At 40.0% G+C, this 141,232-nt stretch overlaps 1 protein-coding gene across 4 annotated transcripts; it reads left to right on the top strand.

Annotated features, from left to right (window-relative positions):
• The first annotated feature begins 22,896 nt into the window (after positions 1–22,896).
• On the top strand, positions 22,897–137,154 carry LOC133657331 (signal-induced proliferation-associated 1-like protein 2). Of its 4 annotated transcripts, XM_062058528.1 has the most exons (21): positions 22,897–24,736; positions 28,093–28,226; positions 30,176–30,364; positions 47,414–47,588; positions 51,817–51,920; positions 59,247–59,404; positions 60,147–60,723; positions 67,989–68,263; positions 87,730–87,984; positions 93,683–93,829; positions 96,119–96,222; positions 96,313–96,401; positions 99,259–99,632; positions 103,540–103,809; positions 107,186–107,239; positions 109,524–109,662; positions 122,171–122,390; positions 123,585–123,716; positions 130,866–130,983; positions 132,010–132,085; positions 135,798–137,154. In XM_062058528.1, the coding sequence occupies exons 1-21, from the start codon at positions 23,239–23,241 to the stop codon at positions 135,942–135,944; spliced, it is 5,235 nt and encodes a 1,744-aa protein (XP_061914512.1). In that variant the 5' UTR covers positions 22,897–23,238; the 3' UTR covers positions 135,945–137,154. The 4 variants fall into 4 exon arrangements, with proteins under 4 accessions (XP_061914512.1, XP_061914513.1, XP_061914514.1 ...); XM_062058529.1 differs by lacking the exon at positions 107,186–107,239; XM_062058530.1 differs by lacking the exon at positions 123,585–123,716.
• The last annotated feature ends 4,078 nt before the right edge of the window (positions 137,155–141,232 follow it).

Genomic DNA, 141,232 nt, shown 5'->3' with positions numbered 1-141,232 from the left:
CGGTACTCGTTCCCAGTAAATGTATTGGTACTCAACGGTACAAATTTTTGGTACTTTTGTCTGTGATCATGTTGTAATAAATGATAATTTGATTGATTATAAAGTCTTCAGTCTTTTATATTTAACAATTAACACATATCTGGTACAGTTAGCTGTTCTGTCCAGTTGTTATATCTTGATTTCTTACACTTCTGAGCAACGTTCCCTCTAAGGTGCGCGCCTGTGCAATTGTGCACTGCTCTAGCGTCCCCTGCGCACGGCAAATCTATGCCACGCACAAAATCAAATAAAAAAATAAGCGCATAACAATTTTCGACACACGGACACGACAGAGAAAACAATTTTCGCCATCATTGTTCAAATATTGTAACGTCTGTCGAGACGCTTTGAGGACATGAATTCCATCGATCACTTTACTGAGTAAAACTATTTATTGTCGGCCATAAACACATCATCAAAACATTAGTAAAAAAAAATTATATCTAGCAAAAGTGGTCATTTTCTGCAGTACAAACCAGACCAAAAGCAACTTTGTTATATCAACAGCAGCCGCTCGCTCTTTCTCACTTGCGCCAACACATGCACATATGGCACTTAGCCAGTGATGTGTTTACAGCCACACAAAAAGTCGGACAACTCCAACACCACACATAAAGTGTAATACCAGGTCGTTACACTATGATTTACCAATCAAATGTGTGCCTATTCTAGTGTCATTTATTAGGAATCTTAATTTATAAATATTAATCATGAAATGCTGTTAGTATATTCAATAAATACTAATAAAAATATATACTTTTTACAAACAGGAAGTTGCAGTAATGTACACATGATCCCCTGCTTACATCTCATTGTGCAACATGTGAATGTTTTAATGGGAACTAAATGCAATGTCTGAAAGGGGTACAAATTATTTCCAAAGCAGGACCTCCACCCAGACAAACAATATCAATCAATCAATCAATCAATGTTTATTTATATAGCCCTAAATCACAAAAGTCTCAAAGGGCTGCACAAGCCACAACGACATCCTCGGCACAGAGCCCACACAAGGGACGTCGATGTGAAAGACTATGAGAAACCTTGGGGAGGATCGCATATGTGGGTAACCCCCCCTCTAAGTACAGTCCCTAGTGGATCCAACATAACAGTGAGAGTCCAGTCCATAGTGGGTCCAGCAGAAGACCATCCCGAGCGGAGACAGGTCAGTAGCGCAGAGACGTCCCGAACCGATGCACAGGCGAGCGGTCCACCCCGGGTCTCAACTCTGGACAGCCAGCACCTCATCCATGGTCACCGGAACCGGAATAACCCAGTGAGGGGGCAGTGGAGAAAAGAAAACGGCATATCAACTGGTCTAACAAAGGGGGGTCTATTTAAAGGCTAGAGTATACAAATGAGTTTTAAGATGGGACTTAAATGCTTCTACTGAGGTAGCATCTCTAACTGTTACCGGGAGGGCATTCCATAGTACTGGAGCCCGAACAGAAAACGCTCTGTAGCCCGCAGACTTTTTTTGGCTCTGGGAATCACTAATAAGCCGGAGTTCTTTGAACCCAGATTTCTTGCCGGGACATATGGTATAATACAGTCAGCAAGATAGGATGGAGCTAGACCGTGTAGTATTTTATACGTAAGTAGTAAAACCTTAAAGTCACATCTTAAGTGCACAGGAAGCCAGTGCAGGTGAGCCAGTATAAGCGTAATATGATCAAACTTTCTTGTTCTTGTCAAAAGTCTAGCAGCCGCATTTTGTACCAACTGTACTCTTTTAATGCTAGACATAGGCAGACCCGGAAATAATACGTAACGAACGCATGAATAATGATCTCAGCGTCGTTAGTGGACAAAATGGAACGAATTTTAGCGATATTACGGAGATGAAAGAAGGCCGTTTTAGTAACACTCTTAATGTGTGACTCAAAAGAGAGAGTTGGGTCGAAGATAATACCCAGATTCTTTACCGAGTCGCTTTGTGTAATTGTTTGGTTGTCAAATGTTAAGGTGGTATTATTAAATAGATGTCGGTGTTGAGCAGGACCGATAATCAGCATTTCCGATTTCTTAGCGTTGAGTTGCAAAAAGTTAGCGGACATCCATTGTTTAATTTCATTAAGACACGCCTCCAGCTGACTACAATCCGGCGTGTTGGTCAGCTTTAGGGGCATGTAGAGTTGGGTGTCATCAGCATAACAGTGAAAGCTAACACCATATTTGCGTATGATGTCACCTAGCGGCAGCATGTAAATGCTAAAGAGTGCAGGGCCAAGAACTGAACCCTGGGGAACTCCGCACGTTACCTTAACATAGTCCGATGTCACATTGTTATGGGAGACGTACTGCATCCTGTCAGTAAGATAAGAGTTAAACCAAGACAAGGCTAAGTCTGACATACCAATACGTGTCTTGATACGCTCTAATAAAATATTATGATCAAAAATAAAAGTACACAGTTAATGAAAAACAATATTTTTTGTTATTGTCATTGTAAGTGGGCCTAAACACTTATATTAGAAAATAACCTCATGGAAATGACTGCTGTCATTTGATTATAATAATAAGAGAATGTTGTCTGTCTATCACAGTTGGCCCTGCGATGAGGTGGGGACTTGTCCAGGGTGTACACCGCCTTCCGCCCGAATGCAGCTGAGATAGGCTCCAGCACCGCCCGCAACCCCGAAAGGGACAAGCGGTAGAAAATGGATTGATGGATGGAGATTGAACTTGTTATTTAGTCAGGTTTGGGACAGGTGTACTGCTGGTGTAGCCACAGTGTGCATGTCTGATGTTGCTCACATTGGCTCCACTGAATGCTCAGGGAGTTTTTGCGTTTGCTCACACACATGAAAAATTAGACGGAATATTGCTTCTGAGTCCCATTGGCAACTATGCATTCAGTTCAGTTTATCCTATGTGTGGTGCCGTAGTCTTTGCTATTGAGTTGAATGTCAATGTTGTGTCGTGTTGTTGAGCCCTACAAAGTGATTGCCTGTAATAGGGATGTATAATGATATGAACATTTTATGTCCCAGCTATTGTGACCAAAATTACGTCGATATGTTTTTTTGTCAAAAAGTGGAAATTTTTTCCAAGTGTCAAAAACTGGACATTTTTTCCAAGTCTCAAAATGTTGAATATTTTTTTGTCAAAAAGTCAAAACATTTAATTGTCAAAAAGTCAAAACATTTAATTGTTAAAAAGTCAAAAATTTTTTTGTCAAAAAGTCACATTTTTTTTGGTCAAAAAGTCGCATTTTTTTGGTCAAAAATTCAAAAATTTTTCTAAGTGTCAAAAAGTTGAAATTTTTTCTAAGTGTCAAGAAGTCAAAAATGTTTTTGTCAAAAAGTCGAAATTATTTGTAAGTGTGAAAAAGTCGAATTTTTGTCTCTGAAAAAGTCAATTTTTTTTGGTCAAAAGTCTAAAAATTTTCTAAGTGTCAAAAAGTCTAATTTTTTTCCAAGTGTCAAAAAGTACCCCTGGTTATTATTATCACGGTATTGCTGAATTTGCTCAAAAAGTACGTAATTGAAATCTTGATGTGAAGATGTTAACGTCTCTTATATTTGTATTAGCATTTAAGATATTTAGCGATATAGCACCTGCCAATCCGTGAGTTCATCAAAGTTATCACTTACGTTTTTTTGACATACTAACTGTTTAGAGTTTTACTGTGATTTATTATTAATACCCTTTATCGTTACAGCCATAGCCTGTAAAGTATTTTACTTATCACACACCATCTGTTTGAATAACGTGCAACTTATAGTTTTGATTACTAAATTGTGGACTGGACTTTCACAATGTTATGTCAGACCCACTCGACATCCATTGCTTTCGGTCTCCCCTAGAGGGGGGGGGGGGGGGGGGGGGGGGGGGTTACCCACATATGCGGTCCTCTCCAAGGTTTCTCATAGTCATTCACCGACGTCCCACTGGGGTGAGTTTTTCCTTGCCCGTATGTGGGCTCTGTACCGAGGATGTCGTTGTGGCTTGTACAGCCCTTTGAGACACTTGTGATTTAGGGCCATATAAATAAACATTGATTGATTGATTGAAATTTCAAGGTGTTGAAATCGATATGTAAAATCACTGATCAGTAGCATTATACAACATATCAAATGTAAATTAGCATCAAGCTAGCAGATTTTGTAAAGTGAAGCCTTATATTTGAGCGCTTTCAATCAGGCATGCTTGCTTTGTTGGCATGGAAAACTGCAGCATTGCCTACAGGCAACCTGCTATGAATACGCATGCTTGACAAGGTCATGTGCGGGTGCCGCGTCTGCAACCGGACGACAACAAAGGTCTCAAAATATGGTACTTTTGGTACTGTTTGATATTACATGTATCGGTAGCACCTATGGAATTCAGTCAAACCTATAATAATAACGAATTTGGTACCCATCCTTAATCCCAACATAGTTGATTAATGTAATTATTGCGATCGCATGTCCTGCCAGTTATTTATTACAACCACCACATTGCACAATAGAAACAAAATGGTCTTGAAAGTGAAAGTAAGTAGCATGAGTGTAGGCCAGTGGCGGACAGAGAAAGAAGGGGGAATTGCCCTATAAAATTTATAAATTGGTCCAGTGTTAGATCAACCTCAAACCTGGTTTATAAGCGACATCATCTTGGTCCTCCCCCTGCTTACACTCCCGCTGACCCTGACATGCACTTCCCAAAAATCTTAGCCATGCGTCATTGGCGACGCGGACCGCAGAGTTGTGATTGGTCAGCTTTTAAAGAAGATGGTTCGTGAGCACAGGAGAGCAGACGCTATGCTTGAAATGCACAAATTATTGTATGACATGAAACAACAGTGATTAAACAATTGCATACAAACTAATAATGTTAATCTTGATATGTTGATATACTCAACAGGTTAAATTCAGACACATTCTTTCTCGTGCACACACATTTTTCTCTCACACACTGAACAGCTTTGTGTATTTTCAATTACATAGCTCTCTTTTGTCCCATGTCCCGAATGGCCGAATTACTTTGCAAATTCACCAGTCCTCTGCCTTGATGGGTTCGGGGGTTGCACAGTCCATATTCACTTCACGTCATGTCTTTTCCCTTGGTTTATGTCTAAAACATCCATTGATAGTAAACTAGGCTGACCATATTCTGAAATCCCAAAAAGAGGACACATATATGCGTGCCAAGGCGGGCAGCACGCCAAGGCCTTGACTAGGTGAAAATTTGCCAATGATACTCGAATTTGCTTCATAAGTAATATATTTATTTAAATAAAGCATTTTTCTCCTATGTTGACAGTAGTGTTGGCGCCAGGAATTTTCAAAATGGGGTCCCAGGGACCCCATCAAATCATACAAATGGGGTCCCACAGTAAATTTTTGGGGTACCACTTTTTTGTAAGCGTTTTGAAAACAAATGACAAATATATGCATTATCCTGTTATATCTCACATTCTATGTTGTGTTTTGGAAAAAGGTTGTCATAAACAAGCTCTCGCCCTGCACAGCTGTTTTGTGCTTTGTAGTGTCGATATGGGCTTGTAGATCTTTATTTGCCACAGATATACACGTTCCTGCTTTGCACACAGTGCATTCTGCTTCCCATGTGTCACGGCCAGGACCAAAACACAAATACTTTTTCCGCAAATCATCCGTGAAGATTCATTTACTTTTCGGCATTTCTTGTTTTCATGTCTGTCTCCACTCACTAGCTCTCTCGCTCTGTGTCTCTGCCCCTCCCTCACCAATGTTTCTGCGTGCGCACCTTCACAGCTTGTTTTGTTTAACCCTTTCTTAACTTAACCCTAGAGTCTAGGGTCGGCAACCTTTATCACTCAAAGAGCCATTTTGACAAGTTTCTCAAATGAAAGGAAACAATGGGAGCCTCAAAACTCTTTTGAAATTTAAAATGAAATAACACTGCATATAAAGCTTTTTATTGCTTTGTGCTATGTTTAAATCAGGGGTCTCAGACACGCGCCCTGGCCCGCACTCAATATGACAGTTTAAGTTAGTGCGGCCCGCAAGATTTACATGAATGGCGTTCAACAGCGTCATAGTTGCCAATCCTCCCACTTTTCCCGGGAGACACCCGAATTTGGGCGTGATGGCACTGCCTTTAGCACCCTCTACAGCCTGCTTAAACAGTGTACCTGCTCAGACACATGTTGAATGCATCTTCTGCTTGCACTCGAATATGACAGCAAAGCTTACTTGCTCAGCAGCCACACAGCTTACACTGACGGTGGCCGTAAATAACAACTTTAACACTGTTACGTTACAAATATGCGCCACACTGTGAACCCACACCAAAAAAGAATGACAAATACATTTCTGGAGAACCTCCGCACCATAACACAACATAAACACAACACAACAAATACCCAGATTCACATGCAGCCCTAACTCTCCCAGTCCACACGCCCCGCTAGCACCAAACCCCCCCACACATTACCCCCCTCCCTCCGTGCGTCGGTTGAGGTCAGAGAGTTAGGGCTGCATGGGATTCTGGGTATTTGTTGTGTTGTGTTTATGTTGTGTTACGGTGCGGAGGTTCTCCAGAAATGTATTTGTCATTCTTTTTTGGTGTGGGTTCACAGTGTGGCGCATATTTGTAACGTAACAGTGTTAAAGTTGTTATATATGACCACCGTCAGTGTAAGCTGTGTGGCTGTTGACCAAGTATGCCTTGCTGTCTCCCACGTGTGCAAGTAAAAGCTTCATACAACATGAGGCCGGCATAATTTTTGTGCAAGTAATAGAGGATAATATATGCAGTGCCATCACGGCATGCCCTGAATTGAGTTGTTAGGGGTTGCCGATCCTTGCCCAAGACGTACATTGAAAATACATGCAATCTTAACTCAAAATGCCGGACATTTGAGGCATTTAAAAAACCCCGCCCGGACACCCCGGACACACCCGCAAAAGAGGAAAAGAGGACGTATGGTCAGCCTAGAGTAAACTGATATTTCTGAATGATTAGTTCTAGTGCCAACAAAGATGTCCATGTTGTGGTTGTCATTGCTCACTCTTCACAAGAAGTAAATATCTAGTCAACGACAGCTGCAGTTGCTTCTTCAGAAAACACTGCCCCTCAGTGTTTTGGAAGGAAAATTGCAAATCACAAGTCAACCTCCTTGAAAGAGCTATAAAACCAACCAAGACGCAGTCAGAAGGTACACACACAAGCTACACGAGGCGAGAGTATATACCAGCCTTCAGTCTCTCGAGCAATGTGACTGTCTCATATGGTGTCATCCAACAACATTAGTGGCATTTTTATTTTTATTTTTACAAAATTTAGCTTGAACTCCACATTGTACGACTGATGCAGTGTTGGACTATGTTCTCATGCAGAAAGTGCTTTTGTTTTCTCAGCTTGTCATTGATAACCTGACTCTCGCCAGATCCTTGTAGTTCACTGAGCTCCACACAAGGATCTGGGACTTCTCAATAGGAGATGTATTTCAGAAGGCGGGGCCTTGTAAAAAAATAATTGTATGTGATTGGATAAACCACTTGTCCGTTATCTTCAATGACGTGCTACTTCAACCACTCACATGGAAATCAACCAGTGACGCTGATGAGAGCGACGCTGGGAAATCCAAAACACAACAGCCGACATATTGGATAACGACAGAGCGAAAAGTTAGATAACTTTTACTGAAACAACGCAGCAATAGATTCGACAAACAGTTGCAATAGCAGAATCAATGTCAGCACACGACTCCTCCCTGCTTGTCGCCATTGTTGTTTGAATCAAACAGTTGCTTCGGCGCTACGTCACATCTATGACATTCCGCCCGGCGATCCTGATTGGTTCATTATTTTTTAATGTCTTGAAGGAATTTGCTTTGCCATCGAGCCCAGATCCTTGTGTGGAGCTCAGCGAACTACAAGGATCTGGCAAAAGAGTCAGGTTAAGTCATTGAAGCAATGAGATGAAAATATATTTACTCAGATGAATATAGTCTTGCCCCTGGCTGTGAACTGTGTAATTCTGCTTCAGTTGTCCATAATGTAATATAGCACCACTAACAGGACTGGAGTGGAATCTTAATAACAGATGACTATGGTATCTCTCACTTTGAGTATTGCATTTTTTAAGGCCACTATCTAATATTTGTATTCTTTCTTGGGGGATGTATGCACATTCCTTTATTTTCTTGTTATTATTATTATGTGTCCTCCGTCTCCCTGATCTTCGCTTATGCCGCTATTTGTATTTGTCCGTCCTCCACTCCCCTGATTTGTCAGCCCTTGTGTCTTAAACAACCCTAATAACTATGCTTCACGTTAGTAATAAGGGGCTGTAAGGAAAGCTGCCGCCCACCCTCTATCTGCTACCTTTTACGAACATGCTGCCGCTACAGAGTAAAAGCAGAAAACAGCCTCCATTAGGTCTCACAATAGACAGATTCTGCTGACTATAGAGTCTGCCACACTGTCCATTTGTTGTGGGTGTGGTGTTTTTCGAGGTGGAAGGAGACATGGCACAACCGTGTTCATTAATCACTGTCACAGGGAAAGTAGTTAAAAGAATGACCACCATGTTCACTAGTATATCCTGACTTGTGTCCCACATGAAATAGAAACCCATTCACCTTTTCCTGACCCTCCGTTGCAACAAAAACCAGCAGGCCAATTATTGAGGCTATTTACCTGACTCTGTATTCTTCATATATACTAGAAAACATCATACTTTGGCATGCAACTTCATTATTAAACATTTCTCGTTCTTGCGTATTTGCATAGTATAGCACACATTTGGTATGGTGTGAATGTTGGTGTGAACCCAGCGATTGGCTGCCGGTTGGCTCCAGGGTAAATGTGACATGATAAACAGTACCAAATGGGTAGTTGGTTGGTGTCTTTGCCTTTATTATGAAGCATGTCTTATCTGTCTGTTGCCAGTGAACATTCGTTTAGAGTTTGTCAAGCGTTATCATTGATAAAGGTATTTACACAGGTGGCACATTTTGCTGTCCTTTGTTCTATTCATGAGTATAAAAAGGCGTTCAGTCACATTCTGTTAAGTAACCAGTCCACACCTTCCTTGTCACGCTTAAAAATATATATATAAGATTGATTTCTATTGACAAGAGAAACTCTGTGTCAAATAACCAAACTATAAACTAATCCTACATATTTATTGGGAATAGTATTTCCCACATTATTGTAAGATTGCATTTGTGCTATCTCTCACATTTTTCACATTTCACTGTTTATTTAGATAAAGAGGAAGACAAAGGTGGTTAAATTCGAAATTCATTACTAAACAAATACGCGACCCATGCTGAAAGTGACTACTATTTTGATAGTCGACTCATCATTGGCAAGCTTAAAGTACCAGTATAATGGAAAAACATGTTGACTCGGCATTAAAGCAATTATAATATATTCCTGATCCATAACACCAAAAGACTAACAACATTTGTGAGTAAATAGATATGATCAAAATGATAAAAATCTCACAGAGATTCACGAGGGATAATGAGCATGAGCAGTCACATGATCCGTGATGTGCATGCAACAAACCTACTACTGACGGCATACTTAGTGAGAGACAACAGAGACTACTTTGGAACAAATTATGATCCAAAACCTCGTATTTTGTATCCCAAATATAAGGAAGAAAAGCTACAAGTTTTAGAAGCTGTGTGCTAAACAGATGCAGGTTTAGTGAAACGCAAGCATCATGTAGTTAATGCTAAGTGCTGAAGAAGAACTACAAACTACAAACATAATAAAACAAACACTTGTCGTATTTCATGGACTATAAGTAACACTTGAAATCCTTACATGTTTTCAAATATCGACAGTGCGCCCTGTAACCTGGTGCGCCAAATGTATGAAGTATTTTGGTTGTGCTTACCGACCTCGAACAATTTTATTTGGTACAAAGTGTAATGATAAGTGTGACCATTAGCTTGCAGTCAAACATAAGAGACACCAGATTTGCGTATAGAGAGAGTTTGGCCAACCCAGTTTCAGACGAGCTCCTCAATGATTGGTCGAAAGGCACTCTTGTGACTACAGGGCGCCATGACTGCTACCAACTATGGCTGATGCTATGTGTCTGCGGCACTTCCTTGTTAAAGTCGTACCATCTATAAGAATGGAGACGTACACCAGTTTACTAACTACAGACCAGTTTCATTACTTCCACAATTCTCCAAAATCATGGAAAAATCATTCAATAGTCGAGTAGATTTATTTATTAACAAAAGTGGGACGCTCGTGGAGAACCAATATGGATTTCGAGCAAATATCTCAACATCAATAGCATTAATTAAAATAACAGAGGAAATTACCAATGCAATAGATGTTAAAGAATGTGCGGCAGCAGTATTCATGGACTTAACAAAAGCATTTGATACAATTAATCATGATATTTTAATACAAAAATTAGAACGATATGGCATCAGAGGTTTGGTATTGAACTGGGTAAGAAGCTATTTAACCAACAGGAAGCAATAAGTGAAGATGGGTGAAAATATGTCAACACGGCTAGATATATCCTGTGGTGTGCCGCAGGGATCAATACTGGGTCCAAAATTGTTTAATCTTTATATAAACGACATTTGTAAAGTTACAAAGGACTTAAAGTTAGTTTTATTTGCAGATGATACAACTGCTTTCTGTTCAGGAGAGAACACACAGAAGATAATACAAATAATAACAGAAGAAATGAACAAATTAAAAAGATGGTTTGACAAAAACAGACTATCTCTGAATCTCAGTAAAACTAAAATAATGCTATTTGGTAATAGTAGGAAAGAGCATCATACGCAAATACAAATAGACGGAGTAGACATCGAAAGGGTAAAAGAAACCAGATTTTTGGGAGTATTAATAGATGATAAAATGAACTGGAAATCTCATATACAAAACATACAACAGAAGGTGGCAAAAAACATTTCAATAATGAATAAAACAAAACACGTCTTGGGCCAAAAATCACTTCATATTCTCCACTGCTCACTAGTGTTACCATATCTGAGTTATTGTGCAGAAATATGGGGAAATAACTACAAATGTGCGCTACATTCGTTAACCATGTTACAAAAAAGATCAGTTAGAATAATACATAATGTTGGATATAGAGAACATACAAACCCTTTATTTATTAAGTCAAAAATATTAAAGTTTGGTGATTTGGTAAAATTGCAAACAGCTAAAATGATGTACAAAGCAATCTATAACCTGCTACCAAAGAATGTACAACATTTCTTCTCAACTAAAGAGGAGAAATATAACCTTAGAGGAAAAAATAATTTAAAACATGTATATGCACGTACAACACTTAAAACTTTTAGCATAACAGTATGTGGAATTAAATTATGGAATGGATTAAGTAAAGAAGTTAAAAATTGTACTGACATGATCCAGTTTAAGAGGTTGTTTAAATTAATAGTGCTTACAAAGTACAAAGAAGAAGAATTATGAGAAAAACTTCCAACCGTATTGAAAATATTCTTCATCTTAGTAGGGACGGCGTGGCGAAGTTGGTAGAGTGGCTGTGCCAGCAATCAGAGGGTTGCTGGTTACTGGGGTTCAATTCCCACCTTCTACCTTCCTAGTCACGTCCGTTGTGTCCTTGGGCAAGACACTTCACCCTTTGCCTCTGATGGCTGCTGGTTAGCGCCTTGCATGGCAGCTCCCGCCATCAGTGTGTGAATGTGTGTGTGAGTGGGTAAATGTGGAAATACTGTCAAAGCGCTTTGAGTACCTTGAAGGTAGAAAAGCGCTATACAAGTATAACCCATTTATCATTTATTATTAGTATGTTAATAATGACTGAATTAATTAATTACATATTACAAACTGTTGTACATACTAATTCATAGATGTTATTTTATTATATAAAAATGTCAGTAAATGATTTTATATAATTGTAAACGCTTTGAAGTGGGAAAGGGGTAGGATTAAATAAGCTTTGCTTCTTCCTACTCCTTTTCGGGCATGATGTAAATGAAATGATATGAAATTGTGTGATGTATTATGATGTAAATGTGTTCATGTTCGAAATAAACTAAAAGAAAGAAAAGAAAGAAATACGTTTTTCATCTTATAAAAATGCAGCATGTACAGCATGGGGCTGCTCATCCCTCTAGAAATGCGTAAAGCTTTGACATTTCTTTCCCCACAAACCGGACAGAAGACAAGTATGGTAAATGAAGGTTACCATACTGGAGAGCCACGAATTACAGTGTTTTGTGCACGATAACACGACACAACGTCTGTGTTTTGTTTTGTTCGATGTTGAAAGAGTAAACAATAATTTTGAGTGTAATAATAGATGACAGTGGCCCAATAAAGTGTGTCTAAGTCTAAAAACACAGACACAGCACAGGGATTACAAACAACATTGGAGGTATAGCCACCACAGTCGACATACTTCACACAAAAGTCATAATTTCTATGTGATCAGTGGTCCAAAGCGAATTAAAATATTGACAAACTGAGGGTAATTAGTTATTTCTTTGGTTGTTCTGTTTATTTTTTTACATTTCTTATGCCGTTGAGTGCGTGTTATAGAGCCTGCTGGTCACCTAACACTGCATGAATGTAGCAGCAGAGTTTATCAAATCCGGCCGCAAAATTATACTTTCACAAAATAAAAGCATGTTTTATTGTAAGTTTATTGACTGGAGTATGTTTAGAACTATATTTAGACTTATTATTTTAGTTGATTTTGTCAGAAAAACTAATGTTAGAAGGACTGCAATTGCATGCTTCCAGATATAGCCACACAATAGCAAAGATGGGCCCTCTCGTTTAGTTTAGCCATATTCTCTTTATACACGGTTCTGAGAGATACATGTGGATTGCAAGTTGACTCCTGTTCAATAAGTGATGCTAGCAAAGCAAGCCTAAAACGTTGATGTATCATCAATAAGCTCCTTATTTTTCTCGCTACTCTTGTTGTGAGGCATTCATCCTGCACTGTTGCCATTTCTAATACAAAGTAGCGTATAGTTTTATAAATAAATAATAAATGGGTTATACTTGTATAGCGCTTTTCTACCTTCAAGGTACTTAAAGCGCTTTGACAGTATTTCCACATTCACCCATTTACACACACATTCACACACTGATGGCGGGAGCTGCCATGCAAGGCGCTAACCAGCACCCATCAGGAGCAAGGGTGAAGTGTCTTGTCCAAGGACACAATGGACGTGACTAGGATGGTAGAAGGTGGGAATTGAACCCCAGTAACCAGCAACCCTCTGATTGCTGGCACGACCACTCTACCAACTTCGCCACGCCGTTTTAACTTGCATGTCAGCAGCCTCGCTATGGAAGTGCTAAAAACTACAGGTATAACAAAGATGACGGGAAGAAGACGCTGTCGAAGTGGAGCCATGTGAAAAAGACCCGCCTACAAAATAGTGCATCCTGAAGAGACAGAAAGAGACTAGAAGATGGTCTGTAAAATATAATCTATGCAACATTTTGTCCGAATAACCACCATTGCATGTTATGTATAGCACAAGGAAGTGTTTTAAATATGGAACAAAAATCATAATATGACCTCTATAAAGCACCTTATATTCTAGTGCACCTTTGTATGAATATAGACCTTATTAGACCCGCTCATCGACAGTGCGCCTTATATGCCGCAAATCATTTTCAACTTATATTCAATTGAATACACTGCAAAGACAAGATATTCAATGTTCGAACTGAGAAACGTTTTTTTTTTTTTGCAAATAATCATTAACGTAGAATTTAATGGCAGCAACACATTGCAAAAAAGTTGGCACAGGTCCATTTTTACCACTGTGTTACATGGCCTTTCTTTTTAACAACACTTAGTAAACATTTTGGAACAGAGGAGAGCAATTCTTGACGCTGTTCAGGTGGAATTCTTTCCCATTCTTGCTTGATGTACAGCTTAAGTTGTTAAACAGTCCGGGGTCTCAGTTGTCGTATTTTACGCTTCATAATGCACCACACATTTTCAATGAGAGACAGGTCTGGACTACAGGCAGGCCAGTCTAGTACCCGCACTCTTTTACTACATAGCCACACTGTTGTAACACATGCAGAATGTGGCTTGGCATTGTCTTGCTGTAATAAGCAGGGGCGTCCATGATAACGTTGCTTGGATGGCAACATATGTTGCTCCAAAACCTATATGTACATTACAGCATTAATGGTGCCTTTACAGATGTGTAAGTTACCCATGCCTTGGGCACTAATACACCCCCATGCCATCACAGATGCTGGCTTTTGATCGTTGCTTGTTGAGAAATGGTGTTCTTAAACTGTTCGACAATTTGCTCACGCATTTGTTCACAAAGTGGTGACCCTCGCCTCATCCTTGTTTGTGAATGACTGAGCATTTCATGCAAGCTGGTTTTATACCCAGTCATGGCACCCACCTGTTCCCAATTGGCGTGTTCACCTGTGGGATGTCCCAAATAAGTGTTTAATGAGGATTCCTCAACTTTCTCAGTCTTTTTTGCCACTTGTGCCAACTTTTTTGAAACATGTTGCAGGCCTTAAATTCCAAATGAGCTAATATTTGCAAAAAACAACAACGTTTTCCAGTTCAAACGTTAAGTATCTTGTCTTTGCAGTGTGTTCAATTGAATATAGGTTGAAACGGATTTGCAAATCATTGTATTCTGTTTTTATTTCCGATTTACACAACGTGTCACCTTCCCTGGTTTTGGGTTTTGTACGAGCCGGTATGCCCCACAACAAAAGGATATCGAAAAAGAAGGAGCTTATTGACGACAGCGTCCGACTGCAATAACAGACTTGCGCAAATATCTTCGGGTACATTTCTACCATGTATGGATATATCCACTCACGTCATAGGTCAGAGCAAATTCCAAATGGCTTGTATGAAGGAAGGCAAGGCAAGGCAAGGCAAGGCAAGGCAAGGCAAGGCAAGGCAAGGCAAGGCAAGGCAAGGCAACTTTATTTGTATAGCGCTTTTCATACACAAGGCAGACTCAAAGTGCTTCACAGACAACAAAGTGAAATGAAAGAAAATAAAAGCAAAATTAAAATGCAGACAATAAAAATAAAAACAGTGCGGACGTTAAAAGTTAAAAGATTAAAAGATTTAGCTGAAAGCTAAGGTGAACATAAAAGTCTTCAGTCTAGTTTTAAAAGTAGTCAGAGTTGGGGAAAGTCTGACATCTTCAGGAAGTTTATTCCAGCTATTTGTTGCATAGTGACTGAATGATGCGCTCCCTTGATTGGAGTTTACTCTGGGAACCGCTAACATATTGGTCTCAGACGATCTTAGTGATCTAGAGGGCTTATATAGTGGGAGCATATCGGTGATATACTTCGGCCCTAGACCATGTAGTGATTTATATGTGAGCAGGAGGATTTTGAAATCAATTCTCTGATATACAGGGAGCCAATGTAAGGATTTAAGAATTGGTGTAATGTGCTCACATTTTTTGGTCTTTGTTCGAACTCTAGCAGCAGCGTTCTGAACAAGCTGTAGCTGCCTGACAGTTTTGTTGGGAAGACCTGCAAGGAGACCGTTACAATAGTCTAGCCTACTGGTAATAAAGGCATGTACAAGTTTTTCAAAGTCTTGAGCTGACATGAGCCCTCTAAGTCTTTTTACATTTTTGAGGTGATAGTAGGCCGATTTTGTTACTGATTTGATGTGACTGTGGAAATGTAAATCAGAATCTAAAACAACCCCAAGATTTCTGGCTTTATTTGAGGTTTTCAGGGACAGTGATTGAAGGTGTTGGATGACTTTAAACCTTTCTTTTTTAGCACCAAAAACAATTATCTCAGTTTTATCTTCATTTAGTTGTAGGAAATTTTGGCACATCCAGTGTTTGACTTGCTCAATGCACTGGCACAGAATATCTTATGAATATTTTATAAATATATCCACAATTCTTCCAACATCCATTCTTTCACTCTCAAAATAATCTTACTTATCTCATCATATGAATTGTAACTTACTTCACCAATTATTATTTATTAATGTATTTGTATTGTGATTACTTATGGAGTATTTTGTGAATAAATTGAGAACAGGAAGTGAATAAAAGTTTGAGAAACTGTTATGTAAAAGAAAAGGGGTACGATTAAATAAGCTCGCTTCTTCATACTCCTTTTTGAACATGTTGAAAAGAGAAACTGTAAATTGTGATGTATCATGTTGTATGCTTGCATGTTCGAAATAAACTCAAACTCAAACTCAAACGGTTTGATTTTAAAATTTTGGGACCAAAATCCCCAAATACACAAACGCAGTTACCATCAGTTTTGCATAACAGGTCCCCTTTAAAGGCCTACTGAAACCCACTACTACCGACCACGCAGTCTGATAGTTTATATATCAATGATGAAATCTTAACATTGCAACACATGCCAATACGGCAGTGTTAACTTATAAAGTGCCATTTTAAATTTCCCGCTAAACTTCCGGTTTAAAACGTCTTTGGATGATGACGTATGCGCATGACGTAGCCAGTGAAACAGAAGTATCGGTACCCCATTGAAAACAATACAAAATAGCTCTGTTTTCATCTCATAATTCCACAGTATTCTGGACATGTGTTGCTGAATCTTTTGCAATTTGTTTAATGAACAATGAAGACTGCAAAGAAGAAAGTTGTAGGTGGGATCGGTGTATTAGCGGCTGGCGGTAGCAACATAACCAGGAGATCTTACTTAGATAGCAGACGCGCTAGCCGACGCTAGCCGCCAACCGCACGGATGATCGGGTGAAGACTTTCGTCGCGCCGTCGATCGCTGGAACGCAGGTGAGCACGGGTGTTGATGAGCAGATGAGGGCTGGCTGGCGTAGGTGGAGCGCTAATGTTTTTATCATAGCTCTGTGAGGTCCGGTTGCTAAGTTAGCTTCAATGGCGTCGTTAGCAACAGCATTGTTAACCTTCGCTAGCCTGGAAAGCATTAACCGTGTATAGTTACATGTCCATGGTTTAATAGTACTGTTGATTTTCTATCTATCCTTCCAGTCAGGGGTTTATTTCTTTTGTTTCTATATGCAGTTAAGCACGATGCTATCACGTTAGCTCGTAGCTAAAGTGTTTCGCTGAAGTATTGTCGTGGAGATAAAGTCACTGAATGTCCATTTCGCGTTCTCGACTCTCATTTTCAAGAGGATATAGTATCCGAGGTGGTTTAAAATACAAATCCGTGATCCACAATGGAAAAAGGAGAAAGCGTGGAATCCAATGAGCCAGCTTGTACCTAAGTTACGGTCAGAGCGAAAAAAGATATGTCTTGCACTGCATTCTAGTCCTTCACTCTAACGTTCCTCATCCACAAATCTTTCATCCTCTCTCAAATTAATGGGGTAATCGTCGCTTTCTCTGTCCGAATCTCTCTCGCTCCATTGTAAACAATGGGGAATTGTGAGAAGTCCTTCCTCCGGTGACGTCACGCTACTTCCGGTACAGGCAAGGCTTTTTTTTTTATCAGCGAGCAAAAGTTGCAACTTTGTCGTCGATGTTCTCTACTAAATCCTTTCAGCAAAAATATAGCAATATCGCGAAATGATCAAGTATGACACATAGAATGGATCTGCTATCCCCGTTTAACAAAAAAAAATGCATTTCAGTAGGCCTTTAATGACCAATGCATTCACATCTTATTTGAATAAAGTGCAACCAACACTTTAGTTTGAATTAGAAGGAGGAAACCTTTTCTGCCCAAATTTTGAACATTCAAGCAACTTTCAATAAAAGTAAGCAACATTTTAGCACTAGATTTACCAGCTAAATAAAGTTCCCCGACCCGGCCACGCAGTATCTGTTCTCTGCCTTGGCGTCGCTGATGAAGGACAGCTTCTCAGGTGTGCAAAAGCATGTATGCCCCCTCCTCCCTGTTGATGGTGTTGGCCCCTTGCTTCCTAATCTCAATAGCATCCTTGATCCATTTTTTTGTATTTATTGCTTTCTGATTAAATAACTTGTCTTTGGCTGCCAGTTGTTGTGCTCCGAAAGTTGGTATGTCGGCATAACCTGCTCTGTTGTCACTTCCGTCGTGTCGGTCGCGTATTTTGTGGCTTAAAGTTGTGTTGCGGCTTTATATTATTGGGTTGTGCTGTTTGTCTTTGTTGTGGCTTTTGCAATCGTTCTGTAGCTGAAAGTGTTTGTGTTGTAATTTATGATATTGTCATGTGGCGTTTGCGTTTGTTATAGCCTTTCTTGACCATCGTAGCTATTCGCCATTTTTGTTTTGATGACGCCAACGGGCAAATACACCTAACCTTTAACTTCCTTATTTTTAAAAGTGCTAAACTTCATAAGAAGTCTGCCGTTCTTAAATTCCTTGTTTTAATTTTTGTAGTTTCGATAAATTCGATCAGTTATTTTTTTAAACGATCTTTGATCAATACCTATCTTCCGGCACAGCTCGATTTACTGGAAATTTTGCAAAATAAATGATCTATCGATATATCGATCAATCATTACAGCCCTACATTTCAGCTATCTTAGATATGTTTTGTGGCCATGAACACAGAGCAGAGTGTGTGCGTATTTTGGGGCAAATAGATAGTACTTTATTGATTCCTTCAGGAAATGAAAGAGAGAGTGCAGCAGCTGTCAGTACGACATATATAGTTTGTTTATTTTGGTGTGATTATGACAGAAAATGACCAGTTTTGCTCAATGAAATTATTAGTGATGCAGACCCCCCTCGCTCTCCTTCTTAAAGCGTTTCAGCAGACGTCATTGTTTTATCTGTTGTAACAAATTGTCACCTGTCGCTCCAGAGTTGCATTAAAAATGGTACAGAATAAACTGTTATGTGTTTATTTTGTTTAGCGTTTAGGTTGGGTTTGGATTTTTATTTTCGACAATGTCAAGACCTGCTCAGTGGCCTTTGGGTTAGAGTGTCTGCCCTGAGATCGGTAGGTCGTGAGTTCAAACCATGGCCGAGTCATACCAAAGACTATAAAAATGGGACCCATTACCTCTCTGCTTGGCACTCAGCATCAAGGGTTGGAATTGGGGATTAAATCACCAAAATGATTCCCGAGCACGGCCACCGCTGCTGCTCACTGCTCCCCTCACCTCCCAGGAGGTGGAACAAGGGGATGTGTCAAACGCAGAGAGTGTGTGTGTGACATAAGTGGTACTTTACTCTTTAACTTTAAATTGTTGCACCCCTACTATAGACATGGTTTACTATATAGTACTCATAATTTACCAACATATTTCCCAGCTTAGTCTGTCTCCGTTTGAAATTGCATTCACATCACACAAACCAATCTTGTGCTGCTTGGGTTAAACAGCTACATCTACAGAACACTACATCTTATACGAAGCCATTTCTAGACAGACAAGGACAAAAAAAATATGTAGGCAGGTATAGATAGTTTTGCAAAAGATCTAAAGACAATCATCAATAGATATTTTTAAAGCAGAGCTCATATAGAACAGAACGCTTTATTGTCATTAAACATGAGAGCATGACAAAATTTGGACCAGGCATGCTTGAATGTTTAGGTTTTGGGGGCATGTTCCCACAGCAACGTTTGTGTTTTTGGTTAAAAAAAAAAGCGGCCCCACAGTGTCCTATCAATTGTGAATCACATCCAAATGTAACGTTTCCGGGGTGAGAATGATGTGCAAAACCCAAAACCAGTGAAGTTGGCACGTTGTGTAAATCGTAAATAAAAACAAAATACAATGATTTCCAAATCCTTTTCAAACTATATTCAATTGAATACACTGCAAAGACAAGATACTTAACATTTGAACTGGAGAACTTTGTTATTTTTGGCAAATATTAGCTCATTTGGAATTTGATGCCTGCAACATGTTTCAAAAAAGCTGGCAAAAGTGGCAAAAAAGACTGAGAAAGTTGAGGAATGCTCATCAAACAATTATTTGGAACAGCCCATAGGTGAACAGGCTAATTGGGAACAGGTGGGTGCCATGATTGGGTATAAAAGCAACTTCCATGAAATGCTCAGTCATTCACAAACAAGGATGGGGCGAGGGTCCCCACTTTGTGAACAAATGTGTGAGCAAATTGTCGAACAGTTTAAGAACAAAATTTCTCAACAAACTGTTGCAAGAAATGTAGGGATTTCACCAGTCTATTCAAATGAATATAAGTTGAAAAGGCTTTGCAAATCATTGTATTCTGTTTTTATTTACGAATTACACAACGTGCCATCTTCACTGGTTTTGGGGTTTGTAATACAGTGCGGCGCCATAGGTGGCGCTGTAAGCAAACAAGCCACCCGAACCACCACACTATAGAAGAAGAAGCAGCACACGCGCAATAAAGTTCTATTCTCCGGTCACACATCAAAACAAAACAAAAAATTATGTTCAAGCAGTAGTGTACAGTAATAAAGCAGACAAACAAGCACTCTTTCTTTTGACGGCCCAAGTTTGACATCATTGTTGTATTATTATTGTGTATGTGTCTGTACTGCATGTCTAGTTGATAGATGATGACGAGGTTTTGTTGCCATAGTGCTAATAGTAGTGACAACTGTACATCCCAATCACAGCTTTGTTGTTGATAGCTGTTGAGCGTGCCTTCTTCTCCCTGTCGGGGCGGCGACAGGGCGGGTAGAAAGCGGCGACGTCATCACTCTCGAATACTGTGGCGGCGTCCTTTGCCCAATGGAAAGGACAATGCCATTTCAGGCCTTCCCACTCTGGAGCCAGTTTTCAAAAACTTTCATTTCAGACCTTTAAAAAAGCAGTTTGCGTGGGGATACATGGCTAACACGGTACATATATTTTCCACTGAAAATGGTTGTGTGGAGACAGGCCCTGGATCTGACCCATATTTTCATTGCAAAATCGTTTGTCCTCATGTTAATAGTAAATGAGTGAGAAATATAAACAGTTGTCTGGAAGTAGACTGAATGTTTATGGCCTTTGGTTAGATCTGAAGCAAAGCCAAAGGGCCCAGGCGCAGCCTGTCATCATCTTCCACAATGGCATTCGAATACAGCAGCCATTCCATGACCAATTACATTTGCATGAAACGAGAGGCAGTTTCCCCATTTTCTCTGTGATGTATATGTCATGTCTGTGTTGATCATGTTTTTGTTTTGCTTGGTTTTTGGACACTTTTCAGTTCTTGTCTTCACTCCCTTGCTTTGTCACCATAGTAACCATTAGTTTCACCTGGTTCACATCCTCATGTCACGCACCTGTCTCACGTTTTCACTAATCATGTCACTAGTATTTAAGGCCATTGTTGCCAGGCAGTCGGCCTGGCGACATCACACATTCACACTCCTGCCACTCTGATGATCCATGCTGCTCTTTTTCATGTTTTTTCTCATACCAAGTAAGTTTTGTTTATTAAGACCACAGTTAGAGTTTTTGTTTCTTTGTTCATAGTTTTTGTGCCCACGTGCATGTCTTTTGTTTCTTAGTCAAGTTTGTATTTCCGCCTTTGTGCGCGCCATTTGTTTGCTTCCTTTTTTTTTGTAGTTTATTAGTGTTAAAAAATAAATCATATATTTAAATTCACGCCTTGCACGCGCCAATTTTCCTTTGCCTTCCGGAGAAGCAAACCCCAAGAATCAAGTCATGACAGTATAAGGTTTAAGTGATTGTAGTACTGAGAGAAATAAACCACTCTTGCCTAAAAGAACACAAAAACATAACTTAAGTCAATGCTGAAAGGCTCGTATTCTTTGTGGTGTAAGAATCCTGCAGATCTTTTCATTTTTGTAGTGAGATTAATATGCTCCAAAACATCCTATACTGAGGCCACAGAATTTACAAAAACATGTGTTTGCATTCATGTGGAACTCTTTTGTTGCCCATCTAAATTAAATGGAACAAAGGGGGCGGCGTGGCCCGGTTGGGAGAGTGGCCTTGCCAGCAACCTGAGGGTTCCTGGTACCAACTTCGTCACGTCCGTTGTGTGCTTGAGCAAGACACTTCACCCTTGGTTAGGGCCTTGCATGGCAGCTCCCGCCATCAGTGTGTGAATGTGTGTGTGAATGGGTGAATGTGGAAATAGTGTCAAAGCGCTTTGAGTACCTTAAGGTAGAAAAACGCTATTACAAATATAACCTATTTACCATATCCCTTTTAAATGAGATTGTACAACTAGTTTATGAAAGGAGCTTTTTCTTTCAAATGGATACATTTATACAGCACTTACCTACATACAGTTGTGCAAGCTGTTATGTGCTGCTGGGCCACACATATTCACAGAGCTGACTTTTACACAGCTGGTTTTGAATCGATTCCCACAGAAATCCTTATCCACAATCACCCTGAGATTGACTGCCATTTCGCTTTTTTTTTTAGCTGGGATAACCTCTAAACAAAATGTATGTTTTTGACATGCAGCAATAAGATGGTTAGATTATCAGTGCATCATTTTGAGTATTATTAACAGAGAGAGGCACATTGCACGGTTTACATAAGACTATTGAATACAAGTGTTCCTTTTGTTTATTATTCTTTTACTTCAGCTGAGAGGAAAGGGATAAGATAAACTTCCTTTGTGAATGTATGCTAACAGAGGGGCGGCAGGAATTTTGACTCATAATATCTTTCTGTTAATCATGTTTGTCTTCACCACTTGATCTCATCAGGGCCTTGTTCATTTTCTTTGTAGCAACAAACTAACATAAAGAGTAGAGTTAAATAAGCAAAAACATCCCTGCTGCATCATTTGCAGGTTTGATCCTACAGGCAGTTGTGTCAGATAGTTGTGTATGTAAATGCCTTCTGAACATCTGCCTTCTGTTACTGTAATTTGCTTCAACACCATCTGTTAGGCATTGGCCAATATGTTATACATCCTTTGAGTTATCAGACCATAATTGGACCAATTATTGTAAAATACTCCAATGAGCTACATTTGTTTTTGTTTTGTTTTACAGTAGATATAGGTCCAAAACAAATGCAACTCTCTATTCTGTCCTTTATCAGAGAATGCAAACACTGGTTTAACATAACAACAAAATCTGCTTTTTTCCACGTCTTACATAAAGATGTTCCAGTTAGCACTTGCTCTGTGTTAATATTATTCTCTGTGTTTCTGTCCCTGTGCCATAGGTCCAGCTCTTCCAGCTGTCGTTCGATGTTGGCGGCACGCTGTGAGGAAAGATTCAACTCTGCAGTATTGCAGCACTCCGCAGACACTTGTCCTTGACATCCAAATGCTGTGTGTCAATTGTTGCCAGTGGCCTTTTGTAAATTATGACAACGGCTGCTAAGTCAAGAAGCAGTGAAATAATGAAGGGCCATAAAATTATGCTCTTCAAGGAAACTGCTCTCAAGATATGAGTATTTTGAGCCCGGTTATTGATAATAAGTCAAAACTTGTGGGAGGCCCAGAAGAATACGCCGGATCCATGCAGTCAGAAGAGTTATTTAGCAGGAAACTCAAGGCCCTAAATGGTAACATGGGACCACCAGGCTCCAACATGCAGAGCAAACTTGAAGTTCCAGGCAAAACAAATGGTACCCCAGCAATGCCTAAAATGGGCGTCAGGGCCAGGGTGACAGAATGGCCACCAAGAAAAGACGGCTGGGATGGACGGCCATCACCAAACTATCAGAGTGTGATACCAATATTTCAGAACGGTCAACAGGACAATACTGTGGAAATACTTGAGGAAAGTGAACAAGTCTGTTTGGAGGTAGACTACTCAGATGCAAAGTATACACTGAATGACATCCTCAGCCACTCACCCTTGAAAGGTCTTCATCCTATTCGTCAGCGCAGCAATAGTGATGTCACCATCAGCGACATTGACTCTGAAGACGTAGTAGACCAGACTGCCGTTAATCCTAACACTGGAGCCTCTTTACATCGTGAATATGGAAGTACATCCTCTATTGACCGCCAGGGCCTGGGTGAAGATGGCTTTTTTACAATGCTCAAGGGCTATAGAGTGGATACCTTGGACCACCGCAGTGTACCACCCCTGGGTTTTCCTGAGTTGTTGCGGTGTGATGCCTCCCTCTCTCCAAGCTTACAAACAGCAGCCCAGATTTCCAGGGGGGAGATTGTCACCATTCCAGGCTATGACTATTTAGACAGCGCTCTTCTTTACAGCAGGGATCGTGACAAATCTTTCATGAGGCGTCTCAAGTCAGAGTCATCTGAAACTTCATTATTCAGGAAATTACGGACAATTAAGAGCGAAAGTGATGCTTTGAGACTTTCTTTGGAAGATGACCGCCGACCGCTCAGTTTTCAAAAATGCTTTGCTCATTATGATGTTCAAAGTGTTCTTTTCAACATCAGTGAAGCTGTAGCAAGCAGAGCTACCCTAAGCCAGAGAAAGAACACAACTACTGGGGCTTCAGCAGCTTCAGCTGGACTTGGGGGAGTGTCTGGTAGTGGAGCTGGTGCTTTTCCAGGATTAGGACTCGATTGTGGAGCAATCTCATACAGTAGTGGCAATTCTGCCTTCTTTGAGTCACCACTAGGCAGCAGGGAGGACTTGAACCCAAAAGAGAACTTGGATGCTGATGACGGAGACGGAAAGAGCAATAGCCTGGTGTTGGGATGCCCACACTTTCGCAACGAAGTTGGCGGTGAGGGCGAGAGAAAGATCTCGCTTTCCAGAGCCAACAATGCCAACTACAGTGGTGTGTCAGAGAGCTGCTCCTTTGAATCGTCTCTGAGTTCCCACTGCACAAATGCAGGAGTCTCTGTACTGGAGGTGCCTCGAGAAAACCAGCCCATCCACAGGGAGAAGGTCAAACGTTACATCATCGAGCATATTGACCTCGGTGCATACCACTACCACAAGTTCTTCTATGGGAAGGGTAAGAACAATTATAACATTGTTTTGTATACGAGTTTCTTTCACCCATCATGTCATTGAAGTGAAGTGAATTACATTTATATAGCGCTTTTTCTCAAGTGACTCAAAGCGCTTTACATTGTGAAACCCAATATGTAAGTTACATTTAAACCAGTGTGGGTGGCACTGGGAGCAGGTGGGTAAAGTGTCTTGCCCAAGGACACGACGGCAGTGACTAGGATGGCGGAAGCGGGGATCGAACCTGCAACCCTCAAGTTGCTGGCACGGCCGCTCTACCAACCGAGCTATACCGCCCCATTGTGTTCAGTTTACCAGTGTATTAACCTATGAAACATGGGTTGGGTAAGTCATACTGTCAACCACGATCTATACATTTTGATCAAGTATAGACCAACTCTACTGACCAGTGGAGCAACGTTGCTGTAGTTTTTGATAGGAGTCAAATACAGGAGTGCTGGCTGACAGTATTGTAAAATGGTGACAATATTCTAAATATATATTAGCGAAACATTTGTTTTGTTTCTTCTCCCACCCTTGTAACATTGTGAGATGTTTATGTTCAACAAATGCTTTTAAAAGTGATCATCATTGCCACGGTTATGTTTCAGTGAAAATAAACAACTCAGTGGAATCTTATTTTCATGAGAAAAAGCCAGAATGGTAGGGAAGCAAGTTTCAAAACAAAGCTGCTTTATATCATCACATTAGATGTCCTGACTGTCCAGTTATTTTTTCAGGCCCAGATGATGTAAGAACCAGAACAATAGCTGGCTTGTCTTGGGTTCTAGCGCGTATGTTTCTCTTCCTTGGGAGAGGAGCGGCCATATCCTCCCAGTGATATTGCTCTCAACCCTGCTGAGAAGCTGTGATTGGTGAAGGAAGAGGTGAATGAGAGGGTGTGTTTCAGCTGTTCACCATGAGGGCCAGTGGGGTGTAAGGACCCCTTTTACGAAACTATGGGGTCAGCAAAAACACGTCAAGGTCCCGGATCTTAACATTAAAACACCTGTGAGTGTTACTGCAAATAACATGCCAGCCCAACCCATCACATACTTATACATATCTGTTTTCCCACTGTCTTGGGATTGGCTGCTCTCAGCAGATTGAATTTCCCAACCTCAAGCCCCACAGAAAACAGCTGCTTCACCTTTAACACTTTGGGATGCCTGAATGTCCTCAAAAACATGCCGAGTGTGTCATTTTGTAACTCCAGCTCCTCCTGGCAAGGTTAATAAGACTATTACGGTATGTTTAGATGTACCATTGAACTTCCTGATAATCACTGACTGTTAATGCCGTCTAACGTAAATGACCGCCATAACCACAACACCAGGGGGAGCTCCACTAACAACGTTAAACCCAGATTCCGAACCAACAAAGGTCTTAACTCATTCTCTTTCTATGCCACATCAATGTGGAATGCGCTCCCAACAGGTATAAAAGAAAGGGCATCTCTATCCTCCTTTAAAACCGCAATAAAAGTTCACCTCCAGGCAGCTACAACCCTAAACTAACACCCTCCCCGGATTGCTAATAAACAAATGTAAACAATCAAATGCAGATACTTTTTCTTATGCCTTCTGATCTCTCTCTCTCTCTCTCTCTCTCTCTCTCTCTCTCTCTCTCTCTCTCTCTCTCTCTCTCTCTCTCTCTCTCTCTCTCTATGTCCACTACTTGCTGTCCATATCCTACCCCCCCACCCTCCCACACCCCTGATTGTAAATAATGTAAATAATTCAATGTGATTATCTTGTGTGATGACTGTATTATGATGATAGTATATATCTGATAGTGTATATCTGTATCATGAATCAATTTAAGTGGACCCCGACTTTAACAAGTTGAAAAACTTATTCGGGTGTTACCATTTAGTGGTCAATTGTACGGAATATGTACTTCACTGTGCAACCTACTAATAAAAGTCTCAATCAATCAAAACTCTCTCCATTTCCCCAAGATGTGTATTTAACATCTCCACATCACAGATAAAGCTGGGATAACTGAAGTACCATGTGCTGCAGTCCTTTTTTTTAACAATAAAATATATTTTTCACAGTTAGTGAATGTAGCCCTTGCCCTTTTCATGAGGTGTTTTATCAAAGAGACAAGTCTGTCATCACCTCACGCACATACACACCCATGCTCAAACAAAGATGCACACTCACACAAGCATAAACCACGCATCACCACTTTAGAAGAAGCTTTTATCAGCTTGGCCTGAACATTGATCTCACTGATAGCCTTAAGCCATTTGAACATCTTTGCAGGGGTGTTGCTCCCTAAGGCTGCCCAAGCGGACAGTGTTTCATCCACAGCCAAAGGCTAGAAACTCTTATATATATATATATATATATATATATATATATATATATATATATATGTCATGGTCATATATTATACACAGGAGGCACTGGACAAAAGAGGCTAATGCATTGTTAGTCATATACATATATGTGTCTGAACTGTATTTTATAGAAATAACATATTTGATGTTAGACTTTAGAGGCTTGAAGTTGCTCTGCATCGTTGCTTGGCAGGATGACAAACATGAGGTGTTATTTGAAATGACAACCCAAGTCATCTATTTGGCAACCTTTGGCATATTGTCAACACCAAGTGAGACGTTACAGAGAATGTGTTGACAAAAAACTTTCCGCTGCAGTCGACACCGTCAGTATTCAGTTGCCTCTTGGCGTCCTACCAGCGTTTGACCTCATGCCTCACAGAGCATTTCCCCTCAGTCCACTGTCCCCGACAAGCCATGCATTCCACACAAGGATAACACTGCATTACCTTGATACAGTTGATTTATTATTCATGCTGATATGTGCTTTGCCTCAATGACAAGGAGCTGTGCATTTAAGCTGCATGCTATACACGGCATGGACGCAACATTTAAACCTGCAGAAATCTTACTATGAGCCAAAGAATAGAACAAATCCCAGACGTTCCTCTGCCATGGTTTTTTAATTTAAAACCAGAAGGATTAGTTTCCATTTTTGTATCACTGAGCTACAATTTCTAAATAAAAAAATCAATCTATATCCAAAATAAAAATGCAGTTGCAATGACTCAATAAGAATTCACAAAGCTGTATCTATCATTTTTATTGACCAGGATCGCCTGTGTTCTAATCATAAGGAAATTGATTTCAAATCTCTGTTGGACCTTTTGTGTGTCATTTCAATCGTCAGTTTGCCTTTATTTTAAAACCCAAAACCTTTTCAGACCATTCATTACATATAAATATGTTTTGCCAAAGAAAAAGCTTATTCTGTCAGATAATCAGTATCTAGAAGGTCTGATATAAATGTCAACTAAGAACCTATTCATTCTCTTTTTATGATGCATTTCCAGAGCATCAAAACTATTTTGGTGTAGACGAAAATCTGGGACCTGTGGCGGTCAGCGTCCGCAGGGAAAGGCTGGATGACGGAAAGGAGAAAGAGGGAATGCAGTACAACTATCGAATCACCTTCAGGACCAGTCAGGTAAACTTAATGCCGAGTGTCATAAAATTGGACCTGAACTTCCACAGATCCATGGTGGAGACACCTGCTTGCTTAGTGCCGCTCTCTATTGATCTCTCATGAGAACATGCTTTTAAAGGCTATTTCTCACGTTGCATTCAGAATGACATGTTCATGTCACCAAGGTCATTTTTGGCAATACACGGGTGTTTGAAGATTAAAAAAGCTGCCACTGCCCAGAAGGTGGTTCATAGAGCCTAGAACCAAGTCTTATCAAAACACATCTACATTGATTCCCTTCAGAATGGAATAAATCATATTTATTTTATACTAAAATAACCCTTTTACGCTTTTGCTTGTAACATAAGATTAAGTGATTGTTAAATGTTGCTAACAGTTTTATGTGACCTGTCCTTTATATTAGAATTGTTTTGTTAGATTGTTGTGTTAAATACTTTGTACTGTACTGTATCGTAAACAACTAGAAAATTCTCTGTGGGATACATTTTAGGGATGTACGTAGTAGTTTATTCTCTCTCCACAACTTTAAAAGAAAAGAAAATGGGGATAATGTTTGAGTCATAAATATCCACCAATCAGATCCCTGCATATATTACTGATGTTATAAACATTTATGTAGCATGCATCTGCCCAAATTAAATGTTCCTCCTTGTTACTTCAACAAAAGAAGAATTATCTTCTTTTGAATTATCTTCTTTTGTTGAGGTCGAGAATTGTATTGTTGGTTCATGATAACAAACAGCAAGTCTCTTTGAACTGAGCCTCAATGCTGTCGTGCCAAACATCCCGCCTGCCTTGCCCAACTTGGTGAGTGATTACGGCTTCCTCTGTGAAAAGGCCGTAAGTGTGCAGAAACGCTTCAGTGCTCCGCTTCCCAAATCTGCATCAGCTACCCAAACGTGTCCAAAGGTTGGTTCTGTGCCAGTTGTAGCTCGGTTGGTCAGTCTTGCACGAGCAAACACTCCGTCTCATTGTTATTGGCTTCGCTCGCTCTCCCTCACCCACGTGTCCACAACATTATTAATCCACAAACTGGGATGCACGGCCCGATGGTCTCTGGTGGTACAGGAACCTCTCACTGATAGATGCTCGGTGGTCCCAGCCAATGAATAATTCAAGTGCAACAGATGTGTCAGGCAAAGAAATGTCACCGATATCCAGCACCAGTCTTGGGTTAAGGCGGCACTCCCACGATAAAACAATGTATCTGGGTCATGCTAACCCTGCACGCAGACGATGTTTTAACTCCCGAACCACTGGAGCGTCAATTTGCATGGTCTGCTATCATTAGGCCCCAGCTCTCTTGGACTGTGTCCTATTCTCACTTGCTGTTAAGTAATCTGCTTTTCAGCATGTCTTTCTCGCTCTCAGGCAACCATTGCCTGCTGACATCCAAGTCCACAGGCCGTGCAGATAGCAGTGGGATTCATAAGTGTAAATGTGTCAGTAATGTTCCAAAAAACAACACATCGTTATGGGTAGCGCGCTTTAAAGCTGCAACCATTACCGGCACGTTAATGGTCGTAACACTAAAACACCACTTAACATTGAGTATACAGTTGGATTATTTTAATTATTTACAATGGGAGATGTTAATGCTGCCCATTGGAGCTGTAATGAACCATTGCCCTAAATAGCACGGCATGATATAAAATTGTATCATAACTGGATCTCACAGCAGCTGGCATGAGCTTACATTTTTTCATTTTGATACAAAATCATCAAAACACTGTGTTCCAGACTTGCTGACCTAGATGGTAGAAGCATACTGAGACCTAACCCTAATATACTCCCAGGCCACAGCACTGGGTACTCCTGCACCATTTAGTGACATCCAGTACAAGAGCTGTATCAAAAATACTAATCTTATAAATTTAATAATACTCACTTTCAAGTTATGCTGTGTCAAAGAATTATGTTAGTAGATAATAATAGTTTTGTCTTTACAGCTGACTACCCTACGAGGAGCCATTTTGGAAGATGCGATTCCATCCACGGCACGACACGGGACGGCCCGTGGTTTGCCACTAAAGGAAGTACTTGAATATGTAATCCCGGAGCTCAATATCCAATGCTTGCGCCTGGCAATCCACTCCCCTAAAGTCCCGGAGCAGCTTCTCAAGCTGGATGAACAGGGGGTGAGTGCAGACTTGTTTGGTGGTTGGTGATTAACCAGTCACATCTTAAGTGTCTTGTTCAGGACCACATGCTTATTTTTTTCAGAATGGCAGTCTTTTAAATAATTTGACATTTTGGGGAACGTTTTGAGAGCACCTTGCCATGTATAAATAATGATACAATATGAAATCTCACAACAAAATGTTCAAACCTTTACCCATAAGCCAGCAGTTGAGATAATGACTATCTTGAACTAAAAAAGGACTACAAAGACTTTGAATTGTAAATTGTGGATGTTTGCCAGGAAACACTGCACTGACCCAAGATTATGCACTTAACCCAAATTACAAGTATTTTGAGATACGAACTGTCTCCCGGCTTTTTGTTATGCTTTAAATTGCGAGCATACACTTAAATTATGAACATCCCCGTCGCTGGTAGTAATTGTCCAAAGCCCACAGTCAGAGAGCAACACAATCCTGCCCTCTAATCACCAGAACTAAGAAGGTGAGTGCGTTGGACGACACCCACCAAATCATAAAAACAAACCATTAAAAACATGTCCGACCGTGGAGCAGACTCGGCGAGGCAGTCTGGCCGCGGTGCTGTCAAGTCTGCACGACTCCAAACCAGAATTCAGCTTCTGTGCCAAAACAACATCCAAACAGTGGACATTTATCAATGAAAATATGGAGAAGCTGCCGAATGGTCTGCATAACATGTTTCGCTTTGTTCTTTTCTCCTGACCCTACAAACTGGACAATCGCACATGAACCTTGTTCACTGGGTCTTATACAGACATAAGTGTTTGTTACTCTGACCTCTCCAGTCCATCACATAAAGATGTCCGTGTACAACACAAACAAGAACAGTTCCTATTGTTATACGACGGAGAAGCAGGTCGAAGGAGACGCAGCATTAGTCTGGTCTCCAAGGTAAATACTGTACATTATTTTTATTGTTTGCTTTTTTTAGTCATGTCCAGCAACTCAGGCAAATTATATTGTTGATGTAGATGTCCATATCTACTGTGCAGATTTACATTACATTAGAGAAGTGTGGGATACTTCTCCTGTTACCTTAATTGTATTTGACTTTAACAAATGGATTTATTTATTGTTTGGCGCAGCCGGATCTGGAACAGGAGGAGATAGAAAGAATAAAAAAAGAAAGACAGAGGGGGATATTGCGGGGACAGGAGAGGGATAAGACAGAGAGACAACAATAACAAAAACAACATCATCAGCAAATAAGATATGTAAAAATATGGTCCAAAAAATTATAGCAAAGTAGTTAGTGAAGTAAATAGTTATAACACACAAATGACAATGGACATTATTGCACTACAGATGGAGCAATAAAAATACCAATAGAAATAGCACTATTTATAAGAAAAAAGCAGAAGAATGGAGGGGAAGAAAGAGAAACAAACTATATTAACCCTGTAGATTGTTATAGTACAAATAGGTTAGGTTTTATCAATGTGCCGTGTTTCACCCAGTTCCCCCTGGGGAGAACAACATTAATATATGTTTGATGAAACGTGATTATATGCATGAGTGTATGTATGCATGTGTGTATAGCTTGTGTAAGTACAGGTGTGTGTATATGTATGTTTGTACAGTGAATGTGTGTGTCTGTATGTACAGTATTTGTGTATGTATGTGGGAGACTTAATGCACCTAAGTCTGTACATTATTATCACATTATTTCATAAAAGTAGTTTTTTATACTTTCTGTTATATTGATTTTTAAACAATATTTATCATCTAAAAGTTTTTTACCTCCTCTCTGAGCTGCCATCTCCTCTCTGAGCTGCCACCTTACCGTGGTAGAGGAGTTTGCGTGTCCCAATGATTCTAGGAGCTATGTTGTCCGGGGGCTTTATGCCCCCTGGTAGGGTCTCCCAAGACAAACTGGTCCTAGGTGAGGGATCAGACAAAGAGCAGCTCGAAGACCTCAATGAGAAATAAAAACTATGGACCCAGATTTCCCTCGCCCGGACGCGGGTCACCGGGGCTCCCCTCTGGAGCCAGGCCCGGAGGTGGGGCACGATGGTGAGCGCCTGGTGGCCGGGCCTGTCCCCATGGGGCCCTGCTGGGCACAGCCCGAAGAGGCAACGTGGTTTCCCCCTCCAATGGGCTCACCACCCATAGCAGTGGTCATAGAGGTCGGGTGCGATGTGAGCTGGGCGGCAGCCGAAGGCAGGGCACTTGGCGGTCCGATCCTCGGCTACAGAAGCTATCTCTTGGGACGTGGAACGTCACCTCGCTGGGGGGGAAGGAGCCTGAGCTAGTGCGCGAGGTGGAGAAGTTCCGACTAGACATAGTCGGACTCACTTCGACGCACAGCAAGGGCTCTGGAACCAGTTCTCTCGAGAGGGGCTGGACTCTCTTCTACTCTGGCGCTGCCGGCAGTGAGAGGCGACGGGCTGGGGTGGCAATTCTTGTTGCCCCCCGGCTCAGAGCCTGCATGTTGGAGTTCAACCCGGTGGACGAGAGGGTAGCTTCCCTCCGCCTTCGGGTGGGGGAACGGGTCCTGACTGTGGTTTGCGCTTACGCGCCAAACCGCAGCTCAGAGTACCCACCCTTTTTGGATTCACTCGAGGGAGTACTTGAGAGTGCTCCCCCGGGTGATTCCCTCGTTCTACTGGGGGACTTCAACGCTCATGTTGGCAGCGACAGTGAAACCTGGAGAGGCGTGATTGGGAAGAATGGCTGCCCGGATCTGAACCCGAGCTGTGTTTTGTTATTGGACTTTTGTGCCCGTCCCAGATTGTCCATAACGAACACCATGTTCAAACATAAGGGTGTCCATATGTGCACTTGGCACCAGGACACCCTAGGCCGCAGTTCCATGATCGACTTTGTAGTTGTGTCGTCGGATTTGCGGCCTCATGTTTTGGACACTCGGGTGAAGAGAGGGGCGGAACTTTCTACCGATCACCACCTGGTGGTGAGTTGGCTGCGATGGTGGGGGAGGATGCCGGACAGACCTGGCAGGCCCAAACGCATTGTGAGGGTTTGCTGGGAACGTCTGGCAGAGTCTCCTGTCAGAGAGAGTTTCAATTCCCACCTCCGGAAGAACTTTGAACATGTCACGAGGGAGGTGCTTGTTCCGCACCTCTATTGTCGAGGCGGCTAATTGGAGCTGTGGCCGCAAGGTAGTTGGTGCCTGTCGTGGCGGTAATCCTAGAACCCGTTGGTGGACACCGGCGGTGAGGGATGCCGTCAAGCTGAAGAAGGAGTCCTATCGGGTTCTTTTGGCTCATAGGACAACGACTTCCGGACAGCTTCGAAGCGATTCTGGACCACCATCCGCCGCCTCAGGAAGGGGAAGCAGTGCACTATCAACACCGTGTACGGTGAGGATGGTGTTCTGCTGACCTCGACTGCGGATGTTGTGGATCTGTGGAGGGAATACTTCGAAGACCTCCTCAATCCCACCAACACGTCTTCCTATGAGAAAGCAGTGTCTGGGGAATCTGTGGTGGGCTGTCCTATTTCTGGGGCTGAGGTTGCTTAGGTAGTTAAAAAGCTCCGCGGTGGCAAGGCCCCGGGGGTGGATGAGATCCGCCCGGAGTTCCTTAAGGCTCTGGATGCTGTGGGGCTGTCTTGGTTGACAAGACTCTGCAGCATCGCGTGGACATCGGGGGCGGTACCTCTGGATTGGCAGACCGGGGTGGTGGTTCCTCTCTTTAAGAAGGGGAACCGGAGGGTGTGTTCTAACTATCGTGGGATCACACTCCTCAGCCTTCCCGGTAAGGTCTATTCAGGTGTGCTGGAGAGGAGGCTACGCCGGCTAGTCGAACCTTGGATTCAGGAGGAACAGTGTGGTTTTCGTCCTGGTCGTGGAACTGTGGACCAGCTCTATACTCTTGGCAGGGTCCTTGAGGGTGCATGGGAGTTTGCCCAACCAGTCTACATGTGTTTTGTGGACTTGGAGAAGACATTCGACCGTGTCCCTCGGGAAGTCCTGTGGGGAGTGCTCAGAGAGTATGGGGTATCGGACTGTCTGATTGTGGCGGTCCGCTCCCTGTATGATCAGTGCCAGAGTTTGGTCCGCGTTGCCGGCAGTAAGTCGGACACGTTTCCAGTGAGGGTTGGACTCCGCCAAGGCTGCCCTTTGTCACCGATTCTGTTCATAACTTTTATGGACAGAATTTCTAGGCGCAGTCAAGGCGTTGAGGGGATCTGGTTTGGTGGCTGCAGGATTAGGTCTCTGCTTTTTGCAGATGATGTGGTCCTGATGGCTTCATCTGGCCAGGATCTTCAGCTCTCGCTGGATCGGTTCGCAGCTGAGTGTGAAGCGACTGGGATGAGAATCAGCACCTCCAAGTCCAAATCCATGGTTCTCGCCCGGAAAAGGGTGGAGTGCCATCTCTGGGTTGCAGAGGAGACCCTGCCCCAAGTGGAGGAGTTCAAGTACCTCGGAGTCTTGTTCACGAGTGAGGGAAGAGTGGATCGTGAGATCGACAGGCGGATCGGTGCGGCGTCTTCAGTAATGCGGACGCTGTATCGATCCGTTGTGGTGAAGAAGGAACTGAGCCAGAAGGCAAAGCTCTCAATTTACCGGTCGATCTACGTTCCCATCCTCACCTATGGTCATGAGCTTTGGGTTATGACCGAAAGGACAAGATCACGGGTACGAGCGGCCGAAATGAGTTTCCTCCTCCGGGTGGCGGGGCACTCCCTTAGAGATAGGGTGAGAAGCTCTGCCATCCGGGGGGAGCTCAAAGTAAAGTCGCTGCTCCTCCACATTGAGAGGAGCCAGATGAGGTCGTTCGGGCATCTGGTCAGGATGCCACCCGAACGCCTCCCTAGGGAGGTGTTTAGGGCACGTCCGACCGGTAGGAGGCCACGGGGAAGACCCAGGACACGTTGGGAAGACTATGTCTCCCGGCTGGCCTGGGAACGCCTCGGGATCCCCCGGGAGGAGCTGGACGAAGTGGCTGGGGAGAGGGAAGTCTGGGCTTCCCTGCTTAAGCTGCTTCCCCCGCGACCCGACCTCGGATAAGCGGAAGAAGATGGATGGATGGATGGAAGTTTTTTACGTGTTAAAATTGTCGTTTTTAGGTGGAGCCAAGCACAGATTAAACTGATATCAATTAATTTCAATAGGCAGTTTTAATTTATGATACAAGTGTTTTGAGTTACAAGCTCGGTCATGAAACCAAATGCGCTTGTATTTTAAGGTACCACTGTATTCCTAAACAACTTGTGCAGACACTGTAGGGCTATTCATCTACATAATGAAGAGGGCCACAGTTTGAAGATGTTGATGTTTCGTCAGAAAGTGCCTCTGCAGGTTATATTCCTCTGAGACTTAGTTTATTCAATTACAAAGTAAGTAAGTAAGTAAACTTTCACACTGCTCTGTCAATATATTATTTATTCTGCCCTCGCTACTCGATTCCAGCGTGTGCAGCTAGTTAACAGTATGTTGAAACAGAAGCTCCAGAAGTTTTGTTGGGGATTGATGTTCCTTATTTTGAATATTTTCCTTCCTCAGTTTTATTTCCTTATTTTGTTTTCCGTTTAGGATTGTAAGACTGAACATATAAACATAAAATTAACATGACAAAAGTATAATGTCCATTGTGTATTTTACATAAATAATGTCCATAGTGTATTTTACATGAATAAAATAGATTGTTTAGTGTTCATACATTCATACAACTACAAAACCCAAAACCAGTGAAGTTGGCACGTTGTGTAATTCGTAAAAAAAACAGAATACAGTGATTTGCAAATCCTTTTCAACTTATATTCAATTGAATAGATTGCAAAGACAAGATATTAAATGTTTTGCAAATAATACATAACATTACACTTTAATGGCAGCAACAAATTGCAAAACAGTTGGGACAGTGGCATTTTTACCTCTGTGTTGCATGGCCTTTCCTTTTAACAACACTCAGTAAACGTTTGGGAACTGAGGAGACCAACTTTTGAGGCTTTTCAGGTGGAATTCTTTCCCATTCTTGCTTGATGTACAGCTACCCGGGTGCGGCCACCGCTGCTGCTCACTGCTCCCCTCACCTCCCAGGGGGTGAACAAGGGGATGGGTCAAATGCAGAAGACAAATTTCACCACACCTAGTGTGTGTGTGACTATTATTGGTACTTTACTTTATTTACTTTAAGTTGTTCAACAGTCTGGGTTCTCCATTGTGGTATTTTAGGCTTCATATTGCGCCACACATTTTCAATGGGAGACAGGTCTGTACTACAGGCAGGCCAGTTTAGTACCAGCACTCTTTTACTATGAAGCCACGCTGTTGTAACACATGGCTTGGCATTGTCTTGCTAAAATAAGCAGGGGCGTCCATGATAACGTTGCTTGGATGGCAACATATCATGGACTAATTGGGCACTAATACATCCCCATACCATCTCAGATGCTGGCTTTTGAACTTTGCGCCTTTAACAATCCGGATGGTTCTTTTCCTCTTTGTTACGGAAGACACGACATCCACAGTTTCCAAAAACTATTTGAAATGTAGACTCGTCAGACCACAGAACATTTTTCCACTTTGCATCAGTCCATCTTAGATGAGCTTGGGCCCAGGGAAGCCGGCGGCGTTTCTGGATGTTGTTGATTAATGGCTTTCACTTTGCATAGGAGAGTTTTAACTTGCACTTACAGATGTAGCAACAAACTGTAGATACTGACAGTGGTTTTCTGAAGTGTTCCTGAGCCCATGTGGTGATATCCATTACACACTGATGTCGCTTTTTGATGTAGTACCGCCTGAGGGATCGAAGATCCGTAATATAATCGCTTACGTGCAGTGATTTCTCCAGATTCTCTGAACCTTTTGATGATATTACGGACCGTAGATGGTGAAAATCGAACCTGGAACCCTCAAGTTGCTGGCACGGCCGCTCTACCAACCGAGCAATGCCACTTTACCGATTTACACAACGTGCCAACTTCACTGGTTTCTGGTTTTGTACATATGTTTTTGTATATAGAAATTAAACAACATCTACAGTACTTTAAACATTGCACACAATGCAACGGTATGTGACTCATCACAAATAAACCTAAGATGTAGCATTATTGCCCTCTCCTGGTCAAATTTAGCGCTACATGTATTAAACGAGCTTTGATCGCCCAGACTTATTACTCTTAGACAAAATACAACATGACCACACGTACTGTTCATAAGACATCACAAAGTCAGCAATTTCAAAACAAAATCTAAATATCTTTATGCTCAATATCTACTTACAAATATTTGACCAAGTATTAAGATGAAACTTACACTTGTGAATGTCTACCATTGTTGCTGCTTGTCTGGAACAATGTGTCGGTCGCTTAAAAGGTCTGACAGGAAGCAGTGACTTGAACACTTACTCAGAGCAGAACATTCTTTCTTTGTTTTCCAGTCGTTGTTAAAAGTCCGATTTTCACAAGTTATTTTGGGTTTTTTTCAGGGTTGAATGAGTCTTCTTCTACTCACCCCACTGCTGCTTAATCATGACACATTCTTCACCGTTTCCTCCTGCGGGGTGGCGGGATTACTGCATACACGAGTAACCGTAGTTCATATGGTTTTATCAAGCCTATTTGGGCGATATTCAGCAAGCCAAATGAAAAGCTTTGGCAGGCCGCTAGTTGAATAGGCCGGCTGCAAGTGGTACTTTGAATGAAACAGTACTGTATTTAGCAATACATTTTGGGTTGTTTGGTTGGCCGGGTGACGGATGTCCGATGGCTCGACTGGCCGGGCTGTGGATGGGGTTGAGGTCGGGATTTTGGCGGCCTCGGTGGTTGCCGGGTGTGTACGTTGTTCCAGTTTGTGTGATCGGTCGCTATTTTACTTCTGTTTCAGCGGCTGCGGCCGTTTGTATTGTGGATGGGCGATGGTGGTGGTCGTTGCTATGGAGCTACTGGTGGTTGGCGTTGCTGTGTTAGGTAGGAGTGGTCCGGGGGACGTGATTGGTGGCCTTGTGCTGGTGGAATTGTGGGGACCGGCTGGTGTTGGCTTGCTGAGTGGTTTAGGTGCCGACATGTGGGCGGGATGCGTTGAATTATTTTCTTGTTGAGAGGCGTTGTTCCCTGGTCAGGACTTGGGTGAACGCATTGCTGTGTGAGCAGCTTGGATGTGGGGTTCACGTTGAGCATGATGGCTGTGCAGTTTTCTGCGTTGGGTTGTCAGTTTGGACTCCACAGAGTTGGTTTGGGGCGGTCGGGTGCGGGCTTTGTTCGGCAGGGGTAGGATTTGCGTGGTGTTGTTAGCCGGGTGTGAAGCGGCTGTTCGCCCGGTTTGCATTTGTTTGGGTGCTTTCTGAAGTGTTTGCAGATTTAACTGGGTAAGGATAGACTTGTTTAGATGCACGGGTGGGGATGGTGTGGCTCTTGTTGGACCGGGACAGTGTTTGGTGTTTCCTTTGCTGGGACAGTGCGTTGTGTGGTTGTTTTTTTGGCTGTTGGGAGAGGTGCAGCTTGATGTGGGGCTTTTGGTGTCTGTATGAGTGCTTTTTGGGTGCATTGAGCGATGCCCCAGTGATGGTGATGGCCGTGGCTGTTCGGTCACAATTATTTTGTTTGGCCTGGGGACTGGGCCTGTTTCGTTGCATTTGGCTGTGATGTTTGTTTGGATAAGGGATTACCTCGAGGTGCCTACGGGGTCCTGGGTTGTTGGGGTCGGCCTCCTGGCCGTATATCTCGGTTGCCTCCTGCATGGACTGGGGGGATTTGGGGCTGTGTCTTGGCCCTCCGCTCCTCCTACTTACAACGCACACCTATAGAACTTTGAGGGAATGGCCTTGGGTGAGGCATGGCGGGGTGATGAGGATGCCTCTATGGGGCTCCAATCCTCCTGACTTGTCCCCTGCTCGCCCATCCCTCAATTTTAACTGCATGCTAGACACTTAGGGCTTTGGGGCGCTCAACATAGTAGGGACCCACCATGACCCTGATGTCCCCCAATTTTAATCGCATCATTAGTTCCCACCCGCATACATATCTCCCTCACGCTACAGCACACACGGCTGTGATGGCTGACCTCCTAATTTTAACTACATAGTAGACACTCTGGGGGCCTTATACACTCCCACATCACATGCATGGGTGGGATTGTATTGGGAGTGCGGTGCGGTCTGGTGGCCGGCCATTCTCGTGCAGTGACCTCGCTTAGGGTTTGAGGTTGAGGCGTGCTCTGTATGTGGGCGAAGTTTTGCGCCTGGTTGAGATCACAGCCGATGGCAGCGGGTGGGTCCTATCTTTGTTGGGGAAGGAGTGGGGGACCCTCAGGTAAGCACGGTCTGGGCGGTGAGTGGAATGGCTGGATGGAGTTGTTGTGTTCAGGATGGCCTGGTTGTCATTGTGGTTTTGGTGTTGTTTGGTGTACTCAGGAGATGGTTGTACACAGGTTGGGTTCTTTTAGCCGAGCTGTGTTTTTTTGTCTTGTTTTGTTTTGTATGACTGGGTTGAGTGGCCGCACGGTAGGCTTTCTTGGCGGAGGCGTCATCGGGTGTTGTTTTGGCTTAATGGGGCCATGGTGTTTTTATTTGTGTGTGTGTACATGCTTGTCATTTGTTTTTATCTACTATGGATGTGATTTGGGTGGTCAGTTGTTTCACTTCCGGTCTGTGGCATCTCACAGATTTTGCTTCCGGTTGGCCGAGGTCCGTGTCTGTCTGTTCCGACTTCGCGCTGTGAGATTTATGTTGGTGGCTTGGTGCGGGGGGCAGCACAGCCTTCTTGTTTGCTGTGGGTGCTGTGGCTCGGTTGTTTGGGCGGTGGTGTGTTTGTTCGGTTTTGGATTGGGGAGTGGAGTTTCATGGTGGGGGGGTGGTGTTGATGTCTCTTGTTTGCGTGTTGGTGTTTGGGCTGACTGGCGGTCTGGCGCTGGCTGGTCTCGGCGTGTGGTTGTTGGTCGCGGTTTTTCGGTCATTTTGATTTGATTGGGTAATACTGATTGTCGGGGGTTTTACAACTGTTGTTTTTGCTGCCGTTTGTTTGTGATACGAGCGCCCGTGGCTGCTGGGTGCTAGCCGCTGTTGTAGTTTGTGGCGGCGCTTGCACGTGGTGGTTGTCGGGGCTGGCAGACTTGCCGACTTTGTTTTCGTTTGTTGTCGTGTTGGTTGTGTTGTGGTTTGTGGCAGCGCGTGCACGTGGTGGTTGTCGGGGCTGGCGGACTTACCGACTTTGTTTTCGCTTGTTGTCGTGTTGTGGTCGTGTGCCCTCGCACTCTGCCGCGCCGTCTTTTGTGCCCGATGTCGTGCCGTTGTCTGGGTGCAGGCTTGTCGGGGGTTGTCCCTGAGAGGGGAGGCGCGCGGCCAGAGCCGTGGGGAGGGAAGGAATGGATTGGCTGGTTCTTGGTGGATGATGGGTTCCGGGGCTGGATCACTGCTCCGACGGCCTATGTAATGGATTTGTTTGTTTAACTATGTCTGTGTGTCTGTGTGTGTGTGTACGTATCTATTTATTATTCTTATATATTTATATATATACAGTATATATACCCCTTCTGGATGCCCGTCTGGGTTGGGGCCTGCTGGGTCTTGTCCCCGTGTCTATTGTGGCACCTTGGTGTGTAGCATGGTATTCTTCAGTGCTTATTGGGCAGGGTGGTCTTCCCGTCTGGCATGCGGGGAGTCTCTGGGCGGGGCTTCCGGTCATTCTGCCCGTGTGGGCTGTGGTCTCTCACTGGCTTGCGGGCTGGCTGCATCTTGCTTCTCTTCAGCCTTATCCTGTGTGTCTACGGCCTACCAGTGGCCTGCCTGGGGGCACGGTTGGCCCGGTTCTGGGATCCTGTCGCTGGCCGGCCTGCCTGCGTGGGGCAAGTGATCTCTTGTTCCCTGGGTACCATACCTGCTGTTTTGGGTTGTGCTCTCTGGGTGGCTGGGCCCGTACTTTAGGGGACGGCGTGGCGAAGTTGGGAGAGTGGCCGTGCCAACAATCTGAGGGTTACTGGTTCAATCCCCACCTTCTACCATCCTAGTCACGTCCGTTGTGTCCTTGAGCAAGACACTTCACCCTTGCTCCTGATGGGCCTAGTTAGCGCCGTGCATGGCAGATCCCGCCATCAGCGTGTGAATGTGTGTGTGTGAATGGGTGAATGTGGAAATAGTGTCAAAGCGCTTTTAGTTCCTTAAAAAAGGTAGAAAAGCGCTTTACAAGTACAACACATTTACCATTTACCATTTGGCTCCGGCACATACTGGGACACAAGAATATTGTCCAAACAAACACACATACATCAAACACACAGATGTATTCATATATATGTACATACATAAGTACATTCATTCATACATACATACGTTCATGCAGATGTACTTACGCACATACATACACAAATACAGTACATACACACACACACACGGCACATACTTCCACACGCACATTAACTGGACAAACATACATACACAAAATGTACGTACACAAGCACTTATGCATATAATCATGTTTCATTAAACATATATTAATGTTGTTACCCCCAGGGGACGGGTAAAACACGGCACACTGACAAAGCTAACCTGTTTTACTATAACAATCTACAAGGTTAATATAGTTCGCTTCACTTTCTTCCCTTCCATTTATCTGCTTTCTTTTGTAATTCAAGTTTTTCTTACAGGTAATTATTATTATTCATTATCAATATTGTTATTTATATATTTTACTGTTCCATTTTTAGTGCAATAATGTTAATTGTGATTTCTGTATTATTACTATCCACTTCACTAACTGGCTCTTTGCTATCATTTCTCGTATCATATTTGTACATTTTGTATTTGCTGATGTTGTTCTGTTGTTGTTTTTGTTTGCGTCGTTGTCTCTCTGTCTTATCCCACTCTTGTCCCTGTAATTTCCCCCTTTGTCTTCCTTTTTTACGTCTTTCTATCCCCTCCTGCTCCGGTACGGCTATGCCAAATAAAGTTAAATACAAATAAGGCAACAAGAGAAGTATCCCACACTTTTCTTCCTCTACGTCAACAATATGATTTGCCTGAGGAGCTGAACAGGACAAAACATAACAAAAAAAAAAGCAATATATTTCATATCTATGGTCCGTGTTTACATTGTTATTTTCTGATCAAACGATAAGCATGAATGTAGGAACTTGCAGACAAATATGTTAGGGACAGATGCCTCATTTTAATAGAATCAATGTAAATCCCACACACTTTGTATCCTGCAATGCCTATCGACTTATCTCACCAGGTTGCTGAAGCAGTTTATATTTAATAACTTGATTGTGTGCTTTTGATGAGGTATTTTTGCTTGAATGGCAGAAGATGTCACCCAGCTTTATCTTGGTTTGAGTGGTCTGTTAGTGATAAGGGCACTGCCTGGTATTAGCTGGCGACCTATTGGTGGGGAAGAAGCGTGCAGGGATTAAGCAGCACTCACTTGTCCGACTTTCAGAGATATGGCTACTTATTAGTGTAATTACATTTGTTAGTATAAAGCCGTCCTTCCAAACGACATGGGCCAGCCTCTTAAAATGTGAATTTGAGTGCCATGTCGCTCTTAATAAGAGTAAACAGAAGGAGTGAATTAAATTAAGTTAGGGTGATAATAGTTTCTCTTAAAACTCTAAGATGTTAATAAAGGATTGAAGGACTTTAAAGGCCTACTGAAATGATTTTTTTGTATTTAAACGGGGATAGCAGATCCATTCTATGTGTCATACTTGATAATTTCGCGATATTGCCATATTTTTGCTGAAAGGATTTAGTAGAGAACATTGACGATAAAGTTCGCAACTTTTGGTCGCTGATAAAAAAAGCCTTGCCTGTACCGGAAGTAGCGTGACGTCGCAGGTTGAAGGTCTCCTCACATTTCCTCATTGTTTACACCAGCAGCGAGAGCGATTCGGACCGAGAAAGCGACGATTACCCCATTAATTTGAGCGAGGATGAAAGATTTGTGGATGAGGGACGTCAGAGTGAAGGACTAGAGTGCAGTGCAGGACGTATCTTTTTTCGCTCTGACCGTAACTTAGGTAAAAGGGCTCATTGGATTCCACACTTTCTCCTTTTTCTATTGTGGATCACGGATTTGGATTTTAAACCACCTCGGATATTATATCCTCTTGAAAATGAGAGTCGAGAACGCGAAATGGACATTCACAGTGACTTTTATCTCCACGACAATGCATCGGTGAAGCACTTTAGCTACGGAGCTAACGTGATAGCATTGTGCTTAAATACAGATAGAAACAAAAGAAATAAGCCCCTGGCTGGAAGGATAGACAGAAGATCAACAATACTACTATCAGGAGACACCGAACCAAACACTGGACCCGTAACCACACGGTTAATGCTGTGCCGCCTGTCGAAGCCTAGCAATGCTGTTGCTAACGACGCCATTGAAGCTAACTTAGCTACGGGACCTCGTCAGAGCTATGATAAAAACATTAGCGCTCCACCTACGCCAGCCCTCATCTGCTCATCAACACCTGTGCTCACCTGCGTTCCAGCGATTGACGGCGCGACGAAGGACTTCACCTGATCATCGATGCGGTCGGCGGCTAGCGTCGGATAGCGCGTCTGCTATCCAAGTCAAAGTCCTCCTGGTTGTGTTGCTGCAGCCAGCCACTAATACACCGATCCCACCTACAGCTTTCTTCTTTGCAGTCTCCATTGTTCATTAAACAAATTGCAAAAGATTCACCAACACAGATGTCCAGAATACTGTGAAATTTTGCGATGAAAACAGAGCTGTTTGTATTGTGATACAATGTGTCCGAATACTTCCGTTTCAACCATCGACGTGACGTGCAAACGTTATCATACATAGACGTTTTCAACCGGAAGTTTAGCGGGAAATTTTAAATTGCACTTTATAAGTTAACCCGGCCGTATTGGCATGTGTTGCAATGTTAAGATTTCATCATTGATATATAAAATATCAGACTGCGTTGTCGGTAGTAGTGGGTTTCAGTAGGCCTTTAAGGACCAATTTTATGTGTGGGAATCCATATTTGTGTACACTCCTGGTTTAATCATTAAAGTCCTCCTGCCTGTATAAATGTTTAAAATGGCATTTATCCCACAACCCAACTGGACTGTCAGCACCTCAACAAAGTGAACCCAAACAAACTAAGTTTCGTCAGTCTGGCATAATTTTAGCGTATCTAATTTTTCCTACTCAAGATGTGTTGTGTGTGTGCACAGTGGTTAGTGTGGAACAGATGTTAGTCTTTTACTTAATGTTTTTTTTCGTCTATCAGATTATTTTGTGCGTTTTCTTGGCTAGTGAAGAGAGAAATTGCCTCAAAGCATTAGCGCTGTCAGCTGCCGTAATAACCATGATGTAAAAGGAGACAAGCTACATGTGAATGTACTTCACATGTGTGCAGATGGACTGGGAAATTCATCAGGCTCTTAATCACATTTTGAGATGTGATTTCAGGTGATAGCATCATAAATTAATTTTCTGAGTCAGCTTTTCATGTAAAGCATAAAAATTAAAAGCTGGAAAAACACCAAACCCAAACATCTGTCACCGTCCTGCCTCCATTATAGTTTTTTGGTTACATTTCATTTTCAGCTTTTGTGTCTAATTTGGAACAACCTGGTTTACTGCATACCTGTCAACCATCCCATTTCACCCGGGAAACTCCATAAATTTGCTTCTCTCTACCTGCGCCCTACCGTTCCAGTATTTTAAGCTTAATGAACACACTTGGCTAAATGGGGCCATGGTGTTTTTATTTGTGTGTTTGTACATGCTTGTCTCCCCCCCCCCAAAAAAAACAAAAAAACAAAAAACACTATTTTAACATGTAACATGCAACCCCGACAGGGACAAGCGGTAGAAAATGGATGGATGGATGCTTTTAAATGAGTTAAAGTTAAAGTACCAATGATTGTCACACACACACTAGGTGTGGTGAAATTTGTCCTCTGCATTTAACTCATCCCCTTGTTGACCCCCTGGGAGGTGAGGGGAGCAGTGGGCAGCAGCGGTGCCACGCCCGGGAAACATTTTTGGTGATTTAACCCCCAATTCCAACCCTTGATGCTGAGTGCCAAGCAGGGAGGTAATGGGTCCCATTTTTATAGTATTTGGTATGACTCAGCCGGGTTTGAACTCACAACCTACCGATCTCAGGGTGGACACTCTAACCACTAGGCCACTGAGTAGGTCAGTGGCCAGAAAACCAAACTTCAACAACAGTAGTTTAGTATGTAATGTAATAACAATGTAAAACATTTACCTTGGGGAGTGCACGTGTACGGTATCTCCCGCAAGCTGCTTCTCTGTCAAAGACCCCATCAGCAGTACCTCTGCATTTCAATGGATAAATGTCCTCCGTTTGGAATATATTTTAATGCCCTTGGCTGGGGTTAACGTCTTAATTCTGCTTCAGTATGGTGTAGATTATTGTAGCGGTGCTAAGATCATAATGCTTCACCAAGTTGGCAACACACAGACCTCGTTAATGTTTTTTGATTGTTTCTTTCTTTAATTCAATGAATAACATCTGCTTCTTCTTCTCGACACTGTCCTTTCCACTCACTTTTTTCGTACCCACGGTTGGATAAACTAAGTGTTGTCTGTCTAACCGTCTAAATGCTAGATATTTGCTAATACGAGTAGGTGAGACATTGAATAATTTCCAAAATCTTACTGGATTCACTGTGACATTTGCCACAGCGACTCGCAATGGGTAAGGTTATTATCCGAATTTTTGCTGACTTGAAGCGCAACAATTAGTTGAGAGACAACTCATATCCCACATAACTTGTGAGCTTGGGCACTCGTAACCCGAGGTAAAACTGCATTCGGAACTCCTGTGAGACAAAATCCTCTGCAGTGTTTTACACAACAGGGCTATTTTTTCTGAAACGGGTCAGTAAATAAATACATCAAAACCAAATGTCCACTGCAGACGATGCTGGTTCTTAGGAGGATTTAGGCTTAAACCTAGGTTTAAGCTGTCAAGCCCAACCGAGACTGCTTTCAGTCAGTATAAGATAAAACAATTTATCTATTTTTTTGTTACAGTGGAAGGAAACAGATTTAATTGCATAATGTTTGATGAGTTGAACTACATGATACAGTAAATAGTACAAGCTGTATTGCAGCACCCTTACCAAAGCACTTGCCATTTGTGCTGTGTTTGCACTTTTAAAGGTGTAACACATTCTCACCTGAGCACCTGAGGTCAATGTGATTGTTCTTGCCACTGGCCAAGTCCTAACAAGAGCAAAAGGTTAAGTGAACCCCAAGTAATGTACGATTTCCACTGCTTGCCACGGTATAATAGCCTTCTGTCACTGCTGCCACTTTAGTGCACAGCAGATTGCCTGGTAGAGGAAGTCGCCATGACAACAGTGTCAGCAGTACACCAGGAGCTGATGACCTGTAAGGGAGCAGACAGGCAATTCCACTCTGTGAACGTTGATCTTCACATCCACAACACCCTTTTTTCTTTGCCGTATTGACCATGTGTCAAGTTCAAGGAGCTATCTTCAGCTCGAGAAGACGGGGCAACAGGTGCCAAATAAAGAGCAGGGCAGTCATTTATTATTTCCCCTTTGACTCTTTGTTTTGGTCAGCAGGGTGAAGTGAGCCATTAAAGATGGATTTTGGTGGAGAAGGCTCTGCCTGTCATGTTTTACCTACCAGACCATGGCAGTATCAATACTCACTATAAAAAACAAAACTCCAGTAATATAATTTGAGGTGTTGACTTTTATACATGTGTGCAATAACGAAATAACAATTTAACCACATGATTTTTGTCAAATAAACCAGCATGATCATTCTATTATGTGTCCAAACCACGAAGGGTTACTTATAACTATATAGGTTGTTATACTTATATATTTATCGCTCCTGTGTTGCTGCTAATACTCAGGTGAGGTTTCAACCTAGCACACGGCTCACGATGCCGTAGCTTTGCTTTAAAAAACGATGAGTTGAGCTCTTTTCTAGAAGAGGTTATGAAAGCCATCATAGCTGTGATGTGACAGAAAGTGGGTACTCGTGGCTCTTGAGTGCATCATGCACATTATGAATACTGATTTTGGTGTGCTATATATCAGCAACAGGAAATGATACTAAATTATTGTGTGCTTCCATGTGCTCTCCTTTCAGCTAAGTTTCCAGCACAAGGTGGGTGTGCTTTATTGTAAGGCGGGCCAGAGCACGGAGGAAGAGATGTACAATAATGAGAGTGCCGGACCAGCATTGGAGGAGTTCTTGGATCTACTAGGCCAGAGAGTGCGCCTGAAAGGCTTCACAAAGTACAGAGCGCAGCTGGATAACAAAAGTAAGTAACCACACAAAGTGCACAAGCTGTGCACCAGTATTCTGGAAGGGGAAATGCAGTGCACTACTTGATTACAGTAAATCTTTACAGGAGGTTCTCGGTCTATGAACTATGCTGTAAGTCAAGTTTGAGTATAATTTGTAACTTTTACCTAATTCATACCTAAAATAAAACCTGAGTCACTCACGTTGTACACCAGACTTGGGCATTCTGCGGCCCGCGGGCCGCATCCGGCCCATTGTGCGTCCCTGTCCGGCCCGCGTGAGGCCAATAATAAATTACAAAATAAATTTAAAAAAGTATCTATGTCGAGTGTGCAATACAACGGTGCTGCTTTTGTTTTGAAAAGCGTTATTCGTATTACTTCTGTGTGGACGTATGCGTGTGCGTGATTGTGAGTGAGTGTGAACAGATGCAATCACAAATTAAAAAATAAAGTTGAAAAAACATCTATGTCGTGCGCACAATACAACTGTGCTGCTTTTTTTTGAAAAGTGTTATTTATGGGCGTATGTCCGTGTGTAACATGTGAGTGAAGGTGCACAGCGACAAGTGATGCACGGTTTACACCCGAGACGCTAAAAAGAGAAAAGTTGATGACGAATGGCGTGTTTTCAACAAGACATGGACTGCCAAGCAACGTTCCCTCTAAGGTGCGCGCATGCGCAATTGCGCACTGCTCAAGCGTCCTCTGCGCACAGCAAATATATGCCGCGCACCAAATCAAATCCCATCTGAATTGTAAACAAAATAAACACATTTATTCTGTGTAATTTTGCAATGCAACTTTGAGTGACAGTGACAACAAGTGGCCATAGCGGTGTTCATCAACACCGTTCAATTGAACACCTTTCAATTATTGTAACGTCTATCGAAATGCTTCGAGGCCAGGAATTATATCGATCAATTTATTGAGCAAAACTGTTTATATTCGGCCATAACCACACCAAAAACATGAGTAAAACACTTCTATCTCGAAAAACTAGTAATTTTCTGCCGTACAAACCAGGCCAAAACCAACTTGTCATCTGTCACCAACACGCATACCACTAAACCACTGGTGCGTTTATGGCCACACAAAAAGTCGGACAACTCAAACACCACACAAAGTTACACTATGACTCCTCAGTCATACATGTGCTTATTTTACTGTCATTTATTATTAATGTTAATTTATTGATATTAATCATGGAATGCTGTTACTAGAGAAAGTTACAGGAATGCACACTTCATCCTATGCTTACATTTCATTGTGCAACATGAGGATGTTTAAGGGGAACTAAATGTGATCTCTGAAAGGGGTACAAATGATTTCCAAAGCAGTGCTTTTGGTATAAAGTTAAGTTAGGTTAAATGAAAGTATTATTATTATTATTAATTATTATTATTATCAATCAATCAATCAATCGGAGCTTTATTTGTCCATTCTTAACATGTACAAGACACATAAGAACTGAAATTACATTTTCGGCATTTATTATTATTATTTATCTTACGGTATATATCAAAAATAATATTGAGCAAAATTTTATTGAAATATTGTCGATGTGGCCTTCCAGCAGTGCTCGGGTTGCTCATGCGGCCCCCGGTAAAAATTAATTGCCCACCCCTGTTGTACACAGAACATCCAAAGTACACATAAAATAACAAGATTAAATACAAGAATAAAATGAAACTGTCATAAAAAGAGAGAGCAACTCCTTTCTTTTATCTCTGTAATTGTCTGGCACACCTGAGTATGTGTAGCAAAGAAGAGGTGTACTGTTTGACAGGAGGATGTCTAAATAATGAAAACACTGCCCTGCTATTCGAAGAGCTTGCCTGTGAGGACCCCTCTAATGCCAACAACATTGATACTTATTTCATAGTTCTGTGTCTAAAAAGTATGTCTACATGTAACATATTGTGTCATTTTCCCTTCTATTATTTTGTCAAAATTATTAGGGACAAGTGGTAGAAAATTAATTTTTAATCTACTTGCTGATTTACTGTTAATATCTGCTTACTTTCTCTTTTAACATGTTCTGTCTTCACTTTTGTTAAAATGTAATAATAATTTATTCCTCTGTTGTTTGGATACTTTACATTAGTTTTGGATGATACCACACATTTGGGTTACAAGTAGTTACAGGATCATACATTGGTCATATTCAAAGTCCTCATGTGTCCAGGGACATATTTTCTGAGTTTATAAACATAATGTGAATTTAAAAAAAAACGAAAGAAGATGTTGTGACCCCAAAAATATCGACGTAATCATAGTAGTATCGACTAGATACGCTATTGCACTTGTACTCATTTTAACGATTCTGACATTGAAGAAGAAGAGTTTTGGCAAGAATTTGGATGAAAAAAATTAAAAAGACACAAGCAAAATACAATCCTGAAAATTAGCAGCATTTGAAGGGAAAAAGACTGAGTCAGCAGAACCGGCTCAAAAACGAGAGAAAAAAAAGTTAAGCCACTAGTATTCAGTTTTGCGTCCTCTTCTGATGTTCATTTCCTCAAGATGATTGTGGAAATGCTGAAAGAACATGAGGAAACACTCGAGGGTGTCGATGGAAGAGCAGGGAAGTCAGGAGAAATTGTGATTCTTTCCTATTTCTTTTTTGTTCATAATGTTAACCATATCAGTTTTGAAGTAATCATGGACCAGGGCGACAAAAACATGCAATTGCGTGATAAAAACAAGTTTTACATGCCTTTATCTACACTGTCGTAGTGAGTAAAGGTGTTCCAGTTCTGTAGGTGATGTCACACCAACAGGGAATCTAGTGATGGAAAAGTGGGGATCACAGAACAGTTAGTTATCTACCAATTACTTAAAAACCAGAGGTGGGGAAAGTAATCGATATTTAGATGCATCGCAATTTGGACATGGACGATTATAAAATCGATTAGTAAACATCAATAATTTATAATCGATTTATTTATTGTAAATAAAGTAAAGCAGACATTTCTAAAATGTAGCTGACAGCAGTGAGCCACTTCACCGAGAAATCCGACAAGCTCCTTTAATATTGGGCACTTACTGTATGTTCCAGTTTTACATACATTTCTATTAATTGAATAAATGTGATGGGAATTAATTTAACTGTTTCTTATTACAAAAGCACTATTTTTAAAAGTTGTATGTGATAAAGGCTTATTCAGGGAAATGAAAAGAAATGTAAACCTGCATTAATATACATAAATGAAAGATTTATCAATAATCAATTTTTAATCAAATCGTAGCTCCTGAATTGTAATCGAATCATGAGGTGCCTAAATATTCCCACCTCTATTGAAAACTATCCATCCACGGTGTGGCGAAGTTGGTAGAGTGGCTGTGCCAGCAATCGGAGTGTTGCTGGTTACTGGGGTTCAATTCCCACCTTCTACCTTCCTAGTCACGTCCGTTGTGTCCTTGGGCAAGACACTTCACCCTTTGCCTCTGATGGCTGCTGGTTAGCGCCTTGCATGGCAGCTCCCGCCATCAGTGTGTGAATGTGTGTGAATGGGTAAATGTGGAAATACTGTCAAAGTGCTTTGAGTACCTTGAAGGTAGAAAAGCGCTATACAAGTATAACCCATTTATCATTTATAACCCATTATCCATCCATTTTCTACCACTTGTCCCTTTTGGGGTCGCGGGGGGTGCTGGAGCCTATCTCAGCTGCACATGGGCGGAAGGCGGGGTACACCCTGGACAAGTCGCCACGTCATCACAGGGCCAACACAGATAGACAACATTCACACTCACATTCACCCACTAGGGTCAATTTAGTGTTGCCAATCAACCTACCGTAATTGATATTATGGAAAAAGACCGCCAGATTTATTTTCAAGAGCAAAACATGCATAAAGAGAATTTGTTAGTGAAATTTAGATCATCTGGACACTATGAGTCCTTTAAGCTTGAGAGACATAATGTCGGGCCAAAAGTTAACAGAAAAGAACAAAAGTGACGTTGTCCTTCCTTAGTATAGCTACCGTATGTGTATTCAGCATGCGCACATTTATAGTTTTATTTTTCTTTCTGTACAGTATTATTAATTTATTGGAATGCATCACAATGAGACATTTGTTTTCAATCTAAAGAAGTAAAAAAAAAACCTGATCTGTTCAAATAACCCCAGCATGCAAACAGGAGTTCAGAACCTTTAGATAGCGATTGCTTCATCATTATTCATGAAAAATGTAAAAAAAATAAAATAAAATGGTTGTATTGTTTGTGTTGTGTACCCAGCCGATTCCACAGGCACGCACTCTCTCTACACCACCTACAAGGACTACGAGCTGATGTTTCACGTATCCACCATGCTCCCCTACACACCCAACAACAGACAGCAGGTCAGTGAACAACACAATCATCGATGTGCCTCCAAATGTTCATACATTGTTTGGGGAACCACTTTCATGCTGGCTAGGTAGAATGGAAATTCTCCTATTATACCTTCAATCCAGGCTCCTGCCAGTCCCCCTTTAGGGCTCATTTTGCCACGGTAACAACCCATCACTTGAAACTATGAGCATTGCCATGGTAACGGTACCTCATAGTAGGATTTTAATCAATGTATCCCCAGGGGCTGGACCTGACTCTGTATTAGATGTGCCTCCATGTCTACGCTAACAAGTTGAATTAAGTGATTGGAGTAGTTGCTTGACAACCATTGGCATGATAAAATTGCAATCACAAAGGTTCACTTGTTGAGTATTTACACAGATTTTCTATTTTGCGCCTGTGGATACAAACCTGCACTAACATCAATAGTGTATAAATCTAAAGACCACTGAAAACATTCTTCTTCTGGGTAGCAAAGTCAGTTAGTTTCATTTCATTCTTCTTGGTAATCTTCCTGCAGGACAAATTAGATTAGTCAAACTCCCATCTCAAATCCCTATTCAAACTTGATCTAAATTCACATAATCCCAGAAAAGACATGTTTAGTAGACAACCCAACAAAGGAGGCTGTCTAAATTAGATTTAGGGATGGATGTTTTCTGTCCTGAAATCCTACACATCCGACTGGGCTGAGATTAAAGTTGTATCCTATACTGTATATTATTTATAAGTATAGTAGCAGACTAAGGCTGAATCCCATTTCTCTCCCTTGTCCCTTGTCTTAGCCACCTGCCCTCGGTTTTGCGCATGCACATCAAGTAAGTGGTGTCCCAATTCTCGATTAATGCTAAAGGGGACCTATTATGCAAAACTAAACTTTCTTACCTATCGGAACATTTTTTTTATGTATTTGGGATCTACATAAATCCAGTAAATGGGAAATCAAGCCATGGGGGCAAGGCAAAGATATTTGTAAAACAATCTTTCCTACCTTCATGCTTTGTCCAAACGGGCCATTTGGAATTTACCCAATTGGTGACATTTTTCCCATTGATGGCATCAGCAGTGATTTATTTAATTGAATTAGGACAATGCATATTCATCAACATAGAGCAACAATGTAAATATGCCTGAGTTAGCACAATAGCTCATTTTCATCCGTTGTCCTAAGGCAGGTTAATACAGTAAACATTCAACAGGTCATGATACAAAATAATACATAAATCACAAGACATTACACATCACAAGCATACCATAAGCACAGACCATGGACAAACAAGAATAAAACAAACAACAAACAAATAAACAAGTGAATAATCTAATCTAAACTCGCCGTAACCAAAAGTTACGGCGAGTTTACAGCTGTTTTAAAGTGATCCCGACGTCGCAGAGTGATATAAGTTGACAGGCTGACACCTCAAATTGATCTCTGAATGGCGCAAGGTACGAAATTGTTGAAAAAACAAGTTAAAAGTGCCGCAAGTCGCTAAAGAAGTAACTGCCCTTAAGACATAAGAGGCGCTGACGTCAGTGACTGCCGCGATGCCAAAAGTTAAAGGATTGACTAGAAAGACTGATTTGAAGCTGGGCACAGAACATGATGGGATTCAAGAAGGGATACTACAAAAAATACTCCAGGAATTTAAAGAAGAAATGATAGAAAAATTGGAAGAATTGATGGATGGATGGAAAGAGGATATGAAAGAAATGAAAGAAGAAATTAAAGAAATGAAAAAAGAGAACAACTCCAGAAATAAAGAAGCCACTGAAATGAGCAAACAAATGAAGATCCTTCAAGAAGACAACAACATGCTGAGGAACATCATAGATGAAATGGATCAGGATAAACGAATGAATGATATCATTGTGACAGGGCACCGAATTAAACCAAGATCCTATGCGAAAGCTGTGAATAATGAAGGTGAACCAGATGAAATGGATATGGTCTCAGCAGAACAGCAAGTGGTCAACTTTCTGCAATCAAAAGAAATTGAAATCGACATTAATACCATCGAAACATGCATCCCACTGAACGGAAGAAACAACAACGCCACTCCAGTCGTGCTCGTGAAACTCGTAAACAGAAAATCTAAAATGGCATTGCTGAGACAGGGAAAGAAGCTGAAGGGAACAAATGTGTACATGAATGAGCATCTCACAAAACGTAATGCTGGAATCGCCAAGAAAGCACGCCACTTGAGAAGGCAGGGAAAAATCCAGGGAACTTGGAGCGCCAACTGTAAAATCTACATCAAGCTGAATGGAAGTCCAGAAGCAAGAGTCATTGTTGTCCATGACATCAAGGACCTGGACAATTTTTAAAGTTTACACAGCTACCACAACAACGATGATAATGGACTCTGACAGAAAACTAGCACCTAAATTCAGCATCGGCACTACTATGTTCCAAGGGACGACTAAACAAGAGGACCTAGATTCAGGATTGCATCCACCTACACTTATAGAGATTATTGAAACAACATCAAAGTTTGTTGAACAAGAAAATATGGAACTAAAAAATTTCTGCAACAAAGATCACAAAAACCAGGATTTGGAAAATGATATACATCCAGATACAAATTTTTTCTCCCACATCAGTAATAGTTGTTTTTATTATACAGATGATCAATATAATAGCAACATTGAATGTGATAACAAATTGTCAATTATTCATTTTAATAGTAGAAGCTTGTATGCAAATTACAACAACATTAAGAACTTTTTGGAACACATCAACGAACCCTTCAAAGTGATTGCTGTCACAGAAACATGGATTGATGATAAAAAAGGAATAGATTTTGATCTGGAGGGATATGAACTAAACTACATCAACAGAACCAACAAAAATGGAGGAGGAGTAGCTGTGTACGTGATGAAGAACCTGAACTACAAAGTGGTAAAAAACATGTCATTTGCTATAGATAATATCTTAGAATGTGTAACCATTGAAATATATCAGGAAAAAAGCAAAAACATATTCATCAGTTGTATATATAGATCACCTAAGTCAAGTATAGAAACATTTGAAGAATGGATCAAGGCAACTTACATGGACAATGGTCAAAGAATAATGTTCTTATGTGGTGACTTTAATATTGACTTATTGAACCCCAACAAGCAAAAGTCTATCGATGTCATTGATACAATGTACTGCATCGGTCTATATCCTAAAATCACAAAGCCAAGCAGAATCACAGGACAATGTGCCACGCTTATTGATAATATTTTTACCAATGATTTTGATAATAACACTACAAGTGGTCTACTTGTAAGCGACGTTAGTGATCATCTGTCAGTGTTTACAATATATGATGGAAACTACAAGAAGAACATGGAAGACAAAAGGACATTTCGAAGACTATGCACAGAGAAGAGGATGACTGCCTTCAAAATTGAGCTACAAAAGCAAGATTGGGACAATGTGTATAATGAAAAAGAGGTTGATGAAGCATATGAACATTTCTTAAACAAGTTCATAATACTTTATGACAAACATTGTCCATGGATACAACTCAGTAACAATCAGAGAAAGAATAATCAACCATGGATGACAAAAGGATTAAAAAATGCTTGTAAGAAGAAGAATACACTATATAGAAAATGTATAGCACAAAGAACTATAGAGGCAGAAAAGAAGTACAAAAAGTATAAAAACAAGTTAACAGACATACTACGATCATGTAGAAAAGAATATTACAGTGAATTATTGGACAGGAACAAAAATAATATGAGAGCAACATGGGGCATCCTCAATAGCATTATTAAAAATGGAACTAAGAGGGACTACCCTCAATACTTCTTAGATGAAAATAAAAAAAATGACAATATAAAGGAAGTAGTTGAAAGCTTCAATAATTATTTTGTAAATATTGGACCAAAATTGGAAGAAATTATTCCAGACCCAGTTCCAATTGAGGACTATAATGATACCATAGAGCGAAATCCCAACTCCATGTTCCTCAGTAATGTGACACAGGAGGAAATAGTTACAATCGTGAAAAAATGTAAATCTAAGACTTCAACTGATTGTAACGGAATTGATATGGAAACAATAAAAAAGGTTATTGAAGAGATCTCAGGACCATTAATGTATATTAGTAACCTATCATTTCAAACAGGTAAATTTCCAAACAAAATGAAAATAGCTAAAGTTGCACCAATTTATAAGACTGGAGACAAACATCAATTTACAAATTATAGACCTGTTTCTCTACTTCCACAATTTTCTAAAATCATTGAAAAACTGTTCAATAACAGATTAGAAAGTTTCATGAATAAAAATAGAATATTCGAAGAGAACCAATATGGATACAGAGCTAATGTTTCAACTTCAATGGCTTTAATTGAAATTACAGAAGAAATTACCAATGCAATAGATAGTAAAAAATGTGCGGCAGCGGTTTTTATGGATCTAACTAAAGCATTTGACACAATTAATCACAATATTTTAATCAAAAAACTAGAACGATATGGCATCAGAGGGTTAGTCTTAAACTGGATAAGAAGTTATCTAACGAACAGGAAACAATACGTGAAGCTAGGCGAACACACGTCTACAACGCTAAATATATCCTGTGGTGTACCTCAGGGATCAATACTAGGACCTAAATTATTCAATCTCTATATAAATGACATTTGTAAAGTTACAAAAGATTTAAAGTTAGTATTATTTGCGGATGATACAACAGCGTTTTGTTCAGGAGAGAACACACAGGAGATAATACAAATAATAACAGAAGAAATTAACAAATTAAAAAGATGGTTTGACAAAAACAGACTATCGTTGAATCTTAGCAAAACTAAAATAATGCTATTTGGTAACAGTAGAAGAGAAAGTCAAACACAAATACAAATAGACGGAATAGAAATTGAAAGAGTAAACTAAACCAAATTTCTAGGTGTAATGATTGATGATAAATTGAACTGGAAATCTCACCTAAAAAATATACAACATAAAGTTGCAAGAAACACGTCAATAATGAATAAAGCAAAACATGTTCTAGACCAAAAATCCCTTCATATTCTCTACTGCTCACTAGTGTTACCATATCTGAGCTACTGTGTAGAAATATGGGGAAATAATTACAAAAGTACACTTCATTCATTAACGGTGTTACAAAAAAGATCAGTTAGAATAATACATAATGTTGGATATAGAGAACATACAAACCCTTTATTTATTGAATCAAAAATACTGAAATTCCACGACATAGTGAATTTGCAAACAGCTAAAATTATGCACAAAGCAAACTATAACCTGCTACCAAAGAATATACAACAATGCTTCTCAAAAAAAGAGGAGAAATATAATCTTAGAGAAAAACGTAATTTAAAACATTTGTTTGCACGTATAACACTTAAGACCTTCAGTATATCAGTATGTGGAATTAAATTATGGAATGGATTAAGCAAAGCAATCAAACAATGTACTAATATGATACACTTCAAGAAACTCTTCAAACTTAAAGTGTTTACAAAGTACAAAGAAGAAGAACCATGACAAACATTCTCAATTTATTTCATCCATCCATTCATTCATTCTTAAAGTAATCTTACTTATCTCATCATATGAAATATGACTTACTTCACCAATTATTATTATTAAATCCTTACTATTATTTATTTATTTATTTTTATTGTGATTACTTATGGAGTTTATTGTGAAAAAATTGTGAACAGGAAGTGAACAAAAAGTTTTGCAACTGTTATGTAAAGAAAAGGGGTAGGATTAAATAAGCTTTGCTTCTTCCTACTCCTTTTCGAACATGTTGAAAAGAAACTGGAAATTGTGATGTATCATGTTGTATGCTTGCATGTTCGAAATAAACTCAAACTCAAACTCAATTGTGTGTGTGTATGTCTGATTAGTTTTCAACCACTGTTTCAGTGCCGTTTTAAATGTTAAATAGCTGTCACAGTTTCTGACATGGGCTGGCAGCCTGTTCCATGCCTCTGATATACCCCACCATTTGGCCAAATTTAGTCCCGCGCCTTTGTACGTTGCAGTCCCCTCTGGTCACTGGTCAAAGTCCACAACCCCTGCACTATACTGTATATACAAATATGGTAGAGCTTTACCCAAAGAGCTTTGCGCCAGTCCGCCATTGTAGTCCGCTGTAGTCTTCTTTTTCTCCATCCTCTTCTTGTGGGGCATCCGCCGCTGTTGTCATTTCTAATACAAATTAGCGTATAGTTCAAATTAATATCTGTCAGTATACTCCATATTGAAGCACTAAAAACGTCAAGGTGGCTGGCGGGGAGAAGACGCAGTTGAAGTGGAGGCAGGGAAATAAGACCGCCCACAAAACAGCGCATTCTGAAGAGACGTTCAGAAAACGGCTTGAAGATGGTCTGTAAAACATAATCTATGCAACATTATGACCATTAAATGTTATGTAGACGACAAGGATATGTTCTTAATGTATAAAAAAAATCATATTATGACTCCTCTAAGGGAAGGGTTGTACAGCCTTCAAAACCAAGTACCAAGTGTTATGTGAAGAAGGCTAAATAGAAAGCACATACATTTAAGTAATATAATGATTATTAATTTTGATAGCAATGGCACTGGTGTTTTATCAGGTATTACTACTTCATGTAGATATGGCCATGCTTTAAATGTTGTTTTTATTTTTAAAATTGCTTGTCATATGAGCTAGCTAACGCGGCTGAACAATTTTCTACATTTCATAAATTATTAGACAGCAAATCTACTTTCACAATTTACGACATGTAAATTGAGAATGTTGTATTTGAAAATTGCTCGTCATGACGACCTAGCTAGTGCACACATTGGAGATATTGTAACTTCTAAATACTGTGATGTTCACTTTTCATAGCTTATTATCTGTCTGATAAAAATAATTTCATTAGCCACCAAACAGCTTGTGGTGATAACATAGCCAGAAAAGAGTGGCATCTCATTTCTTCGGGTGCATTTTCCACCACTAGGTCTTGGCCTTCTGTTTTGAGGGCTCGGGGTAAGATGAAGGAAGAAGGGTTAGAGGGAACATTGGGATTCAAGCTAAGTACAACTCTTTTATTAGATCAAATCGTACAAAAAACATGTTTCCCAATTAATCTGCTTCAGATACCTGAAATTAGTTCAAACAAAACACATTTTATAGAAAATAATTATAGTTATATATATATAAATATACATTAGGTCAGGAAAAAACACAGAGGCTATTTCATCCCCAAAAGCCTGTTTCTTCAAAGATATTGAGCACTGTATAACGGTTGAACCACAGAAACCTCGACTATATACGTATATACAGTATATACAAAATGTCCTTTTTCCTTGTCTTTAAGTTGTACCCCTGTCTTGTTTTCAGTTATTGAGGAAGCGGCACATTGGCAATGATATTGTCACCATCGTGTTCCAGGAGCCTGGGGCCCTTCCTTTTACTCCAAAGAACATCCGCTCTCATTTCCAGCATGTGTTTGTCATTGTCAAAGTCCACAACCCCTGCACTGAAAATGTCTGCTACAGGTAAATAAAACAAGCGTGTATTTGAAAATACTGTTGCATATGAAATGTTATCTAATTATTATATTATTTGTTTTAAACATCAATGACAATTTGTGGCATTGTAGCCATAGCGCATTGGAATATGAGATGAATGAATATTCTTAAGACGAAGTATAGGTGTGTTCTTATTTTGGTTGGCATAAAGGCCATCATGCTCTCAATGGGCCCCATTCACCAACCGTTCTTAAGAACAAATTTTGTTCTTAGGCCCAGTTCCGAAGTTTTTAAGGAGATTTTTGTATTCACCAATGTTTACTTATGCATATTGGGGAAATAAGGGCGTGTTTATATGCAAATTATGATAGACACGCACGCGTTAATAATTTGGCATTTAGCAACTTAAGGACAGCAGGTGGGAACAATTTGGCCGTTTAAGAACACATCATGAATTTAAAAAGACTCCTCTTAGGAAATCACTTAGGAAGAAAGATAAGAGGAAAAGTTAGGAACTTATTGCTGAATGGGGCCCAATGGTTTTTTCCATGCTTGCAAAGTACTTGACAGTAGAAGAGCGACAACAGTTTTTAGATCTTCTCAGTAATGATACAGTTATTATCATGACACCTGAAAATTATTTACAAATCTCTTCCTGAGTGTTTCTGGAGTCGAGACATGAAAACCTAGCGTTTGTTTAGGAGAGGATTAAAATGAGCTTCACTTTTTCCCTAATGTGTAATTTAGTTGGATTAATATTGTTTTCTAGTGTGGCTGTGTCCAGATCAAAAGACGTGCCTCCATTCGGGCCCCCGATTCCAAAGTCTGTGACATTTCCAAAGTCTGCAGTTTTTCGGGACTTCCTACTTGCCAAAGTCATAAATGGAGAAAATGCAGCACATAAGTCAGAGAAGTTCCGAGCAATGGCGACCCGTACACGTCAGGAGTATCTAAAGGACCTGGCAGAAAACTTTGTTAGCACTGCTACTATTGACTCTGCAGTCAAATTCAGCTTCATCACCCTCGGAGCCAAGAAGAAGGAGAAAGTGAAACCCAGAAAGGATGCACATGCGTTCAGTGTGGGAGCCATCACTTGGAGTGTTCGGGTCCGGGACTTTGGTCAGTCGATGGATGTGGACTGCCTGCTCGGCATATCCAACGAGTTCATCGTGCTCATTGAGGAGGAATCCAAAAATGTGGTGTTCAACTGCTCTTGTCGAGATGTCATCGGATGGACCTCAGGAATTATGAGCATAAAAATATTTTATGAGCGCGGGGAATGTGTCATGTTGTCTGCCCACGACAACTGCGGAGAAGACATCCGGGAAATGGTGCAAAGATTAGAGGTACGTCTCTAAGTCTAAACTGTGATAATTCCTTCATTTTAAACTTCCTTGATTTCTGCACCCTTGGAGAGAAGAAGTGATAAATTATGTCCTATGTCTCTCAAACCATATCATTCCCACAGGGGCGGGAGCCCAGGTGATAATAGGATTCATAGTCGTCCACAAGAGATTTTTTTTGCCAGCATCAGCTTTTTTTGCATGACATTCAAAATATTTTATTTTTATTAACTATGCTTGTGACGTCCTTCAAAAGACAGTTAAAGGTGACCTATGATTAATTTAGTCTTTTCTGATTCATAAATGTTGTGACAATGTTGGACACTCGTGTTAAACGATGCCAAAGCATCAAATCATAAGGCTTATTCATTAAGGCGTGAGCTTAAATGCAGTTTTGGATGTTTCTTTTTGCCGGATTTTGCAGTCTGGCTACGTTGTGATGTCACTGCCAGGTGGATGTACTGATTTGGACATTTAGTAAAGCTCTCAGCCAATGGGGAAGGAGCTCCTCCGCCTCTGCATCAGGCTATGGAGAAACACAAAAAAAGAGTTCGGACAAAGTAATATTTTCATCTACTCATGGCTTGTGCATAATAACACAGACGTGCGATATGCAGTGACATACATGCTGCTAAAAGCAACTATTTTTTATGCAGTAATTGATCGGCGATTGTGATATTGTATCTAATGTTGTGACAGGTGAATCAACATATTAAGTTTGTTTTCGATTGTGTCTGGAAAAACAAATTGCGGTCATTACTTCAATATACATACTTCTTGTTTCTATTGCAATCTACAAACGGCTCCAGAATCGAACATCTTGCAGACAGACTCAAAAAAACGGGTTATAAACGTGACTGTGGAGCAAAATTTAAACCAAAGCATATCCATGATGTACAGTGCATCTGGAAAGTATTCACAGCGCTATCACTTTTGCCACATATTATGTTACAGGCAGCCTTATTCCAAAATGCAATACATTTACGTTTGTCCTCAAAATTCTACACACAATACCTAATAATGAGATATAATTCTTAAAAGTTTTTTTTTTTTTAGAATTCTTTGCAAATTAATAAAAAATCAAAAACTAAGAAATAACATTTACTGTGATTTGAAGCACAAAAGTGAATCCTGTTTCAACTGATTATCCTTGAGACATTCCTACAGCTTAATTGGAGTCCACCTGTGGTAAATTCAGTTGGTTGGTCATTTGGAAAAGCACATACCTATCTATATACGTATAAGATCCCATGCTTGACAGTGCATGGCAGAGCCCAAACCAAACATAAAGTCGAAGGAATTGTCTGTGTACCTCTGAGACAGAATTTTCTTGAGGCACAAATCTGGGGAAGGCTACAGAAAAATAACTGTGCCAAAACTGCCCCAAGATAGGTGTGCCAAGCTTTTGGCATCGTATTCAAAAAGACTGACGCTGTAATTGTTCCCTAAGGTGCATCATAAAAAGTAGTGAGCAAAGGCTGCGGATACCTACTGTATGTACATGTGATTTCTTTTTCTTTCTTTTTTTTTTATAAATTAGCAAAACATTATTAAAAACACATTTTCAAATTGTCAATATGGAGTAATATGTGTAGAATTTTGAGGACAAAAATCTATTTATTACTTTTTGGAATAAGGCTGTAACATAACAAAATGTGGAAAAAGTAAAGCGCTGTAAATACTTTCCCGATGTACTGTTCCATCTAGACCACAAGGAAGTGTTTTAAATGTAGATTAAAATCATTTTAGGTTCTCTTTAAGTTTATTAGCGGTTCAAGTCACATGAATATCCGTTTCACAAACATTTGGAGGATGCCCGGTGGAACACATTACATTCATCTACGACGATGTATTTATAGTTTTTAAAGAATAAGAGTTTTTAAAAGGCTTGGTCTATCTTCTACTTACTAAATTGTAGCGTCTAATGTCTGATCTACTCTTACTGCAAGTCTAGTCATCTATAGCTCTGCTGTATTCACTGTAAATTAATTAGATGTTTGTGTTTTTATTTTGTATTTGCATAGATGGAGCACAGATAATCATGCAACTGTTGGTTTGGCGCCGCATTCCAAATGGCTAATACTCAGTTGGTTTAGTTGTTTTGGATAGCCTACAGTATTTAAGATCTTAGTATTGGCTAACTGTGATGTTGTTGCTACTCTTTTGATGCTTTATGAATATTGTCATAGGTTTAGGAAGGAGATGAACAGAGTGCACTGCAGTTTCCAGGTGTTTGCCGCTTGTCATCCCAGTGATCATACTTTGCAATCATCCATCCATCCATTTTCTACCACTTGTCTCTCTCAGGGTTGCGGTGGGGTTGGGGGAACATCTCCCAGTTGCACTTGGGCAGAAGGCGACCTGTTCAGGGTGTACTCATCACAGGCCCAACACATATCGACAGACAACTATTCACAAGAAGATGAAAACAATTATAATTTATTATTTAATATTGGCTTATTTGAAACCATCTGTGAGTGCTATTGCTATTAGTAAAATATGTCATTATGCCAAATTAGCATACCAGGGTCTTGAGTTATTTTCATTTTATTAATTGTATTATTCCATTCAGTCCATAGAACATTTTGACTCTCCTGTTGGGACATCACACGGACCCATGTCAGCCATTAGGTCACATATTCACATGTACCGATTTGCTCTTGATTAAGTAAACCCATTAGGACCAAAAAACAGACTATGTTTATCAAAAATGAGTAAAATAAGCCAATCCCTACAGCAGACTGTTAAATGGAATGGACAATCAGTGTTCATGAGATTTGGGTCAATTTTTGAATTGATGGACATAATGAGGGAGCCTAACCCAGTTTTTAGGGTGATGAAATAAGGTGGCAGTTTTTGGGACTGTAAGAAGACTGCAGCCTCTGGTTTACCCTTCTTTTAAGTTGTGTAGCTCAACAAATTAGATCCACTTTTTAAATCCCGACATCTCACCTAAACTACACATAACATGATTTCAATTTGTATATTAACTTTAATTTACAAATATAGCTATCACTAAATTGGCCCTAGTGCGTGAATGTGAGTGTGACTGTTGTCTGTCTATCTGTGTTGGCTCTGCGATGAGGTGGTGACTTGTCCAGGGTGTACCCCGCCTTCCGCCCGAATGCAGCTGAGATAGGCTTCAGCACCCTTGCGACCTCGAACGGGACAAGCGGTAGAAAATGGATGGATTAATTGTGTAACCAAAAAAACAACGTGGGAGTTGCTGCTTGAACCTCGAACACAAGTCAGTGTTTTTCACAGGACTACAATCTATTTGTGGTTGTAGTGATTTGCCTGTAAAAGGGGACGTACTAATGTAATTATCAAACTTTCATAATTGGCCATGAAACATTTGCAAAAATGTGAGTGGAGAACATGAAAGAATGTTTAGAACTAAAAATAAATGTTCTTTTGTCTCTTCTTTGGAGACATTTGTGAGAACTTTTAGAAAGGAGAGGGGCCCACAGCAGCTCTTTGTGATAGTGTGCTTTCATTTCTGAGTCTCCAAAAGTCTCCACTAGATTTGTCGCTAGTCGCTTTTTTAGAGGGTTCCGATTACTCGCTAAATGTAGAAACAAAGTCACTTTTGCTGGCAGACCAGGTTCCTTATAATTTGTTTATGCGTGAGGGCGAACATAAACAAACCCATTTGCGGCGGTCCAAATGTATTTATGAATTGGAAACACTGCAAATCATATTTTGCACTAAAACTAATCATAATAAAAGTCCCTTATGCACAAGTAAATCATTTAAAAATGTTATTAACTATTTTAAATTCCATTGGGCAAAATTAAACTGTGTATCACATTGTATTACAGCATTGGCCCACTTTAATATCTAAATCTATATCATATATGCAACTAAAACTATTTCAGATGTTGTCCACACGTCTTCCTCTCATGAACCTTAATATGGGGCCAAGGACAAAGATTTTGCATTATGTAAATAACACGGAAGGTCTAAGTGTCTTTCAAAAGTAGTAACTTTAGTTAAAACACTCAACATAGGAAAGAACAGAGCAGGTCATATTAGCATTTGTGATTAGCCAAAGGACATGTCTTCCTCATTGAACATGCAAATCTCTCACATTTGCAAAGCTCTTGCCCAGCCTGTGGGATTTGTGAAGGGTATTTCACAAAAGAAGTTGAAAAAGTACTACAGTAATAGTAAGTGTCTGTCTTATAAAACATGCATCAGTATGAGGTGACTCTGCACAGTTTCATCCAAAAGGTGTTTTTGTAAATGTCCTAAAAGTTGACCCAGGATTTACAGACTGCCTAGCCTGTGATGTAATGTGAACTAAACAGGCCACGCTATGACGCAGTGTGAGAGCAGTACTAAAAGCTTTGTGATAACATCCTGCTCCCCCAGGGTGTCGCTGTGCTCGGGAGGCCCCAAGTTTAGATTTTATTGGACAGATCCTCACAGTCCTATGTGTGGTCCTTTTCTTTGGAGTTTCATATGAGTGAAAGTTCCATCATTGGATTAAAATGATGAAAATAGATTTTTTTTCAAAGATTAGACTTTTTTACGTGTTGGTACTGTATGATAAATCTCCTCAGATTTGGGCTGCTGGGGTTATAACATTTTAAGATGGAATTTGGATTTTGTAAATCACAGTGATTCATTTACTATGTACGGCCCTTGTGATTATATGTATTTTTAGCTCAATCTATTTGTCACATGCCTCCTCTGAGACACATAGCAGTAACACTCTGGTATTCCTGATTAGTCGGTTGGTGCTATGCAAAATTCACTGAAGTTGGTCTTCTATCTGTTTTATCATTGAAAAAAACAACTCTGACACAAAAATTCAGATAATATAGTAGTGTCAACTTTGAAAGTACAGTAGAATTTTAAGAATTGGCGTCATCTGTCACAGCATCCAAAGAGCCAGCTGATTTGTTCGTATTTAAAATCAGTTTTTCCCTTAGTTGCTGCCTTTTCCCTATTATACTGAACAGCCAGAACAAAGATAGGCGATCCATGTGTCCAAACAAGTTCTGTTTCCAGTTCTATGGTTGTAAATGCATTTATATTTTTGCACTCATATGTTGTGCCATTACAATAAATTCAAATACGCCAATGAAAAAGCAAAAGCTTTTCTTCACACACACAATGCTACACACCAAAGAGTACAAAACAGTAGCACAAAACTTTGTTGTCCACCATTGTTGTTGTCGTGTTAACAATTGTGCATGTGTGATTTTCTCTTGTTCTTCTGTTTTTGTTTATCATCACCCTTCTCAAGAAGTAGTCTTTTGCTTGTCCACATGACAACAACAAGGCGGCATTAAAAATAGGTATTTGCAGGGCACACAGACTGCCGTTATGGATAAATACCAAAACGAAAACTCCATTATCCACATACAACAGTGACGTGCGGTGAGGTTCATGGCTGGTGAGGCACTGACTTCATCACAGTCAGAATTACAAACATATGAACCCTAAAGAGTATCTTATTCACCATTTGATTGGCAGCAGTTAAAGGGTTATGTTTAAAAGCTCATACCAGCATTCTTCCCTGCTTGGCACTCAGCATCAAGGGTTGGAATTGGGGGTTAAATCACCAAAAATTATTCCCGGGCGCGGCGCCGCTGCTGCCCACTGCCTCCCTCACCTCCCAGGGGGTGATCAAGGGATGGGTCAAATGCAGAGGACAAATTTCAGTGTGTGTGACAATCATTGGTACTTTAACTTAACTTTAACTTTACACATACAAACTGTAGCACACAAAAAAACACATTTAATTAAAAAAACTTTATTATGGTCTTACCTTTACTTATAAATGAAGTCCATGCGCCGCTGTTGTGCTGGATTGGTGCGCTCCCGCCATGGGGTGCGCCCCCTGATGCGAGTGTTGTATCAACTGGAGCCCACACTTGGAGTTTCCACGTGCAGGATTGAATCTATTTAGAGAAGTTGTTTAGTGGGAGGCCATGGGGTGCGGGAACAGTGGTGTTCGTGTTGGAGGAGTTGTGAATGAATGAAATATGAAATCCGTGCTGCAGTCTGCAGGTGTACCTAATGTTGTGGCCCTGCAGTCATTCGCGGCTCCTCTAGCGCGGACATTGTTGTTTTTGCACTTTTTGGCTTCTTGTTGAATGTTTTTTTTGGGTGGATTCGGTCTTCCACGTGCATGGAAAGTTTGGGTGTGGGCTTTGGTTGATGTGGCACTCCCGTCGGGGGGTGCATTCTACGGCGGGGGTGCATTAACCGGCACAAGGAGGCGGGATTACTGCGATTGCTCAGCACAAGAAATACGTTACACACATACAGTTGTTGACAAAATACACTGTACATTATATACCTCAGCTACTTAAACTATGGAAATGTATATTATAGTTCATATAGCAATACGGTCTCACTGCACAGCAGGCCAGCAGTTAGCCGAGTCCGCAATCCATGTTAAAGCACAACTCAGTGACGTGCCTCAACTTGCTGCTGATCACCGCAAGTCTCTTCTCGGTATTTGAACGGCAAATGTGAAAATTCAGCGATTTTGAATAAAAATAATCTAAAACTGGTGAAGTTAAATGGAAAATAACTTTATAGTATAATCACTGGATACATATAACAATTTAATACATTTTTTTTCTTTTTAAATTTTTTTTCTTTCCATGATGGCACGTGAGGCCCCGCCTCACCTGCCTCCAGTGACTGCACGTCACTGACATACAAACAATAATTATGTTTCCCTTAGAGGACACGGTCCATTCGTAGTGGTCCATCCAGGTTGTTTGGGTTCTCCTAGCACAGCAGGGTAGGGTTTCTACTAGTGTGAGAATCTGGTAGAGTGTTGACAGGCCAAAGTCTGAGTTAATGTGTCCCTGAATCCAGCTGCCACTCTGAGGTATATGGAGGCAGTCAACCACAACTGAACCGAGACTAATCTGGCGAGTGATTAAAGCTCATTGGGAGCAGTGTGATTTCTTCTCCAGTGCTTCTCCTGAAACACTTTTGGGAAACCATCCACGCTCAAACTGGAGTGAGGCCTACAAATAGCTTTGTCAAATTATGTTGTCAGGCTAAAGATAGATAGCAAGCATTTATTTTTTAGCTTTTTTTTTTAGTGTGTTTTACTTCTATATGTCTGTGGTACTGATGTTTACTCAGCATTTTTTTAGTGTTGGTGTGTTATGGGTAAGATACAATTATGAAATGAATCCCAAATGTGCAGTATAGTTGTATACAGTCAACACTATGTCCCTGCACTGCGATAGCACTCATATTGCAGATAATAACCAAACTGATTTTAATTCCAGATCACAACCAGAGGCTGTGAGACGACAGAGATGACTTTACGGCGCAACGGTTTGGGCCAGCTCGGTTTCCATGTCAATTTTGAGGGAATAGTGGCTGACGTGGAGCCATTTGGCTTTGCCTGGAAGGCAGGCTTGAGACAGGGAAGCCGACTGGTGGAGATCTGCAAGGTAGCTGTTGCTACTCTCACCCATGAGCAGATGATCGACCTGCTGCGCACCTCCATCACTGTCAAGGTGGTCATAATCCAACCTTATGAAGACGGCACCCCTCGACGGTAAGAAAAGTGTTTTCTATTTAATAATAATAATTAATAATAATAATAATTAGCTTTATTGTCTCCGAGGAGAAATTTGTCTTGGACATCAAGACACAGCGTTTTACATACATACATACATACATACTGTTAATCCGGCAATACAGGGACGACAGTGAATAGTGCGCAGGTACATCAGTTAGTTATGAGATCACACATTACACTCCCCTCGTATTGCACACCTCCCGTATTGCACTATCCCAATATTGCACTCCTTATTATTGCGTCCGGTTATTACATTAGTTTTCTGTTGTTAAGTGCTTTGATTGCCAGTGGAACAAAGGAAAATCTCTACCTGTTGAGTTTGTATGTTGCTGTTCTGTACCGTTTACCATTTGTTTGTTCATTAGGTCACATTTCCTCTGATGTTTGAGAGACTTAGCATAGGAAACTGCTTAATTACTTGTTAAGTTTTTTGTTAAAAGCTTGCTTCCTCTGTTGATGCAGCTGTAGCACACAATCTGTCAGCATTTCTCACTAATAATGTTGGAACGAACATTTAGATTAATTATTTAAGATCTTGCTATTGTCTAGTGGCTCACATTTGCGGATTGTGTTTTTTTCAATGTCCTCCCCTCATTCTTCTGTTCAGCAATTAGAGTGGGAGCGACTGGCTTTTTGGGAACAGTCACCCATTGTGAGACATCATCACTAATGAAAAAAGAAAAAAAAAGAAAAGCACATTTCAGATAATGTGATGGGACGAAATGGACTGTGTTAAAAACATTTTTACTGAAAAGGAGTCAGTCCTGTGAGCTCCATGTAAACTCCATCCCAGAGTTTTTTTAAAATTAGATTACTCTCTAGAACTCAGTCTTACAAAAATACCACTGAACAAAAATATAAACGCAAGTTCATAATACTTTATGACAAACATTGTCCATGGAAACAACTCAGTAGAAAGCAGAGAAAGAATAATCAACCATGGATGACAAAAGGATTAAAAAATGCTTGTAAGAAGAATACACTATATAGAACATTTATAGCACAAAGAACTATAGAGGCAGAAATTAAGTACAAAAAGTATAAAAACAAGTTAACAAACATACTATGATCATGTAGAAAATAATATTACAGTGAATTATTGGACAGGAACAAAAATAATATGAGAGCAACATGGGGCATCCTTAATAGCATTATTAAAAATGGCACTAAGAGGGATTACCCCCAAATACTTTTTAGACGGAAATATAAATAATGACAACATAAAGGAAGTAGTTGAAAGCTTCAATAATTACTTTGTAAATATTAGACCAAAATTGGAAGAAAGGATTCCAGACCCAGTTTCAATTGAGGACTATAATGATACCATAGAGCGAAATCCCAACTCCATGTTCCTCAGTAATGTGACACAGGAGGAAATAGTAATAATCGTGAAAAAATGTAAATCTAAGACTTCAACTGATTGTAACGGAATTGATATGGAAACGATATAAAAGGTTATTGAAGAGATCTCAGGACCATTAATGTATATTAGTAACCTATCATTTCAAACAGGTAAATTTCCAAACAAAATGAAAATAGCTAAAGTGGCACCAATTTATAAGACTGGAGACAAACACCAATTTAGAAATTATAGACCTGTTTCTTTACTTCCACAATTTTCTAAAATCATTGAAAAACTGTTCAATAACAGATTAGAGAGTTTCATAAATAAAAATAGAATACTCGAAGAGAACCAATATGGATACAGAGCTAATGTTTCAACTTCAATGGCTTTAATTGAAATTACAGAAGAAATTACCAATGCAATAGATAGTAAAAAATGTGCGGCAGCAGTGTTTATGGATCTAACTAAAGCATTTGACACAATTAATCCCAATAATCCCAATTAATCCCATCAGAGGGTTAGTCTTAAACTGGATAAGAAGTTATCTAACGAACAGGAAACAATACGTGAAGCTAGGCGAACACACATCTACAACGCTAAATATATCCTGTGGTGTACCTCAGGGATCAATACTAGGACCTAAATTATTCAATCTCTATATAAATGACATTTGTAAAGTTACAAAAGATTTAAAGTTAGTATTATTTGCGGATGATACAACAGCGTTTTGTTCAGGAGAGAACACACAGAAGATAATACAAATAATAACAGAAGAAATTAACAAATTAAAAAGATGGTTTGACAAAAACAGACTATCGTTGAATCTCAGTAAAACTAAAATAATGCTATTTGGTAACAGTAGAAGAGAAAGTCAAACACAAATACAAATAGACGGAATAGAAATTGAAAGAGTAAATGAAACCAAATTTCTAGGTATAATGATTGATGATAAATTGAACTGGAAATCTCATGTAAAAAGTATACAACATAAAGTAGCAAGAAACACATCAATAATGAATAAAGCAAAACATGTTCTAGACCAAAAATCACTTCATATTCTCTACCGCTCGCTAGTGTTACCATATCTGAGTTATTGTGTCGAAATATGGGGAAATAACTACAAAAGTACACTTCATTCATGAACGGTGTTACAAAAAAGATCAGTTAGAATAATACATAATGTTGGATATAGAGAACATACAAATCCTTTATTTATTGAAAATACTGAAATTCCATGACATAGTGAATTTGCAAACAGCTAAAATTATACACAAAGCAAACTATAACCTGCTACCCAAGAACATACAACAATTATTCTCAAAAAGAGAGGAGAAATATAATCTTAGAGAAAAATGTAATTTAAAACATTTGTATGCACGTACAACACTTAAGACCTTCAGTATATCAGTATGTGGAATTAAATTATGGAATGGATTAAGCAAAGCAATCAAACAATGCACTAATATGATCCACTTCAAGAAACTCTTCAAACTTAAAAGTGTTTACAAAGTACAAAGAAGAAGAACCATGATAAACATTCTGAATTTATTTCATCCATCCATTCTTTCATTCTCAAAATAATCTTACTCATCTCATCATATGAAATATGACTTACTTCACCAATTATTATTTATTTCTATTGTGATTACTTATGGAGTATATTGTGAATAAATTGAGAACAGGAAGTGAACAAACGTTTTAGCAACTGTTATATAAAAGAAAATGGGTAGGATTAAATAGGTTCTGCTTCTTCCTACTCTTTTTCGAACATGTTGAAAAGAGAAACTGGAAATTGTGATGTATCATGTTGTATGCTTGCATGTTCTAAATAAACTCAAACTCAAACTCAAACTCAACACTTTTGTTTTTGCTCCCATTTTTCATGAGTTGAACTCAATATCTAAAACATTTCCTAGTATATATAAATATTATTATTATTAAATATTGTGTATATATATATATATATATATATATATATATATATATATATATATATATATATATATATATATATATATATATATATATATATATATATATATATATATATATAAAATACCTAATCTTCTCAATTATTGTTCCCAAATCTGTCTAAATCTGTGTTAGTGAGCATTTCTTCTTTGCCAAGATAATCCATCCCACTTCACAGGTGTGGCATATCAGGATGCTGGTTAAACAGCATGATTATTGCACAGGTGTGTCTTAGGCTGCCAACAATAAAAGACCACTCTGAAATGTGTATTTTTATCAGACAGCACAATGCCACAAATGTCGCAAGTTTTAAGGGAGCGTGAAGTTGGCGTGCTGACTGCATGGATGTCCACCAGAGCTGTTGCCCATAAATTGAATGTTCATATCTGTACCAAGCCGTCTCCAAAGGCTTTTCAGATAGTTTGGCAATACATCCAACCGGCCTCATAACCGCAGATTGTGTGTAACCTCAACAACCCAGGACCTCAACATCCAGCAGGTGTACCTCCATGATCGTCTGAGACCAGCCACCTGGACAGCTGCTGCAACAATTGGTTTGCATAACCAAATAATTTCTGCACGAACTGCGAGAAACCGTCCCAGGGAAGCTCATCTGCATGCTCGTCTTCCTCATTGGGGTCTCAACCTGACTGCAGTATGTCGTCGTAACCAACTTTAGAGGACAAATGCTCACATTCGATGGCATCTGGCACATTGGAGAAGTGTTCTTTTCATGGATGAATCCCGGATTTCACTGTTCAGAGCAAGATGGTGGACAGCGTGTGTGGCGTCGTGTGGTAGAGCGGTTTGCTAATGTCCACGTTGTGAATCGAGTGGCCCATGATGGGGTTGGGGTTATGGTATGGGCAGGCACATGTTACGGACAACCAACGCAAGTGCATTTTATCGATGGCATTATTTTCTTTTTTTTTCCATTCATTTATTTATTTATTTCAGGCAATGACAAAAATGTACAAGTTGACAAAACATAATAATATAAATTAATATAGTGCATTATTGTCCAGTTTTGCCTGAAAGGGAGTGGGAAGAAGATAACTTATTTAATCCCACCCCCAGTTCTCCATTCAGTGATTATTCACATGAGTTTCACTCTCACTTTGTTCAAGGATTATAATACAGATGTTGTATCATAGTGGCATTACCACAGGTAACAATAATTATTACACTGTAACAATCATTTGTATCAACAATGTAGGAATAATGAATATACCAACAATGGTAATAGACATCATAGCAATAATGGTAAGGAAACATTGAGCACATGTTAACACTTTGAGACAGAGTACAGCAGCAGGTCAAAAAATTAAAGACCCTCATCTCTATATATGAACCAGACCCCATGTTTGTATAATAGTTTAAATTGATTAATAGTTTGGCATTGCTTGTGTTGTAAGTCCAGTTTGTTCCATAGTTTTACTCCGCATACAGACACACAAAAACGTTTACGAGTGGTTTGAGCTCTCGGCAATAAGAAATATCCAAAGCCTCTCAAGTTATGAGCTTGCACTCGTCTTATAAAAAAACGTTGTAGATTAGGTGGCAATAATTTGTTAAAAGCTTTATATAAGATTATTAATGTATTATATTTAACAAGGTCATCAAATTTGAGCAACTTTGATTGCATAAACAGATTATGAGTATGTTCTAAATAACCAACGTTGTGAATGATCCGCACTGCTCTTTTCTGTAATATGATCAGAGGATGAATTGTGTTTTGGTAAGTATTCCCCCATACTTCAACACAGTATGTAAGGTATGGCAGTACCAAGGTGCAGTATAGAGTACGGAGTGCATTTTCATTGGGGTATAGTTTTGCTTTGTTTATAATTGAGAGGCTTTTGGAGATTTTTGTTTTAATGTGTCTGACATAAGGTTTCCATGATAGTTTACTATCAATTATTACTCCCAAAAATGTATTCTCATTTACGATTTCAATTTGGGTACCATCAATACTTATTTTCTGTTCAGACGTTATGTTGCGATTTCCAAACATTACTATCTTAGTTTTATTTATATTCAAAGATAATTTATTTGTGTCCATCCATTTTTTTACTATGTTTAGTTCTGTGTTTACTGTATTTATGAGCTCATTATAGTCATCACTACTGTAGAATAAATGTGTGTCGTCTGCAAAAAGTATACATTTCAGTATTTTGGATGTATTAAACATATCATTAATATATACATTAAACAGTTTTGGCCCCAACACGGACCCTTGGGGGACACCACAAGCAATGCCAAGAGTATCAGATAAAAATTGACCCATTTTAACAAACTGGACCCTCCCTGTTAAATAACTTTTTAACCAGTCACTAGCCAGCCCCCTAATTCCATATCTTCCCATTTTATCTAGTAGAATTGAATGATTAATGGTATCAAAGGCTTTCTTTAGGTCAATAAAAATACCAACTGCATATCTTTTATGCTCCAGTGCATTAGTAATTTCGTCAATAGCTTCAGTTATTGCCATTGAAGTTGTTCTTTTGGACCTAAAGCCATACTGACCGTCATTGATTATATGATGCTTCTCAAGAAAAGATTCAAGTCGAGAGTTAAATAGTTTCTCTAAGATTTTTGAGAACTGAGGCAAAAGAGAGATTGGTGTGTAATTGGTGAAAGCGTGTTTGCTGTCACTTTTGAAGAGCGGAGTTACTTTAGCGATTTTCATTTGACTTGGAAAGCAGCCAGTCTGGAATGATAAATTACATATATAAGTTAATGGTTTTACAATATTCAGGATAACCTTTTGAACCAATATCATGTTGATATCATGGCAGTATGTGGAGCACTTACTTTTACACTTCCGCACAATGTTTGTCACTTCCTGCTCATTTGTAGCTGAGAGGAAGAATGACGAAGAATTCTGTTCAATAGTTGATTTTGTAACTCCATTGTCTGGGATATCAACAGCCAATTTAGGACCAACATTTACAAAAAAACTATTGAACTTGTTTACTACATTAGTCATATTATAATATTCACCGTTTTCATCAATAAAGTAATCAGGATATGTCAACTTGGAATATCCTTGTTTTATTAGACTATTCAAAACATCCCAAGTTCCTTTTATATTATTTTTGTTTTCATATAGGTTTTTTTTGATAATATAACCGTTTGCTTGTTCTTATAATATCAGTTAATTTATTTTTATACTTCTTGTATCGTTGTTCGACTTCTTTTGTTTTTATTTTGATTAAAGGTTGTAGAGATTGTTTTTCTTTTTACAGGCATTAATTATCCCTTTTGTGATCCAAGGGCTATTTTTATTTTTTCCTTTTATAAAATATTCTTTTACGGGGCAATGTTTATTATGCAGGGAAGTAAAGATGTCTAAAAAATTACAATAAGCACTGTCCACATTAGGTTATCTGTATACTGAAGTCCAATCCTGAACTGCCAAACTATTGTTTAGGGCACAGATTGTTTCCTCAGTTGTTATTCGTTTAGAGATTTTTGCCATAGTGTCTTTGGTTTTCTTGAGATGACAGTCATATAAAGTAAAAACAGGTAAATGGTCAGTGATGTCACATATAAATAGGCCACTGGTGACTTGATTTCCCATAATGTTTGTAAAAATGTTGTCAATGATTGTGGCACTATGTGTTGTTATTCTGCTTGGTTTGGTTATGGTTGGATATAGAGACAAGCTGTACATAGTGTCAATGAAGTCATCAACATGTTCTTGCTTGGTTGAGTTTAACAAATCAATGTTAAAATCACCACAGATAAATATGTTTTTTTGGTTCACAGAGGAAAATAGTTTACCCATCCACTCATTGAAAGTTTCTATGCTTGAACCAGGTGCCCGGTATACACAGCTCATGAAGATATTTGTCTTTTTGTCATTTAGGATTTCCACTGTTAAACATTCAAATAATCCATCGACTGCTATGGTCATGTTTGTTAAAACTTTAAATGTAACAGATTTATGAATGTACAATGCGACCCCTCCTCCTATTTTATTTATTCTGTTTATGTATGTTAATTCATAGTCATTCAGACCAAAATCAATACCTTTATCACTGTTGAACCAGGTTTCAGTGATTGCAACAATGGTAAATGGATGACTAAATTATTTCAAGTAATCCTTGATAGCCTCAAAGTTAGTGTACATGCTTCGACTATTGAAATGTATTATTGATAGACTATCTTCTGATTTTACACTGTTTTCATATTGTTCGCGGGTAAAATAATTACAGTTTTTAACAATCGCAGAGAAAAAATTATTATCAGGGTCTATGTCCATATCAGTCTCTGTTGTGGTGTGCTCTTGATACTCACACATGTCCAGTTCTTTTTGTTGATGTTGGAGGATCTTCTGTAACATGTCCATATTAATACTTGGTGTGGTCTGTGTTCTTGGTGTGGGTATCATTGAGATGATGTAAAAGTCACAAGCTACATTGATACCAAGTACTGCATCAATGTCAATACTTATCAAGATCTTCTATTTTCCTTATCACCAAGATTTTTGCTTCCTCCGGCGTCCCATTTAGTTTGATGAAGATCTTACAGTTCGTTACCCAGGTTTGTTGAATCTTGCTTTGCCTTTTAAGTTGTCGTGCGACCCTTGCGATGTCAGCATTTTTCTTGGTCAAGTGTTCATTGATGGAAACATCTGTTCCTTTGAGTTTGCGTCCTTGCCTTAATAGTGCGATCTTCTTCTTTCTGCTTGCGAATCTCATGATGACAGCGGGTGGTCTCTGGTTCCTCATGGGCAGTGGGTGACAAGCCTCGATGTGCTCCAGGTCCATCTCTATCCCCCTGCTTTGGAGATAGGAGGCCACCTGCTGCTCCACCGACTGTGCCTCCTGCACGCTGGGCTCCCCGCTGTCCGCGGCCACCGCACGTGCGTAGTTGCGTGGCTTGATCTTGATCCCGGTGATGACCACATCATTCATGCGGGAGTATTGCTCCAGCTCGTCCACTCGCTGCTCCAGGTCCACAATGCGCCGGTCTTTTTCCACGTTCTGGAGGCGTAGTTGTTTCACCTCCTCCAGCAGGCCCAAAAGCTGCTCCTGGTGCTCCCTCACCGCAGTCACATCGCCGCACAGGGAAAGGAGTGTGAGCCTCATCTCCTCGAACTCCTCCGATGTGGGGCTTTTCCTCGGTGCAGGCATCACGGTCTATCTGCCGACGCATCCAGCAACAGAAGGAAAAATCCACCTCCGTATCTCAGGCCGGTAATGCTAGCCGGCTCCGGTGTGCTAGCTCGCAGCACCGATCGACACAAAGCTACAAAGTGTCACGGCACAGTGACACAGCGAAGCCAAAAAAAGCACAAAAAGTACAAAAAAGTACAAAAAGTTGTACTAGCTTTGCACAAGGTAATTGCCAAACTCGACAGCCCCACTTCGAAAACAGCCAGACGCGCGCAAACTCCAAACCGGAAGTTGAATGCACAGAGATGCGTGACGAGATCCTGAGGCCCATTGTGCCATTAACCCGAGACCATCACCTCATGTTGCAGCATGACAATGCAAGGCCCCATGTTGCAAGGATATGTACACAATTCTTGGAAGCGGAAAACATCCCAGTCCTTGCATGGCCAGCATAATCATAGGACATGTCACCCATTGAGCATGTTCGGGATGCTGTGGATCGGCGTATAGAACAGCGCGTTCCAAGTTCATGCCAATATCCAGCAACTTCGCACAGCCACTGAAGAGGAGTGGACCAACATTCTACAGACCACAATCAACAACCTGATCAACTCTAAGCAAAGGAGATGTGTTGCACTGTGTGAGGCAAATGGTGGTCACATCAGATACTGACTGCCTTTCTGACCCCTCCCCCCCTCAGGCTCCCAATAAAGCCAAAATGCAAATTTCGGAGTGACCTTTTATTGTGGGCACACCTGTGCAATAATCATGCTGTTTACTTAGCATCTTGATTTGCCACACCTGTGAGGTGGGATGGATGATCTTGGCAAAGAAGAAGTGCTCACCAACACAGTTTTAGACAGATTTGTGAACAATATTTGAGAGGAACAGGTATTTTGTGTATATAGTAAAACGTTTAGATCTTCGAGTTCAACTCATGGAAAAAAAGGGGCAAAAACAAAAGTGGTGTGTTTATATTTTTGTTCAGTATAGATAATATATAGTTATAACATTGTGTTTTCTTGACAATTAAGTAAATATGTTTCAGAGATGTACTTCAACAATTGCCAATTTATGTTTGGGAAAGGCTTTGACATAACACTCAGATTTGCAGCATTGTTTTTTGGATGTTCCGTGCTACAACGGCCCAATTGTTGCCATTTACAAATGATCACGGCAGGATGTCAAGTCCAGTCACTCGGATTTGCATCAAAAAGGAAGAACGTGGGTTTTAGAAACAATACTGTACAGTATTTGTTATGGATTAAAATGTTTGCATCATGAGCGTAAAGGAACACATCAACAAAAGATTACAAATCTTTGACAAAAACAACATTTAGCATATTTCTTTTGAATAGTCAAACACTGCACATTAAGCACAGATCTGTTATAAGGTCAACTTCTCATTTAGCCATAGAGGAGCAGCATATTTGTTTCCCCAGATGGTGGCCCATAACATGCTTCCTCTGTGAACCCGACACAGCAGCCTCTCTGGCTAAACTGATGTCTAAGCTTCTTACCAAGATCGGCAAACACACACAAAGATCAAAATTGTAGTTGAGGGAAGCTAAAAAAAACAAAACAAAACAATTATCCCTCAAAGATTGGTCCAGCATCCAAGAGCTGTGGTTACACCGTGCATGGAGGATTGAAGCAACCAAAGCTCTTGATGTGGTCATTGTGCCAGTGTAAGCTGTGCAGCTTGGTTTGTGTGACATGTGGGTAATCCTGTAAATCACAGCACCTCGGACATTATTTTTTTTGCATAAAATACATTGCTCAATCAGAGTACAATAATCTGAAAGTCAGAAGGAAGCGTAAACAAGGTGACGTACAGTACATATTGAACTGTGTTTCATCCGGATGTGGCATTTAAAACAGATGCATCCGACAGATTAGTGGGTATTACCAGAGAAGACCATACTGGTCTGTGCTTTTCAGCTTTGCTGGGGTATTTCCCCACTTGCTGAACACATAAATTATTGCTGTCTCATGAGAACCTTAATAGTCTCTTTCAGGGTCTTGCGAATATTGTCCTAAGTTTGCAACAAATCAAGAGGCGAGAGATCAGATGAAGAACCTTGAGAGCTCTCAATTCTTGTTTACTGGCTGCTCTGAGTTTCTTAAGTGATGCAGTCTACAATGAGTGCTCCACTTTCTCTACAAATATCTCAAAGGAAAGGAATTTAGCCGGGGCTTAAAAACCCCAGTCTGTCCCCCATGGCTCGAAAGTTGGGGGCAGGCATAACAATGGACTCAAGTCTTACGACCTCTAGACAATGTAACTTGCTTCACACTGCCACTGTGTCATGAAAAATATGTTCTTAACCAAATATGGGTTGGGAGGGATGCTTTTGTTTAGATTACTTCATTTGGAATCTCTGTCACATCACGGTTAGATCTGCATTAGTTCTGTTCTTTTTGTGTAGCCAATTCCCTAAAGCTGCTCAGCTGCTTAAACCGTTTTACTCACGTCTGAAGCCAAAGCCAAAGCAGATATGTATCTATTATGAGTTGTACCTTGTATTAAGGGCAGGATGTGGTTTTAGCCCAGTGTAGCACCAGAGGCTTTTCCGTCACTATGTTAAGAATTTGGGTATCAAACTAATGACTAAAAGATTACAAACATTAGCTCTATGAAAACAGGAATAACGTGCTGGCAGTGTTTAAATATATGGCGTTTAAGTTTAAGTGAACTACAAGACACACATTCGAACATAAAAAAACAAAATCAAAAGATAAGTGTGTGTTTTCTGGCATCAGCAATCCGTTTTCATTCTACACTATACCCCCGAGAGCTTGTGATCCCAGGATTGAATGTTTATTTCATATTAAAGTGGGTTCAACCTGCCACAGACCCCTGCCAATAATGAGTATTACTTGTGACATTTAGATGGCCACTTGTGACCTTTTCTTTGAAGTGCCATCAGACTAGTCATCATGGATTTTCATCTGGCCTCAAGTTAAGCCGGATTTCTCACTTCCCATGATGACACTCTGTGAAAGAGAGCGTTGCTAAACAAAAACTCTGAGAACCTGCATCACAAATTGCTCTGCTTTAATCCCTCTTCGCTTTCTATGCAGGAGCCTCTCTTTCCTTGAGATAACTTGGCAAAGAAATCATTGAAGAGGCTTTTTTCAAGCGTTATTTTACAGACATTTTAGCACACCTTCTTAATGAAGCTGTGGACAATGCTCCACAAAGGGCTGGTGGAGGTCACAACCTCTCTGGCTCTTTGCTGTGACACGGTCTGTGGGAATGGATTAACATGTCCTTCCGTCCCTGGCCATGCCATTGAAGTGACAGCTCTCTGACTGGGGTCCAAGGTCCTGTTGTCACATTCATCTTTTCTATTTTGTTTAGAGCCAATAGCTGATTACCCCCCAACTTGCTTTGTAAGTTCAGATTTTTTTATGTTATCTCGCTGTAAATTTGATACACTGGTGTGGTAATGACTTCCTCCAAATCAAGACATGACTGTACCGGGTTGATGGTTTTAGTTGTATATGTCCTATTTCTCAACAAGCTTATATAGGCCACTATAGTTGAATTTGTAGCATTTATGTAAAGGTGCATTAGTTTATGTTTTGGCAGTTCTTGTTGGAAATTGTTCTGGAAGAAGCATACAGCGTGGCATTTCACACCAGTTCCTCTCCTTTAAAGCTGAATGAATGTGTCTACCACCCATTTTTTCCACCGCCATACTTGAGCTCAGGTTTAGTGCTGGTTTCCTGCTGTTACGCCATGATTTATATGCACAGAGACATTCGCCCCCTATACAATACAGCACAAAAAACATTCAGACAGTATGATGGTTGTTTTTAAAAGTCAACACTGAGCAGGAGTATTAGGGTCATACCTTCACACTTCTTGACCATTCTGGTGTTAAAAAAAAACACAGCTAGAAACCAGAACTGAGAGATTTCCTGTTGACAAGCTGTTACCCACGTTTTTCCTTCCAGGGAGTAATCGACTGTGGCAGCTAGGCATTACCATGTACACACAGTTCATCAAGGTAATGAGTGGGTATACAGTACAGTGGAAGGAAAACGTCAGCAACATTCTTGAGGCTTTACCACATTTTCATCTCTAATGAATAAAAGTAAGAACAGATTACAATCTGCAGTCAGTGAACAGAGAAGCAAAGTGTTACTGCACATCCATCCATCATCTTCATAAGCACATATTCACATCGAGTTGCAGGGCAGTTGGAGTCTATCTCAACACAGCACTCAATAAGGTAAGAGTAAGGTTACCAACCGTTCCTTGAGAAATGCAATTGTTACATATTTATCTCTTATTTAATTATCCCGTATTACTGTGATATTCGAAAATAATATTTACCTTTTAGCATCCCAACTGCCTGTCCATTTCATAACAATATTGGGGTTTAACGCCACATCATTTGAAAACTTATTTTTCTTAGATTTGACTGATGTACATCATTTCCGGATACAATTATAAGTGAAGGTTCCTTTACACGAAAGTTACACTAGTCCAAAAAAAACTGAATAAAACTCAAATTTGATGACTTATTGTATTTGAAAAGCTGATACAAATTGACTAAATAAGGTCTTCTTGTGTTGATAAAACCCAATAGATATACTCTAGACATTCCACTATAATAGTTAGTTCGCACCAAACCTTACATGCATACATAAAAACACACTCACCGCAGAAAAATCCATAGTTTTGGTCATAAACACACACATTCCCCATTGGGCCTTTTTCCACCAAGAGTTCATGAACTTTAGTTCTTGGAAATAAAGGCTCCTGTAGAGGTGTGTGGTTTGTGTTTCTCCCGCATTTCACAGTTCAGAGTAGTTTATACAAATCAGGCTGATGATGTATAGATGAGTGATAGAGTAAATTTCTACACTGATACCATGTAAATAAACATATTAAGTAATTTTTCTTTTACCAAAGTGTAAGTAAATTAAATACAATGTAATACAATACAAAACGATATAAGATAAGTAAGTCGTTCCCCAAGGTAAATATTAATTCTTGAGGGTCAGGCAATTTACTTGTGATCCATTTCAGCTGTAAATAACAATATATAAATAATAAATGTCAGTATCTTTCTCACGGCACAACATAAACACATCAAGTTTAGTATTTGTTTGTTAGCATTAGCATCCGGTTCACTCAGGTTGAGACAAATAACCACACTAACGGCGTATCAATGACTACTTTTACAGCTAGTACCAAAGTAAATAGTGAATATTTGATGTGATTTACCTTCGTTCCACTTTGTCCTTGCATTCACATTTATCCATCAAACAATGAGGTCGGAGTCCCAGTGAGCAGCTCGCCTTGCCACTTTGAAGTCCGGCTGAATAATTTATATTTCTCTGTATGTACATTCTAAAGAGTCGGTCCACTTCTCGTAGCTTTAAGTTTGTAAAAATGAATAAACAGCATGAAACTGCATACTAGTTTAAAGACTAGAGCTAAGTAAAAACACTGCAAGATAGTTCCGCTGATCAGCGTTCTTCAGCACAAAGATGCCCCACAAAAGTTACTGCAAGTCAAAAGTTCCTTTCGTTCTACCATCTCTCTGTTGTTAAGAATGTAAATGATTAAGAAATAAACAAGTTGTCCTCCCATATTGTCATGCGGGCTGAAATTTTAAATACTAAGTTTTGGAAACGCCCCAACTGTGTTCAACCAATCAGCATTTGACAGCACAGTCTGCCTCTCTGAGATTCTTGGGGAACTTCTGAAAGTCCCACATCACTACTCGGAATTAAAAATAGTTCCTGTAGAACTAAATCTACCCGGGTGGTGGAAACACAGGCGGGTAAATGGGAAAGTTTGTGTAAAAGTTCCTGCGGTGGAAAAAGACCTAATGTGTTGATTGCAAAGTCTATTAGCATGGAAGAATTAGCCACACACGTGCTACCAAAACAGCTCTTATCTCTGGAGCTTTCGATTGACACTTGGCTCGAAAACAATAGAAAGCTGTTTACCTCATTTCCTGTAGCCAATAATTTAGGGGGGCCAAAATCTACCAGCCCCTCTTCAATGTACAGTACGTAGTTCAAAACAATGAAATTGCAAAAATGCCAATATGCTGCTTTATGGAAGGATTTTTATGTAATGGCGCTAAACTTTATGCAGAAATTGAACAGCCTTAACTGTCACTCTGCCTTAGCTTGGCGGCAGCTAGCTTTGACTTTTTACCGAATGACTGCCGTGCTAATTTAGCAGTAGTCGCAGTGCTAGCTCATTTATTTTCATGGTATCATTTAACAACTCTGATCTTTTGTTGTCATACTTATGTTTTGTCCTGAAATCACAAGATGTGTATCTAAGTCGTTTAATGAGCATACACATATTGTGTCTGAACTTTGAATTGATAATTAAGAAGTTTCTTAAATTAAACAGTTAATTATTTGTAATATTTGCACTAAAAAATATTGAACAATTAGTTTGCCCTGTATATGACCCCCTTGTATATGTTTCAAAGAAAACAAATATAATCATCGTTGGTCATCCATCATACACTACACATGAAGTAAATACATTATTTAAACCACAAGATCAGGAGGATGTTGTGCATGCCAATAACAGTAACTTCATCATGACATGATGTAGACATTGACCAGATGGGTGAGATGGATGAATGGAGGAAACTGTAGATGTTTTATGGTTGGATCATGTAACACCCACAGACTCAGTCAGATGCTAGCTGTAAACAGCCAGCCAGCCATGGCCTAGTTTGATGAAAGTGTCTCACTTGCATGGATTACTTGCCTCCTTTACAATCAGTCAGTGCAACCTCCTCAAGCCTCTCTGTTTGTACTTGTGACCACAGCAATGTACACATTCATTTCCACCCGTCAGTGGGTTCTGGAAAATAGACTTTGGAGGAGCATGGAAGTGTAATCAGGAGGGTCATGCTTGAGATACTTTTGGCGAGCTTGCACAACATCCAGGCTATTTAACCCTGACCCATCACCCTGTAAGGCCCTTCCTCCCAAGCATACACTCAAAGCCCAAGCTCACAGATTAATGTTGCATGAAACAGGATCCCTGGGCCGGTCCACTGTGGAGCTCCTCACTGCTGTTAACATTAATGGGATGGAGACAGTGGAAAAAAAAAACCTTGATTGCTTTATTATGACAGGTAAAGTGCATTGTGACTGAACACGTGCGAGCAAATGTGTGCCTATGGTTTAGTAATTATCCCTGTAGCGTTCTATAATAGTTTTGTCATTATAATTACAAATCCTGACCCACTTCCCCCTTTCCCCAACCATAATATGTTATGAAGACATAGCAGGGTCCAATAATCATTGTGATTGAATTACCTGTGATCATCGATTTGAAACAGTGTTCCACCAAACGTCATTGAATCGCGAGCTAAATACCAAACTGTTCATCTAATAGATTAATATTAATCAGTTACTGCAAATATGGAGTTAATTTTGGTCTACAATAAATTTCTCTAACGATGGATGCAAAGATGAATGCACTAATTTGCATCCTAATAAAGGTTTGATTGTTTTGTATTAATAGTGAGATAAATTTACCCTCACCTCTGCACAGCTTTTTAGCATAATGTTCATGTTCCATCTCACTGCATTTCCCAGCCCTATTTGCAGAGCAGCTCCTTTAACTCCTTCACTACTCAGCAGTAATAGACACAGTTAGTATGCGATTAGTACTTAGCTAATTGTTCAACATCATGCATAGAGAATTAAGCTTCCCTGCAATTGATTTCCCAAAGGCCGTGGATTAGATCATAAACAGGCAGATCCTCTGTTGTGCAGAAACAAAAGTTACTAATGCGTTAGGCATAAGAACCTCATATATATATATATATATATGTATATATATATATAAATATATATGTATATATATATATATATATATATATATATATATATATATATATATATATATATATATATATATATATATATATATATATATAAATAGCTTTTCCCGTTTTGGGGTCGATATAAGTGTATATATAAATAACATAATATTTATATATCAATATATATATCAATATATATATCAATATATATATATATATATATATATATATATATATATATATATATATATATATATATATATATATATATATATATATATATATATATATGTATATATATATATATATATATGTATATATATATATATATATATATATATATATATATATATATATATATATATGTGTGTGTATATATAGAGTGCTCAACCTGAGATCGGTAGGTTTTGAGTTCAAACCCCGGCCGAGTCATACCAAAAACTATAAAAATGGGACCCATTACCTCCCTGCTTGGCACTCAGCATCAAGGGTTGGAGTTGGGGGTTGAATTACCAAAAATGATTCCCGGGCGCGGCCACCGCTGCTGCTCACTGCTTCCCTCATCTCCCAGAGGAGAATACTTTCGCCACACTTAGTGTGTGTGTGACAATCATTGGTACTTTAACTTTAATATATATATATATATATATATATATATATATATATATATATATATATATATATATATATATATATATATATATATATATATATATATATATATATACACATATATATACTGTATATATATGTATACTGTATATATATGTGTGTATATATATACATATATATACTGTATATATATGTGTGTATAAAAGGAAAAAGGTGAACTAACTGAAAACATGTTTTATTGTCTAGTTTCTTCAAAATAGCCACCCTTTGCTCTGATTACTTTTTTGCACACTCTTGGCATTCTCTCGATGAGCTTTAAGAGGTAGTCACCTGAAATGGTTTTAACCTCACAGGTGTGCTTGAAGCTCATCAAGAGAATGCCAAGAGTGTGCAAAGCAGTAATCAGAGCAAAGGGTGGCTATTTTGAAGAAACTACAATATAAAACATCTTTTCAGTTATTTCACCTTTTTTGTTAAAGGCCTACTGAAAGCCACTACTACCGACCACGCAGTCTGATAGTTTATATATCAATGATGAAATCTTAACATTATAACACATGCCAATACGGCCGGGTTAACTTATAAAGTGACATTTTAAATTTGCCGCTAAACTTCCGGTTCGAAACGCCTCTGAGGATGACGTATGCGTGTGACGTAGCCCGGCGAACACGGGTATGCCTTCCACATTGAAGCCGATACGAAAAAGCTCTGTTTTCATTTCATAATTCCACAGTATTCTGGACATCTGTGTTCGTGAATCTGTTTCAATCATGTTCATTGCATTATGGAGAAGGAAGCCGAGCAAGCAAAGAAGAAAGTTGTCGGTGCGAAATGGACGTATTTTTCGAACGTAGTCAGCCACAACAGTACACAGCCGGCGCTTCTTTGTTTACATTCCCGAAAGATGCAGTCAAGATGGAAGAACTCGGATAACAGAGACTCTAACCAGGAGGACTTTTGATTTGGATACACAGACGCCTGTAGAGAACTGGGACAACACAGACTCTTACCAGGATTACTTTGATTTGGATGACAAAGACGCAGACGTGCTACTGTGAGTATGCAGCTTTGGCTTTTTTTTGCGTATGTACGTAACTTTTTTAAAATATATAAGCTTTATGAACCTTGGGTTAGGTGAACGGTCTTTTGGGCTGAGTGATTGTGTGTGTTGATCATGTGTTTGAATTGTATTGGCGTGTTCTATGGAGCTAGGAGCTAGCAGAGGAGCTAGGAGCTAGCATAACACGTACCGTACCGTACGTGCGCGTCACGTACGTAACTTTTTAAAAATATATAAGCTTTATGAACCTTGGGTTAGGTGAACGGTCTTTTGGGCTGAGTGATTGTGTGTGTTGATCAGGTGTTTGAATTGTATTGGCGTGTTCTATGGAGCTAGGAGCTAGCAGAGGAGCTAGGAGCTAGCATAACAAACACGCAGGTGTTATTATGCAGGATTAATTTGTGGCATATTAAATATAAGCCTGGTTGTGTTGTGGCTAATAGAGTATATATATGTCTTGTGTTTATTTACTGTTGTAGTCATTCCCAGCTGAATATCAGGTACCGTGAGTATGCAGCCTTGGCTGCTAAACATTCGATAACTTGACCGTATGTGCGCGTCACGTACGTAACTTTTTAAAAATATATAAGCTTTATGAACCTTGGGTTAGGTAAACGGTCTTTTGGGCTGAGTGACTGTGTGTGTTGATCAGGTGTTTGAATTGTATTGGCGTGTTCTATGGAGCTAGGAGCTAGCAGAGGAGCTAGGAGCTAGCATAACAAACACGCAGGTGTTTTTATGCAGGATTAATTTGTGTCATATTAAATATAAGCCTGGTTGTGTTGTGGCTAATAGAGTATATATATGTCTTGTGTTTATTTACTGTTGTAGTCATTCCCAGCTGAATATCAGGTCACCCCCGGCTCTCACAGCATCTTCCCTATCTGAATAGCTTCAACTCCCCACTAGTCCTTCACTTGCACTTTACTCATCCACAAATCTTTCATCCTCGCTCAAATTAATGGGGAAATTGTCGCTTTCTCGGTCCGAATCTCTCTCACTTCATGCGGCCATCATTGTAAACAATAGGGAACTTTGCGTATATGTTCAACTGACTACGTCACGCTACTTCCGGTAGGTGCAAGCCTTTTTTTTATCAGATACCAAAAGTTGCAATCTTTATCGTCGTTGTTCTATACTAAATCCTTTCAGCAAAAATATGGCAATATCGCGAAATGATCAAGTATGACACATAGAATAGATCTGCTATCCCCGTTTAAATAAAAAAAATTCATTTCAGTAGGCCTTTAAGTACCGTACATAACTCTACATGTGTTCATTCATAGTTTTGATGCCTTCAGTGACAATCTACAATGTAAATAGTCATGAAAATAGAGAAAACTCATTGAAGGGGAGAAGGTGTGTCCAAACTTTTGGCCTGTACTATATATACTGTATATGTGTGTGTGTGTGTGTGTGTATATAATATACTCCAACCTTTTGGTCAACTTTTCTCTGCCTTTATACTACACTTGCCTTTAACTTCCCCCATCACTTCTTAGGGGTTGCTCTGAGCTTTACCGCATTCCCATGGTGGAGTACAAAGTCGACAGTGAAGGTACACCCTGCGAGTACAAGACACCCTTCAGAAGGAACACCACCTGGCATAGGGTGCCAGCAGCTGCTGGAGCTCCTTTGTCCAGAGGATCACCTACTCAAGGACCAGATCGCCTCCAGTGCCAGCAGATTCTGCAGCAGCATCAGGCCGCTATCCCACGCAGCACATCCTTTGATAGGAAGTTACCAGACGGATCCAGGTACAGTCAATGTCCAGTTATCTCTTGTACGTTTCGTCCAGATTTTATCTAATTCAACCATTATAACCAATGTAAAATGTATACCCACAGAATATGACGTAGGGCTGCACAATTTGGGAAAAAAATGTGAATCTACAATGTTTTGTGTTTTACACGCATATATTGTAATTTGTCAGAGGCATACATTTGCTCAGTGGCCTAGTGGTTAGAGTGTCCGCCCAGAGATCAGTAGGTTGTGAGTTGAAATCCCGGCCGAGTCATACCAATTGTCATGTCTGTGATCATGTTTTGTTTGGCCATGTGCTGTTTTGGTTTTTGGACTCTTTTTAGTTCCTGTTTGTTTCCATGACAATTTATTAGTTTCACCTGTTCACATTTTGGACTCATGCACTGGTTGTTAATCATGTCTCTACTATTTAAGCCTGTCATTTTCAGTTGGTCTGTCTGGCGACATTAACTCAGTTTACTTCTGTCATTATCACGCCCTGTTTATGCTTCATGCCATGCCACATAATTGTTTGTTTTTTCACGTCACAGTAAGTGTTTTCGTTTTCATGTCCATAGCTTTTGCCCAAGTGCTAGTTTATTGTTTTGTTCATAGCCAAGTTTTACCTACGCCTTGTGCGCACCCTTTTGTTTGTTTCTTGTTATAGTATTAAATTAAATCATGTATATACCTTCAAGCCATGACTGGTCTGGTCCGATAGCATTCCGGGAAAACCATCCACGCAGCCAGCTGCAAGATAGTCTACGTCGTGACACCAATGACTATAAAAATGGGACCCACTACCTCCCTGCTTGGCACTCAGCATCAAGGGTTGGAATTAGGGGTTAAATCACCAAAAATTATTCCCGGGCGCGGCCACCACTGCAGCTCACTGCTCCCCTCAACTCCCAGGGGGTGAGGGTGATGGGTCAAATGCAGAGGATAATCTCACCACACCTACTATGTGTGTGACAATCATTGGTACTTTAACTCTAACTTTAATTTCTAAGAAAATGTCCCTGTATTGCAAAACACAAATGTCCACTGCGGAGGACACTTGGTCTTAGAAGGATATAACAGAATTGTCAAAAATGCCATCACTTCTCCCATTAGCTGATTAAATAGATTGCCAATGTGCCTCGCTGGCCAGGGTGAGTTGGCCCCACTGCACTGGCCGGGTCGTAGAGCAAAAGAAGAAAGTGTCGACCTCTACGTTAGGGAGGGCGCAATGTGAGTCGTTGTGTAAAATGGTAGCTTTTTTTGGACCTATATAAATACCATTTAATTTTATTTTTTATATTTTAAAAATTTGAGTACATGACAGTGGAAATCGGGGTGGATTTTGTTTTGTGCATCCCTAATGTGAAAATATTTTTACATAATTTTTAGCGTATATTCTTATTCTTTTTTGCTTTTTTTGCTTTGCTGTGCAAAAAAAGCAGAGAAAAAGACAAAGCATCTCAAAAAGTTTGACACTGACTGAACTAAGGTCTCACGAGGTCGTGTTGTGGAATATGCTGATCAATGAAAATGTTGTTTTAAACTGTAACATGGGTCAAACAAGAAATCTCACTTTTTTTTACTTAAACTTTATTCTGAAAAATGATGACGGTTTAGCCTGTTTTGGGATAGCATCATCAAAACAATAAAAGCAAGCATAAGCTCAAAGCATAGTCGAGGGATTTAAAGGAAATAAACCAACGTGGTCTACTTGCTTTTAGTTAAACATCATAACCCCAAAGATGTAATCCTTTGAGGTGTATCTTTGAACTTTCAACCTTTTTAGATTCATGGAAAAAAAAGTATGTAAGGCTTGTGTTTTTATATTTGCATAAATATAAATGAAGCCTTTTAGCCCAATGAATTTAGTGCTTCTCTTTCATCCCTCTTTGATGATAGAGTCCCGCTCTGTTTTTAGACGGTCTCTTTAGGACATCTCCATCCAGCCATGTAAAGCACTGATTTGTTCATCCTCTTGAAACCCCTACAGTCATGATAACCTTTCCACAGTGTCACAATGACCCCCTGTGGTTTTGCCTGCTCTCACTGTACTGGGACAACGACCGCCTCCTCTGCCTAATCAGAGTTCCTGTCAGTGGGAGCACTCCATTTTTCAATTCTTTCTTCCTCTGAATGTATGCCTCCTACTCCACGCTCTCTGCGCATCGCTGGAGAGGAGGTGATGGGGACACTGACACAACTCAGGTCATCTCATCCAATTACTGCAGAAACAAAGAGTGTGTTTTACTCTATATGAGGAAGTCCAGGGGGAGTAGTGACGGAGGAGAAATATCGCAAAATAAATATAGGAATTAAATCACAATAGAAAACGATCGATAAAAAGGTGTAACTCGGCAAATTAAAAACAAAAAAATAGCTCTTCTTAAATGTTTATTTCATGTTGACATGCAGCAGATATTTTTTTTTACATTACATCAATATACTGTATATCCAAAATCCAGGTTATGATATATTGCACCTTCTGTGCAGACCACTGCGCCTTTTGTTGTGCATTTCTATACCGCTTTTCTCAATTAGGGTGAGCTGGAGCTTATCCAGCCGACTTTGGGCGAGAGGTGGGTGCACCTTGAACTAGTCACCACACAATTGCACATATTGTACAGACAAGTAAACATACCGGTACTCACATTCACGACGATAGGCAATTTGGAATTACAGGTCAATTAGAATGCCAATTTTTTTTTTTCTAAGACATATCTTTTAATTCTCAGCATTGGTCAGATCCAGTCCGAACTAAGTTCATAAGCATGAACTGATGAAGCCTGCTCGGATGAGAGGCAAAACGTCTTTGACTGAACAGCCCAGTTGTGACCGATTGACTGCCCTGAGCATACAATGACCAAGATTAATTAAAACATCTATAGACCATACTTGCCAACCCTCCCGATTTTACCAGGAGACTCCAGAATTTCAGTGCCCCTCCCGAAAATCTCCCGGGGCAACCATTCTCCCGAATTTCTCCTGATTTCCACCCGGACAACAATATTGGGGGGCGTGCCTTAAAGGCACTGACTTTAGCGTCCTCTCTCACCTGAAAAGGAGACTATTATATACCTGTATGTCTCCGTTATCCATAGGTTTATCTATAACCCATAAAGTAGGCAGGCACGGAGCTATTTCTCAGGGTGTGTTTATTCCAGCCGGCACGTTAATACACTGACACACAACATCCGGATTCCCATCATGCATTGCTTCAAAACTACGGCAAGTAGTAATGTCCAAAAACATAACAGAAACGAAGCAGAAGAACGAAAAAGAGGCATGGCGACGACGAGTAAGAAGAAGAAGTACGCTTGCAAGTTCCAAAATGATTGGAAAAAATAATTTCAGATCATCCAGGACAGCTCGAAGGGGAAGGAGTATGCTGCCTCCAAATTTTGTAGATCAGACTTCTCCATTGAACGCGGTGGCCGAACGGATATACTCATTAATGAACGGATTATTTATATATATATATATATATATATATATATATATATATATATATATATATATATATATATATATATATATATATATATATATATATATATATATATATATATATTTATATATATATATATATATATATATATATATATATATATATATATATATATATATATATATATATATATATATATGTATAAGAAATACTTGAAAATATATACATCTAGCGCTACCCACCCCGGCCCACCCCCATCTCCCCCCCATCTCCCGAATTCGTAGGTCTCAAGGTTGGCAAGTATGCTATAGACACATGTATTTTAAGTACTTAAGCAAGGGCAAACTTATAATAAATAAATGTAAACTACATTATATTATTGATCTAAACTAAGATGCATTGCAAAGAGTGTTACTTGAACAATTAGCCACAGAGGTGTTGTCTGATTGAATAGTTCCTTTAAAGGGGAACTGCACTTTTTTGGAATTTTGCCCATCGTTCACAATAATTTTGAAAGACGCGACGACATATTCTAAATATTAAATGAACAAAAATAAAAAGTTGAATAAAAGTGAATAAAAGTCAGCTAACAGCAGAGCCAATGGGAGCTCCAAAATTCCACCCATAAGATCTGATAAATAACGATTCAAAAAGCGCCAACAATACTCAATTTACATTTCGTGACTTTAATATTAACCAAGTATTAATGATATTGTTAGTATTAGCGCTAACACAGACAAACTATTTATAGCGGCGACGTAATCACTCCGTGTCTCCCTATGTTTACAACATCGAGTGGTCTGCTGCTTTCTTGCTTCCCGGCTCCCTGTAAGTCATACTTGCCAACCCTCCCGTTTTTAGCGGGAGAATCCCGGTATTCAGCACCTCTCCCGACAACCTCACGGCAGAGATTTTCTCCTGACAAACTCCCGGTATTCAGCCGGAGCTGGAGGCCACGCCCCCTCCAGCTCAATGCGGACCTGAGGACAGCCGTTCTCCCGTCCGCTATAAACAGCTTGCCTGCCCAATAACATCTACGGCTTTCATGAACGGAGAGCGAAGCACAAGGCGGCTGCAGCGCAGCACTGTTCACAGTCCAGTATTATGGGCCACCTTGCAAAATGGAGACCCAAAGGTGTAATATATGCCGAGACAAAGATGACTATGCTGATAGCTGCAAGCAACATCCCATTCTCATTTGCGGATGTTTACAACAAATCCGTGAAGAATATGTACCCGGATTCAGCATTTGATGAAAGCACTTTTGTGCGTGCCACACAGCAATGCATCATCAGAGAGGGTGTTCAGCATGGTTAGAAAAATTGTGACAGAGAATAGAAAGAGGATAGACAATTCAACCCTTAACTCACTCCTTTCCTGCAAAATAAATTTCACAGATGCTGCCCAGAGCTATGCTCCTTCAAAGGCTGTGCTTCTGGCTACAAAGCATTGTATTTTCAAGTACAACAATGAGTAGATGAGTGTTGTGTGTGTGTATATGTGTATATGTGTAAATAAATGAACACTAAAATTCAAGTATTTCTTTTATTTATATATATAATAAAATAAATATATATATATATATATATATATATATATATATATATATATATATATATATATATATATATATATATATATATATATATGTATATATGTATATATATATATATATATATATATATATATATATATATATATATATATAGATATATCTATATATATATAGATATATCTATATATATATATATATATATCTATATATATATATATATATATTTATATATATAGATATATATATATATATATATATATATATATATATATATATATATATATAGCTAGAATTCACTGAAAGTCAAGTATTTATATATATATATATATATATATATATATATATATATATATATATATATATATATATATATATATATATATATATATATATGAAATACTTGAGTTGGTGAATTGTAGCTGTAAATATACTCTCCTCTTGATCATAAATCATGAATCTCACCTGGACATGAGACGTCTGGGAAGGTAATCTAACAAGTTGGGACACTTTGACAGCCAATTTAGGACCTGGAATTGGCGAGGACGACACAAAAAGCTCTTTTTCCAAATTTCCAAATTCCAAAAAAAGTGCAATTCCCCTTTAATTTTTCACCCAACTCTCCTACCAACTTTGATTTAGACTTCATTTTTTTCACATTCAAACTCATGTTATGACAATGTCTACTATATTTGATTAACCTCTCTGTCTGCAGGATGATGCAGGACATGGAGAATCCCCAGGTTACTTCCTGTAACAAGGGAGAACAACATTACAGAAGCTCACCTAGTAATCAATCCTCCTCCAGTGATCCAGGACCCTGTGGCAGCAGCTCCTGGTCCCAACAGCCTGGATATGATGGGTGTGTGGTATTTTATTCTTAAAAGGATTATGAAGGCAGACACTGTACATTCAGTCTACATTAGTAATTAAGGACAAGGACATGGGTTATGTTTGACTCTCAATCCATTCAATATTTCCTTGACATTTCCCTGATTGTGTTCATTAATTGTTGCTTCGTTGACCACTGCGGAAATACTGGGGAAAATGGAACGTGCTGATCAAACACACTGATCATACACTGAAAAGTGCAGATAGCAATTGTTTTGCGCATTGATATTGTGTTGTGACGAACAGGCCAAAGTAGGCCCGATTCAGTTTGATCACTTATATGTATTACTACTATTAAAAAAAAAAATCCTTTCTATGAAAGAGAAATCATCAATTAGGTTTAAAAGCCTTTTGGCCAAATGTATTTTTTTGTAATACCCTTTTCTCCCTCGGTTCTCAGAACACACTCACAATGTAACAACAAACCATTCTACAGAATTACTGACTGTAGCTGGAGTTTGGCCAACAAAGCGAGACAGGGCCAAGTCTGGTTTGAAAATGATTTAAATGAAATAAATATTTCCAAAATGTACAATTTGGAGAAGACTTTGAGGTTTATTGTCATCACTTATCATTGTTTGCTGGAAATTGTGTAGTATAGAATACTTGGCCCTAACAGCTTTCACCCTGAGACTGGCGATAGAGCAGAATGCACCAGAGACCAATATCTGTCTATCAAAGGTTACAGACCATGACAATAAGGTTTGCTCTGGTGTCTTCCTGTCAGCACTCTCAAACGTGCCTTAAACTTTGCAAGGATCCGTATCGCTGCGGTCTGTCAGAGCCGACATCATGCAGAAAAGAACAAGACCTATTGACTAGACCAGGGGTCGGCAACCCAAAATTTTAAAAGAACCATATTGGACCAAAATGAATCCGTCTGGAGCCGCAAAAATTAAAAGCCTTAAATAAGTCTTATAATGAAGGCAACACATGATGTACTACTATCAAAATGACTATGTGTCGCAGGCTGACGCAAATCTTCGTTGACAGAAATGTTAAAATGTAATATTTATTCTACACATTTTTACAACATTGGAAAACATTAGTAGAAACGTAGGCTTTTCAGAGGGTGAGATAACGTCTGAAAGTTACTGGCATTGAATGGCCAAAGATATAGATGTGTGTGTACAAGTTAAAGGAAACTGCAGGCTGTCTGGATTTATTACAATCTATGCAAGCTGGGTGACGTTTGCTGTGGTCTATAATGGCACACAAACAACTATCAGAAATGCAGCCAATATTACATACATATAATGTGTCATGAGACATGCAAATATAAATTAAATAGACTTAGACTTAGACTTAGACTTAGACAAACTTTAATGATCCACAAGGGAAATTGTTCCACACAGTAGCTCAGTTACAAATGATGGAAAAGATGGAAAGTACAATGCCCAGAGGACATAAGTAAAGGAAATTAAATTAGGTATAATGATGCAATATGTACATATAGCTAGCCTAAAAAGCATGTTAGCATCGATTAGCTTGCAGTCATGCAGTGACCAAGTATGCCTGAATAGCTCTCCACACATGTCAATAACATCAGCAAAGCTAACCCTTGTGCATTCACGCACAGCATAAAAAGTTTGGTGGACAAAATAAGACAAAGTAGGAGTGTCATTACACACGTCTTTCTGTGGCAATGTTGGAGAAAGTTGTACATGTAAACAAACTACGGTGAGTTCAAGGACCGCCAAATCTAGTAGGACAAAACTGCGCTCGCCAAATACTCTCATCAGTGAAGCATGTTTAATATAAACAGCGGGATTTCTAACAATTAGGGAGGTTTGTGTCATGTTTGTCCTCCTACAGAAATCATATTAAAATAAAAAATATATTTCCCCCCCAACTTTTTTCATTTTCATACATTTAAAAAAGCCCCTTGGAGCCACTAAGGTGGTGCTAGAGAGCCACAAGCGGCTCTAGAGTTGTGGGTTGCCGAACCCCGGAATAGACCATAGATCTTCAACTACAGTCGCTTTGAAAGTTTAGGCACTGAGACCTCCACCTAGAAGATAGAAGCCTTATTATCTCTAGCAACTTCCATTAGAAGCAAGTTGGAAAAATTATATCCTCTTTTTCTCAAAAGCAAGCTAGTTTCTGGAATGCTAAGTCGTCCAAATAGTCTTTTGTGTGCTTCTCGAGTATTTTAGCCATAGTGATTACACGCTAATTGCCTTAGATCTGCGGAAAAATCTATCTTTTCTCCTTGTGGAATACACTTCTCAACGTGTCCTTGCTCATAATTTCTCTACAGATGTCCCTCTCCAATCCTCCATGAGCATGCAGAAGACATCCAAGGGGGTGATGGAGACATCCACAGGGAGAGAGAGCCCACACTGGAGAGGACCAGGTCGGCCGGTGAGTCCTTCATCCGACCCGATTAAGCAGGATGTAATGTCTACAGATTTCATTTTTATATACGCCTGTGTCCTCCTTGATGATCTGCAGAGGCCAAGTGGCACATCCCATGCACTAGGATTCTGAACCCATTGAAGCAGCGAGAAGGAAGCAAAGACTCACCCAACAGGCTCTCTAGGGTAAAAGTTCAAATGTTTCTTTTGATTTGATATTAGTGGACAAGATTTTTGGACAATGCATCCTTTCACCTCTTATCAGACTCAAAGTGAATGTGAGCATGTCCTTGATTAGGGGCTTTGCAATGGCTCTATTTTGCTGGCCACTCTCATGTTGTCCCCTCAAGCTTTACATTCATCACTTTCTCCTCATCAGCTCGTTCGCGGGTGTGCCGTCTTGTCACTTTTTTTTTAATGTCTCACTCTTTGCTCAGACACATTTCTCCAGAAGCTTGAATACATTCAATACCTAAGCCTTTCTATCTGCAATGTATTTTCCTCAAACTAAATCCCTTGTTCCTTCTTTGCGTTTTACTTTGACCCCAATAGCAGATGCATTAACGGCATCCAAGGCGTTCATTTGGTGTCATATCAACCCAGGGGCAAAAGATGAACATTTAAACCATTTTCTTCACACTGTGCATTGTGCACCTAATACGCAGGGCTCATGATTCAAAATAAGTGTACCGGTAGCTCTTTTTGATAAAATGTGATGTGATTCTAATTCGACCCCATTACTTTACAATTGCCTTAACAAGCATATTGAAGAAAATATGATGGGTGACGATTTTGGTTTAAAATGCTCACATGAACAGTTACATTTATATTTTCGATCTCTTTGCTTCCTGATAGACTGGTCTCCCACATTATCTATTAATTTAACATTTCAATAATTATACCCACTTGATATCCATTGCAGCCAATTCATACTTGCCAACCTTGAGACCTCCGATTTTGGGAGGTGGGGGGGCGGGGCGTGGTTGGGGCGTGGTTAAGAGGGGAGGAGTATATTTACAGCTATAATTCACCAACTCAAGTATTTCATATATATATATATATATATATATATATATATATATATATATATATATATATATATATATATATATATAAGAAATACTTGAGTTATATATATATATATATATATATATATATATATATATATATATATATAAGAAATACTTGACTTTTAGTGAATTCTAGCTATATGTATATATATATATATATATAAATAAAATAAATACTTGAATTTCAGTGTTCATTTATTTACACATATACACACACATAACACTCATCTACTCATTATTGTACTTGAAAGACTTGATCAAATACACAGTAGTGAAAACACAGTTGTTCTACTAACTGTATTGTGCTTGCTGCTTACTTACTAAAAAAAACAACAACACTTACCTTTCACTATTTGAATAGCCTTTGTTCTGCCATTTGCGTACTGGCGAGCGATCTCTGAATCCAGAAACATATCCTTCACGGATTTGTTGTAGACATCCGCAAATGAGAACGGGATGTTGCTTCCAGCTATCAGCATAGCCATCTTTGTCTCGGCATAAATTACACCCTCGGGACTCCATTTAGCGAGGTGGCCCATAATACTGGGCTGGGACCGGTGCTGCGTTGCCGCTGCTTTGTGCTTCTCTGACCCTTCATGACTGAGTATATCCGTTCGGCCACCGTGTTCAATGGAGAAGTCTGATCTACAAAATTTACAGGCAGCATATCCCTTCCCCTTCGAACTGTCCTGGATAAACTGAAATTATTGTTTCCATTCGTTTTGGAACTGACAAGCGTATTTCTTCATCTTACTCGTCGCCGGCGTCTCCATGGCTGTATCTTCCTCGTTCTTCTGCTTCGTCTCCTTGTTGTGTGCGCAGTTGTGCACTCTCTAAAAGCCGTAGATGTTATAACGTGATTGGGCAGGCATGCTGTTTATATCGTGGGAAAGCGGACGTGAGAACAGGCTGTCGACACGTCACTAAGGTCCGCATGGAGCTGGAGGGGGCGTGGACTCCAGCTGCGGCTGTAAATCGGGAGATTTTCGGAAGAATATTTGTCCCGGGAGGTTTTTGGGAGAGGCGCTGAATTTCGGGAGTCTCCCGAAAAATTCGGGAGGGTTGGCAAGTATGAGCCAATCACCGTGGAAGGGTTGTCGCTACATCTGCGGTCCCGTCTCAAGGTTTCCTCTTTTTCCTTAGCTGGGGTCTTTTGAGTTTTTCCTTGACCAAATGTTGGTTTAGATCAGGGGATGTTGTTGTGAGTTTGTAAAGCACTTTGAGACCCTTGTGATTAATTGATTGATTGACATTTGACTTGTTGTACAAATAAATAAGTGGGGTGACTGCGTGGGTCTGAGTTGAGAGGTGGTGTTGACAACATTACTACAAACTGTGATTCTTAGGGCATTCAATCGATCACAACTGGACTGTTCGGTTTGTCTTAGAAAATGTTTCTCCTCTCATCCGAGCAGGCGTAATCAGTTCATGTTCATAGACTTAGATTGGTCAGATCTAGTGTAGATGCTTATGCAGGGAGGGTGTGCACAGGCAAGGATGTTTTCACCCTATTGTGGTGAAAAAAACGACTGCTTAGATGCAAACGAGCAACCCCTCTGGCGTCTAAACAGTTGTTTTTTCACTTCAACAAGCATGCACTCCTCCTGTTTGAGGGTAAGTAGTTTGAGCTTTGGCAACAGCATCTAGACTAGATCTGACCAATTTAAGTCTATGAGCATGAACCAATAAAGCCTGCTCAGATGAGAGGCAAAATTTATTTTTAAGACAAACTGAACAGTCCAGTTGCGATGGATTGAATGCCCTGGGAATACAATGACCCTGCTGAATGGGAACATCCATAGACATACTGTACCAAACTATGACTTCTTACTGTGAGCAAAGTTCCTTAAAGTACCGGTAGGTCGGTGACAAATGTAACCTCCTATTTGGTACCAGTTAACACCTGTATGATTTTTTTGCAGTGGCTGTTTGACCTTGTCTGATATACCTCTCTGTTTCTCTCGTTGTACTAGATGGGCGATAAGAACTCAAGCCACTCGAGTAGCAACACTCTGTCAAGCAATGCCTCCAGCAACAGTGATGATAAGCACTTTGGCTCAGGAGACTTGATGGACCCAGAGATGTTAGGTCTCACTTACATCAAAGGGGCCTCCACGGACAGTGGCATCGACACCAATCCTTGCATGGTCCCGGGGACTCGGGTGTTGATGCAGAGCAGGATGGGGGAGCAGGGTCATGCCTGGGTATCAGAGCACCACGAGGACATGCCATCAGAAGAGGATCACGGAAAACCATACCTGTTGCAGGGTTACGCCTCAGCATTAATGGCCAGCAACGTGACAGATGGCAGCATTGGAGACTTGAGCGAGACCTCTTCACACTCAAGGTATCACACATGCCGTGAACCGTATTTAAGATGATTATTTTTAGTGCTGGCTTCCCTTGTTTTCTTGCACCATGTGTTTCTGTGTATATGGTAACCAAACATTACAAAGCAATGCACAACAAGCGAGTCCTAAGCATCTCAATACTTTTCTTGACCATGAGAACTACAAAAGGGACAAAATGATAGCCTCAACATAATGGAAATAAATTCAAAGCCATTGAAAGGGGTGTTCGACAAGGTTGTGTACTATCTCCTGATCTACAGTGAAATGATCTTATGCAACATCAATCATCAAGATGGTATAAAAGTTGGAGGAATTCATGTTAACAACCTCAGATATGCAGATGACACTGTGCTAGTGGCAGACTCTGAAGAAAAACTACAAAACATCCTGAACACAGTAGTGCCCACAGTGAAGCAACAAAACCGAATGCATGACAGTTTCCAAGAAACCACATCCACCTGCATGTAACATCACATGCAACAACAAGAAAATAAAACAAGTGGATCAATTGGAATACATCGGCGTCACAGTAACATCTGATGGTAGGTGTGAAAAAGAGATAAACAAACAGATTGCCACGTCAAAAGACAGCTTCAACAAAATGAGTCTTATATTTAGAAATAGAAACATCTCAATTGACCCCAAACTCAGTCCTCAAAACGTATGTATGGTCTGTCCTACTTTACGGCTGGGAATGCCAGACGTTAAATAATCAAAAACTGGGAAAATTAGAGGCAACTTAAATGTGGTTCTTCAGAAAAATAATCCACATATCATGGCTTAAAAAGAAAAGTAACTAAGAGGTATTGGCGTGTGCAAAAACAAGATGATCGCTCATTGCAATGATTCAAAATAGGCAGCTGAAATTCCTCGGACATATCATTAGAAAATACTGCTTAGAAAAACTGATGTTAACAGGAAAACTAGTAAGAAAGAAAGCTCCAGGTCAACAATGAACAACATATATCAACAGCCTAAGAAATGTTATCGGAAATATCAATAATATAGAACTCATACATGTAACGGACAACAGAGATCAATAATATAGAACTCATACATATAACGGACAACAGAGAAGACTGGAGAGCCCTGATCATGGATGCCTGTAAACAGAACTGATACCCCATGATAATTATTAAATATAATTGCAGGGTGCCTGATCGCAGCTGTTGCAAAAACTTTAGACTTCTTGTTTTACCAAATTGTGAGTGAATATTTTATTCGGCACTTGCTTGCTAAAATTGAGTGGTAGTTCATAGTCAAATTTTTCAGGTCAATATATAAACAACCATTCACACTCACATTCCCACTTTTGGACAATTTTGAGTCACCAATTAGCCGAAGATGCAAGTTTTTGGACAGCGGCAGGAAGCTTGAGTAGCCGGGGCAGGTATGCACGAGGAGAACAAGCAAACAACATACAGAAATGCTGAGGGGGAGTTTCTGTTGATTTACTGACTGTGAGGCCAACATGCTAACCACTAGACACATCTCTGAATTCTCTCATGCGCTCCAACTCACATTTGGGAGAAAACTCAGTCAAGGTGTAGTTATACAGCATAGCAATAGAGATCTAATAAACCATTTGACAATGAAAGGTAAGTCAATTTGTTAAAATTAACTCAGAGGTACCATTTTCATATGTCAAGTTTTGTTACTGCACATAAATATTTAAAATATGAACATAACTATGACCTAGCATTACAAAATGTTATAATATTTATTATGTAATTGATTGCTATGACATCATGGCACCTTGTGGAGCGTTACTATCAGCATCATTTTTGCATCATTGCTGTTCCATGGTGAGATTTTTCTGAGAGACTTTCCATACTGGTGAAAGTCCATATCCACACGAACACGGATACTTTCAAAAATGCAAATTTTTTCCACTCCTGTGCAAAAAAAAGACATCCACACAAATGGAGTAATAAAACAATCTTTATCCACATAAAAACACATTCACTATTTTATCCAATTCTAAAGCGTGACAAAGCTACCACAGCTGACCTAACTGCCCAATCAATATAGTGAGATATCATATGTACAATGACATGTGCATTATCTTTGAAATCAGTACACATTACTTTGAACAAAGACAGTGCAGTCTACCAAGTCAAATGCATTGTCTTAAACATACTTGGCCAATAAAGCGGTTTCTAATTCGAAATCTGACTTACACAGAGTACAAAAAACAAAATTTATGTTTTTTAAATTTTTTATTGCGTATTATAGGGCGCTCACAAGCATGTCCATCACCACACGAAATAAAACTGACATTCAAAGGTAAATTTCCGTGTGTTATCTTGGTAAATAAGGTTTAAAAACATGATATAATATTGCACATTACTTATGACACAAGCCAAAAAGGCCGTTTTTACCTTTCCACTCACAAACCTGAGTTTTCCAAGTGCTTAGCTTTTAAGGAAAGAAAACCAACTGTATGTTTTTGCATGTGGAGAAGAGAACAAAATGCATATACATGAATGGGTTTTAAAAATATCCACATTCGTATTGAAATTGCCTCAAAGTAAGATATCACAGGCAAGGGAGGAACAAGTACAGGAAAAAAATTTATTTAATATTTTTCTCTGTCTGAGCATTTACTTGGCTCCATTGTGGGTTTTTTCCAGTCTTTTTGTCACATTATTGATTTGCCCTCTGGGATAAAACACACTCGATTCATTGGTTTATGGTTTGCAGCACAACCCAATGTTATATTTACAGTTTTATATGGTACATTGATTGATTCATTTCGTTAACACATGCACAAAGAGATATTTTCTGGGTATGTTTGAACTTTTCACCCGGTCGCGCTCTCTTACCCTCAACCTAACTCATCCAGCTGTGTCGGCACTTCTGAATGGAGCATGTTGTCAGGCTGTAGCAACATGGGGGGTCTTCATCACATTCCCATCCAAGTGCCCCTCACCAGTCTGGTGGCCATCTGGGAACGAAGAATGTGTGAAGAAGTCTTGGTCCAGAACCCGATGGTCACAGTCTCCATGGAATAGAAAAAACGGTCTTATTTGTTTATGCCATGCATTATTATGTCCATAGAATTAGCCCAAATCAATGGACCTTGTTGGAACTCTTACAAAAAGGGGCTATGCCATCACCTTGACCACCCTGATGCTTCCCATCATTTTCATGTAATTGTTTTTGACACCAGTGTCATTTAAACCAAGAGTGCAGCAGCAGGAGCACATTTAGCAGGGTGTGGCCCAGATGGTCATGAATATGTAAGTGGGGCATGGAGTGCCCCCAACTCATGCCAACTTTGAGTGTAAAATTGACCAGAAGACTTTGATCAAACCTTTAAATCCTATACTCAGTCCAACAGATGTCTTTTTTAAAGCCCAAAGATCCAATTTTGCGTTTTATTTTATCATTTAGAATACAATCTGCTCTCTGCTACTTCAAACTGAATCTTTCCCGGCCTGGAGATAATGAAGATAACACACACACTATTACATTTATTCAATAGGAAACCTTGTGCTATTTTGTAGAGCAACCCAGTTTTATGAATTGAAGCATTGCCTGAAAACTCTTTTAATCTTAATCTTAATCATGTTATGTCCTGTGACAAATGCATCTTACACACCATCAGTCAGAAACAAACATAACAAATAACTCTGTATGCTATTTTATTATACTGTTGACCTACAATAGACAATCAACATCATCGTGTTGTTTTCCTTTGCTAATGCTTTGAGTTGTCACTCATTGAATTTACAGTACAATATATATTTATTGAATCATATATAGAGTTGAGAAGTGATCATTTTGTCATCTCATATTTATTTATACATTCATGTTTTTGTCTGCTTTTTAAACCTATCATTTGCCTGGCTTTTGAGTTGCATTCTGCTTTGTTTTCTTTATTTTTTGCTGTCTGGTCAGTGGCTCACATCACTCTGGCAGTCCCTTGGCACGTGGTGCCAGATACTGTATGTCCGCCGACTCCTCCAAGGTGTACACCATTCCTCAGACCAGCAGCTCAGGTGCAGGGTCAGAGCCGGGGCCAGAACCGGAGTGCGGTCAGGGTCCCAGCTCAGAAGCCTGCGGACAAACACGCACACAGCCAGATGGCAATCCCCCAGTGAAGACAACTGATAATGTTGATGCTGATGCTCACAGCAAAGAGGGACCTCCCGACATTTCAGATTGTGGGTGAGTGTGTTTGTGAACAAGACACAGACAGAAAACGGTCAAAGTTTATTATATGCAGCATCAAACATTTTAATACAAGTGCCCCTCCTTTATTGCCCTCCTAGTGTGCATAAACTCAGCCTGATAGAGGCCGACAGCTACAAAATAAATACACTCAATAAATCCACAGACATAACACACTTGACGCATGTCACTTGTGGTTATTGATTGTTCCCGAGAAGCCAAATCTCTGTGGGACCGCCAGCCTGAGTCTCTATCAGATCTCTGGTGGATGCCAAGCAGAGATCAACACAAAGTCATGAGAAATATTAAAAAGGGAGATCAATGCATGCATCCTGGTTGAGGCTGAGTTCTCCCACAGGCTGGCTGATGATAAAGTGCTTGTCTGCGCTATTGATGCCATTGATTGTGTGTGAGTGTATGTACGGAGTATATATATATATATATATATATATATATATATATATATATATATATATATATATATATATATATATATATATATATATATATATATATATATATATGTACATATAGGTAGGCTTGTGTATTGCTGACATATTATTCGATACTGGTGCCAAATCGATACTTTGAATCAGTTCCGGTGCTTAAACGCTGTGAGTAACAACCTGTCACAATTATCACAGCAAAATTAGCAGCAATACAGAATGTGTGAAAAAAACTGAAAATTATTGTATATTCTTTAAGGGCCTGATCTATTAATGGTTTGCATGTATTAGAATATGTGCAAACTTGATAGCACACACAAAGCTGATCTATTTAGTATGTGCGCAGAGGATTGCATCTCTTAAATGAGCAAATGAGAGAGCGCAATCTAATTAGTGTGTTTGTCTTCATGTATATGCAGAATATACGCTAAATATTACAATGTCAACATATCAAGACTGTCAAAAAGAAAAATATATATTGGCTATTCAACAAAATTATTTCATAATTTTATTTCTGCTGGATGACTTAAGAAGCTGATTAAAACAAATTATATTGATTTGTTTTGGTGTTGGCTTGCGTTTTTTTTCCATAATATGGTATTACTATATGTCCTTGTGACAGTTTCGCGTCATGCGGGTTCCATGGACCACCAAATAGGGACATTACTGCGAGCAGGTTTTGACTTTTCTTTATCCTTTCAATAAAGCTGCGTCTTCTTGCTTCGGGTTGGTTTTCAACTCCACCTGCTCGCTTCGCCGTCTACTTTTCAGCACCACGTCGTTGTCCCCGTGTGGCTCTCGGTCTCTTGCGCGCTGCGTCTGCTTCGGACTCTCCAACTCTCTCTTCCCCGTCGTTCACGGCTGCCGCCCTTTTACACAGTGCGAAGAGATTATCTGATTGTGCCCAGGTGGGCGATCCACGCACCTGATATGATTTACGGCGTCGATCCCGGCATGCCCCGCCTCGCCGCTGGCCCGCCGGCCACGCCTCCTCGCCGCCATCTTGGAGTGGGCCCCGTCGTGCCCTGCCTCGCTGTCGGTCTGCCGGCCACGCCTCCCCACAGTCCTATATGTAAAAACTTCTTGCAATATGTATTTCCGGCTATGGAACAACTATTGCTGATGCAGCATAACAACACAGTCTCCCAGAGCGCACCTTTGGCATGCCTAAATAGGTTCTGTTGTCTAGATCACACTTATACAGTCATGGTCAAAAGTTTACATACACTTGTAAAGAACATAATGTCATGGCTGTCTTGAGTTTCCAATAATTTCTACAACTCTTGATTTTTTTTTTTGATAGAGGGGCCACAGAACTTTCCTCCAGAAAGTCTTATCTTTGTCCATGTGATGTCAGATGAAACAAAAATTGAGCTGTTTGGCCACAATACCCAGCAATATGTTTGGAGGAGAAAAGGTGAGGCCTTTAATCCCAGGAACACCATTCTACCGTCAAGCATGGTGGTGGTAGTATTATGCTCTTGGCCTGTTTTTGCTGCCAATGGAACTGGTGCTTTACAGAGAGTAAATGGGACAATGAAAAAGGAGGATTAGCTCCAAATTCTTCAGGACAACATAAAATCATCAGCCCGGAGGTTGGGTCTTGGGCACAGTTGGGTTTTCCAACAGGACAATGACCCCAAACACACATCAAAAGTGGTAAAGGAATGGCTAAATCAGGCTAGAATTAAGGTTTTAGAATGGCCTTCCCAAAGTCCTGACTTAAGCATGTGGACAATGCTGAAGAAACACGTCCATTCTCAGATACCAACAAATTTAGCTGAACTGCACCAATTTTGTCAAGAGGAGTGGTCAAAAATTCAACCAGAAGCTTGTGGATGGCTACCAAAAGCACCTTATTGCAGTGAAACTTGCCAAGGGACATGTAACCAAATATTAACATTGCTGTATGTATACTTTTGACCCAGCAGATTTTTTCACATTTTCAGTAGACCCATAATAAATTCATAAGACAACCAAACTTCATGACTGTTTTTTGTGACAAACACGTATGTGCTCCAATCACTCTATCACAAAAAGATAAGAGTTGTAGAAATTATTGGAAACTCAAGACAGCCATGACATTATGTCTAGAAAAGGTGGTTCATATTATATTTGCGTATTGCATATTGTACAACATAACCAAACAGCACAGGTTGGACCGTGAGAGCATATGATGTCATGAATGAATGAGTGTTTACAATGGCTCAACTGGTATGGGAGATGCAAAATCCTTAAATAGGGCCGTCGAGCCACTTTACACGCAGTCTCAGGAGCTCACTCGCAACACACCCACTAATAATAAGTTTTTACTTAATTTACTTTTACTATTTAGCATTTGTTATTTGGATTTTAGTAGATCAGGCCCTCAGTGCATACAATCCCATCCGAAATGGATTATACACCGTTGTGGCGATGTTAGACTACCGTTAAAACAGTGTTTACTAGTTGAGCCTATATGCAAGAGTCTTGTATTAATTGAGCAACATTTAAATATAATATGTTACTTGCACACTATTACCGAGTTTCTGAATGCATCCCTACTTTTAGGGGGCAGGGGCTCATTTCAAAAGAGAGGATGTATTAAAACTTTGCTGCAGTGTTTAAATAATTTAATTTAGCCTGTGAAATGTGGTTCTTAAGGGCTCTGTGATTGATCACATATGCTGAATTCATCTTCTGCTGACTTATGAAAAAGCCCTGTAATTCAGTTATCCTTCCCATCGGGTTGTTTGTTATTTATTTTAGCTTACATAAGCCTGTCTCATGATGAATGGCGTAATATTCTTCACTGATATTGTCGTGACATAATGAAGTTTCTCATGACCCTTTACCAAAAAGTCCCTTCTCTGCTCTAACACCATTCATTGTGTGTAACAGTGCGCTTAACACCTTTTTTCTCTTTCACTAACTCTCTCTTGTTCCAGAGGAGCAGAGAGCTTGTTAGCACTCCTTCTCAAAATGCTGTCTGAGCGTGCAAGGTATACAATCAATGGAAATCAACCCCTGTTCTGAACCTTTGTGACCCTCCACCGTACACACGCACACACATACCCTCCCTTTTTTCCCAGACCACCACATCACTCCCCCAAGACTGTTGCTTGCCCTGAATAGAGGTTAACGAGCTGTGCATCAGTGGCTATGACATTTCTGCGGCAGAATAATGTTACTGTGCACTACTCACCCAAACGTCCTCGTTTCAGCCCTCTAGCCAAGATGCTGTGAGGTTCTAGCTGAAGAATAATAATCAGTTAGTCAAGCGTATATCCTGTAAACAAAGTGAGAATTGGTTTTATCTCAGCTACCCATATATCCTCCTGAAAATCAGCTTCGTCTTTAGTGGATATTTGTGAACATGCATAATGCTGGTAAATCAAATATCAGGGAAAATGTTTACTGCAGAGGACACTGGTTCTCAGTGGAATATACAAATTGTGCTGTCGTGGATAGAATGACAAAATGCTACTTTTACTTGAATGAATGATTTCCTTCACTGATCCACTGGTGGCCTGATATGAACACTTGTTGTCCTGTCATGACTATTATGTCGAATAAGTAGCCGCATCATGAGAATGTATTTAAAGCAGTTATGCTCACTAAAGCAACGCTGCACGTTTAAAAAAAAAGCAATTAACCACATATTTCTGCGGATGAATGTCCTCGGTAAATCTGCAGAGGGCTCAAATTAAGTGGGACAAAACTGAAAACAAGAAAATGTTCTTGCTATTTTAGTGCAAAGTTACTTTACTGCTCGGAATAATCTAACCTTTAAGCTATAAATGCATCATTAAAAAGGTGTGAATAACCTGCCACTGAGCAGCTCTTCACGCAAGTGTCTCTAGGTTTCAGAATTGCAGCCAGTTGTAGCCAACTGACACTCTGCCATCGGCAGTGCCAAGAGCAATGCCAACATGTGTCATCTTCACTGGCTGCTCACATAAAGCTGAGTTCTCTGCCTGGTGACTTCAGCAGCCAGGTCGGTCACATCCCAGCCCTCGGTATAGAAAAGCATTTTGGAATGTCGGTCCCTGATCACCGCCCACAAAGCAAAACATGCCACCTCGTCTGAGTCCAACAGTCTTCCCCCAGTGTACGAACACTCTAGAGCAGGGGCGTCAAACTCATTTTCATTGAGGGCCACATCGCAGTTATGGCTGCCATCAGAGGGCCAATTGTAACAGCGAATAATATATGAACTTGCCTATGCATTTGATTAGTATACGTATTTTTTACGTACACTGTAAAAAAAAACCTGTATATTTTACGGTAAAAAAAAATGGCTACTCAGTCACTACAATTTCACTGTAAAATGTGCAGTGTTTTTTTAAACAACATTTTACTACAGTAAAGGGAAAAACAGCACTACTTTTTTTTACCGAACAAAAGCTGGCTTCTTAGTTGCCTGAATTTTACTGTAAAAGGTACGGTGGTTTTTACAACATAGTACTGTAAATGGACAAACAGTACCACTTTTTTATTCTGGCAACTGGACAGTTTTTACCCTTAAAATATGTGGTACCATTTTCACATTTATAGTAATACACCATAAAAAGATCAACTGTAGATTTTACGGTAAAAAAAAACTGGCAGCTCAGTCGACATAATATTACCGTAAAAAGCATTGGTAAAGTTTTTTCAATATACAGTATTATGCTGTAAAAACCACCATAAATGTTTACCCTAAAATCTATTGTCATTTTTACAGTGTACAATTTGATGGATAACTTGCTTGGAAATTAAGTCAAGTAAATATTTAGGTACCGGTATTTGGAAAGTAAGATAATTATTGCGATATCAGATACTATTAAAGCTTAAAAAGGTATCCAGTTTTATGCAGTTCATATATTTTTCCTGTCAAAATGGAAAAAACATATACATTTATTAAGAAATGACAAGGTACTTTATTGACACATTATTTCCAGGCGTTCGCAAGCCATAAAATGATGTGGCGGACCAGATCAGCGTTTGACACCTATGCTCTAGAGTCTAATCTTTATGTTCTGGATATTTCTCCATAAATGCCTCTTTCCCCCTTTTTTCCTTCCTCTCACTAGCTGCGGTCTTCACACTCTCCAATTCTGCTTTTTCACGCACTGCTGACGCCTGACCGTGGCATGCAAAATCTGATCCACATAAGATGCATTGTGTGATACTGACATACTTCCTTAAATAGCAAGTGGCTACCCGGCCCAAGGCCTCCCCTGCAGGAAGTGGCTTGCATGACCCTACTGATGAGCTGTTGTGTGCCCTCTGTATTGTCTTTAGGCAGCTATATGCGCAGGAGGCCGCCTGCCGCCTCCAGGCTGCCGAGCGAGATGGGAAATCACTCCAGAGACTTTCAAAGGAGCAATACCTGAAAATGATGCTGCCTGACAGTCCGCCGGGAGAAGGCAGGAGTCACAAGGTGAGGCCACCGGCCAGGCTTCCTATATCTACAAATGAAACCGTAAAACTTTACTATGAGACAACATTGTAAGGAGCGCAGAAACGAACAAACACCCCTTTGGCTATTTTATCATGCTGACAAATAGGTATAGTGGATTTAAGCTTGTGTCGGTAAAGATATCCTCTAACCACAAAGACAGAAAAAGAAGGGCAAACATCTTCCAACACAGTTCCTCTCTTCCAACACAAGAGCCTTTCTCTTGCTATTGACTGCTAAATTAAATTTGTAACAGAGCCTGTCTTTGCTCCATCCGGATGTAATGGGTTAAAGGCGGTGATCCGAATGATATTTGTGGTTGCTGGGTTCTACAGGCTCTATTAATTGCATCATCTTTCCCCCTCCTGCCGTCCTCTATCCATTATCTTCCTGGAAGGCACCCTAGAGATGCACAAATGGGTTATTTTTGGATAGTGCTCAATTCTTGTACAGAATTCACTTCCTCTCTCGAGAGAAGAAACATACACAGTTGTGTCCTCTGGCAAAGGAGGGTCTCGTCCCTCGCACAAAGCGTTTTAGTCCACTGATTAATTTGTCGTATTTCTGTGCACGGGCCTTACACTTTAAAACACAGATCCCTTCATGTGTAAAATGAACACAGATGTGCCTGGCCTGCTCTTGGTCATTTCCCTTCTTTTTCCTCACAAAAAAGCATTGCTGGTTAGATGCTAAGCCTTTGTGTGCTCACTTCCTCCAGTCCGATAACGTGCGCATGTGGAAAAACAATCTGGGAGAGAGATGCTTGCCAGTGGACGCCTAAACTATATATACAGTCGCGATCAAAATTTTACATACACTTGTAAAGAACATAATGTCATGGCTGTCTTGAGTTTCCAATAATTTCTACAACTCTTATTTTTTGTGATAGAGTGATTGGAGCACATACACAGCATAACAGCTCAATTTGTGTTTCATCTGACATCACATGGACAAGATAAGACCTTCTGGAGGAAAGTTCTGTGGTCAGATGAAACAAAATTTTTGCTGTTTGGCCACAATACCCAGCAATATGTTTGGAGGAGAAAAGGTGAGGCCTTTAATCCCAGGAATACCATTCCTACCGTCAAGCATGGTGCTGGTAGTATTATGCTCTGGGCCAGTTTTGCTGCCAATGGAACTGGTGCTTTAAATGGGACAATGAAAAAGGAGTATTACCTCCAAATTCTTCAGGTCAACCTAAAATCACCAGCCCTGAGGTTGGGTCTTGGGCGCAGTTGGGTGTTCCAACAGGACAATGACCCCAAACACACATCAAAAGTGGTTAAGAAATGGCTAAATCAGGCTAGAATTAAGGTTTTAGAATGGCCTTCCCAAAGTCCGGACTTAAACATGTGGACAATGCTGAAGAAACAAGTCCATGTCAGAAAACCAAGACATTTAGCTGAACTGCACCAATTTTGTCAAGAGGAGTGGTCAAAAATTCAACCAGAAGCTTGTGGATAGCTACCAAAAGCGCCTTATTGCAGTGAAACGTAAATGTAACCAAATATTAACATTGCTGTATGTATACTTTTGACCCAGCAGATTTGGTCACATTTTCATTAGACCCATTATAAATTCATAAAAAGAACCAAACTTCATGAATGTTTTTTGTCACCAACAAGTATGTGCTCCAATCACTCTATCACAAAAAAATAAGAGTTGTAGAAATTATTGGAAACTCAAGACAGCTGTGACATTATGTCCTTTACAAGTGTACGTAAACTTTTGATCGCGGCTGTACATCTCTTTTGTTGAGGGTGAATGTTTTCAATCATCAGCTGGCACGTAAAAGAATCAGGTTACAGTAATGACATTTTTTGTAAAAAATGACTGAATCGTTTCTAATTTAATAGAATGTGACGTGACTGGGCCTCTGTGTAATCAAGCAGGGTATACGGTAAAGGTTAACGCTTGTGTCACTTCCGGCAGCCGCCTGATGCCATTCTTTGTGTGGGTGAGCAGGTGCTGAAAGATCTTATTTGGCAGCCATGCTGTCCACAGGGACGTCCCTTCCCCAGACAGGCTGACTATTGTGCGGCTGACGTAGAGGAAAGGCCGTTTGCAGCGTATTCTCTCCTCTTGTAGGAAAAAAGGCAACTGAATAGGCGGTTGTCCAACACATCCTCCCAAGTGGCACCTCAAAAGGTTGCATATGCCGCTTGTTGGATTTGTTCATTGGGGGAAAAATTGGATAAATCAGGTTAAAAAACAGGTGGATTTGTTGGTGCTTCTGCTAAAGAATTCATCATGAACTAATTCAGGCATGGAGTTGTTGGCAATGAAGTAGCCCCTGGCACACGGAAATGACTTCACAGTAAAGATATTTTCTGTATAATATCTACTGCAGCTTCAATGAAGCACTGCCAAGATATTTTCAGATTGAAGCTGTCGATATAGTAAAAAGCTGGCTTCCAATAATCATCAAGTGCTATTTCAAAGGTCGCCATGACTACATTTGCAGGCTCTCTAACCGGTGCTACTTTTGCTTTCACACAAAAAGTAGTTCGCAATCATAGTTAAAAATGTTTTGCTGAGCGAGAACTTTGCAGGGGAAACTTGCAATAACAGACAACCTTAATAAGTTAAAGCCTCTTAGAGCTTCTAAGACGCTCCCAGTATATCTTTGCTCTAAACATGTACTAGATGTTTGTTGAATTCTCACTGTGGGATTTGTGGGAGTTGCGTCTTTGAAATAGAGATGGCTGGGTGTTGGCTAGCGTGGATGCCAGTCAGTGTTCATTACAGTAGGGAAACCGTAAGCAGACATTTTACCCATCTGGCTGACAGCCCTGCATCTCATTTGTGGCTACTTTTGATGCCTCTCCAGCAATATTTATGTTAGCTAAACGGGGCAATGATGGATTTGGTTGCTGTATGTGGTTTTGTGTGTTTCAAGAGGAGATCCCTGTCAAAATGCTGGCCAAGGCCACAAGACTGTTATGTGTTCATTGTGGAATACTCCTTCTCCTACCAGCATCCACTTTTTTGTTCATGGCTTTGTGCGGTAATCTCTGCACTGGCCTCTATAACACCATTCTCAGTCTGTTCTGGAGAAGACACACACATTCACAAGAAGCTTGCACTGTGTGTGCCTTCAAAATATTGTAACAGTTTCACTGTGCTGTGTGCATTGTTTTGTGGATTTTCACTAGACTAGACTAATAGTGCTTTGTTAAAAACCCGATGTTGAAACATCTAACAGAGCTGCAAATTTTTAACTGGCATTGTCTTTTCAAGGATCTCACAGTCCCCATAGAGCAGGAGTTTTGAGGTGGACCCACCCTGGGAGGTAACAGAAAAATGCAGACTAAAAACAGTGGAACCTCGATTTACGAAATTAAATGGTTCTTGAACATGGTTTGAAAAGTTTGTATTGTGAACCCTATTTTAGTAAATTAAACTGCACACTTTAATGCCTGGTTCACACCAACGGCGCTTGCCGCGCTTTAAAGCGGCGAGCAAAGCGCCGTCATTTGGAAGAGGTGCTACGAATGTTTGTAATGCTACGTTCACACCAACGGCACTTCGACGGCGCTTTAAAGCGGCATGCAAAGCGGCGTTAAAGCGTGAGGGTCGTCTGGTGGCATGCGGTGGCGACTGGGGTCCGCGCTTTGAACCAAGATCTATTAAGCTTTCCTACGCTTTGAGTCAAGCTTTGCTGAGCTTTGTCACGCTTTGATACGCTCTCGGCGCTTTATTCCATTCTTGACAGAGCGCCAAATTTTTTTAAACCGTTTAAAAATGTTTGCCGATCTTGCCGCTTGTCCGGCTTCACTACAAGCTTTCCCACGATCCATTACGACCCTCACGCTTTAATCACGCTTTGTTACGCTTTAACGCCGCTTTGCATGCCGCTTTAAAGCGCCGTCAAAGCGCCGTTGGTGTGAACCTAGCATAAAGACAATATAAAGACACACATACATGTGTATATATGTGTATATATATATATATATATATATATATATATATATATATATATATATATATATATATATATATATATATATATATATATATATATATATATATATATATATATATATATATATATATATATATATATATTAGGCTTGTCCTGATACCAATATTTTGGTACTGGTACCAATACAAAAATGTATATCGATACTTTTCGATACTTTACCAAAATAAAGAATGTCATTATTGGCTTCATTTTAGCAGAAAGTCGCACGATACATTAAACATATGTTTCTTATTGTACTCAAAGAAAAAATATAGAAGATTGGAATTAAAATTAAAAGGTATTAAACACACTGGGCATTTCTTATTGCGCTCAAAGAACCATTTTCCATATTACATATAGCCTGCCAAAATCTAGGATTAGGTTAGAATAGAATAGAAAGCTTGATTGACATTGTATTAAATGCTTCATGATTTATGGTTGCCACTGTTGGTCTGTGCTTTAAGACAAATAAAATCATTAATAAATATTAAAAACAATACTATGGCTATACAACATGTAGCAGTTAGAACACAAATTGTGAAAGATAAAACACAAACTGTAAGAATTTGTTACACAATTCTGCCATTTTCCTTGCATTAGTCTGTGCTACGTGGGTGGTTTGGACTGCGCTATTAATTGGGAACAAGCCCAACAGCTGTATGTGCATCTATGTACCTAGCAGGGGAGCGAGTTAACTACATTATTACATGTCTCTCTTTATACTCTTTGTACAGGTCGGATTGTTTGTTATTTAAATGTTTACCTTAGTTTGAAGCAAAGGCGGTAATACTAATCGCCATGTTTCACGAGTCATGCTTTCAAGCAGCATTTGCGGCTTACTGTTTGTTTGCCGTTTTTCCTTTATGCACTTTGTGTGTGCGTGCTGACACACTTAACATGCACCTCGGCTCAGCAACGTCACCACCGCTCAGTAGCAGGCGGGTGAAAAAAGGTCCCGTTATTTTTCAAAGGTATAGTACTGTTTTTATTCATATGTACTTTATGAGTTGTATACCGTACAACCGTAATATATATGCATATATGTGTGTGTGTGTATATATATGTATATATATATATATATATATATATATATATATATATATATATATATATATATATATATATATATATATATATATATATATATATATATATATATATATATATATATATATATATACAGTATATATATATATATAGATATATATATATATATATATATATATATATATATATATATATATATGTGTGTGTATATGTATATAAGTATGTATATATATGTGTGTGTGTGTATATATATCTGTATATATACACACGTATATGTATATATAAATGTATGTATATATACTGTATGTACATATACATATGTGTATATATATATATATATATATATATATATATATATATATATATATATATATATATATATATATATATATATATATATATATATATATATATATATATATATATATATATATATATGTACATAGGTGTTTGTAAATTGAGGTTCCAATATATATATATATATATGTACATAGGTGTTTGTAAATTGAGGTTCCACTGTAAAAGTATACTTTTGATGTGAACACATTTATTTTTAGTTCCTATAGAGAAATATGAACTTAACATAAACATAATCTTGGGCATGGGTCGGCAATCGGTATTACAAACGTTTGTATATTCATGTACAAAGGCTTGACCACCCCTGCTTTAAAGACATTATTCTACTCTACAGGTTGTTTCTATATGCTTAAATTTTTGAAATAGAATGTTAACAAATAACATTTTCAATGTGTTTTCAACATTTGTGATACAAAAGCTGATTGTACATGAACTTAATGCAATAACTCCATATTGTCCAGACACTATTTATACCCTAGAGCAGTGGTTCTCAATCTTTTTTCACCATGTCCAACCTCATAAAACACTTGACTCTCCAAGTACCATCATAATGACCAACATTAAAAAACAGTAGCATATTAGGCCTAAGTATACATTAAAAACAAGGAAGAGGTTTTATTTAACAACTGTATTTAATATTTTTGGCCACGATAACATCATACACAGTTTGAACAGTGACACTTTTTGAATATAAGAAAATAATGTTTGAATACAAGAAATTAAAACGCTGTACTTAAATCAATCAATCAATCAATGTTTATTTATATAGCCCTAAATCACAAGTGTCTCAAAGGGCTCTACAAGCCACAACGACATCCTCGGTACAGAGCCCACATACGGGCAAGGAAAAACTCACCCCAGTGGGACGTCGGTGAATGACTATGAGAAACCTTGGAGAGGACCGCATATGTGGGTAACCCCCCCCCCCCCCTCTAGGGGAGACCGAAAGCAATGGATGTCGAGTGGGTCTGACATAACATTGTGAAAGTCCAGTCCACTGTGGATCCAACACATCAGCGAGAGTCCAGTCCACAGCGGGGCCAGCAGGAAACCATCACGAGCGGAGACGGGTCAGCAGCGCAGAGATGTCCCCAACCGATGCACAGGCTAGTGGTCCACCCGGGGTCCCGACTCTGGACAGCCAGCACTTCATCCATGGCCACCGGACCTATGCAACTCCCCCTCGCAAGGGACAGGGGAGAAGAGGAGAGAAGAAAAGAAACGGCAGATCAACTGGTCTAAAAAAGGGGGGTCTATTTAAAGGCTAGATTATACAAATGAGTTTTAAGATGGGACTTAAATGCTTCTACTGAGGTAGCATCTCTAACTGTTACCGGGAGGGCTTTCCAGAGTACTGGAGCCCGAATAGAAAACGCTCTATAGCCCGCAGACTTTTTTTTGGCTCTGGGAATCACTAATAATCCGGAGTTCTTTGAACGCAGATTTCTTGTCGGGACATATGGTACAATACAATCCGCGAGATAGGCTGGAGCTAAACCGTGTAGTATTTTATACGTAAGTAGTAAAACCTTAAAGTCGCATCTTAAGTGCACAGGAAGCCAGTGCAGGTGAGCCAGTATAGGCGTAATATGATCAAACTTTCTTGTTTTTGTCAAAAGCCTTGCAGCCGCATTTTGTACCAACTGTAATCTTTTAATGCTAGACATAGGGAGACCCGAAAATAATACGTTACAGTAATCGAGACGAGACGTAACGAACGCATGAATAATGATCTCAGCGTCGCTAGTGGACAAGATGGAACGAATTTTAGCGATATTACGGAGATGAAAGAAGGCCGTTTTAGTAACACTCTTAATGTGTGACTCAAACGAGAGAGTTGGGTCGAAGATAATACCCAGATTCTTTACCGAGTCGCCTTGTGTAATTGTTTGGTTGTCAAATGTTAAGGTGGTATTATTAAATAGATGTTGGTGTCTAGCAGGACCGATAATCAGCATTTCCGTTTTCTTAGCGTTGAGTTGCAAAAAGTTAGCGGACATCCATTGTTTAATTTCATTAAGACACGCCTCCAGTTGACTACAATCCGGCGTGTTGGTCAGCTTTAGGGGCATGTAGAGTTGGGTGTCATCAGCATAACAGTGAAAGCTAACACCGTACTTGCGTATGATGTCACCTAGCGGCAGCATGTAAATACTAAAGAGTGCAGGGCCAAGAACCGAACCCTGGGGAACTCCGCACGTTACCTTGACATAGTCCGAGGTCACATTGTTATGGGAGACGCACTGCATCCTGTCAGTAAGATAAGAGTTAAACCAAGACAAGGCTAAGTCTGACATACCAATACGTGTTTTGATACGCTGTAATAAAATATTATGATCAACGGTATCGAAAGCGGCGCTAAGATCAAGAAGCAGCAACATAGATGACGCATCAGAATCCATCGTTAGCAATAGATCATTAGTCATTTTTGCGAGGGCTGTCTCCGTAGAGTGATTTGCCCTGAAACCGGATTGAAAAGGTTCACAGAGATTGTTAGTCACTAAGTGTTCATTTAGCTGCTGTGCAACAATTTTTTCGAGAATTTTGGAAATAAACGGAAGGTGGGAGACCGGTCGGTAGTTTACCATGAGGTCAGGATCGAGGTTAGGTCTTTTGAGCAGAGGATGAATAACCGCTTTTTTGAATGCTAGGGGAACAGTGCCGGAGGAAAGTGATAAGTTTATAATATTTAACACTGATGGACCTAATAATACAAACAGTTCCTTGATAAGTTTCCCAGGAAGTGGGTCAAGTAAACATGTTGTTTGTTTTATCCCACTTACACGCTGTAATAATTCCTCTAATGTTATTTCATCAAAAATAGAGAGACTATTTTGGAGGGCAGTGTCCGTCGTATATACAGTCGTATTTGTGTTAATAGAACCCAGTTGTAGCTGGGATGCGTTGTCTTTAATCTCCTTTCTAATGAGTTCAATTTTCTTATTAAAGAAATTCATAAAATCATCTGCCGAGTGGGTGGAGCTACTGGGAGGAGTCCCTTGTTGGGTTAGCGATGCTACTGTACTAAACAGAAATTTAGGATCGTTTTTGTTGAGGCGGATGAGATTTGAGTAGTATTTAGCTTTAGCTAAGGTAAGCATGTGTTTATAAGTTATTAAACTATCACTCCATGCTTGATGGAAAACCTCAAGTTTAGTCGCGCGCCATTTGCGTTCCAGTTTTCTACATGATAATTTATGAGCTCTAATTTCTTCTGTAAACCATGGGGTGCGCCTTTTAGGGGCCCTTTTTTGCTTTAGCGGTGCTATACTATCAATAATTTCGCGCAAGGCATCGTCAAAGTTGTTAGTGAGGTTATCAATAGAGCCGACATAATTTGGGAATGGTGCCATTACCGAAGGCAGTAGGTCAGCAAGAGTCATCGTTGTGGCAGCATTAATGTTGCGGCCGCTACAGCAGTTATTATTATTATTAGCTTGTTGACAATGAGTCAAAACTTCAAATTTTATAAGGTAATGATCGGAAGTATCATAACTTTGGAGGTGGTGACACCCCTGACAAGCACTAGATCTATTGTATTACCGTTGCGATTTGTGTAAGACCACAGCTATCAATTATGGTTTGGAGCGCCACGCACTGAGGGTCCGATGGGGTATTCATATGGATATTAAAGTCCCCCATTATGATTATATTGTCGGCGTGCGTCACTAGATCAGCAACGAACTCTGAGAATTCACTGATAAAGTCCGAATAGGGCCCAGGGGGGCGGTAGATAACAGCCAGGTCGAGAGGTAGCGGTGTGACAGACCTCATAGTAAGCACCTCAAACGATTTATATTTATTATTTAGGTTAGGGGTAAGGTTTAAATTTTCATTGTATATTAGTGCGACACCCCCTCCCCTTTTAAGAGGATGGGCAACATGCGCATTCGTATAGTTAGGAGGAGATGCCTCATTGAGCGCAAAAAATTTGTCTGGTTTGAGCCAGGTTTCGCTAAGACCAATGACGTTAAGATTGTTGTCTCTAATGACCTCATTAACTAATAACGCCTTGGGAGACAATGATCTTATGTTTAAAAAGCCCATATTATAGGTATTGGGCTGTTTTGATGAGTTTTTGTTAAGATTATCCGTAGTGGCAATATTAACAATGTTGCGTTTATTAAGCGTAGTGCACTTTAAATAGTTTCGACCATATCTAGGAATTGATATGACGGGAATTTTCCGATTGTTTGCTTGGTGCTGCAATAGACTGGACATATCATAATTTGCCACCTCAGTAGAATGCATGTCCACCACTGACACAGACACAACAGAAAAAACATTATGTGAATTGTGTATTATTCTAAGAGAATTGCTATGCGTACATGGATTATCCAGCCTGGCGCTGGCTAGTTCTAGCTTAACTGACTCCTCACCCGGACTAACAGACATTGTAATTGCCTGTGACCGGGCTTGCTCTAGTGTAGTCAGTCAAGTGAGACTTAAATAGTAGTCTATGTTTCTAGACAGGATGATGGCGCCTTCCTGGTTAGGGTGAAGGCCGTCTCTCATCAGCAAGCCTGGTTTGCCCCAGAAAGAGGGCCAGTTATCAATAAACGTTAGTCCCTGTTGCCTACAGAAGATAGCCAGCCACTTGTTAAGCGAGACTAATCTGCTATATCTCTCATCATTGCCTCTCGCAGGCAGGGGGCCAGAGACAATTACTCGATGCCTGGACATCTTTCTGGCGAGATCACAAGTCCTGGCTATGTTTCTCTTTGTAATCTCTGACTGTCTCATTCTAGTGTCATTGGAGCCAACATGTACAACTATATTCGCATAATTAGTGGTGCGATTAGCCTGTCGTACGTGTTTACTAGGCCTGTTGCGAGTTACCTCCCTAAGATTAGCTTCAATGTCAGGTGCTCTGGCCCCGGGGATGTACTTTACTGTGGCTGGTTTGCTAAGCTTTATGTTTCGGGTGATGGAGTCCCCTATCACTAAGGTGTGGTGCCCGGTAGACTGGGGTGTAGGACTAGCTAAAGAGCTAAATCAATTATGCGTCTCAACCGGTACACCGTAGCTTGTAGGCCGCTTAGGACTGCTACAAGCTGGGCTAGTTAGCTCGCTACAGCTAACGCTAGCAGATGTGTCCGCAACATCTAAAGTTACGACATTACTCTGCTCTAACTGGCGGACACGGCCCTCTAGCAGAGCCAACCTCTCCGTGAGTATGGTGCAAGACGCGCAGGAAGCCATTACTCACAGTGTTTTCTGTCACCGAGTGAAGTTCCTGCTGTCCTCAGGGAAGTGGTCGCGGTCTGCGGGAGTAGCTTCCTACTTACCTTCTGACCGGCGCTGCCTTTCTCCGCGCTAGCTTAGCAGCTAGCTAGCTGAGGAAAGGGTGGTGGGACAGAGATCGGGTGATTTGCAAGTTAAATAGTACCACTAAATATGTTTGAGAAGTGATAAAGAAAGCTGTAGAACAATTAAAAGCACACAGATAGAGCGATACTTAGCCTTTTTTGCAACAGCGAACAGACGAATGATGAATCAAATAAAATCAATTGCACATAAAATGTAAATAAACATTTTACTAAAATAAACATCAAAATACAGTTTTAAAGATTAATTGAATATGCACTTAAAAGTTCAATATAAGTATACTGTCATTGAAGCACTTGCAAACTTAAAAAAAATATTATTTTAAGACATGCACCTGGGGATAGGTTGATTGGTAACACTAAATTGGCCCTTGTGTGTGAATGTTGTCTGTCTATCTGTGTCGGCCTATCGATGAGATTGCGACTTGTCCAGGATGTGCGCTGCCTTCTGCCCGAGTGCAACTGGGATAGGAATGTGTATCCTCTTTAATTTTAATTTAAATTTTCCAAGATATTTTGGATAGTTTTTCATGTTTTTAGTATATTTTTTTATTGTTTTTGTATTGTACCAGAATGGGTCCTACGTTATGTTATGTTTCACATTTAGTTAATGCAATGTTCAACAGATGTTGTGGTTTACCGTGGCCTCGATGGCATTATGTTACGTGTAGCTTTCTTTGCCAATGTTCATCTTTGTTTACATGTGTTCTGTGTGTTGATTGGCTGGGAGGCTTGAAAGAGGTGGACGTAAGCGGAGAATGTAGAGAACATGATAGTGATAGAAATGACTGAGTAAGACGGTTGCGTTTGTGTTTTAATCGGTTATTTTGGTGTCGACTGAGACCTACAGTAGTCGAATTGTAAGTACTTCCATTGAAGTCCGATAAAGCTTTGATAACGGCTTGAGTCACGTCATTACAATATTTAATTAAGTGATTATTTGGCGTACCACTGAATAGAGTAATAAACATAACACAGTTATGTTTATTACTACTCCTCCTCCATCACCGTGTGGTTTCCCGGCGCCACAGTCCGGGACAAGCATCGACTGCAGTGCATCGTACGTGCTGCTGAGAAGGTTATTGGCTGCAAGCTCCCATCCCTCCAGGACCTGTTCTCCTCCAGGACCGGGAGGCGTGTGGGTCAGATCACAGTTGACTTTTCTCACCCTGGACACAAACTATTCTCCCTTCTCCCCTCAGGCAGAAGACTACGGTCCATCCAGACCCACACCTCCCGCCACCTGAACAGTTTTTTCCCCTCGGCCATCAGACACATGAACAATAACAAGATCTGATAGCTCACTTACAGCTCATTTTATTACCTGTTCTGTGTTATATGTGTTTTATGTTGCACGATTGCACCAAGAAAAAATCCTAGTTTGTGAACCCGTTCTCAATCAATAGTAATAAAAAAACCTATTCTGAACTATTCTATATTTAGTTTGAGAATCACTGCTATATAGATTTTGACAAAAGGACAGAAAAGTTTATGCATTTCCAAAATTGCCATTGCTAAAAGGTTTTAATTTGTGTTTTTGTGGTAGTTTTCATATTTTTTAAGTCTAATTAGATGAACTCACCTGGGACATCATGCAGTATTTAGTGCCTTATTTTACCGCAAAACTTTGGTTGAAACCCTAAATTCCAAAACTCCCGAATTGTTCGACTTTTCCATTCCTGATGTTGTTCCTTTGACTATCTTGTCATTCCCGACCAGTGTTGATTAAATCCAAAGGGTATGTGTTGACTCCCTTCTGTTAAGTTGTCCCTTTTTTTCTGTCTGGTGCACTCAGCTCTCCGTGACTGGAAGTCTGTCTCCACGCCGCTCCCTGTACCGGACGCTATCGGACGAGAGTGTGTGTAGCAACCGCAAGGGTTCATCCTACGCCAGCTCTCACAGCTCCATGCTGGACCAAGCAATGCCTAACGACATCCTGTTCAGCACTACGCCACCTTACCACAGCACGCTGCCCCCTCGCATCATCCACAACCAGGCACCATCAAACCTGAGAAGTAAGTACAAGCTTGATACACAAGAAACTAATTGGAAAAACAATATTTACAAAAGGGCTGAATGCAAACTGTTGAGGTATTGAAGTGGCTCTTAAGCTAATATAGACTTACTTCCAGATGAAAGTCAGCAGATATATACTTGTTTGGAGAGCTACTTGTGTTGAAACAATTTCATGGGCTCCAACGGCAAAAACCCTCAGCAAAGCCAGCTAATTAGAGGAAGAAGTGTGTGATGCTTACAAGAGGTTCGCCGTGCCGTCTGCGTTGAGCGCACACCTGTGACTGGCTAGCTGTGCTTGCAGCGTCGTCTGATTATGTATTCGTGAAGAGGTGTGATGTGTCCTGCCTGCACCACCGCAAGTCTTTAAGCTCTCTGACATGAACATACCTATGTTTCCCTCCCAGCGTGACAGTGTATGTCAGCCACGATGCTTCATTCACTCATCAGTCACTGTCTGCTTCTCTTCTCTGTCGCCTGTCTCTCATTTCCATTTTATTCCTCAAGCGTCTGTTAGACAGAAAACAGCTTTTTTTTTAGGGAGGGGAGAAAAGCTTGGCTCCTTAGCCTCGTCTAGCTGTCACCCTGATGGATTCCTGATTGTTTTGAAGGGCGGTTGAGAACACAGGCTCCAGATATTCCATTCTAAAACAGCCCAATTTGGTAAAGACTGAATCACTCAAGCTGCTGGCTAAATTGAACAGAAGCGTCAGCCTCAGCTCACGCTCGCTCTGTGCTTCTCATCTCACGCTTCTCGAAATGCCTCTCTGCAGAATGGGAGCTTGTTGATTGCGTTGGATGTTTTTGAGGACCAAGAAAAGGGTGAAGACGGACGCGGAGAAGGGGGATATTGATTGAAACATGAAGACATTCCCTTTGACCAGTAATTTATTGCCTCTCAGTCAGCATTTTGCAATAGCAAGTGTTATGAAAAAAGGTTTAATGTCTCTTTGAAGTGTGTTCCCAATTTGAGGCATTTAGAGTCAATATTGTTAAATGCCAGATTTGAAATGAGCTTTTGAAAGATGGTATCATTCCTTACGACCTGAGATTACTACTCCCACTCCTTCCTGAATGCCCAACTCCTTGCCTTATCCTTCACATCTGCCCTGATGCAAATTGATGAACTCCCAAGAAGAGCCCGAAACTCAGCACCAGGCCCAGACACTGATCTGAGTGCCCGCCTGTCTCTGCAGATGAGTTTTGGTTCTCTGACGGCTCCTTGGCAGACAGGTCCAAGTTCAGCGACCCGGGCCTCATGCCCCTCCCAGACGCTGCCACAGGCTTGGACTGGTCTCACCTGGTTGACGCAGCGAGAGCCTTTGAAGGTAATCTGCCTTCCTCAAGCTGCTAGGGTCTCCCCCCGATCCAAGCTCCTCTTCCTGCTTAGCTTGTGTTTGTCTGTCTGCAGTCTGCAAGAATTTTGTCACTTGCATGTGTAGGTTTCAGATTGCCATGTTTGTCTTCCTTTCTCTGCCTCACGGAGGTATAACCTTTGGGAATCATTTGCTTTTTACACCTCGAGTCGTGTAACTTGGAAATGGAACCTATTTGACACCACTCCCAGCAGGATTCAGCACTTCAGGTGGATTGGAACCTTTTTTTAAATATGTTATCCGATTATTTTCCTTTTTCTCTAATCCTCTATGCTATGTTTTCAGTTCTGGCTTGTCCATTCATCAGTCATGCAAACATCTCATAAATAATGAGTGCATTGCTTTCAACTTTAGTGCAAATAGCTGTTTTAAGTCATTAAAACTATATTTATCTTGACTCGGCTTAATTTATTCACATCCACACCAACCTTCCCTCTAATGGGTGTGCCTGCACATTTGCGCACTGCTCACGCGTCCCCTGCATACAGCTCACGCATCCTCTGCGCACAGCAAATCTATGACACGCACAAAATCAAATCCAATCTGAACTCTAAACAAAATAAACACATAACACATTATTCTGTAGGATTTTTCAATGCAACTATGTGAGTGACAGGTGACAAAAATCGGCCACAACAGATAAAACAATGTTCTCCAGCACTGTACAATTCTTGTCTGTCGAGATGCTTTAAGGAGGACGGAAAGTCCATCGATCACTTTATTGAGCAAAACTGTTTATGGTCAGCCATTACCACACCAAAAGCATTAGTAAAAAATGTATATATAGCAAAACTTCTGTTGTACAAACCAGGCCAAAACCAACTCTCTGTCATCTGTCAAATCAACAGCAGCCGCTCTCTCTCTCTCACTTGCACCAACACACACACCCATGGCATTTTATGGCCCAACTCCAACACCACACATAAACTGAAAATGCCAGGTCGTTACATAACTCCCCAATCAGATGTGTCATTTATGAAGGATGTTCATTTGTGGTTATTAATCATGAAAGGCTAATATTAGATTACGGAAATGTTAATAAAAATGTATATTTTACGGATAGAAAGTTACAGGAACTTTATCCCATGCTTACACCTCATTGTGCAACATGTGAATGTTTTAAGGGGGACTAAGTGTGATCTCTGAATGGGGTACAATTGCTTTCCAAAGCAGGATCCCCACCCAGACATACAATACTAGTAGATAGCTCATGAAAAACAAGATGGTTTTGTTATTTTCACTGTAAGTGGGCCACACCACTTATATTAGAAAATAATCTCATGGAAATGACTGCTGTCATTTGATTATAATGATACAACCTTTAATTTGTTATGATGTCAGGTGTGGGACAGGTGTGCTGCTGGTTTGGCCACAGTGTGCACATCTGATGTTGCTCACATGTGCTCCACTGAATTTTTAGGGAGTTTTTGTGTTTGCTCACACACATGAAACATAGAGGGAACATTGGTCCAACATTAAATGGCTTCTCCTCAAAGTTTAAAAAAAAAAAATGTTTTGACCAAACACCATTGATATATTGTGGTGTGTTCTATTTTTTTTCTAATCTATTCTGCTGTTGATAAAAGTAAACAAAAAACATGTAATACAAACTATATTGTTCCACTCCACACCTCTAGGTTTCAAACTACTAAACAAAGGAGGTAGAATGTGGAATCAAGGTTTGTTTAAATAAATAAAAAAGTGGTGGGAAAGCTTTGGTGTAATGTTACAAACGTAAACATAGAAACATACATGACCTAAACAGAAATATTGTATGTGTAGTATTTTTTTAAAATTGTATCAATTATATTAATATTTATATTGCGCTCTATGCTGTCTTCTCATGTTTTAATGACATTTAAGTCACCATGACACATCTCATCATCACTTCATGCTTTTTTTCCCATTTACTACAAGTTAAAAGCACTTTTACGAGCCGGGTTGCAGAGCATTTGTCACGAAGAAGAAAAGAAAAAAAACGCTAGCACGCCTGAACTCCTTCCGACCCCTGTGTCCAATGACCAGGCAATGTACCATGTGACCACTCATTTGTCATAATTAATGAGCACTCTGTACCGATTCCTCTCTGATACATTTTCTGCTGCATTGCCTGCAGCAAAACAAAGAAAAGATTAGAAAGAATAGAAATAGCGACGACAAAGCAGAGTGTGACAGGCAGCCCTGACTGGCCGAGAACGATGCCTTAGAGCAGGGCTATTCAACTGGCAACCCGGGGGCCGGTCTGGTGTCATTCCCGGGCCGGATTTGGTTCAGTCCAGATAAGTTCAAAACTTGTGACACAAACATTTTTGCCGAAAATTCCTAAAAACACGAGAGTGTTCCTGTTGTATAGAGGAACTTGGACCAGTGTAAAAGCATTGGCAAATCCTTTCATTAACATTTTAACCTTGCTAGCAAACATAGAACACGGGGGTCCGAACTTGTGATTTACATTCCTCAAGGCATCTCTTTAAGTCCCCTCCTTTTGGTATGGTATGGTATGCTCTTTATTTTCATTGCACAAGTACAACAACATTTTCAACACAAACCCGTTCAAAAATAGACAAACAAAGATTGTGCAGGATTACAGAACAGGAACAGTGATAGGTCGTTGGACGCTGGGGGGATGAGTAAAAAAAAGTTAATCTCAGACTGTGCTTCTATGGGGGGGTAGGCAGTCGGGAGTGAGATAAAACACTCCATAGCAAAGCACTTTTACATATTATGACATACAACTCGAGACTTTTACCATGAATTGATTAACGTGGACCCCGACTTAAACAAGTTGAAAACTTATTCGGGTGTTACCATTTAGTGGTCAATTGTACGGAATATGTACTGTACTGTGCAATCTACTAATAAGAGTCTCAATCAATCAATCAATCAATCAATCAATCAATGCAACAAGGGGTGAGAGGGCAGGCATTCGGCCTGAAGCTGCCAGCCACTAGGGGTGCTGCTCCGTGTTCCATCATACCATGTGTCGTGAAGCGTCGAAGGTGTGGGATGGAGGGTGGGGTATGTAGGTGTCTGTGGAGTGTATTTTTCGTGGATGTATATGTGTGCGTAAGCGATAGCACAGCCGGTCAGTCCAACATAAGTCAACCAAAGGTGTGTGTCCATGCATGAAAGACAGGGAAAGACAAATCGTAAAGAGGGAAGTGCGACCCCTCGGCCCTTAGGTTTCTGGAAATGTGGCCCCCAAAACAATTTGTTTGAATATTCCTGATGTAGAGGCTTGTTTAATGTGGCTTCAAACTGTTATAGTACCTTGTATGTTTAACCAGATCTGCTTGGAGCAAGACATTTACGACTAAACACTGAATTGCCCCTAGTTGTTGTCTGTCTATTTGTGTTAGCCCTGTGATGAGGTAGCCACTTGTCCAGGTACCCTGCCTTCCAGGCTCCAGACCCTGCAAAAGGTACTAGCGGGACAAAACGGATGGATGAATGGGTCACTTACAACAATGGTTCTCAACCTTTTTCCAGTGATGTACCCCCTGCGAACATTTTTTAAATTCAAGTACCCCCTAATCAGAGCCAAGCATTTTTGTTTGGAAAAAAGAGATAAAGAAGTAAAATACAGCACTATGTCATCAGTTTCTGATTTATTAAATTGTATAACAGTGCAAAATATTGCTCATTTGTAGTGGTCTTTCTTGAACTATTTGGAAAAAAAGATATAAAAATAACTAAAAACTTGTTGAAAAATAAACAAGTGATTCAATTATAAATAAAGATTTCTACACATAGAAGTAATCATCAACTTAAAGTGCCCTCTTTGGGGATTGTAATAGAGATCCATCTGGATTCATGTACTTAATTCTAAACATTTCTTCACAAAAAAAGAAATCTTTAACATCAATATTTATGGAACATGTCCACAAAAAATCTAGCTGTCAACACTGAATATTGCATTGTTGCATTTCTTTTCACAGTTCTTTTTGACAGACATTTTAGTGAGGGTCAAACCATCATGGCATGGGGGAAACTCTGGGTTTATGGTAATGAAGTATTATTCAATAAATATATTTATAAAGGATTTTTTAATTGTTGCTATTTTTAGAATATTTAAAAAAAATCTCACGTACCCCTTGGCATACCTTCAAGTACCCCCAGGGGTATGCGTACCCCCATTTGAGAACCACTGACTTACAACCTAAAACACACAAACACACACACAAATGGTGGACTCCAAAGTAAATGCAGGATTGAAAAGTTCCAGTAAGCTTGCACAAATACATTTCTAGTAAGTAATACGCTTGTCTGGTCGGCATCCTCCAGAACACACTAACTACTTTCCAATGCCTTTTATCTTGCCAACACACGGGCATGTATGAAGAAAATACTCATTCATATGTAAATGACAGCTCGGTGTCCTTTTCCTGGCTCGTCTGAGCAACCACCTCCAGACTCAATTAGCTTTTGTCTCTGACTGGATTAGTTGTAATGTGGGGGCTACATTAAAGGAAGGTTTTTTCTTAATCTCTCCTATGAATATGCAGATGCTCCTATCGCTGCTCTCACACCAGCGGCGCGCGACACACAGAGGGGTGCTTACTGGAGAAAAGAGCATTAAGCCTCGAAAGTGAGCCGTCCCAAGCATAACATGCTAAATTTGGGTTTTCTAGTGGGATTGGAGGAAGCTTAAAGGCTTGATACGGCGAAACAAGCATGTCTGATGCCTCTTGGCGCTGTGAGAATCATCCCATTAAGAACCAAACAGCTGCTACAGGAAACTGTGGGAGGTGGGTGGACTTGATGCTCTGTTTACCACCTTGTTCCTTATTGTTCCATACTGTCAACATCCTGATCGCTCAGCGGGAGGGCGCCAGCATCCCAGTTGCTTTAAACACAAACAATGGCGACGTTTACATTGCAGGCCAAAGTGGACCAAATCAGATTTTTTTTAAATATGATGTTTTGCAGTTGGCCTGTTTAATTTAGTTTACAAGTAAAATGTGATCTTTATCAGACTCCAGTATTAAGGGGCACAGACCCCAATGTGGCCCCAATGTGGCCTCGACGTTACTTGCGCGCGCAGTTCGATAAAGTGAAAACGTAGGAAGTTGACTGGATTCCGTAAATGAGTCGCTCCTACACGAGAAAACATGGACGCCACAGATCAGAATCAGAATCATAAATACTTTAATAATCCCCGAGGAGAAATTAAGATTTTCAGCACAATCCCATTCAAGATCAGACAAACATTACAGGGAGACAGAACAGGATCGCTGACGGGTCTGCCAACTTTCGGCGCCCCTTACAAAAAAGGTGAGAGTCTAAGCCTGGGCCCAAGGGGAAAAAAACCCATAGACATAGCACACTACTACTACTCAGTGGCCTAGTGGTTAGAGTGTCCGCCCTGATATCGGTAGGTTGTGAGTTCAAACCCTGGCCGAGTCATACCAAAGACTATAAAAATGGGACCCACTACCTCCCTGCTTGGCACTCAGCATCAAGGGTTGGAATTGGGGGTTAAATCACCAAAAATGATTCCCGGGCGTGGTACCACTGCTGCCCACTGCGCCCCTCACCTCCCAGGGGGTGAACAAGGGGATGGGTCAAATGCAGAGGACAAATTTCACCACACCTAGTGTGTGTGACAATCATTGGTACTTTAACTACTAAATATGGGATATAAATAATAATGGAAGTATAATTGTTTGTATATAGTATATAAATTGGTACTAAGGTTTAATATGTGTACAAGGATATTTCACATGCCTTTACTGTGTATATAATTGAACTGTGTTTATGTTGTGTATAATGTGTATTTATAATATGTTGTACAAAGGACATTTAATAATTTTCAGAAGTTCATCTTGTACAAAGGACATTTCAAAATTTTTGGAATTTCATCTTGTACTTTCACATTGTTTATAGGGTTAGGCGCAATAAGTGTTCAACTTCAGCCTAAACCCTTTCGGTCTGCAACATTTTCATTTTCATTTTCAATCTATGAATGTACAACTTTTGTTTATTTTGTTCACGATTGACCGAAGAATAATAAACTATAACTATAACTTAACACATAAGCATGTGTGTAAGAGGGAAACATCATACATCAAAGAACAGAAAGGATATTAAATCCATTAAAAGGGCAGAGCTGATGCAACCAGCCATTTCTACATACAGCTACAAAAGTAAAACAACAACAACAAAAACAAAAAACCATATTCACTGTGGTGGCCTCTGCGGTGTTGCACGCCATCGTCTGCTAGGGTTTGGGGGAGCATGGCCAGAGACAGGAGCAGACCCAACAAAGCAACCAAGAGAGCCAACTCCACCCTCGACCGCCCACTAACTCTCGGCCAGTGTCCAGTCCGCATGGATGAGACCGAGGTGTCCCGATACACGCTCATTCAGCCAAGACACTGTGAAGTCAGCCCTGTCTCTTCATCCGCATCTCCTCCAGTCTCTCCAAACGGACTCTGGTGTGGCAGAGACTCAGCAGCTGGTCTTCATGACCAAAAGGCTCCCGGGAGGCAGATCCAGAAGTTCACAAAAAAAGCACCACAGAAGTCACAAAAGTGCTACCCCTTGTCGCACAGTCCCAAAGGGTCCCGAACCAAAAGGACAACAAATAAACCCACATGAAAACAAGAGGGAAACATCAGGAACACAAAAGGATGATACAAGAGCACAGAGCTCCTGCCACCAGCAGCCATTATAGCGGCGCCATCTTGGAAAAAATAAAAACCAGTGTTTTCGTGGGTTTGTGCCGTGGCTGTTGTGTAGAAGAAGTAGGCAGATGATGGAAAAGGAGGAAGAAGTGAATTGCAAAAAGGAAAGTGATCGTGCTGCGCACACGAATGACGTACTGTAGCTCGATCAAAGATGACGTATAAGTCACAAACGGGTGGCATTGCAGTTTAGACCGCAGTCACATTTGAAAAGATCAAATTCCACACGGATTCGGACTACCTTCTGATGGGACTCTAATCTGATGCGAAATGATCAGATTTGAAGTATTTTGGAGCATTTAGACTGGCAAAAAAAACAGATTTGGTGTTGAGTGTAAACAGAGCCTTTCAATCACAGTAGGCTTGAACGAATCACATAATGAAACGTTTCTGATTGCACCTGTTGTGTCCACAGACCAGCGCGTGGCATCTTTCTGCACTATGACGGACATGCAGCGCGCGGAGGCTCTGGAGATTTCCAGAGAGCTGACCAGGCGAGTGGTGGAGGCTGAAGGAGCGGCCCTGGGCTCAGAGTACGTACACACAAGAGCAACTACTTTGTGTAAAGCAAGTTGGGTTTTTTTTTTTATTTCCCATGTGTTTTATTGACCAAAATCACGAAGAATGTTAATCAATCTAATGAAAGGAAATCGAGCAACAGCAACTCCAACACAATCACAGCTTCACAAAGCTTAGGACAGACATTTATGAAGCATTTGAGAAGATACACAAATACAATGCTTATTAAATACAATTGGGGCGGCGTGGCTCGCTTGGTAGAGCGGTCGTGCCTGCAACTGGAGGGTTCCAGGTTCGATGCCGTTGTGTCCTTAAGCAAGACACTTTGCCCACCTGCTCCCAGTGCCACCCACCATGGGTTAAATGTTGCTTCAAGATGTAGATAATGGGTTTCACTATGTAAAGCGCTTTGAGTTGCGAGAGAAAAAAGCGCCATATGAATATACTTCACTTGACTTGACTACAATACTTGAAATAATGTTAAAAAGCAACAGAATCAATAGTAATAATTATATAAATAATAGTGATTAAAAAAAATAAACAAAACAAAATGAAATACAATAACAGACCAATATGTATCATTATTATTATTATTATTATTATTATTATTATTATTATTATTATTATTATTATTATTATTATTATTATTATCATGTATCATTTAATTGCCATCAGCCATTCATTAAAACAATAACAGTCACAGTGACTTGGCATGCATTGCATCTCATAAACTTTACAACCACACTGTAGCCATTATTCACCACAAGGAAAAGTAAAGTCTTATTTCCAGTTAATTGATAGTTACAAAAACAACTTCTTATAATTGAGCCCATATTTCAAGTATGACTTCTTGTTATCTCATTTAAATGCAGTTTTTTTTCTAGAGATATTCTCTCTGTAGCTTTTGTGTACCAGTCACTATTAGTTGGACTATTAACATCTCTCCAGTTTTTCAGTATTATTGTTTGTTGTTATGATGCATATCGACACAAATGCATTTTTACTAAGCACATTTTAAACGACAGCATCGCTCTTTGCAGTTCCCCGTCGACGCTCACCGGCAAAGTCAACCAGCTGGAGGTCATCCTCAGGCGGCTGCAGCATGACCTGCGCAAGGTAACGCCAAATATTTTCATTTGCTCCGCTTCCTCTGTCGTCAGCTTAAAATAGCCTGTGAGTCACATGTGCCAACTTGTCCTGCTTTATCAGACCTTTGTGTTTTCCCACCTCTTAATCATGTGCTGAAAAAAGGAGAGGAAGTGCACTTTTATCAAACTAAAAAAGGGCCTCTTTGCTAATGTTTGCTATGTTATTGTCATCCATTAGTAGCGCAATGATTACAACCGGATATGTTTGTAATTGTGCTACTTTCATCACCCTCCTTTTTTGGATTTTATTGAGTTTTGCCTTCCTGTTACCTCTGTTCTGAAGGGTTATCTTTTTTTTTAGTAAGTTACGATTAAAACCCTAGTATTTGGGTTCAAATCTAGTTTAGCAGTCCCTGTGCCTGATTCTCTCCGGCTTCCTCCCACATCCCAAAAACAGATTTGGTTAATTGGAGAGTCAAATTATCCATAGGTGTGTCATGTGATTAACATTTTGTACCCCTTATCACTCCCAAAGTTAGCTGGGTTAGGCTCCAGCTCAGCCTTGAACGGGATAAGCGGTAGAAAATAATTATGAATTATTCAAACATTAAATTAAAATAAACTCAATAACGTAGCCCTGATCAATAAATTGCCATGTTCGATTTTCCGTGTGTTTGTTTTCTTCATCTCTCGCTTCCAAACAGGGTACAAGAGAGTTCACTCCGTACGTCGCTCTCAGCACCTGAGCGTGTTTATTTACTAGCAGAATTAAATGAACAGAGTGAATCCTCTTGTCAGTCATCCACATTCTTTGTCTTTGTGGGCGGAAGCTGGACCGCTACTTTACGCACATTTGACAGCACTTAAGCCCTGTCTACATTAAGCTGGATAACTCCTTAAATGAATAATTATTTAGCCTAAGCCCCGTGTCAGCCACACCAACCCATCGTATAAAGTACCCCTCCTTGGATCATTTTTTACACGGGTAAGTGCGCCGTGTATTTTTTGAATCTCCGGCTCTTAGCTTTGTATGGACTCATCGATCGTTTACAAACTGAGTTCGGAGAGGAAGTGACGCCAGAAAGACCGCGCCCCACACAGGAAGTGACGTCAGAAAGACCGCGCCCTACACAATAAATGTCGTTAGAAAGAACGTGCCACAGCCAGCTTCATACAGACGCTTGTGGAAATCACACATCAATACCTTAAGAAAAGGAAATGTGCGATTGCAGCTATTTCGGATACAACACATCTCAGACGGCAACATAGCAATGTTGAGCGACGGTTTTGGATAAGGCCTGGAAGAACGGCAGCCTGGTGAGATATGTTTTTTAACGAGTGTGTTGTGTCAGAGGAACGGCAAGAGAACTTTCGAATGTCCAGGTCAGCTGTGATTCTACTTAGCGAAAAACTTTGTTTATTTGTAGAAGGGGAGAAAACAAGAATGCGGGCTACCGTGGACAAGGGAAGACTACGGAAAACAGCGAATTTATTTGGACTGGCAATGCGGACCCGTATTTTTTGGACTATAAGTCGCAGTTTTTTTCATAGTTTGGCCGGGGGTGCGACTTGTACTCAGGAGCGACTTATGTGTGAAATTATTAACACATTATCGTAAAATATCAAATAATATTATTTAGCTCATTCACGTAAGAGACTATAGGTATAAGATTTCATGGGATTTAGCGATTAGGAGTGACAGATTGTTTGGTAAACGTATAGCATGTTCTATATGTTATAGTTATTTGAATGACTCTTACCAAAATATGTTACGTTAACATACCAGGCACGTTCTCAGTTGGTTATTTATGCATCATATAACGTACACTTATTCAGCCTGTTGTTCACTATTCTTTATTTATTTTAAATTGCCTTTCAAATGTCTATTCTTGGCGTTGGGTTTTATCAAATAAATTTCCCCAAAAAATACGACTTATACTCCAGTGCGACTTATATATGTTTGTTTCCTTCTTTATTGTGCATTTTCGGCCGGTGCGACTTATACTCCGGAGCGACTTATAGTCCGAAAAATACGGTATCAGTTATTGTCCGCGACGTATGTTGAGTGATTACTCAACGTCTAGTTTTGTACTCCATAACTATTGTGAAGCCAGCTGTCAAGTACAACCGCCAATTTCAGCCTACAAGCACAGTGTCCTGACCAGATATGTAGATCCCTAGATTAATTGTTGTAAAATGTTATTAATCACATTGTTTACTTTGACATGTCCATTAAAGATATGATTCATGTATGATGGCTCAGGTGTGATTCACTACAATAGTCTAACACAGGGGTCACCAACGTGGTGCCCGCGGGCACCAGGTAGCCCGTAAGGACCAGATGAGTAGCCCGCCGGCCTGTTCTAAAAATAGCTCAAATAGCAGCACTTACCAGTGAGCTGCCTCTATTTTTTAAATTGTATTTATTTACTAGCAAGCTGGTCTCGCTTTGCCCGACATTTTTAATTCTAAGAGAGACAAAACTCAAATAGAATTTGAAAATCCAAGAAAATATTTTAAAGACTTGGTCTTCACTTGTTTAAATAAATGCATTATTTTTTTTACTTTGCTTCTTATAACTTTCAGAAAGACAATTTTAGAGAAAAAATCCAACCTTAAAAATGATTTTAGAATTTTTAAACACATATACCTTTTTACCTTTTAAATTCCTTCCTCTTCTTTCCTGACAATTTAAATCAATGTTCAAGTAAATGTATTTATTTTATTGTAAAGAATAATAAATACATTTTAATTTAATTCTTCATTTCAGCTTCTGTTTTTTTTCGACGAAGAATATTTGTGAAATATTTCTTCAAACTTATTATGATTAAAATTCAAAAAAATTATTCTGGCAAATCTAGAAAAATCTGTAGAATCAAATTTAAATCTTATTTCAAAGCCTTTTGAATTTCTTTTAAATTTTTGTTCTGGAAAATCTAAAAGAAATAATGATTTGTCTTTGTTACAAATATAGCTTGGTCCATCCATCCATCCATCCATTTTCTACCGCTTATTCCCTTTGGGGTCTCGGGGGCGCTGGAGCCTATCTCAGCTACAATTGGGCGGAAGGCGGGGTACACCCTGGACAAGTCGCCACCTCATCGCTTGGTCCAATTTGTTATATATTCTAACAAAGTGCAGATTGGATTTTAACCTATTTAAAACATGTCATCAAAATTCTAAAATTAATCTTAATCAGGAAAAATTACTAATGATGTTCCATAAATTATTTTTTTAATTTTTTCAAAAAGATTCGAATTAGCTAGTTTTTCTCTTTTTTTTTCGGTTGAATTTTGAATTTTAAAGAGTCGAAATTGAAGATAAACTATGTTTCAAAATTTAATAGTCATTTTTTTTTCGTGTTTTCTCCTCTTTTAAACCGTTCAATTAAGTGTAAATATCATTCATTATTAATAATAACATAGAGTTAAAGGTAAATTGAGCAAATTGGCTATTTCTGGCAATTTATTTAAGTGTGTATCAAACTGGTAGCCCTTCGCATTAATCAGTACCCAAGAAGTAGCTCTTGCTTTCAAAAAGGTTGGTGACCCCTGGTCTAACAGCTGCTGATGTACATTACTTTTTGCATTGTATTAATTTATGTTATTACGTGTTGTCTACCTTGTACTTTTTTTTATTTTTATGTCATTGCCTGAAATAAATTAATAAATGAAATAATGTTTCAATGCTTCCAGACTGACAAAAGTCGGAGCCTGAAAGCTGCTGTTTTCTGTGTTCAGGAGAAGGAGGACAAGGCGATGCTGCAGGAGGAGGTGCAGCACCTGAGGCAGGACAACATGCGTCTGCAGGAGGAGAGCCAGACGGCGGCGGCCCAACTCAGGAAGTTCACCGAGTGGTTCTTTCACAGCATCGACAAGAAGCCCTGAGCCTCCACGGGAAGACTATGGAAAGCATTCCTGCGTGGGGAGACCGTGCAGAGCAGTTAACTCCAAGTTTCTCCATCACGCCAACCGAGACGCCTTCTGGGATATTCCCTCATCTCCAGCACAGGGGAGGAATTCTTCCAGAGGGTCATCTTGCAGTAGTGGAATGTAAAGCTCATTTGCTGTAGTCAACATGGAACCTCCCTCACATACGTCCAACTACTGTACCTGCAACTGTACTGTATCACACTCTTTCACGCTCACAGCAGGAATGTGGTGCTCCACGCTCTCTGAACGAAGAGGGGGTCCAGCGGGAGGATTAATGAATGTAGCTCAACTTGAGAAGTCATTTTTCTTTGGATTTTTATGCCACTTTTGCTTTCTTTCAAGTGTTGCGATGAAGCAACACATAAGCAGCAGTTGTGACGTTCAAAGGTGCTTCCCCCCCGCCTCCCCCTGCACACGATTGTCGGTAGTCTCCATTCACTGTCACGCTGTCCTAGCAATAATAACGAGTTGTAGTTTCTAAGCTGTGTTGGGAAAGGTTAAAAAAAAAAAAAAAAAAACTACGAAGAGAGAAAGCAGTTGTACGGCAAAGCAGGAGATTGTGCCTAAAACTCTTGGCTGTAAATTGGATGCTGTCTCTCTCTGCTTTTTTTTCATTTTAAACACACGCCTTGTCTGTGGCTCACTGATAGAAAAGTGTGCCTGTGTGTTTGAGTAGTTTGTCACAGCAAAATGTGTTCTTATGCAGTGGGTTTTCCAGACCATTCGAGCAAAAGCGCCAGTGAACGAACCACAATTACAATGCCAAATGTGTTTATTTGTGTACATATCGGCCACAGAAGTGTCTTGTATTTAACACTGTTATTTAAGCTTATTTAACCTAAAGTTGTTTATTTTATTAAGGGTATTTGTTTTCTTTTTTTTTTCCTGCACTAAGGAGGGATAAAGCTCTGTGGATGTTGTAAAGTGTGTAGCTTGGCAGGGCTTAAAAAAAAACTATATATTTAAATATATAAATGATGATTTTTGGAGATTCCAACATTTGGATGCTGCTAGATGACAGTTTGTTGGTTTGTATGCTTTTAAACATGTCGCCGTCTCGTCCCGCAGGGGGAGACACTGGTTGTTGTTTTTGTGTTTTGTTCTATGTTTTTTTTAAATAAATGTAGTTGGAAAATATTTGTTTTGTATTCATTTAATGAGGACATTCAACAGAGGAACAACCCAATGCATTTGATTGATTGTTTTTCAACATTTAACATTAGTGATCGGCAAAATGAGTGTGTGGCACACTATTGACACTGAACTGATACTGTGTCGCTGTTTCATAATGGTCGTCTGCAATCAGATGTAGAGATGTCCGATAATGGCTTTTTTGCCGATATCCGATATTCCGATATTGTCCAACTCTTAATTACCGATACCGATATATACAGTTGTGGAATTAACACATTATGCCTAATTTTGTTGTGATGCCCCGCTGGATGCATTAAACAATGTAACAAGGTTTTCCAAAATAAATCAACTCAAGTTATGGAAAAAAATGCCAACATGGCACTGCCATATTTATTATTGAAGTCACAAAATGCATAATTTTTTTTAACATGCCTCAAAACAGCAGCTTGGAATTTGGGAGATGCTCTCCCCGAGAGAGCATTATGAGGTTGAGGTGGGGGGTGGGGGGTAGCGGGGGGTGTATATTGTAGCGTCCCGGAAGAGTTAGTGCTGCAAGGGGTTCTGGGTATTTGTTCTGTTGTGTTTATGTTGTGTTACGGTGCGGATGTTCTCCCGAAATGTGTTTGTCATTCTTGTTTGGTGTGGGTTCACAGTGTGGCGCATATTTGTAACAGTGTTAAAGTTGTTTATACGGCCACCCTCAGTGTGACCTGTATGGCTGTTGACCAAGTATGCGTGGCATTCACTTGTGAGTGTGTCAAAAGCCGTAGATAACATGTGAGTGGGAACCGCAAAGGCAGTGCCTTCAAGGTTTATTGGCGCTCTGTACTTATTCCTATGTCCGTGTACACAGCGGCGTTTTAAAAAGTCATAAATTTTACTTTTTGAAACCGATACCGATAATTTTGAAACCAATACCGATCATTTCCGATATTACATTTTAAAGCATTTATCGGCCGATAATATCGGCAGTCCGATATTATCGGACATCCCTAATCAGATGAATTAAAAAAGTCACAACATTTGACCTGTAAACAACAAACATAATTGTATTATTTTAAATGAATAGTTGGGTATAAAAGAATATTAAAAAAAACACACACCTATGGTCAATAAGCCAAATAGGGAACAGGAAAAGAAGAACATGTACATATTAGTTATAGCTATAACATCAACATGAGCCCACATTTTGTAATTCGTTTCGTCTTTTTTAAATTAACATTTATTTCCTTTTTTACTCATTTATATCGATGATAGTGGCAAAAAGTGGCAGAAGGCCAATTGACAGCAGCTGTACTGGTCACATGTTTTTTTTCTTAATGCGACACACACATGGACAGTATTTTTTTAGGTTGCACCCAAATAAATAGTTTTCAGTACGCTGGAAACCACACTAATATTATTGTTGCAAAGATAAATAACAATGGCCACAAACTGAACCCTGAAAAACCGCAAAATTGATCTTAAATGTTTTCTAATAATCCTTTTCAAATGTTCAGTGTTTTTTTTGCTTGGAAGTAAAAGATGTCAAACACCTTTTTGCTCTTCTTTTTATGAGGAAAATCCCTGTTATGATAAACCCACTGCAATATCAACATCCATGCTAATCTTTGTTGGTGCTACGAATATCAGCAAGCTTGCAGAAGCTTGGAAAAATCTGACTTGCTGTGATATCCAGCTGCTAGGTATTGTTCATCATGGTGTATATGTGATGTTTATTAAAGGTCCTATAGAGTCCAGATGACCGGAACAAGTTCTCTTTAAGTATTTTTTTAATCTGGCTGTCATTTCCCATAATATCAATTAGTGTTTGAGTAATGGGTAGATAACTAACTCTACTTGGAACGCCACCTTTCTATCGCCAGACTCCATATGTCGCCACTCTGGTGTGACATCATCTACAGAACTGGAGCCCATTTCCTCACATAGACAATGTGGACAAAGGCATCTAAAACTAGTATTTTGATCACTTAATTGCATGTTTTTGTTGCCCTGGTCCATGATTACTTCATATTAATGATTTCTTAATATTATGAGCAAAAAAGAAATATAAAATCATCTTTTCTGATCTTCTACCTCCTCCTCCTCATGCTTTTTTAGCACTTCCTCAAGCATCTTGAGGAAAACATCCGTAGAAGAGGATGCAAAATAGAACACTGGTGGCTTGCTTTCAATTTTTGTTTTGTTTTTGAGTTTATGCTCTTCTTTTTCCATTTTTTAGCAGGCCTTTCTTCCCTCAAGGGGGCTCCTGATTTTCTGTAACATATTTGGTTTGAGTCTTTTCAATTTCTTCCATGCAAATTCCGACCAAACCCTTCTTCTTCAAAGTCAGAATTAGTTAAATTACACTCATCTGGCTGCATGAAAATAACATGACTCGGGATGAAGATGCTACCAAAACCCATAAAACCCAATATGAAATTGCCTCCGAACTTAGGCAGCTGACGTCAGCATGTTGATGCAGGCCCGCCCACATTTTGGAGCTACAAGTTGTCATTCCAAAATGTGCTGAAACTCCTTAGAAAACAGGCCTAAGTCACTACTGTGTCTATTTTGGGGATCATTTTACCTGGTGACGTCCAGGACTATGAAACAAGTGCCAAAGTTGTCAGCATAGGAGGGGCCTTTTAAGTAAGAACAGGAGAAACGTGTCAAAATAGAGTACATTTAGGCCCCTTCTACACTAAGGTTATTCAGGGTAAATTCCACCAAACCTTATCCTTGTCCACACACACACATAATGGTCGTTTAAGACCCCCTCCCCCCTCCGTCCGACGGCGCAACAGGACCTGATACGCACGTGCGGAAAATGCGCACGTCATAGTCACCTCCAGTGTTGCTTTGTGTGCAAGTTCTTGAATTAAATGTAACTTATTTGAACAATATCCAGTGTTGTGGTATTTCAATTAACTGAAATCCAGTGTGCTGTGGGGCCCTATTGTAGTGAATCACACCTGAGCCATCTTTAATTGACATGTGGAAGTAAACAATGTGATAAAGAAAATTTTACATCAATCAAACTAGGGATGTAGATATCTGGTCAGGACACTCCTCACTCTTTTGCCTTCACCTTCATTGTCCATTTGTTTTTGGTGACTTTATATACTCTGGACCTAGACGTTGAGTCTGCGACATACATACCATACCATACCATACCAACTTTATTTATAAAGCCCTTTAAAATGGCGAACAATAACTGATACAGTCTGCCTTGCCAGTCCAAATGCATTCGCCGTTTTCCTCGACGGCCAGGTAATACAAAGCACACGCTACCTTTTTTTATCACATCCACGGGAGCCCGCATTCTAGTTGACTCTTCTTCGACAAATGGACGGAGTTTTTCGGTAAGTAGAATCACAGCTGACCTGGACATTGGAAAGTTCTCTTGCCGTCTGAGAAGTGTTGTATCCCAAATAGCTGCAATCGCTTTCTCTTAAGGTATTCATGTGTGATTTCCACAAGCGTCTGTACATGTAGAAGAAGGAGAAAGACGGGCATGTCTGGATGACTCGCCTCCAGATTTCCAGTGGTTAGCTCTGAAGGGAAACAGGTTGTTATGAAACTGGCTGTGGCGTGGTCTTTCTGGCGTCACTTCCTCTCCAAACTCACTTTGTAAACGATCAATGAGTCCATACAAAGCTAAGTGCTGGACATTCAAGAAATACACGGCGCACTTACCCGTGTAAAAAATGATTCAAGGAGGGGGACCTTCAACGCTGGTTTAGTGTGGCTGGAATGGGGGCTTAGGCTAAATAATTATTTGTTTAATGAGTTATCCGGACATGGCCTTAAAGTCCACTGTAACTTTTCAGCCAATCAAGTTGTTTACCTGGAGTCTTTTTGTGTCTTTTTAGGAGTTGCATGAAACTGTGATATGTTTGAGATGATTTCCTGCAAGTGGCTAAAAAAAAAAGGCAGATGTTGCGTTCACCGCAGGGACGGCGAAAGACCTGCTTAGTAATTAATCTCAAGTCTTTTTGAGTCTGCACAGAAAAAAAACAGTCCAGTTTTCCTGTCACCTTCTTGCAGGAAGCTTCGCCTGTCCTAATGCATCATGTCCTCCGGCAGCTGCTGCATTGTGGGTAGAGCAAAAATGAGTCGGCGTGTCT

Source organism: Entelurus aequoreus, linkage group LG09 (assembly GCF_033978785.1).
Source record: "Entelurus aequoreus isolate RoL-2023_Sb linkage group LG09, RoL_Eaeq_v1.1, whole genome shotgun sequence".
NCBI lineage: Eukaryota > Metazoa > Chordata > Actinopteri > Syngnathiformes > Syngnathidae > Entelurus > Entelurus aequoreus.
The sequence above is the reverse complement of the archived record's forward strand: the minus strand, read 5'-3'. Positions and strand labels throughout refer to the sequence as shown.

What these genes read in the sequence shown, in the direction of transcription:
- LOC133657331 (XM_062058528.1), top strand. Translation starts at nt 23,239, where the DNA reads ATGAGTATTTTGAGCCCGGTTATTGATAATAAGTCAAAACTTGTGGGA. An exon ending in TCAAGCTGGATGAACAGGGG is followed by an intron (nt 30,365 to 47,413) that starts GTGAGTGCAGAC and finishes CTCTCCTTTCAG; the next exon opens with CTAAGTTTCCAGCACAAGGT. An exon ending in AAGTTACCAGACGGATCCAG is followed by an intron (nt 87,985 to 93,682) that starts GTACAGTCAATG and finishes CTCTGTCTGCAG; the next exon opens with GATGATGCAGGACATGGAGA.